The sequence below is a fragment of the Rousettus aegyptiacus genome, unplaced genomic scaffold, assembly GCF_014176215.1.
Source record: "Rousettus aegyptiacus isolate mRouAeg1 unplaced genomic scaffold, mRouAeg1.p scaffold_m13_p_3, whole genome shotgun sequence".
Classification (NCBI taxonomy): Eukaryota; Metazoa; Chordata; class Mammalia; order Chiroptera; family Pteropodidae; genus Rousettus; species Rousettus aegyptiacus.
Genome location: NW_023416306.1, coordinates 29,961,369 through 30,080,177, shown reverse-complemented (window position 1 = coordinate 30,080,177; position 118,809 = coordinate 29,961,369). Strand labels below are relative to the sequence as shown.

At 46.5% G+C, this 118,809-nt stretch overlaps 8 protein-coding genes and 1 pseudogene across 16 annotated transcripts; 5 read left to right on the top strand and 4 right to left on the bottom strand.

Annotated features, from left to right (window-relative positions):
* Nucleotides 1-9,666: 9,666 nt before the first annotated feature.
* On the top strand, nt 9,667-26,399 carry NPR2 (natriuretic peptide receptor 2). 5 transcript variants are annotated; one of them, XM_016130280.2, is made up of 22 exons: nt 9,667-11,157; nt 12,006-12,211; nt 17,241-17,354; nt 17,658-17,793; nt 18,043-18,137; nt 18,376-18,508; nt 18,734-18,818; nt 19,306-19,426; nt 19,589-19,663; nt 19,874-19,951; nt 20,189-20,293; nt 20,415-20,486; nt 22,153-22,312; nt 22,482-22,637; nt 22,716-22,884; nt 23,055-23,201; nt 23,640-23,763; nt 23,941-24,009; nt 25,244-25,418; nt 25,490-25,588; nt 25,852-25,943; nt 26,058-26,399. In XM_016130280.2, the coding sequence occupies exons 1-22, from the start codon at nt 10,491-10,493 to the stop codon at nt 26,121-26,123; spliced, it is 3,144 nt and encodes a 1,047-aa protein (XP_015985766.1). In that variant the 5' UTR covers nt 9,667-10,490; the 3' UTR covers nt 26,124-26,399. The 5 variants fall into 5 exon arrangements, with proteins under 5 accessions (XP_015985766.1, XP_015985765.1, XP_015985767.1 ...); XM_016130279.2 differs by having other exon boundaries at nt 19,297-19,426; XM_036239379.1 differs by having other exon boundaries at nt 9,695-10,938; nt 19,297-19,426; nt 26,058-26,396.
* Nucleotides 26,400-26,487: 88 nt separating this feature from the next.
* Nucleotides 26,488-30,022, bottom strand: SPAG8 (sperm associated antigen 8). The gene is given in 10 exon segments (XM_016130284.2): nt 26,488-26,787; nt 26,904-26,966; nt 27,089-27,203; nt 27,287-27,332; nt 27,534-27,708; nt 27,834-28,545; nt 28,644-28,767; nt 28,770-28,935; nt 29,790-29,862; nt 29,968-30,022. Coding segments are annotated over 9 exon segments (1,605 nt in total). The 5' UTR covers nt 29,805-29,862; nt 29,968-30,022; the 3' UTR covers nt 26,488-26,598.
* Nucleotides 29,489-43,843, bottom strand: LOC107502781 (histidine triad nucleotide-binding protein 2, mitochondrial). 3 transcript variants are annotated; one of them, XM_036239380.1, is made up of 10 exons: nt 43,245-43,434; nt 40,992-41,646; nt 40,700-40,843; nt 36,482-36,592; nt 36,225-36,298; nt 35,790-35,909; nt 30,170-30,310; nt 29,968-30,072; nt 29,790-29,862; nt 29,489-29,674 (listed from the first exon to the last, which is right to left on the bottom strand). In XM_036239380.1, exons 2-10 carry the CDS (start codon nt 41,644-41,646, stop codon nt 29,583-29,585), a joined length of 1,515 nt encoding a protein of 504 aa, XP_036095273.1. In that variant the 5' UTR covers nt 43,245-43,434; the 3' UTR covers nt 29,489-29,582. The 3 variants fall into 3 exon arrangements, with proteins under 3 accessions (XP_036095273.1, XP_015985776.1, XP_015985777.1); XM_016130291.2 differs by lacking the exons at nt 29,489-29,674; nt 29,790-29,862; nt 29,968-30,072; nt 30,170-30,310 and adding an exon at nt 35,315-35,649 and having other exon boundaries at nt 36,101-36,298; nt 43,245-43,843; XM_016130290.2 differs by lacking the exons at nt 35,790-35,909; nt 36,225-36,298; nt 36,482-36,592; ... (1 more) ...; nt 40,992-41,646; nt 43,245-43,434 and adding an exon at nt 31,502-31,669.
* A 165-nt stretch (nt 43,844-44,008) lies between these two features.
* TMEM8B (transmembrane protein 8B) lies at nt 44,009-66,162 on the top strand. Of its 3 annotated transcripts, none has more exons than XM_016130467.2 (13): nt 44,009-44,779; nt 49,292-49,481; nt 49,860-50,067; nt 56,071-56,204; nt 56,527-56,795; nt 57,385-57,710; nt 60,733-60,826; nt 61,010-61,133; nt 61,207-61,349; nt 61,561-61,739; nt 64,599-64,745; nt 64,879-64,995; nt 65,744-66,162. In XM_016130467.2, exons 1-13 carry the CDS (start codon nt 44,242-44,244, stop codon nt 65,951-65,953), a joined length of 2,679 nt encoding a protein of 892 aa, XP_015985953.2. In that variant the 5' UTR covers nt 44,009-44,241; the 3' UTR covers nt 65,954-66,162. The 3 variants fall into 3 exon arrangements, with proteins under 3 accessions (XP_015985953.2, XP_015985952.2, XP_036073489.1); XM_016130466.2 differs by having other exon boundaries at nt 65,246-66,162; XM_036217596.1 differs by lacking the exon at nt 49,292-49,481 and having other exon boundaries at nt 44,383-44,779; nt 65,246-65,872.
* A 3,689-nt stretch (nt 66,163-69,851) lies between these two features.
* Nucleotides 69,852-70,808, bottom strand: LOC107502850 (olfactory receptor 13C7-like). Its single transcript, XM_016130487.2, has one exon. It carries the CDS (start codon nt 70,806-70,808, stop codon nt 69,852-69,854), a length of 957 nt encoding a protein of 318 aa, XP_015985973.2.
* Nucleotides 70,809-78,284: 7,476 nt separating this feature from the next.
* On the bottom strand, nt 78,285-79,838 carry LOC107502738 (olfactory receptor 13J1). Its single transcript, XM_016130200.2, has one exon. The coding sequence runs from the start codon at nt 79,330-79,332 to the stop codon at nt 78,394-78,396; it is 939 nt and encodes a 312-aa protein (XP_015985686.1). The 5' UTR covers nt 79,333-79,838; the 3' UTR covers nt 78,285-78,393.
* A 4,573-nt stretch (nt 79,839-84,411) lies between these two features.
* LOC118601026 lies at nt 84,412-84,543 on the top strand (annotated as a pseudogene).
* Nucleotides 84,544-99,842: 15,299 nt separating this feature from the next.
* On the top strand, nt 99,843-101,737 carry HRCT1 (histidine rich carboxyl terminus 1). The gene has a single exon (XM_016130465.2). It carries the CDS (start codon nt 100,939-100,941, stop codon nt 101,266-101,268), a length of 330 nt encoding a protein of 109 aa, XP_015985951.2. The 5' UTR covers nt 99,843-100,938; the 3' UTR covers nt 101,269-101,737.
* Nucleotides 101,738-105,163: 3,426 nt separating this feature from the next.
* Nucleotides 105,164-107,858, top strand: SPAAR (small regulatory polypeptide of amino acid response). The gene has a single exon (XM_036217569.1). The coding sequence runs from the start codon at nt 106,639-106,641 to the stop codon at nt 106,864-106,866; it is 228 nt and encodes a 75-aa protein (XP_036073462.1). The 5' UTR covers nt 105,164-106,638; the 3' UTR covers nt 106,867-107,858.
* Nucleotides 107,859-118,809: the final 10,951 nt, after the last annotated feature.

The following is a 118,809-nucleotide window of genomic DNA, read 5'->3' as shown; positions in this document are numbered from 1 at the left end:
CTGTCACTTAATATTTGGGTAATTTTGGGCAGTTGGTTAACGTCTTTAGGCCTCAGTGTCTTTGCCAAATGGGGACTATAATAATACCTGCCTTAGAGAGAGGTTAGGCAGATTAAGTAAGGTACTAGATGAAAAATGACACAATAATTGGTGCAGGCACAAAACAGGTATAGCGATAGTTATAGGTGAAACTGGTTTTCGTGTCTGACTCTCAGACCAGTTGAGGGCAGCATCAAAAGTGGGGTTCAGAGAGAGTTTATTAAAGGCATCATATTGGGGGTAATCACCTCGTCTCTGAAGGATAATCTTCTTTCTATGAACGAATACTGTAGGTGCTAAGGGGATTCAAAAATTAGTAAAACATGTCTTCTGTTTTCAAGTGACTAACTTTCTGGCAGGGGGGATGAGACGTGCCCATATTATTCTAATACGAGCAGAAAGCGAAAGCCTTTACAGAAGAAATACAAATAAAACACTATGAGGGTTCAGGTCAAAGACAATTCTGTAACAAGGCAGCATTTGAACTAGACCTTGAAGAAAGGTGAGGATTTGAATGTGCAAAATAGGGGATGGGAGGGGTGAGGGTATTTATTGTAGCGAGAGACACATGAAGGCAAGTAAATGTAGAGGCAGAGCTAGGCATTAGCAATCTCTGACACTAGCTAAAACCATGGAAGTGGATAAATATGTAATTGGTACGAATTGCACAGTCAGACTTGGAAGTGCAGAGATGTTAACTTTTTACAAATCTTATTAAATTTGTTCGGGTGACATTGGTTAATAAAATCATATAGGGTTCAAGTGTACAATTCTATAATACATCATTGTATATCACATTGTGTGTTCACCACCTAAAGTCAAATCTCCTCTGCCACCATATATTTGACTAACTTTCGTTTTTAGAACCAGCATTTCCCCCCCAGTGATATAGTACCTCAGGTATATTTGGTCCAATCGAGAGAGAGAGAGAGAGAGAGAGAGAGAGAGAGAGAGAGAGAGAGAGAGAGAGAGAGTGTGTGTGTAAACTAAGATTCATAACTCCCAGATCAATTCAAAGCTTTGTTTCTATCCTTCATAATTTGTGCACAGCCAGGCACTTGTAGGAGAGGCTTGTATCCTTGGTATTGGTCTCATCTTGGTCATTTCTTCTCTCTGCAACAGCCTGTCATGCTCTCCCCTTTCCCGTAGTTGGCTTAAAGAGGATGGCCAATGTTAGTTTTGATGAATGGTGCATTAGCGTTTTGCATATATGGATAACCCCTTGGAGGTGCATCCACTGCATATCTCACCACCAGCAAGTGAACCCTGCACATCCTCTTGCTCTTCCAGAGAGGCTTCTGAGGGCTGGCACACTAGCTCACCTTCCCGTCTAAAGTCTACAGCTCCCTCTGGGCCCATGCGAATTTAAAAATCTCTTTTCACCACTTCTGGGTCCTCAGAAGATTCCGCCTCCAGCACCCCACACTATTATAGAAGCATATGCACCATCCCTGAGAGGCTGACCACTGAATCTCTGCATAGGGCAGACTGCACAGGCCTGTCGCTCAATGACCCAACGGGCAAAGTGTGTGCTTAGGGCACCAGCAAAGCAAAGCCACCGAACAGATTTGGAGGAAAATATTTCGATATATTTTTTAAAGTGTGAAAATAGTTACTATGGAAAAAAAAATCAGAATTTATTGCATTTCTTTACACATATGTTGTAAGTATAAAGGATTGATTTTATTTGGGGTGGTAGTTGAGTACCATAATCTTTCAGTGTTTTGGGTTTCTAAAGACCTTCATCTGGCCTTGTGTGGGCCCATTCTCCTCTCCGACTCATCCTAAATTTTAAGGGGATTCAATCATGTCCATGTCCTTGTACTTGTTAGTGGCCCTTGACCTGTATTTTCCTGAGGACAGGGAAGTAGGTAGTCCATAATGCTCCTTTTTCTGTCTTTCCCCCAAATTCCTTTTGTCTCTCGTGTTTTTTGGGGAGAAGAGAACAATCAGTACTGTGTCTTCACTCCTCTGTATATCTCAGTCTGGATTCGCACCAGCAGCAGTGAACTTTGAATTTAGCAATTTTGGAATTAGGGGCTTTGCTCTCAAAAACGGTAAGTTCATGCCACATTTAGAGTCCAGCCAGGAAATCAGAAATTACTCTTAAGTATTTAAGCCAGAGGGAATTTTATCCAGAGAACTAACTATGAAGGTAGCAGATATGCTGGGAAGCTATTCAAGGGAAGGTGAAGCAATCCAGAAATTAGCAACAGCAAGAATTCTCTATCATTCCTAGGCTGAAGAAACAAGGAGAGGAAGCCCAGGGGCCAAGATAGGTTAGAAGCTGGAACTTTGGAGGGCCTACCTTAGGGAAACCAGAGCCACAGAGGACACACAGATTCTGTTGGAGATGCTGGCCAAGGCAAAGGGAGAAGGGGAAGAAATGCTCTGGCTTCTGGCATCCTTCTGACTTCCAATCTTCTGCTGTTGCCTCTAGTTGACTGAGTTCAGCAGAGACTCAGTTGCTGAGGACTCAGTCTGTGAGTGTCAGCCTCCCTGGAGAGGGTGAGGAACAGATCTGATAAGAAATTGGACTGACAGGGGTGGGCAGGGCCAGCCAGTGGGAGTGGGAAGCATATCTGTACTCATAAAATCACTCTGCCACATAAAGTAGCTCTTGTCTCTTCCTAGTTAGTATACTTCTTAAGGGTGGGTAGGGCAGAGAACTGTATTCTTACTTGTCTTTGTATCCTCTGAAGGTCCCTCAGTAAATATTTGTTAAATTTAACTGAATTTAACAGTTTCTAAACTCTCTTTTGGTCATGTGTCACTTACCGATTCCACTTCTTAGACTTTTCAAGGGAGAGATGAAAAATTTGAAAACCTTTGCACAATGTTATAAAAACAAGCAAACTCATTCTTTTAGAACATTTCACCTTTCCAGAATATGACCTCGAACTGCTGATAGTGTGGTCTCATTTTTGGGTAGGAAATATTCCTAATAATTACTATAATAACAATAACACTTATATAATGCAAATTTACAAAGTACTTTTACATTTAATTACATAATTACATACAATTACAAATCACTAGGTACTTCACATTTATTTTTCATTGTTAATAAGTTTTAATCTGGGGATCTTGGAATTTGGAGTTGGTGGTTGGAGGTACCAGGGAAGTACCACACATTCTAGGTTTATTTGACCTCTGTCAGGTTAGTGTAAAGAGTAGATGTGAAAGAAAAACATTAGATTTCTTTTCTTGTTTTCTTCTAAACTACAGATGATGGACAATCTTCTCTGCCATTTTTGTTAGACAGTTCAGTTACTCTCAATAGTTTATGGGAGATGTTCTCAGCTGTCATTTGGTGGGAGAGGCCGGCATCATGTTACCACTCCATTTATCTCTCTTAGGGACCTAGCAGGTGTTTGAGGACAATGACTGGCTCATCAATTCACATGGAGTATTTGCAATCCTATATATCCCTCATGTTGTTTGTAGGGCCTGATTCTCATCCAAATATGTATGTATGTATATATGTATGTATTTTAATAATCAGCCCTGAAATGATATGCAAAATTTTTATGTACTATGCATATGTGCCATCTTTTTTTATTGGGGAGAAAGTTTCCATGGTTTGTATTTGATGTTCTATCCCCAATCTGTCTCTGTCTTCTTTTTTGTATTGCTTGAACCTTCAACTCCTGGTTCTTTTGCTTAGAAGATGACTTTGCCTCTTCATATAGAAGTGCAGTGAGCTCCTTATTTTATAAGTGAAGGAAGAGAACATTTCCTTCACTTCAGCATATTGTAGAAATAGTGAGCTGAATTTTTCCTATTTCCCTGGAATTGGTGACTAGGGTCCAAAGATGAGGACAAAGAAGCACTAAGTATCACACATTCTGGACAGTTGCTAAAAATTAGGATCAGATGCTCCTTCCAGGGCTTACAAAGAGGTAGGAGAACTGGCCCTGGTACCTCCAACCACCAACCCCACCCATCCCTCATCACTCTACCTCATTCCAAGTCTATGTAAGATAAGATGACTCAAGGGAGGGAGTCATGAGGCTAACAGGGAGTCCTTTCCACCCCAAACCAAGCAATAGGATATCAAAGAGTCTGCTTGAAAAAGAAACTAATTTCTCATTCTCTCGGTAGACAGTCTGTTTGGTCAGTGAACTTGGTCAGCTCTGCATTTATCCGGGAAGAGAAAGAGCAATTAGAGAGGGGTGGAAGGACAGAGGGGTGGTAGCAGTGGAATAGCCTTGTATTCTTCCGGTTTGGCTTAGTAAAGACACAAGTTTCTTGTGGTCAAATGGACACTGAGAAAGGTTGATGGGCTTGAGCCATGTTGCTTGTAGTCTATCCAAGAGGATGCCTACTGGACAGAAGTAGGGGATTAAAGATGACTTAGAGCAGGGTGGTCTACATTAGGGTTCAACTCAGTGGAGAGCCTCATGGGACTTTCTAAAGAACCCACAAAAGTGCCCCGTAAGAGATCTGGCATTTGACAACTGCCAGACAGACAGTAGGCTGGAATGGCCTGTCAGTCACAATGGTTCTTGATAACTAACTACCTTGTTAAATGAAGAGACATTTATCTTGTTCCTCTCTGCTCTTCCCCTGGTTCCCAGCCTCTGAAGAGCTAGAAGCCTTCTAGAGTAGGGGTCCCCAACCCTTGAGGTGTGGACCAATACCGGTCTGTGTCCTGTAGGGAACCGGGCCACACAGCAGGAGGTGAAGAGCAGGAGGTGAATGGCGGGCAAGCCAGTGAAGCTTCATTTGTATTTGCAGCTGCTCCCCAGCACCATCATCACCTCGGCTCCACCTCAGATCATCAGGCATTAGATTCTCATAGGAGCACAGGTCAAGGATGCCAAAAAGGTTGGGAACCTCCTAGAGAACTGGAAGAGGAGGAGCCATAGAAGGGACCATATACTTCCCACTTTAGGTTCCTTGAGCCATGGCTCAGGCTTGGGGTAAAAGAGGGGAAGAGATGAGTTCTTCACTGGACCTGAGATCGGAGTTTTACATTATTTAGATTGGATTGAGTTTTTACGTAACCAAAAGGGAACAGAGAGTTACGGAATCTGTTCATGCCATTGTGAAGACTGAGAAGGAGACATTTGTCATGGCACAGATGAAGAAGACTGTGATCGGGTAGGAGGTTATGTTTATCCCCAGCTGAGTTCAATGGTCAACAGGTAAGTTAAATTTGTCTATCACTAAACCCATCCTTAAAAGTGCTAAGGGCAGGGGGCACCTGATTCTGGGACCACCACTGCTATGTCATCTGTAGCAGCTGGGTGGCTTTTCTGTTTTATGCTTAAACTTTTGTTTGGAGGAAAGGATTTGCTGCTAAAAATAACAGTTTGAAAAACATGGCTCCCATGGGGAACCATTTAAGGATTTTAAACAGGGAAGTGATATAATTAGGTTTTTGTTTCAAAAGGCCACTTTGGCATCTGAACACGTTGTGGAGGGTGGATTGGAGGGATGTGAGACTGGAGGCCCAGAGATCTGTTACAGACTGTTGAAACAGTCCAAAGGAAAAATTGTAAAAACTGGCAACTCTGGGCTCCATCCCAGAGTGGTGAAATCCACTTTGGGTGGAGCAGGGGCTCACGGTTTGTAAATCCCCACCCAGCTCCTTCTCACATTTACATTTTCTGCCTGGTCTTTGCCTCTGTGACCCCTGCCTTAGAGGAATCTTTTACTCTTGCCTCTTTATCCTGTAGATCTGGTGTGCCACCAAACCCTGTTGTTTCTTCCTTCAAATTATCTAATATTTGTTTCTCTCCATTACTATTCCAACGCCCTAGACCAGGCACTTAGCATTTCATGCTTGGATTTTTCCAGGAGCCTCTTACCTGGTCTTCCCGCTTTCGGTCTGTCTGCCAACCAACCCTACATTGCCATGACTGACTACTCTGTTTTTCATGACACTGCTGCCATGAAAAAGAGTATAGTTTTATCAAATCTTGCTTCAGATTTCGCCTTCTCTTCCAGTTTTGGCTTCTCTAGAAACTTCTAAGGAGAGCGAAAAATTGAAATAGCGATGAATACATTTCAGTTCTCTAGAAGCCATAGTGATTATGCTTCCTTTGCTTCTTTTTATGTGAGATACTTGTAAATTGAGCAGGACTTAAAAGGTGAGGGAACACGTGCCACTTTTTCTCAGGGAAAGATTTTGTGAAGAAAGAATTTTGAGTGGAATGGAGAAGGAAATATGACAGAGACTATCGCATTTTAGACTTTATGCTATCAGATGCTCCTAAGGGGTGGTGAGTAATTTAATTACTGGGGTTGGTAATAATGGTGAAGAGTGGTGATAGGAACATAGAGAAGCAGTATATATACCTGGGAAAACAAGCCAAATGTGCAAGAGCCACAGAAGACACTGGGACCTTCTTGGAAACTCACAGAGATGCTGGTTCAGGCTTGAATGGAGCAGACAGGTGAAAAATGGGTTCACTTGGAACTTGAATCATCTTGAAGATAAATTCTGACAATTCCTAAATTCCTTCTTAGGAATCACTGGTTCTCTATCAAGGATTTTCTATGGAAAAACTACCACTAGTGTTTAGAACCACACGGTGTGCTGCTCTATGCAGGGAGAGGGAAGCTGGGGAGCGGGCCACGTATGCAATAACAGAGATTCGACATATTTTCAGGATTCTGTCTCTCACTTGAGCTAAAAGAAAAAATGCAGAATTTAAAGAAGTCTTTTTTCTTTGCCTTCAACATGTCTCACTATGTTTCTCTTTCTACAATGCCTCCTCCTCTCCCTTATTGAAATGCTGCATTTCAAATATGTCTTTTCTGCCTTGTTTTATCTTACTTTCCACGGCTGCTCTTGGCCTTCTACTGGGAGGTTCTCTCCGATCTGTCTTGTGTACAGGATTCAATCACATGTAATCAAAGCCTTGCTTTGCAAGTCAGGTTAGTCAAGCAGAGAGAAGACTGCAAGATATTTTGTTTCTCTGACATCTTACACAAGCAGAGGCATGGTCTGGTATGGAGCAAACCTAAGGGTCTAGAGTTAGCTGCAAAATCAGGTAAGTTATTCAACTGCTCACTGCTAAACTGGGATTCATTTTGGGGCATCAAGGCTTGCTGTGGAGATCAGCATGAGCCTGAATCTCGTGGAGGTCCCAGAACTCTGCAAGGGTCTTAAGGCTCCTTTGGTCTGAATGTGACTGGGTCAGAATTTCTTTTTCACTAAGGAACAGGGCAGCTTGGAAACCACAGCAGACTCTGGCAGCTAGCTGATCTGATGCTCTGCAGTTTAGTTCTGGGTCAGAAATGAGGCATTTGGGCTGTTCTTGTCTCAGAAGAAATTATAGATTGTGTTTGCAAAGGACGCATTACCAAGCCTACAGAGAGAAAGTTGGATCCCAGCTTGGTGCTGCTCAGGCCAGCAGGATCTTTCAATTTCCCAGGCTTTGTATGAGTTGCAGTAGAGTCACCAAATACAGCCAAAATCTTATTGTCCACATCAGTGAGAGCAGTGATCTTAGATAATTGGAATATAGAGATAAGCAAAGTTCTCATTTATCTAAATTTTTCACACCCGCCAAATAAAAAAAAAAAATCAAAGCAAAAACCTTTCACTGCCTTCGGCACGTTAAGTGATTAACTTTTCTCTGCCTTTTCCTACTTTCTAGTATTAGTGGCCAGGTGGAAGGAAGAGAGAAGGGGAAGGATTCTTGAAATGACATATCCTGTACTTGACCTAGTTTAGGAGTCTGGGCAACAGGGGTGACTAGTCCTCATGTGGGTCTGCAGGTGTCCAGAGAAACTTGTCTGGGTCTTTGGTGGCCATTACCCTGTATGGATGGAACTCATGGTGAGAAGAACAGAATGTCTTTACAATCCTCACCTTAGAGATCAGGAAACCTGATTCTAGTCTCCGCTCTGCTATTATAAGCCAAACAGGGTTGAGGGAGAGGGGCGTGGGGTGGAAGCTATGTGACTTCCCAGTCTGGGAATCAGGTTCAATTATCTTTAAATGAGGGGATTGAACAATGTAGTTACAAGATTCCTCTTAGCCCTGAAATTCTGTGATTCTGACAGAGATTGTCATTTTGGATTTGTTTCTCTCATTAAGCTGTGTGTATTCGCTCAAAAAGTATTATTTGGTTGGCTCAGTCTAAAGTAAGAGCCATGTCTTTTTTTCAGGTTTCTTGTCACCTTTTTGACTATTCTATCCTTTTCCTTGCTCAGATTAGATGAAATTCCTTCTCACTACTAGTTCTGGGAGCTGGAACTAGAGTTACCATCCCACTGTGTTATGAAAGGAGCTGTCTTACATTTCTACTGGGCTTGGGGCAAGAGTCGTTGGAGGGCTTGCTTTCGGCCTCAGCAGCCCAGAGAATCCAATTGTGTGCTCGTCAAAAGTAAGAGCTGTATCATTCAGCTTTTTTTTTTTATTCACCCCTACAGCTTGTGTAAGGAAGCCAGTGTTCAATAAAGAAATAAACCCCAAAATAAAATAGCTCTGTCCTTAAATTTCCCCCCAAAACCACTAGATGTCGCCTTCATCTCAAAATTTTAACTACGACCCCTCCTCTCTCCTTGTACTCGTGCCCTCTTCCCTCCTACTCCGGCACTCTCTCACCTTTTTGGCACTGTGATTTCTGGAGGATTGGTTTGCAGGGGCAAACTGTAGTTCTTAGCAGGGGGAGGAGAATGGGTTTTTGTGCATCTCCTTTATGACAACTGAGAAAAACTCCCCAAGGTCCCATAGCACTCCATCCCAGCAACAATGGTATCATCTCTCACAAGCTGTTCAGGGGGATCAGATCAGCAATCCAGATATGGGGTATCTGGGATGAGCCTTCTAGGTTGGAAGCTTGGGAGTGGGGCGGAATCCAAGAGAGGTACAATGGATTTCCACTACTGGGAGAATGTTCTGCTTAGTCAGTTCATGAGCTTTTATCGGGTGCTAGCCTGTGCTGTGTGGGGAAGCAGAAGAGAAAAGAGGCTGTTCTGGGCTCCTGCCCTGGAGCAGATGGCGTGGCGGAACCTAGTGGGCTATGGGGGGCCTCTGAGGACATGGGAGGACACGGAGGGGGCATGGGGGCAGGAAGAGGGAGGTTGAAGCGTTGAGTCCTAAGGGAAAAAGAGATTCATGGGCTTTGTAAGGACTCAGGAAAAATCGATCATCTGCGCCCTTTGGTCCTGGAGGGGCCAATCTTCCAGCGAGCAAGCATCTCTTGCTGGTGAAGGAGTGAGAGGTTTCTGGCAATGAGAAAGGTGGTATAGTTTACTAGGTGGAGGACTAGTGAAGATTCCAAATATTTGGGGATTCCTGAATGCTTCCTGGAGACTGGAGTATTTTAGGTACTCAGTGGAATTAAGTGAGGGAACCCTAAGGGTGGGAAGAGAGGCCCTGGGTTGATAGGAAAGTGTGAGATGGGGAGAGAGCGGAGGAGTGGCTCAGGGGCTTGGGGGAGAAACGGATAGGCCCTTATGGTGAGGGGACGCCCGGAAACCTAGCCGGCCGGAGAGGCCTTGTGCGGGGCCCCCGTGTCGTCACCGGGTGGGTTTGAGACCTGGAAGGTCCCTGGGCACCCGGGTGGGGGGTGGCAGTAGACAGCAGGCGCCGGAGGGTGGGGCCGGGAGGGGGAAGAGGAGGGGCCGCGGGAGGGGGCGGGGCGGGGGCGGGCAGCCTGCCCGGGGAGTCACACTCCGCCGCCGCCGCCGGCGCAGCTAGCGGACAAGGGCCCGGCCGCGGCGACCTGACCTGGACGAGCGGCGCGCCCGGGGGCCCAGGAGGGGGGCGGGAGGAAGCGCCGGGCAGCGCCGGCCGCCGGGGCCCTGGAGGAGCGCAGCGGAGAGGAGCTAGGACACGGGCGGGGCCGCCGCAGCTCCGGATGGGACCAGCGCCCTGGGCCCGTTAGTCCAAGCAGGAGCTTCAGGAGAAGCCTTCACAGGGAGATTTACCCCTGCCTTTCCCTCCCCTCCGGCCCAGGCCTCGCTTCGCTCCCCGCCAGCCCATGGTCCCAGTCCTAACGCGGTGCGGGCCCCCTCCCACCTTACCCCTTGGCCCCCCTTTTCGCCGCTCGCTGCCCTCCGAGCCCCTTCAGCTCCGAAGTCCCCCAGGCCTTTTCTTTGTACCAGCCTCCCCCCAACCCCCACCCCATCCCAGCCTCGGATCCCCTTTGCCTTCTCAGCCTTAGGTTCATCAGCCTACTTCACCTCTCACTGTTCCCATCCCAGTCGCAGGCCCCCTTGGTCCCTCCCTCCTCCTGCCACCCTGCTCTTAGTCCTCTGTCCTTACCCTAGGCGGGCCGCCCCACTCCTTACCCATCCCCTGGTCTTCCTCCCATCTCTTCCTCCTGTCCCGCCCCACCACTTTGGTATCTCAACCTACCTAGCTTATCTTCACTAAATCTTCCTGACTGATTTCCCCAGGTTCCAGGCTGGGTGGTGCTTGTGCCTCCCCAGTAGGCCACAGTGGCCCCAGGTTCTGGGGGTGGTGGGGCTGCTGCTTTCTCCCCATGGCACTGCCATCACTCCTGCTGGTGGTGGCAGCCCTGGCAGGTGGGGTGCGTCCTCCTTTGGCGCGGAACCTGACGCTGGCGGTAGTGCTGCCAGAACACAACCTGAGCTATGCCTGGGCCTGGCCACGGGTAGGTCCTGCTGTGGCACTAGCTGTGGAGGCACTGGGCCGGGCACTGCCCGTGGACCTGCGGTTTGTCAGCTCTGAACTAGATGGCGCCTGCTCTGAGTACCTGGCACCGCTGCGCGCTGTGGACCTCAAGCTGTACCATGACCCTGACCTTCTGTTGGGCCCTGGTTGTGTGTACCCCGCTGCCTCTGTGGCCCGCTTTGCCTCTCATTGGCACCTTCCCCTGCTGACTGCGGGTGCTGTGGCCTCTGGTTTTGCGGCTAAGAATGAGCATTATCGAACCCTGGTGCGCACTGGTCCCTCTGCTCCCAAGCTGGGTGAGTTTGTAGTGACATTACACGGGCACTTCAATTGGACTGCCCGTGCTGCCTTGCTGTATCTGGATGCTCGCACAGATGACCGGCCTCACTACTTCACCATCGAGGGCGTCTTTGAGGCCCTGCAGGGCAGCAACCTCAGTGTGCAGCACCAGGTGTATGCCCGTGAGCCAGGGGGCCCTGAGCAGGCCACCCACTTCATCCGGTCCAACGGGCGCAGTGAGTGTGGCCTGGGCTGTTTTAGGGTCAGGGGAGGAGGGTCGCTGTATCCCTGGACTTCAATGCTGGGAAACTAGATGGGGACAGGCATTGAAGAGTGTAAGTGGTGGTTGGGATCAAACAGCACATGTGGACAGATCACCTGTGAGAGGGCCAAGGCATTATGTTAGGGGAGCTTGCGGACAGCAGAGGCAGGTGTAAACAAGGAATGCGATAGCATGAGGGGTGAAGCATGTGTCAAGGGAGGATGTGGGAGTGGGAGATTGAATTTGGGGAGCCATATGAGTGCCCTAGAGTGGTGAATGCGGTCAATGGCCACTCTAAAATGTATGACTATCTGTGAAAGGGGACTTCTCAGATGGGGCACCAGGACCTCTTAAAGTGTGGGTCTATATATAATAAATCACTAAAATAGTGATGACTGTATATGTGGGGTTTGGGGTTCAGCAGGTGGGGTTGGGAGAGACAGGTAAAGCTTACACTGAGAGAAATTCTGAGCAGCCGGTGCTTTTGAGCATAGGGAAAGGCAGGGCAGAGTGGGGGAGTGAGGAGGGCTAGGTGGGGAGCAGCAGGCAGGGCTCTGAGAAAAGGAGGGGCTTCAGGCTGATAGCTCCCTTCCTCTGGGGTCTGGCCAGGCTCTGACCTCTGCCAGATGGTCCATATGGCCCCAGGGTACTTATGACATAGACTCCAAGGAGGGAGGGATGGGGAACATCTGTTGGGTAGTGGATAGGTTAAGTCACTCTCTTTCTTGCTAAAGAGGGAAATGCAGATGGTTTCAGAGAGGGGGCTGTGTGGGGACCTGGGTATGTTCTCAGGGTGCCCCTCTGTTGTATACCTGTTCCCAGTTGTATATATCTGTGGCCCTCTGGAGATGCTGCATGAGATCCTGCTGCAGGCCCAGAGGGAGAACCTGACCAATGGGGATTATGTCTTCTTTTACCTGGATGTCTTTGGGGAGAGTCTCCGTGCAGGCCCCACGCGCTCTACAGGCCGGCCCTGGCAGGACAATCGCACCTGGGAACAGGCTCAGGCCCTCAGAGAGGCCTTTCAGGTATCATCTGAGCCCATATGGAAGGGGGCGTGGGAAGAGGAGCATCTTTGGAGATTCTCTGTCTCTCACAAGACCCCGCAGAAACCCTGAGAACAAGACAGGAATTGTGAACTTCAGGAGTGAAATGAACAGAGGCTTTTTGAGTCTCATATCATTTTTCCTTACTTCCCCACATTTGTGATTTTCTCAGTGTGTCTGCCGAGCAAGGCTACCTCCCAAGATCCTGGATCACTCACTTTCCTAAGCGCCAGTAGTAGACTATAGTGTCGGGGAGAAAAGTTCAGGAAAATATCTGGTCCCAGCCCATGGGAGAGCTTCCACCCTTTCTGGAAAAGCGAGGCATAATGTGGTACAATTTGATACAAGTGTGAGAAAGGATATGATTATGTGTCCTGGAACAGACGCTATGAACTTTAGTGTTTCAGAGGAGGGAGAGTCATTGTGGCTGGGATTAGGGAAGGCTTCTATAAAGGAATTAAGACTCTATTGTGACTTGAAAGATATCATATTCCTAGTCAGAGTGTGAGAGAGAGGTTCACGCAGTTTGAACAAAGAGAAGAAGATAGGAATGGGCATGTTTGAGGGACCAAGAAGTTAGTGACCTAACAAGAAAGAAGGGTTCACCTGAAGCAGATCATAGGAAATAATGTTGCAAGGTATAATTAGATCGTGGAGAGCTCTGAATCTAAGAGTGAGGCACTTAGACTTAAATGTGGGATCCTTGAGATTTTTTTGTGAAGAGAAATATAATGACAATTCAGGTTGGATGGGAAGAGGTGGTGCCTAGAGGCAATGAGACCACCTACAATGGAGTGAGATGAAATGGGCTTGAATTCAAGTGGTGATAGCAGGAGTGGAAGGAAATGTATTTGAGAAACAATGTGTAGGGAACATAGATGACTCTGTTCATGTCACTGCTTTGCTCAAAACTGTCAGTGAGTTATTTTCTACAGAATAAAAGTCCTGACTCCTTAACATGGCATTTAAGACCTTCTACAGTCTGTTCTCAACCCACTTTTTCATGTGCCCTTCATGCATGAATGCTCCAGCCCCTGACCCCAGGCCTCCCTGCACCCCACCTCGCCTTTGTGCTGTTTGATCCTTTGTCTGGAATTCTCTTCTTTCCCTCACTCTGAATCACTGCTTCTCAAAATCATACCCATGAATTGTTCCCTGATCCTCCCACGAATTTTTCACTAACTTATATACATGAGTGTTTCTTATTTATCCATATGCCTCCTTTTCCCAAAAAGGACTTGAGGTGGTGTATGAAATCACCTTCAGATCCTTTCATCCCTAAGATTCTTTGACCCTAAGTAGTTGTGTACAAGGGCTGGACTTGGGTGAGTAAGGTTTCATGTGGCTGTGATTATATATGTGATTGTGATTGACCAGTATGTGTCTGACTATGAATGGCATTATCTGTTGTATGCTGAAGTATGTCTGTGACTGTTACACTTGAACATGGACATTGGCAAACAGGTTTTGTTACGCTCTAGCTTTTACCTAAAACAACTATCTCACCTTTGTCCGTCTGGATAATGCTTATGTATTCTTCAAGACTCAGACCAGTTACTTTCCCTCCTAGGAAACTGAATTCCCAAATTGGACTGAGTTTCCCCTTGTGCTTAATTCCATCTGCTATAGAACTTACACGTTATTCAGTTAGCGTTTGATTCATTTGAAGACAGACTCAGTCTATTAGTGTTTATTTGAGCACCTATTATGTACTAGTCACTGTGCTAGGTACCAGTGACATATAGTGGCGAACGTAAAAGCTGTAGGCCCTGCCTTTTTGGAGCTTACATTTAGTAGGATAGACATGAAACAAATAAGCAAACAAATACAAACGGAACAAATTGTGATGTGTGACTTAAAAAAAAAAAAGGGTAGAGTGGTAAGAAAATACCGAGGGGATTGCACTTGAGCTAGTATGGTTTGGGAAGTTCTCAATGACTCTTCCGGATGGGAGGACTCCATATGTATTCTTTTTGTGGAAGGAACACCTCTCTTTCTAGTGTGAGAATTCCTACCAGCCAACGGAGCCCCACCACTTAGGGTAGGGGGCGGAGGGTTCTAGTCAGCTAACAGTCAGTTACATAAATTAACTCTCAGTTCTCCCACTTACTGTAGGCATTAACTCGGACAGGAAAAGAAAGGGAGAATTTGCTACAATATGACAGAAAGGGAAGCAGGCAGTCAAGAATATGCTGAGAAGACCAAGACTTTGGGGCAGGGTGGGGTGAGGGGGTGATGAGGGGTTGGTTCTCTGGCAAGGCTGTGCTCATCCTTGCCCAATGCTGAAGCAGGGCAAAGGTGAGGGAAGTTGGGTGGTCAGTTCCAGCCAAGGATGAAAGAGCAGAGTGAGTACCCTACCCCAGAGATACCTGGCCCACTGGGGTCCCAGACCAGGCCAGTCTGGAAAAGGTGGCAGTAGAGGTGAGGTCCTTAATACATATGTTGGAAGCTTTTCCAGGAGGGTGTCGTGCTCAAGGAAAAGGTCTCAGCTCATTTTGGGTAGCTAGCTGCTCGAGAGCAGGAGTCATGCTCATCTCTGTATTCCATGTGCCAAGTACAAATTTGTTGAATTGAATTAAGGGGTGTATACTGGAGAGAGGGAGAAGAGGCCTAGGAATTCATTTAGACAGGAGTAGAGCTGGCAGGTACTATAAACCAAGATGGTCAACCAAGATACGGGGAATAAACACATATAGGGGAACTAAATAAGCAAATGACCCGGCTCTAAGGATCCAGAGGCCCAGGCTGAGCATTTGAGGACTACAGGGTCAGAAACCCAGGTAGAGGTCACAACCTAGGTAATCAGCATGAGATGGGTTACAGAAGGGGGACACTGACAGCCAGATGGAAATAAACGCTTAATTAAGGGCTGCGTGTAAGACTGAACCTTTTCTGGAGACAATTCTTTGTCATTTTACTCCACAGTTGACAGTGCCTCCTCTTGCCGCAGAGCAGATCTCAGTGTGTGGGTGGGCCCACAGGCAGAGGCGGGCTCTGGCACCTACTGCCGAGCCCATTTTGGGCAGCCTTTGCTTTTTTTTTTCTTTTCACCTGGGGTCCACTGTGAAATGGGACACAATTATTTACCTTCTCTGTCTTGCCTCAAGCCCCCGAGCAAGCACAGAAACTCTCTGGAGGTTCTTTTTCTTTTTAGTAGCTAGTAACCACAGCAAAACAGAGTCTAGCATAGCATTTTAAAAAGTGTGGTCTTGGAATCCTGGGGGCCCTTGAAATCCTTTTCGGGGACCACAAAGTCAAAACTATTTTTAAAATTATACTAAGGTGTTATTTGCCTCTGTCACTCTCATTCTTCCACAATTGTGCAGTGGAGTTTTCCAGAGGCTACGTGACATGTGATGATGTCATCACTCTGGCAGCTATGGAGGGTGTGCTTATGCTTTAAAAAATTGTCAGTTTTAATTCATAATGTGGTAAATATTATAGATATAATCCAAGTAAACAAAAGCTCTCTGGGGTCCTCAAAAACTTTTAGTAGTGTAAAGGGATCATGAGACCAAGCAGTTTTGAGAACTGCTAGTCTAACAGACAAACCCAGAGAATTACTACGTGTTTAAAAAGCGTTAAAAACCTACCATCGGCCTTTGTATTAAAACATAAATTGTGTTAAACCTGATCTTTTCCAGCTCTTTTACTGACTTTTACATTGTTTGTCAACAATATCCTACCCTTCTGTTTTTCTTTTATTCTTGGAACAGGTGTTAACTGAATGAACTCTTCCACCCCCCTCCTCAGTCCTGCTCTCCTTTTTAATTTTGCCTGAGAGCAGTAGAGTACTAGAAGTGTGTGATCAAGCATCCAAACGCTCCCGTAAGAATAATTATATCATAAAGCAAACAATGAAAAGTCTAATACAATCAATATATATTGGAAACTGACTTCATTATTTCCTACCTGGAATGAATTGATACATATTAGAGCATATGTGATATTACCCAGTGTCTCTACATAGGCTTTCTGTGACAGGAATGAACAAAACTAGTAAAAATGATGAGATTTTAATGCATCACTTCACAAAGTCTCATTTCACAAAACACATTGATCTGAAGTCTTTCTCTGAAGTTGTGGTGCCAGTTTCCTATCCAAGGTAGAGGCTGGTCTTAATAATTGTGCTGGCCAGGGGTGGAGGTGGAGGCTAGTATGCCCATCAGTTAAGGGGAAGTGTGTCAGGCCAGTGGGAGCCAGGCAGACAACTCAGTGAGACTTATGGCCAGTGAGATGTGTGCATAGCTGAGACCAAATGTGTCATTGGCTTATCTATGAAATGTGTGTGGGTGTGTGACTGTGTTTTCTTTGTGACACATGTCTATTACTTAGTGATGTGTAGGACCGACCATGCTAGTATACAGACAGTGCTGCTTATGGTAGGTATTCCACACAGGTTATGAATGGGCTCACAGCTTTTCACAGATGGAATCACTGTCTCAAAGTAGTTCCCCCAGTTGTCATAGGACGTGAAATCTCTTTGATTCACTGGGTGGAGTCACTGTGTTCAAGTCCCAAATGGAAATGTAAACATTTTACTGATAACATTAACAGTAATTAACACTTCAGAGAGAAGCTGTTGATCAGCGAATGGTGCCCTTAATAGTGAATAGGTACCCAGAAAGGATGGGACAGACGAGCTGTGAGTGCAGTGGCAGCCTTGGTGGAGGCCTAGGTGGAGGTAGGGACTTCAGGAAGATGAGGGGCAGGGTTTGGGGGATGGAGTTGACTTTATCCATTTCCCATGCTCTACCATCCCAGAACTATCCTTTCTACCTTTCATTGAGGCGTGCCACTCCCTCTCCCCAGATGTATTAAACTTACACCACACGTACCCCATTGCCCCTCACATAGGCACATACATAGAGTTTAGTATCTCAGCCTTCAGACTCACTCATGTATATTTTATATCCTGTGTATTTCACCAGGTTTCCTTGTCCTGCTTCCTCTCTTCCTTTAATGCCCATCTTGAATCCCGTTCACTCTTCCTCATGTGCTCTTGGTGCAGACAGTTTTGGTCATCACATATCGTGAACCCCCAAATCCTGAGTATCAGGAATTCCAGAATCGTTTGCTGATAAGAGCCCGGGAAGATTTTGGTGTGGAGCTGACCCCCTCCTTGGTAAGTAGATCTCTCTTTCATGAGAATCAGGCTGGGCTTTGAGGAAAGGCTCATCTCCCTAACTCAGGATTGAGCCTTGGCTGTGGAGCCAGCCCTACTTTGGGGGTGTCCACTTCCATCCAGGATTTTTCCTTCTGCCCTAGTGTCCAATGAGGTAGGGATGGCACCTTAGGAATGAGAGGAGGGAAGAAAGCAAACCAGAAGAGAGAACAGGTAGAAGGAGACCCCAGTGATGGGCAAGGGGGCCGGGGAAGGAGGCCTGGCAGGACCTTTGGAGAGCACTGCTGAAGTTACTGCCCCCAGATGAACCTCATCGCTGGCTGTTTCTACGATGGGATCCTGCTTTATGCCGAAGTCTTGAACGAGACAATACAGGAAGGAGGCACCCGGGAAGATGGACTTCGAATTGTGGAAAAGATGCAGGGACGAAGATACCATGGTAATAAAGAGGGTCAGATGAAGGCCAGAGGGCTGCTATCAGGCTCAAGAGTGGAGTGGGCAGAAGAAAGTACAGATACCGGGGGCAGGGGGAGAGTTAGTAGGGGTCAGAAAACATGGAAGAAGTGGAAACATACTAAGAGCGGGTGCAGGGATGGACTTTGAAGTAATTGGAAGGACTGGGGGACAGGATAGGGGTGTAGGGTGGATCTCAAAGGAAGGGCTACTTTTTTTTTCATTGTCATCTTAGGTGTAACTGGATTGGTTGTTATGGACAAGAACAATGATCGGGAGACTGATTTTGTCCTGTGGGCCATGGGAGACCTGGATTCTGGGGACTTTCAGGTGATGGGAGAGGAGGCAGGGAGGAGAGTGTGGGCCTTACAGGTTCAGCTTTCAGGGGTTCAACAGGGGCAGAATCAAAGGTACTAGAGGCAGGGACTTATTTTCTCTGCTGGAGTGGTATCCTGGGTGGGTGGGTGAGTGAGAGGGAGGTTGGGGAGAAAAGTAGCCGAATAACGGGGTCTGAGGGAGGAGGCTGGTGGGAGCAGGCCCATGGGCCCAGTTCTCTCCTTCCTCACAGCCTGCAGCCCACTACTCAGGAGCCGAGAAGCAGATTTGGTGGACAGGACGGCCAATCCCCTGGGTGAAGGGGGCGCCCCCCTTGGATAACCCCCCCTGTGCCTTTGACTTGGACGACCCATCCTGTGATAAAAGTGGGTGTGTGCAGGGACTGGGAGCAATCCTTCCTCCCTTTTCTTTGCATTCTTCTACTGCCCCTCACTCGTTCCCCATCTTAGCTCTCTTTTTACCTCTACTTTTATACTCCCTTCCTTCTTCTCTTCAAGAAATCGACCTATTCCCTGCGCCCTGAGCATCGTCCCCTTCCCCATTCTTACAACTCAACACAGTCTTTCTCAGGGTCCCCCTCTCCCCTTCAGCTCCACTTTCAACTCTGGCAATTGTGGCACTGGGCACAGGAATCACCTTCATCATGTTTGGTGTTTCCAGCTTTCTCATTTTCCGGTGAGTTTTGGGCTTCCCGCTAACCCTCCGCATTGCCGCACGGCCTTCTGGCTGAAGCCAGGTGGTCCCTAGAACACAGGGTGGGGGTAGCAGGGCTCTTAATTTGGTGGTTGTCTCTTTAACTTAATATCCTCCTCTCTGGCCTTTCTCATTAGTTGTCGTTTAGCCTTGATGTTGTTTTCCCACTTTTGGTTCGGTACTGGGTATACTAATTAGTGATTTTGAGTGGGGTCTTAACAAGAGCAAAGGTCAATTTTCCATGGATGCTACCACTTTAAGAAATAACTTTGACCTTCAGCTTGTGTTGTTAAATGAGCACAGGGCCTGTAATGCAGCCTTTTCTCTCAGTCCTGTCTCTTGTGTATAACAGTTGCAGCTCAGGAGCTGCAGGGAAGGCAGCTGCCGGGAAGGGCCTGCAACCCCGCTGTTGGCTTATGGGGTGGTAGGATTGGGCTTGCCAGTCAACTGAGGTGTGCAGTCCTTACAGAAAACTGATGCTGGAGAAGGAGCTGGCTAGCATGTTGTGGCGCATTCGCTGGGAAGAGCTGCAATTTGGCAATTCAGAGCGATATCATAAAGGTGCAGGCAGTCGTCTCACACTGTCACTGGTGAGCCCTTGTCTCAGCTGTCCCTCTGCTTCCCTCTGAGTTCCTGTCCTTTCCTACCCTGGACCTTTCCCAGCACATTGGCCTGTAATGATAGCCCCTGCACCACCACCATCATCTAATGTTCCTTTCATCCTTCCGCCTCCATGTTGCCCTTGGCCCCAGCGGGGATCCAGTTACGGCTCGCTCATGACAGCCCATGGGAAATACCAGATCTTTGCCAACACCGGTCATTTCAAGGTGAACAGTCATCCGCTTGTTCTGGTCCCCACCATTTCATCCTGTCTCATCCCCATCTGTCACCTCTTCCCGTGAAACTCTGCCCCTCATAACCCTCCTCTCTATGTCCAGCTGAGCTCCTGGATGCTCCCATGGTTCTCCAGGATCCCTAGCACCCAGAAAATCCCTCTGATATTAATTTTCCTTTTCCCCTTTCACTCCCACCATCAGGGAAATGTTGTTGCAATCAAACATGTCAATAAGAAGCGCATTGAGCTGACCCGGCAGGTTCTGTTTGAACTCAAACATGTAAGTAGTGGCTGGCATTTGCGTTCAGGGTGAGGGAAAAATAAGGAAAGGGAAGAGTAAAGGGGAAGACTGTGGAATAGTAAAATTGGCTAGGAGAGCACGGGGTTAATTTATAAGTGGCTTTAAATTGTAGGTACAATTAAGAGAAAGGTCTCATGTAATGGTAGATTTCTGTAGCTGATTTTTAGCCTTTTCAATTCTCTTCTCCCCACCCCCTCCCCTTGCTTTCTTTGCTAGATGAGAGATGTTCAGTTCAACCATCTCACCCGCTTCATTGGTGCTTGCATAGACCCTCCCAACATTTGCATCGTCACTGAATATTGTCCTCGTGGGAGTTTACAGGTGATGGAGAGGTGGAGATTATAGGGGTGGGGGAGATAGGCCCAAAGTTACATCAACTCTATGCAGGTACAAGCTAGTGGATCTAGGATAATCGCATAATCTATTCCATGTCACTTGCCAGGATATTCTGGAAAATGACAGCATCAACTTGGACTGGATGTTTCGTTATTCACTCATTAATGACCTTGTTAAGGTGAGTTTTCTCTGCTTCCCCTTAGGAGTTCATCCACTTTAAAATGCCTTCATTTTTCTCTCTTTGCTTATAATTTCCCTTTCTAGTCCTCTAAAAGTCCAATTCTCTCTATTTTCCCTTATTCCTATGGTTGAGTAATAAAGAGTAAACAAAAAGTCTAGGGTTTTTAATTGGGGGAAATGAGTTTTATCTGCCACAAAGAGTCCTTTACTTGTAGAGAATTTCTGTCTTCCTGCCCTAGATATCTCACATCTCTTTACATACTCTCTCTCGCTCTCTCTCTCTCTCCCCCTCCCTCCCTTCCTCCCTCTCCACCCTCCAAAAGCTTATATTAAAATATTTTTGGTTTTCATACAGGGAAAAGATGACTGTCTCCAAACATATTTATCTCTTGTTTTTTTCTCATCATTTACTCTCTGACCAATATTTAGCATATATGCTCTTTTGTTCAGAAAACAAATTTAAAAAATAACACTGGTAATAAATAACAAAGAGAAACCAAGGAAAATTATACTAAACCTTTGATATCTTCTGATATACTAGGTTTCAGCTATTTTCAGGTGACCCAGACAGAGGTCCATGGATCTGTGGAAGTATACATTTGAATCTTGCATGGAGCAGACAGATATTTAGAAGCAAGTCCCATAGTCAGTGAGCTAGCCTAGTGGATCACCCATGTTCTATCTGAAGCTAGCTTTGGTTAGTCTGCTTAATTATCAGTAGGTTATTTTAAAAATGGTTTTTGTTGTTGTTGTTGCTAAAGTTTTCCATCAAATGACAGATAAAATATTGAGTAAAGTTGATGTGGTGCCCAACCAGAAGTGTGATGATAAATACAAGAAAACATGACTCTTAGAACAGTGATTTGATGGAAAAGTGATTTAGAACAAAGCTAGAAGCCTAATCATTTCTGTATTCACAGACTTGGAGATTCCCAAAGGTTTTGGGAAGAGTTCACAGAGACTAGAGTTATAAATTGTTTAGGTCCAGAGCTAAACACACAGATGTGTTTTGGTTAGCACACAGAACACTGTATCCTTTTCTGCTCCATCTAAACTAACTTGGGTGGGTCCTGGGAAGCACCACTCACCCCTCATAGGCAAAGTTTCCCTCCTCTCTGGCCCCTGGGGCCAGAAGTTCAGTTTTCTAATTTACTATTTTCTGTACTTTCTCTCTGGCTCAGCATACCCTCTGACAGATTGCATTCCTCCTCCATCCTGCCCTGCTTACCTACACCTGGTTATATGTTAAAATTTACAACTGGTTAGTCTTCCTTGATGAATTTAGGTACACTTAATACTTTGGTCTCAAGCTATGTTTTCCTAAGTAGTGGCCATGCATTTGTGTCATATTCTTAGAGTTCACCTTCATAGTTAAGTTACTTTCACTACTCAGAAGAATGACTACCTTTTCCAGGGTAATAACTGAGAGCTCCCCTTGTCCCTCCTCTGAAGCATTTCTCCTGTCCCTGGTGCCTGGGTGCCAATAAACTGCTTATGGTACCAGGAAGGGGTGGCTCTCCTATTCTTGGGTATAAACTGTTCAGAAGATGTGCCTTCCACAATTAGCTTCATATTTTAGACAACTAGCTAATGCCCGCCTCATGGAGAGGAGGTATTCTAAACCAGAAACAGTCCAATCCCATGACTTGATCTGTATCTCGCAGGGCATGGCCTTTCTCCATAACAGCATTATTGCATCCCATGGGAGTCTCAAGTCCTCCAACTGTGTGGTGGATAGTCGTTTTGTGCTCAAAATCACAGACTATGGCCTGGCCAGCTTCCGATCAACTGCTGAACCTGATGACAGTCACGCCCTCTATGCCAGTGAGGCCTTCCTTCACAGCCCACTCTTATATTACTCCCCGGCCCTGATCATTTCCACTTAGGGAGGGTGGGAGAGGGAGATGGAGTGACAGTAATTGGTGAGCATTAACCCAGGTGGGCTTGGGAATACTCTTTTTGAGGACTTGTCTAGCCTATTCCCTTTTTTCAGAGAAGCTGTGGACTGCCCCAGAACTGCTCAGTGGGAACCCCTTGCCAACCACAGGCATGCAGAAAGCGGATATCTATAGCTTTGGGATCATCTTACAGGAGATAGCACTTCGCAGTGGTCCTTTCTACTTGGAGGGCCTGGACCTCAGCCCCAAAGGTAAGAATCAATCTACTACTCACAGCCTTCTCTACCTGAGGGGCCCTGTCCTTCATCCAAACCTTTTGTCACTCTCAGAGATTGTCCAGAAGGTCAGAAATGGTCAGCGGCCATATTTCCGGCCCAGCATTGACCGGACCCAACTGAATGAAGAGTTAGTTTTGCTAATGGAACGATGTTGGGCCCAGGATGCAGCGGAACGGCCAGACTTTGGACAGATTAAGGGCTTCATTCGCCGCTTTAACAAGTGAGAGGGCACTGTGGGGCAGGGGCTTCCTGGGGATAGAGCCTCATCAGGTTTAGTGGATGAGATGGGACTGGTTGGGGCCAAGAGAGGGTGGGTTGGGTAGGAAGTCCTGGGAGTACTGAGAATCTGGGCACAGGTACCATATTCTGGCCTCTCCCCCTGTCCCCTAGGGAGGGTGGCACCAGCATACTGGACAACCTCCTGTTGCGTATGGAGCAGTATGCCAATAACCTGGAGAAGCTGGTGGAGGAACGCACACAGGCCTATCTGGAGGAGAAACGCAAGGCTGAGGCTCTGCTCTACCAAATTCTACCCCAGTGAGACTTTTTTCCCCTTCCTGAATTTGCCTTTGATATTCTGCTCTGTTGGATCCTGACTCATCAGTGTTCTGAGAACTCACCTCCTAACTCTTAGAATCCTGCTTTGTTATGTCTGGCCACAGTGAGCCTTTTTGGCTTGGCCGTTTTCATCCTGTCTCCAAATGAGCTGTGCTGCCTTCTTCTTAGGTTACTCCTCTACCATGCCTTTGCTCCAGGACGTGTATGTAGAACAATTCTACTTTGAGACATTTAGCTCCCACCTCCAGGGAGCACTCGTGCACCTTACCTTGTACTAGACTATAATGTCTTCCAAGCTACCTTACGTCTCCTCCACAGGCTTAGCTTTCATGTTAAGCCTGCTCTAGCATACATTCCTTTCCTCTCTCCCTTCCTATCCTTTCTCAGTTTGGCTCAAACTGCACTCTTGCTTTCTAGTTCAGTAGCAGAGCAGTTAAAACGGGGAGAGACTGTACAGGCCGAGGCCTTTGACAGTGTTACCATCTACTTCAGTGACATCGTTGGCTTCACAGCTTTGTCAGCAGAGAGCACTCCCATGCAGGTGAGAGCCCTGGGTGAGATTAGGGGGCAGGGTAGGGATCTGGGGGAGCTTCACTGGGGCATGGGGATCCTTGATAAGAAGAAAGATTGTTCTGGAGTTTCCATGTCTTGCTCTTGGGTTAAGAATTCTTAGAAAGTTGGACACAAGTCTCAGGGCCTCAACTTTCCCATCCATTAGGTGGTGACACTTCTTAATGACCTGTATACCTGCTTTGATGCCATAATTGACAACTTTGACGTCTACAAGGTGAGAGCTGGGGCTACCCTCCTACTAAGACCCCTTTAAAATCCAGTCTCCCTGAACCCCACATACCTTATCTGCTTCATGGTCAATTTTCCCTCCTGGGTCTCCAGCATCCTAGTATTAGAGTGCCCTTTGTAGACAAATGAGGCTCTGACACTCTGACCATATATTCCAATCTAATTTCATGTGACTCCTTAGGCTTCCCTAATCGGAACCATCACAAGATTTAACCCTTATATGCTACATTTTGCCTAGGGGTATAAATATAACCTATCCATCTATTTTTCTTCTCTCTATCCCCTCCAGACATGGAAGAATCATACAGAATGGTTTATTGGGGTGAGGGACAAGCTCTGTTGTAAAAGCTTTTTCTTGAAGTCATTGAATTGGCATGGGGTAGGCTTTATTGGGATTTAGAGTAAAAATTATTTGGATTTGACTATTGGCTTTGTGGCTAACTGTGTGGCCTCGGGCTACCTGAGCCTTAGGTGTTTTATCTGTAGTATAGAAATAATAAATTTATTGTGGAAAGTGCCTAACATTGTGCAGATAATAAATATTCACTCCTGTCCCTTCCCTTTGGTCTTATTCTACCATTTCTGTTATTACTGTAACAAAGACCTCCCTTAAAACCTTTACCCAGATTCGCTAGTTGTCTGTATTTTCCTTCATTTGATATATTGAAAAAAAAAATCTATATAAATTATTTTCCAAACCATTTCAGAGTAAGTTTCAAACATAGTGCCTCTTTATCCCTAAAGAGTTTAGTGTTTAATTCCTAAAAACAAGGACATTCTCTTACACAGCTTCAGTAGAGTTAACAAAGCCAAGTGCCTGCTTTCTTACCTTTGACAGTTTAGGGTGAGGCCCATTTCACTGGGCCTGCTTGACATCCTCACTAGCCTCTGTGCTCTTTAGGTCGGCCCTGTTTTCTTGTTTCTCATTTCGTGAGAGAAGAACCTATTTGTCTCTGTCTTCTTGCAGACAGGGTATCCATTCATTCAGCAGACGTTTACTAAATATTCACCAGGTGCTTAGGTCGGGCAGGAGGATTTAAAGACTTCCCTTGACTTCCCCTTTCCTCCAGATTCTCAGGACTGTGGCACCCATTTTTCTGGTCAATGTTCTGGCCTCTCAGGCTTTTGGGATGACTCATAGTGCTATCTAGCCTGTCTCCTGTTCTTCCCCATTCCAATTGTTACGGATAGAAGTGACCTTTTAATTTCCCCTCAATTAGGTAGAAACTATAGGAGATGCCTACATGGTGGTATCTGGTCTCCCAGGCCGAAATGGTCAACGCCACGCCCCGGAAATTGCTCGTATGGCCCTAGCATTACTGGATGCAGTTTCCTCTTTCCGCATTCGCCACCGACCCCATGACCAGCTGAGGCTACGTATAGGGGTACACACAGGTAAGGCTAACTCTCACTCCAGCCTTAGTATCCACTTTTCCCAGGTTCTTGCAACCCATTTCTTTTCATAGGGCCTGTCTGTGCTGGGGTCGTTGGCCTGAAGATGCCCCGCTATTGTCTTTTTGGAGACACGGTAAACACTGCTTCCCGAATGGAGTCTAATGGTCAAGGTGAGACATTAGCCTTCAATCTTGGCTTCAGTTTCAATCTGTGTTGCCCTTTTATTCTTTTCAGAGTTCCTCCAAATCTCTCAGTCTGAGACCACAGTTCCTGACTGCCCCATCCTTGGACATATTTAGGTTCTAGTGCATGAGCACTGGGAAGACTGAGAGCCTTTTGAGGGGTGGTGGTTGGGTAAAACTCTCTCAGACATCACCAGTTCTGTTGCCTTTTCTTTGATTCTTCTTTCCACCATCCCCTCATCTTATCCCAGCCCTGAAGATCCATGTCTCCTCTACCACCAAGGATGCCCTGGATGAGCTAGGATGCTTCCAGCTAGAGCTTCGGGGGGATGTGGAGATGAAGGTGATGGCAGGCCATGGGGAAGGGGTCATGGAAAGGGAGGATGTGATTTTGGGGATCATGGGGGAAGAGAGGGACATAGAAGAATCTGAATTATCTCCACTCCCCTGCTCCCAGGGAAAAGGAAAGATGCGAACTTACTGGCTCCTAGGAGAGCAGAAAGGATCTGCTGGACTTCTGTAAACCCCAATTCTTTCCAAGTCAGACAATCTCCTGCTGCTGGTACCTGGGTAGGCAGTGGCCACCATCTCTCCACACATCAAAAATGGACACTGTCATATGAGATGGAAACCAACGTGCACAAAAACCCTACCTTACATGGAAGTTGTTGCCCTTTGCAGCTCAGCCTTGTACATACACCTGCCCGTCTCTAGCCTGGTCCCCTTCTTCCCAACCTTCTGTAAATATCTGTATCTAAACCAGAATATTTTGGCCAAATATAAAACAACAAAAACATTATGATGTCATAGTGTGGGTTAAGGGCAACTCTGAGGAAAGGTTATGGGGTATGGACATGGAAACTCAGGGAATTACTGAATTAGCAGACTTACGATGAGAAAGAACCCTTTATGTAAAGCCCCTTTACAAAGTACAAACATCTCTCCAGTACAGACAGAAATAGATTCCATATTCCACATCCTATTTCCCTCCTCAACCCTTAGGCAGTTCTACCCCCTCCACCACCCTGCCCTCTTCCCTGACAACCAAGGGAAGAGATTTCTCCCAGTTGGTAGGAATTATTCTCAGGTTCATAGGGCAAAGGCTGCCCTAGGGACAAAGGCACTGGTGTTGAGAAGCTGCAGTTCTTCCGAAATGGCGTGTCCAGTGTTTTGATGTGACTGACACCCTGCAGGAGTGCCAGAATGAGGACAGATCCTACTCTCTGCTAAGACAGAACAGAACAAACAACCTCTTCCCCTCCTCCTCCTTCTACACCCCCAATGCCTAGTCATCCACACACACCGGTAACTGTGGTGCCCTCTGTATCCAAAAGGTTTCGGGCTGCTCCTTATGGTAGTCGTGAGGCTGTAAGGGAGAGAGAGTGAATAACTCTTGGTCTGAAGCTCCCTTCCTTAACCTCTGGGTCTTCTGCTTTCCTACAGTTCACCAGAGTCCAGCTGTATGTGTGGGGTGGGATGGATTCTTACCTTTGTTGAGGCAGGAGGCCCTTCCTTAACCAGCTCCTTTTGGTAGTCATGGTGTGTCACAGACTCCATCTCAACGTGCTTCCTTGTGGGTTCTTGCTCTGCCTGCACCTCTTTACTATACAGTTCTGAGGACATCAAGGCCATTCTTCCCTGATTTTTGCCCTCCCCTTCCCCTTTCCCCATCACCCAGCCTCTCACCAGATCTGTTGGTATAGGAGCATCTCCAGCATGGCTTCACGCTTCCCTGTGGGAGGGCAGGGAGTGGAGAGAGTGGGGGAGTCTGGTTAAGAAGGCCCAGAATAAACAAATTTGAGAAAAGGAAGGGAAATCATGGTGTTTTGCCCTTATACCCATTGGACAATCCATAGTCCCACTAGAAACTTCTTCTTTTCTTTTTTCCTCTAACTAATAGATTCATTCTGGCCCATTCTCTCACGCTTCACACCTCTACTTGGCTGATAGTGGTGTCCTGGGGGCTGGTATGCATCTTTCTGGGTGGTGCTGAGGGGCATGGGTGACTGTAGCTGCAGGGTCAGCAGACCCCGGTGTCCATGTCGGAAGAAGAAACTCTCAGAGCCATCCTGCATGCTTGGGACTTGATCCAGGTGGTTGGTGGCTCTCTGTGGGTACCAAGTTGAGTGACCACAATAACCTTTCTACTACCCACCCTCATCATAAACTATTGCCTCCCCAAGTAAACAGGGGACAACCTTCAAGAAAAGGGAGAAGGTCAAGACCTTAATACCTCCTCCTCCCAGTTGTAGAGAAGGCACCGGCCCCGTGGCAACGTCTCACTAATAACCTTACACTTCTCTTCAACATTGGGGGGCTTCCATAGCCCTCGGACACCAGGTTCTGAGACTTGCAAAAATTTCCAGGGTTGTTTCTGAGGCTCCCGTTGGCAGTGATTCCAGGGGGCATAATTGGGGATTGGGTCTGCCCTGGGATTTCTCATGCTTGGAAGAGTGTAGGGGCTGTGCTCAGGGCCATAGCCTGGATTAGGCCCAGAGTCAATGGCAGGACAAGGGCCAGAATCAGGACTAGTGCCTTGACCAGGGCCAGAGCCACGACCGGGACCAGAACTGGAGCCGGTAGCAAGGCCAGGGTTAGAGCTAAGGTCACTTGTAGTACAGGGATCTTGAGAAATGCAGGGACTGTAGACAGGCTTAAAGCTAACTCTCCCATTGCCTATCTTGTGAGTAAAGCTGGATCCAGTGTAGGGCTCCCCAAGAAGACTTTCGGAGGAGGGATCCATGAGGCGGCTAGGCTTAGATTGTGGTGCTTGGGTCTTTATAGATAATGCAGCTGCTTTGGAGCTGGAGGCAGCTGCAGTGTCTGTAGCAGCTGCTGCAGCTTCTGGAGTTGCGGCTGCCAAGGCAGACTTGGGACCACTGTCCGAAGGAGATGGTTCCGGAGTGGACCCTAGTCCTTCCAAGCTGGGCCGTTCATGTAAAGATCTGAAAGTGAATGTGTCAAAGTTGTCAAAAGCTCAGGAGAGGAAGTCCACTAACCTTCCTTGTCCCCTCACGCCTGCAGCCAGAGCTGCGGCTCTTACCGTGACCGCGATCCCTCAGTAAAATCAAAGGCCTCCATCATCAGACACCAGCTACCGGGTTGCCATAGCGACGGCAAATAATCCCAGGAGTCTGCGCAGAAATGGAACTGGGCGGATGTGGAGGGTGGAGGTGGAGGTGGAGGCAAATTCCCTGAGGGGCGGAAGTCTGTAACCTGGTGCGGTGTAGAAAGGCCGCTTTCCGTCCAGACTCCATTCCGCTGTATCCCGGGCTTTTAAGGTTCCGCTGCTCTGAGGCCTCACCCTCCATAACAGCGTGATTCTCTGAGACTTTCTAAGGTGGTTGTGTTGGAGACAGGCACAAGGGCCGGGGTATCAGACAAAAGCCTACTTGTGTATTTATGTAGATGCAACAATAACTTCCCTTTAGTTCATTCTCAAAAGTAAGGGGAGCCTTTTCAAACATTTTAAGAATGAAAATACATCAGACAATCGCTTAAAGGCAAAATGGTGAGACATGGGGATTAAAAAGTAGCCGCTTTTTTGTAATTACTTCACCCTCAGTTAAAGGACACCCATCTCCTCAGACCCTCTTACTGCTTGGATTGGCAGCTGAATAAGGGCCAGGACTGAGCACAACTCACTGCTAAGATTTAATCTCTTCTTACTCATTCAGGCTTATTCCTACTGCTACTTGTCTAGAAGCTTGACTCAGGTGGACCACCAGGAAGGAAGACTCACAGATCTATAGGCAAACGCTCTTTTAACTACTGTATTGGGCCTCCTTAGTGTCTTTTACCAGACCATAGCCTAGGGGAGTCATAACCTTGAATCAGATGTCTTTCCTATTTGTAGTATCTTTATATATTTAAGACAAGGGTCAAAAATTGAGGGAGAGCAAGTTTATTCACATCACCGGGTCCCTTTTCCCCCACCCCATCCAAACGCATCCAGGTCTGGGGTCTTGGTCAGTTGGTAGGTTCAACCTGGAGGCCACTGGAGCTGTCGGCCCCCAAGTACGTGAATGTGAAGATGATACACAGATTGTGCCCCTATCTTCCCATCATTGATCACTGAAATGGAGCTTGAGGTTAGTGGGTTGGGATCATGGGAAAGGTCAAAGCATGAAGGTCATATTGAGTAGGTATGAAAATCATAGGTGAGGGGCTCAAGGGCCAAGTCACTCACCAAGACGGTATCCATCTCCCAGCCCCTCAGCCTTTGCTGTCTTCTTGGCTACAAGGAGAAGGTGTCCCAGAAGCTACAGGGAAAGGGGAGGGAGACAGATGACTTTATTCACTGAAAGCAAAACCTTTAGTTGAGTTCAGGGTTCCCCCCAGCCAAACCCTGGCCCTATTCTTCCCACCTGCTGGTCTTCATCTTCAGCTTGGCTAATCCGAGGAATGGGTTTCTTAGGGATGACGAGGAAGTGCACAGGAGCCTGAGGGGCCACATCACGGAATACAAGACACTGGGAGCAGTGACAGGTCAGAAGCCACCATGTTACTTCAACAGGCTGGATAGTATCTATGAATTTCCCATTGGGATGTGTCCTAAGGGCACCCCACCTGCTGGTCCTCATATAGAATGTCAGCTGGGAGGCTTCGATCCAGGATCCTGGAGAAGATGGTTGGGGCTGTTCCCCCAGGAGCTGCCTGCTGGGCCTTGGCCACTTCATTCCCACCATTCACACCTGCAGCTCCTCGGACCTGAAGGTGGGTCAGACACACCCAAGAGAGGGAACAGGCAATACCTCTTCCCCGTACTTGGGGCTGGTGAGGCTGGGCTCAGATAGTCATTAACTTCACCCTTCTAAGAACCTATTAGTAGTTCTCAAAGGAAAAGTTCCTCAATTTCAGAGTGTCAGCAGCAGAGAGTAGGGCCAGAGCGTTGGGCCTAGTTAGATTAACTGGCAGTATTACAATGTAGGATTCAGCAATCCAGTAGATTTCTGCATCTAAAGTGTCTAGGAAATCTAGCAGGGTTCAGGGGTAAAGGATCTACTATGAGAACCTGGAGACAGGTCCCAGTTCCTGTTTTACCATTGGTTTACCTTAGATAAATCTCCGTTTTGCTTCAAATATAAAGGGGGTAGTTTACATCATTATCTCTTAAAACCACTTGAAGCTTTTCCCATTTACCCTTATCTTAATAATTCCACTTATTTCTGTTACTTGTTTTCTGATCTTTAATCCAGGTTACCTGTTTTATTCAGGTTTTAATACAATTGCCCTATTGGACACATGGGCGTCTGGACCTTTGTCCTCTGACTGTGAATTTTAACTCCAGTCCTTTGAATTAGTGGAAGGAAGAGTTCAGTTAAGTGAACTGGGCAGCCCCAGCCCCAGGAGATTGAGAGTAGGGAAGTCCCAGGGGCTCAGAAGAGGCTGAAGGCAGTACTGTCACATTATGGAAGAGAGGGACGGGATGAATCTGACCAGTCCAGTCGCTCTGGCAGATGGAGAAGATGAGAGGTTAATACTAGTACTCAGTAGGCAAGGGGCCCAAAGGAGGGCAGAAGACTAGCTCCAAGAAGAGAAAGATCACTTCCTTAAGGGAGCACTAAGGAGGCCGCCCGGAGCAAGCGCTGGTCAGCTGAGCTTCAGGCAGGCTTAGAAGGCAGAAGCCGCATCAGGGACCTTGACCCGACCGCGGCGCACGGGCCTGTGCAGGGCGTCGGTCATCACGAGTTCGCTTTTCCCGCTGCGAGGCTTTTGGAGGAGTTGCTGCAACCACTAGTCAGACTTCACCGCACAGCCCTGGAACTTGAGCCTCAGTTCCTACAGCGCGAGGCCGTAGGACTGCGCGCGCCTGGAGAAGCCGAGGAGGAACGCGGCCCCTGGTCCCGGGGGACGTCGGAACCTGCAGGATACCCTCCTCGCCCCCAGGCCACTTCTCACCTGCGCCCCCCGCGGCCCCGCGACCGTCACAACCCTGCGCGCCACACGCAGCCCGGCAGCCAACAGCACGGCCGCCGCCATCTTCCCCTTGGCTGCGGGAACCTGTCACTTGGCCAGCGCTCAGGCTCTGAGGCTGACCCAACGTGGGGCTGCCAGGAGCCGGCGAAAGGCGTCCATTGGCTCCGCCAGCCGTGGAGAGAGTGTCTCGCCATCCCATTGGGTCGTGCTCTTGGCTCTCCATTGGCTCCGCCGCCAGAATCTTTTCATCCCATTGGCTGCTTCTGCCAACTTGACGATTTTTCCAATCCATTGGCTTCTAGTCGGCGTAAAAGTTCTTTTATCTTTGGATCCTCTAACTAGTTTTGCTATGAGTCAGTTTCTCACTACACTAAAAGAAAAAAGAGACCTACAGATGGGATTTCCCTCCAATTGGCTCCGATATACACCGCAGCCGCACTTAGGTTGTAGCGCCTGAGTGGGTGGAGCTTTTCCGTTATTGGCCCCTCCTGTTCAGGTCTTGGCCCTACTGATCGGCTGGGAGGAAGAGGGCGGTGCTCCGTCACCTGCCGCGCAAAGCCTCTAAGATTGTAGACCTTTCACCGCATTGGCCAGGAGGGTCCTGTAGGCGCTTGGCGCTCATTGGCTCCCGGAACCAAAGCTAACTCCGGGAGTCCAAAGCCTTAGGAGTATCGGGAAAGAAGAGTCGGGTGGAGGACACCAGGCAGATAGGGCTGAAGAAGAACTGGGACAGGTCTTTTTTTTTTTTTTTTTTTTTAACTGATATGATAGATGTTTTCCCCACAAGGGCAATTTCAGCCCCTTGGACATATAAGAGATTTTAAATTGACTAATTTAAGGGCACTTCCTCCTTAATTTATGTTCTTGTTAACATATTCACTCCAAGATTAAAGATTCTGCTGTTTTAAGGCGGAAATATCCTGTCTTTGCCACACGACCAATAAGCAAATGTTCTTTCCGAATCAGAAAAGATATATGATACGGTTAACTCTGTGTCGAGTTAGAAGGGCAAAGGAAATGCATCATAGCTAGGTCTGAAGTATATTTCGTTTTGCTGGCATATGTTTTGATATAAGACACAGGGTCACAAAATGCTAATATACTACTCACACCAGGTAATTTTAATCTGAAGTTTAACACATAGGACCAAAGTCACCACTGTATCTCTAGCTTTTTTTTTTTTTTTTTGACACATGGCCTGACACATAGAGGTGCTCAATAATTATTTGTAGGTTGAATTATATTTGGTGTTTCCTTTAATTTCCTCTCATTATATATAATGTATATGTATTGTATATTACATTCTTATTCACCCACTTTTTTCTATATTATTAGTCTACATAAATATACTTTGTAATGGCTGCATAATACTTCCTTGAATGAGTTTTATCATAGTAACCATTCCTTTATTGTTGATTATTAACTGAATTAGTGAATGATCATGGCACTAACTGCATGTAATCAGTAATGAGGAACTTTTTACTTCTGGAGATAGTAATGATCTCTTTCGTATAACCTTATTATTGTTTGAAAATCCTTCCTTTTCCAAAGGGCAGACATTTGCCCCTGTGATTTCCCCCAGGAGTTCTAGTAGTCCAGGCTGAATTTCTTCCCTTGGAAGGATAGATAGACTCCCCAAATGTGAGGAAATGTAGACTGGCCTTTTCTCAGTGCCCTAAAGGATATAGTTCCCTGTGGTGCCTGTTGACCCCAGGAAGGAATATACCTGCCAAGAAAGACTCTTTGTGGTTAATTGGGCTCAAATTCATAATCAGAGTCTAGCAACTATTGCTAACAGGGGCCTTTCATGCACTCTGCATTTCAGGGAAAAGCCACAGACTGAACTGTCAGCCTCCTGCATTATGTTCCCATGTTCCTAGTTTAGCCTTACCTTATGAAGGAGTTCTTGGAATAATCTTCCAACTAATGGGGTGAGACCTGTCCCATTCAATCGGAGCTGCACAGCTATATCCTTATTTGCATATTTACTGAGCAATCAGAGCATCTCCATCATGACTAATCAGAATGAGTGATCATGACCAATCAGGAAAGTGCTATTTGGACCAATCATACTGCAAATTTAGATTCATCATTTGCATAGAAATGGACCAATCAAGGACAGGGTGGGGGTGGAACTTTCTCTGTAAAAGCAGACCTTCCATTTGTCTTGGCAGAGTGAACTACTGGGTTCCAGTGAAGGTTGTGTTACCCCAGTTTGCAAACTTTACCTGAATAAAGTTTCTCTATTTTTGCACCCCAGATTGGGGACTCCTGTTGGTATAGGGTTGCTGACAGTGACCCTTTGTTGACACTTCGGGGATAGCAGCAGCTCCTAGAGCTGCTCAGGATAAGGGCAAGAGACAAAAGGAGCTGGAACCTCAGAAAAAGAAGAAAACCAGCCAGGAGGGGTGGGTGAGTACAAAACACTTTGAAACTGGTTATTTCTTTCAGTTCTCATAGAGAGCATGTAGCACAGAGATCACTCCTGTTTTACAGATTCAGAAACTGAGGCCCAGAGAGGGAAAGTGACTTGCCCACTTATATCACAGAACCCAGGGGAGAATAGAGGTTTTTCTCCAGTGTCGGAATCTTCTACTCCCCATAAAAATTACCTATGGGTTTCCTAGTCACTCCCCCACATTCATCGACTTTAGACCCTGGCCCACAGTCTTCTCTAATCCAAGCCTTTGCAATTACTTGCAGCTGCTGTCATCTGAAAACTGCAATGCTCTGCAGGTTCTGACCACTGTCTCCTGTACTTCGATCCCTGCCACGTCTGCTACTGGACCTCATTAGAGACTTCTGTTCCTTTGTTACTTTTTTCAATCTGCCAATTGCTTTCTGGCTTCACTTTTTTTCCCTATTTGTATGGTCAGCTCCCTCCACATCCTCAAGCCTTTTTTTTGCCTTACTTTCCTGATCATCCTCCCTGCCACCCTTTTACCCTTCCACCCTTCCACCCTTCCACCCTTCCATCACCACCCATTAATCTAAATATTTTTGCTTTTCTGGTTTTATAACTAGATTCCTGCTTCCAACTGTACCTGGATCCTCAACTACACGCTAATCAGGTTTTTCTCCAGTTCCCCAGATTAGCCTTCTCAAACTTTCACCTCTCTTTTTCTATTTCCTACTTTTCACTCTTATCCCTCTCCTCCCCCACTAGCAGTTGATCTTGTCTCCTACTTCACAGGGGAACTTCTATGAGATCTTACTCCCTGTAGCTCGGTGATGGCCCCCTTCCTCTTGGTTGTAGGAAGTGGTTTTTCTCCTGTCCAGAGTGAATCCTTTCACTTCTGCCTTGACTTCATCCCCTCCCTCCATCTTTGGAATTTTGTCTTACCAGGCATCAGTCTTTCTCTTCTGCATCCTTCAAGGTCTTTTTTTTCTACTGGCTCCCTTTTCCTTCCTAAATAATGCTTCCTCAACTCCATATCTCCCTCTGGATATTGTCTGACTTCTTTCCTGCTCTATTCATCCAAGTTCCTTAAAGAAATTCTTTCTGCTTCCACTACATCACTGAAACTACACTCTGAAGTCCCCAAAGACCTTCTAATTACACAATCCAAAGGACACTTTTCATTCTTAATCTTACTGGAGGCCACAGCTGCAGCTCATTCTATTCTTCTTGAAACCCCCTCCCCATCCTTGGCTTCCTTGAAGCCACTCTCTCCTTCCGATGCCAGAGCTTAAATGTTTGAGTGTGGTGGAGGCAGATATCTGGGTCCAGCTTCTCTCCTGTGTGGTGTTCTCTTTTGCCCCCAATAGGTGCCATCTCTAAGGCCTTAGGATGTCTATCCCTGGGCTGAGCTCTCGCTGTCCTGTACAGAGTCAGGTCAGATCCCAGTGGTTTCCCCTTTATTGCTGATCTGGGCCAGGCTCATAGAGGCCTGTCCCAGGTGTTGACATTGTCTGTCCCTGGAGGAGGGGAGAATAGAGGTGAAAGGATCAGGTACGAGGGTCAAATGTAGAGCCAGGTTTGAAGCTGCTTGAGCCAGGGAGCCCAGGGGAACTAGGGTGGGAGCTGCGTTGGCCAGAGGGCCCCTGCTTCTGTAGGGCCTTGAAGTCAGAGTTGCTGATGATGGTTTCTCGAAGGGTAGGCATCTCTGCAAAAGGCACATAGTCTGCTCCTGGGGGCGGAAACCAGTACAGTTATGGGATGTAAGGGGTGAAGGAGTGAGGTAGTCTTGGGGGGGATGGTTGAGGATGGAAGTGCCTTCCTGCCTGACCTTCACCTTGGAATAGCCCTCTTTCCAGGTTTCCCCCTCACCATGAGGTCTCCCTCCTCGTCTCCGGGTCTCCTCAGTCTCAAAGAAAGTCTCATGTTCCTCCCAGCGCCGGTCACAGGCCGCACAGAGGAAATTAGACTCAAAGCAGTTGCAGCAACAACCTAGAGCAAGGAGACAGCCAAAAATAAATATAGGGAATTGGGGCTGCCTAATGATCTGATTTCTCTCACCTCTTCTTCACCAACCACAAACACAAGTCTCTCCTACCAGTTTCCCCATCCTTGTCCCCAAACTATTTGCAACCTATCCCCACCCATGCCCACCTCTGTACTCCCCTTGTCTTAGAAGGTACCTTTGACCCTGCAGGGATGGGACCTGGTAGCTGCATGGTCTTCATGGCTGTGTTTACAGCGACATTGGGCCCTCCAGGCCTTGGGGTCAAAGGTAGCTCGTCTCTTGAGCCAGAACTCACCCACTTCCTCTGGGCGTGATGGGATAAAGCAGAACATGAGGCAGCGGCACTGGCCCACATTGCAGGGCACAGATATGTCTATGGGAATGGGGATGGGTGGTAGGATTAGATCAGTACTTGATAGGGCCTGGCCTTCCCATGCCAACCCGCTTTCCCATACCAACACACATACGCTTTTTCTCATACATCCCAATGTATGACAGAGTATAGTTATTCCTCCCCACCAACAGGGGCTGGAAGGGATAATTCAGTTCTCCCTACCTGAGATGATCTGGTGCTCTCTCAACAAGTGTCCACAAAAGCACTTGGACTCATCCCCAATTCGGAAACAGTCCCATAGATAATGGGGGCAACGCCAGCCAATGTAGAGACCTGGGTGTGGTGGGATTGAGTAAAAAGGACAAATGAGAAGGAAAAATAGCCTAAGCTCCCCCAGGTGTTCTCACTGACATCTATCCCCTGGTGGGGGGACCTCACCTCTTCCTCCACGTGTATTCATGAGGATTCCGCCCATGAGTCCATATCCCCATCTCTTTAGACTTTTTTTCTCAGTGTTTCCTTTTTGCTGCACAAGTGTTTCATTTCCCTCCCCACTGCATCCCTGTCAGCCTGTCGGAGATGACTGAAGACAGTCTTCAGTTTCCAAGTATGAAGATTATAGATGAAATTTTATTTGAAAATGAACATGAACCTCAGTGAGTTTTCTGTGACTATAGGGATTCTCATCTCTTTCCTTCCCCAACTTAAAGCCCAGCTTTCCTTAGTTTCCTCGAGGTGTCTAAGGTGAGGAAAAGGGAAGATGATTGGCCAGCTATAGAGTAGATGGTGGAGACTGGTTACTAAGGTGCCTGGTTGTTGAAGGAACCTGAAGAGGAGGAAGAGGTTGGGCAGCTTGGGGCCAGGAGGAGGGTTTTCCTCACTTTTCCAGGGCCTCATACTTCTCTTCCATGTTCCTGGTGTTATTGAACTAATGTCTTCTATGAACCTGAGAAAGGCTGCCTGTGGCTCTTCAAGGGTCAGGAAGAAGGAGTAGGCCAGAAGTCATGAGTGGTGAAGATCAAAAACTATAATCTTGTGAGGCTCGGGAAGGAGGTATAGAAAGGAAGGTGAGGCTAAGAAGTATCCCTGAGCTCAGGTGCCAGTAAGAGGCCACAGCCCTTGAGAGCCTGGTTTCAGCAGTGGTATCTGAAAATGTCTGGCTTCACGGTCAATCTTACCATAAGGCATGAGTGCTGCTGTGTAAATGTGGGAGGAGAACCAGAGAGCCCCCTTCACTCAGATTTTCTCATCCTCCATGAGAGCTGAGAGAGTACCCCAAGAATCCTATATGAGTCCCCATGGGACCTTAAGCTATAGGGCTTTTATTCTAATATAAAGGCTACTATGAAGTATCACTTCCACCCAAGTGTCCCTGATTTCCCCTAAGGACCTCTCTTCTTGCCTTCCATGGCTCCTTGTGGTACTCTTATCACAGTACAATGCATTATAATGAACTGTTTGTTCACTTGTATTCCTTTTAGGCCGTCAGTTTTGCCAAGGAAGGGTCAGTCTTTTCATCTACATGTTTAGTCCTAGCACAGGGCCTGGCACAAAATAGGTGCTCAGACAGCTTGATGGGATAAGTGAATGAGTAAATTCAGGAGAGAAGAGAAACCCACCATTCCAGGCATAACCCTAAAATTCCATAAGGAAGATGAGAAACAGTTGGTGTCCTCTGGTTTTTGACTCTGGCCCGGGCCATAATCTATAATTTTGTGTCTAATTACTGAACTAGGTTTTCTTGTCTTACCCATGGTATCTCAGAGTCTAAAGCCTGTCCAGATGTGGCTTTTGGCTTTGCTGCTTCTGTCTTGATGCTGATGGCTCGTAGTGCCAGTGCCCCCCACAACACCAGGGAGCCTTGATTCAAAGGGCAGAGTATAGGCAGAGTCACAATGGGGGTGGGTGGGGGCCAGGATTCTACTACAGAAATTCTGAACTCCATCTAGAATAGCAGGTGAGGTGTGGAAGTGAAGAGGGGTCAGTGCCCAGAGGTTAAGGCTGAGCCTGAGGCCTGGGAGAGTCAAGTCCAAGCACTGACGTGGGAGTCAGTGCCCAGCTTTCAGATGAAGACTGAAGTTTAACAGGGAGACTGGCAACTACACCTCAGACTCTTTTGTAGGTGTCAGTGCCCTTAAAATAGGATCATTGACATCTGGCTTCGTATTCCAGAGTGGTGCTCTCTATTCTCTGCCCTGATTCTAAACCCTATTCCTGTTATGAGTGGACAAGAACTGGCAGGGGGAGGAGATATTATCTAGGACACCATTTTGGTTCTGTACAGCACAGTTGATTCTATGATCACATAATCATGTTTGCATAACATCTCCATACAGCATATAGCTATTTTTACATGAAGGATGTCTCCAGCCCAGACCTCTTTCTTGAACTGCAGATCCATGTAGCTATCTGTTTAAGAGACTCTTTCACCAGTGTGTTCCACAAGCACTTCAGATGTGTTATATTCAATCATTCCTTCCAAACCTGACCCTTGCCCATTGTCCTGTTTATCCAAAACATACTTAGCAAGCATCTGTTGTTTCAGGTATTCACTTAATGGACGGCACCATTATCCAATTAGTTACTTAAGCCAATAAAATAGATGTTATTCCAGGCATGTTCCTCTCTTATCCTACACATCCAATAATCTAAAGGTCAGTTTTACCTTCTTAACGTTCCTTGACTTTGTCTACTTCTTTCCACCTCCACCTATCTACTTCTTACCTGGATTATGACCAGTACCCTACAATGTAATCTTCCTGTCTCCAGTCTTGTCTTTCACCAGTCTACCCTACTGCTAGAGTGATTTTGCAAAAACACAAATCTGTTCATGTCTGTTCATGTTATTATCCCATTTAAAATCTTTTAGTGACTCTCAATTGCCCTCAGGATATATTCCCAGCTCTTGAGTTTGGCACATTAATGCCTGTGCAATCCTGCCCTTTCAGAGCTGAACTGGCTACTCTCTCAACACTATACAGCAGGCACACTACGTTACTTACAGTTTCCTGCTGATACCTTGCCCTGTCAGGTGCCAGCAAGAGGCCACAACCCTTGAGAGCCTGGTTTCAGTAGTAGTATCTGGTATCCCACTTTTTACCTGGCTGCCTCTTCTGACTCATCTTATAGATTTCAGCCGTGAAGTGATCCCTTCCAATAAATGATGAACAAATAGAATAAAAGCTTACACTTGATACTTCTCTACAGAGCACATATACTAACTCTCTAGAGACCAAAGGTCCCTAATATTAGAAGGGAACCCCAAATGTCTGTTCAGGATTGAATGACACTTAAATTTCAGTATACAAATGCCTGTTTAAACAGGAAAATGAAGAAGTCCAATTTTAAGAGTGCAGTAGCCTTGAAAAGTGGGGAATAGACAGGAAGTTCTGAGGAGGAGAATGAGGGGACTCAACAGACCCTACATTTATAAGAAGAGTAAGAAAGAGTGACAGAAGATATTAAAATAAGCAAACAAAACTGTTTCAATGACTGAAGTGAGACTGAGAAACAAATGAGATCACTGTGACTTTCTTGTCCTGTGGTAGAGTGGGGAAGGTCCCTACATGGGACTGAGAAAAATAAATTACATGGAAGAGGGACAGGGATAGAATTATTTGTTGGTCCTTATATCTTAGGCCCATTTGTTTTGACATAACTCTCTACTCCCATCATAAGAGGAAAGAAAGTATGAAAAACCAAAATAAATTGAAAAACCAAAATAAATGAAGTGACATACATTAAATTCAGTCTAGAAACCCCAGAATCCTCATAGCAGGCCAGGGTAATCTTACCAAAGGTAATCCTTATAGATATGAAGTTCAGTAACACAGGTACATGTGCCCACACCCAGGATGGCATATGTTTATACAGTACATCTGGACACCCTTTATAGATAAGCACAGCACGCCACTAATCGGACTGTCAAAGGTACTACTTCTGGGATGAGACTTGAAATAGCAGGGCTAGAAGATATGACTTTCCTCTTTGGTGGAGACTCACAGATGATTATGGGTCCTATATGCAGAGGTGACAGCCTTTTAATGGAGTTCCATCAAGGGGACGAAGGCCTTTTGCCAGGTAAAAGCAACAAATCACCTGGAGACTGTCCAGATCCTGGGCCACCTCTGCCTTAGGGTTTGTTAGGTGTAGGTAAACTGAGCCCTAGATCTGGGGCTGGCCTGTGGCCCTTCTGATTTTAACATCTTTAGTTTGGCCACATGTCCCTACCTGGGCTTTATGTGAATATCCTACTTTTTGTCTGCATCCATGCCATCCACCTTGGCCCACCTGTCTCCTCCCTTCCCAGGTTCTAGGCAGGTGGCATTGCCATTTTCACAAGGGGCAACTAACCACTGAATGGGCAAGTTCTCAGAACCTGTTGAATTGGAGGGTGACCATGGGCCTGTCAGAAGCCTCTGAAAGGCTGCCTGGGCTCACCTGTCTGGATGGCATTCAGGGCTGCATTCTTCTCCCACTGGAAAAGATTATTCACCTGAGCACCAAACTTCTCTCTGTGCATTGCCTTAGCCACTTCCACCAACTCTGCTTGTTTAGCAGGGACCACTGGGTGGGCTTTGTAACCTGGGAAGGGAGGGGCTGAGTAACCAAAGGGATGAGAAGAGGCCCTAAGTCTAAGAGAAGGGCCTAGGTCAAAGAATAACCCAATCCTCTCCTCCTGGGGCAGGTGAAAGATCGTGATGAGAATGGGGAAAAGGACAGGAGCAATTACGGCTAATTCCTTTCTTCTTCTTTCCAGGATGACGTCCAGGCTGAGCTGTGTGAGCGGTGCTGATAGAGGCATCTACCTCCTCCTTCTCTTCATCCTCTTCCCTTTCATTTGCCAATGTGTCCAGGCGAACCTGGGCTGAAGGGCCTGAAAGGGAGTCCTTTTCAAGGATCTCTGATTCAGAGGTCGGGGCGGATCTTCTCCATGAGGCCTTGCTGGAGGAAGATTCAGAAAAGAGGTCTTCCTTCAGAGTATCAGAGGAAGACATAGAGCTATGGCCTGGTGGTGATGAGTTATGAAAACTAAGGTGTTTCTCTGGGACCTTAGAGATGCGACTCTCCAAATGGCTCTCAGGGGTAGAGGCCTTGGAGGTAGAAGGTAGAGTTTCATAGGCGTGTGGCTCTAAAGGGGTTTCAGGGATGGGAGGCTTCAAAGAGGTTTCCGAGTTGTGGGTCTCTAAAGGGGTCTGGGAAGTGGAAGGCTCCAAAAGAGTTTCAGGGGTAAGGGGCTCTAAAGGGGTCTCAAAGATGGAAGGCTCCAAGGGGGTTTCAGTGATAGGGGGCTCCAGTGAATCCTCAGCAGAGGGGTCCTTTGAAGAAGGGTGCTCCTCTCCATCCACGGTGGTTTGAGGCTCTTCTATGACCTTGTCTGCCTCCATCTAGTGGTAGAATAGGGTACAGGCTTCATTAGATCAGAATTGGAGGGTCTGCAAGTCAGGGTTCACAGTGGGTTATGGAATTAAGATAAGGTTCTCAGTGCACCTGAGATAGAAAGGGGAGAGATGAACTCTGAATCAGGGTACGGTGCCAGGAGTTTCACCCATGTGACTAACACCCATGCGGCATCCTGTTATGGGTTGTGAGGGAGCTCAAACTTAAAGATTGAAAGGCTGAAGCAGTCAGAATCCCATCAGTAGATGGTAGCAGAGGACCATGCCGCAAGAGGAACCTGAACATAGCATCTTGGCTAGTCCAAGAAAAGGGTTCTGGGCAGACCTTAGGACTGTGGGGAGGGTCAGGCTGTGGAATTCTAGGAACTGGAAATACCAAGCCCAAGTGGGGATTTTCTCCCCAAAGTACAGGAGGATGCCACGATGGTGGGGCCCTCTGCACAGTCTAGTTTTGTCTATGGACCACACACACATTTCCTTGATGATGTCATTCATGTTCAGGACTTCAACTCCTTCCAGCTGTATGCTGATGACTCCTAAATCCAAAATTTCAGCTCAGACCTTTTTAAACCCCTATATTTCACATTCATATCCACTGGCTGCTAGACATGGCTTTATGGATGTACACAGGGCACCTAAACTGAACTCTTGGAATTAGCGCAGTCTTCTTCTTTTCTCTTAGCCTTCGTCTTCAATAAGCCCAAGGACTGTATTTCCTATCTTCTAACTATCCCTAAAGTCCATTCTCTTCTCTCTTTTCCCTCCAGTTTTGTTCAAGCTCTTACCATTTTCTACCAGGATTATGTAATAACTATGCTCCTCTGCTGCCTTCCCCATGTTAATACACTCACCCATTCTTTCACTGATTTATGTAACTTACACTTTTATAAAGGGCTTAATCGTACACTTTTACTCAGGCACTGTGCTAAGTACTGGATTCAGTTGAAAGAATTTGGGAAGGAGACAGGTTAACCAAAATGACAATACAAATGAGCTGGTGTTGTGCTGGGGTAAGTCCAGGATACTGTGGGCGAGTGGAGTGTGCCTAATTTATCTTGGAAGTATGTCCAAAAGAAGTGAGTCCTCCTTAATGACCCAATTGGAATCTTTCTAAAATGCAAACCTAACAATGGCATCCTCTTGCTTAAAAATACTCAGTGACTCAGCCTAAGGATTAAGTCTAAATTTCTTGGCTCTGACATTCAAAGCCTGTCATCATTTGCATCAGTGCCTAAGGATTCTAGCCTTAACTTTCCCTGCTCCCTACTTTCCCCCTCATGCCCCTGAGATACTAAGTACATCACTTAAACTCATCGAAACCTTTGAAAAGGGGAAGTTTGAAGCAGGAAGTAGAAGGAGAGGTAGGATGGTGGGGAGGAAGATGACCAGACATTCGGCTCGAGGAAAAAGGGACCTGGGGTTGGAGGACCAGAGGATTGGAGGAAAGAAAGGGAAAATAGAAGGGGAGGGTTAAGATGAAAAGTAGCGAATGGGAGGGGGTTGAACTGAGGAAGGAAGGGACAGAAAGTATTAGGAGGGAAATGGGATGAGGGTTTGGAGTGGGGGCCATTGGAGAGACTACATACCTTTGGGCTTTGGCTTGGCTGTTACAAGTCCTTAGGTCATGATCTTGTTTGAAGCTGGGAAGGGGAAGCGTTAACCCCAAGGGAGGGAAGGCTCTTGGTTGTGGATGAGACCTGGCTTCGGGGCCTGTGTGGTGACAGGCTTTGCCTGCAAGTCTAGACTTGGGGAAGAGACTTGAACACCTGCGGAAATTTGCAAAGGAGCTCTGCCCAGAACCGAAGAAGAGTGGGAGGGGGAGGGACTAGGGGTCCAGGGCTAATGAAGGTGGGAGTTGACTAAAACCTCTGGAATCCAGACCGGGAGAGATGGGATCTCTCACCAAGGCAACCGGAACGCCCAATAGTCTCAGTGTCAACAGCAGTCTGGTCACTTCCCCGGGGGGGTGAGGTCTTCTCAGGGGGCTGCATTGGACCTGGAGGGGACGAACCTAGAGGGTTCACTTCTTTTGAGGAAGTTTGCAGGATATCTTTGAAAGTCTCTGGGTAGGGTTTGCGGATTATCTGGTGCGACGTCTGTGAGTGTCTGGGTTTGTGAGGGTTTCTGTGGGGTTCCTATGAGCTGTCTTGGGGGCGCAGTGAGGTCTGAGGATATGAGGAGAGCATGGTGGGTGGGTGGCTGAAAGCAAATACTCGGATAACTGGGGCCGGGGCGGAGTCTGTCCTCGGAGCCCAGCAGGACCAAGTTAGAGACCAATAGAATAGGGAAGGGGGCGGGCTTTACTGAGAAGGACCAATCGAACTGACAGAAGGGCGGAGCGCCACACGCAGTCAGGCGGAGGCCGCTGCCGCGGGGCCTGGTTATCGCTGTTCAGCGCAGCCCGGAGTCGCCTAGGCCTGAACTCCTACCCGGGTCCCCGGCTCGGCCTCAGCTGGCGCGACCCTGGTCCCGGGCCCGCGAGGACACCACAGGCTACCCCCCCCGGGGGTGGGGAGCGGAGCCGCGGGTCAGCTCTGCGAGCGCCCCGCGCTGGCCTGACCGGCCCCGCCCCCGCCCCGGGCCATGGCCCAGCCCTTGTCCAGGCCCCTGGTCCTGTCCCCATCCAGGCCTTGGCCGCCGGACCCTCCCTTGCCCCGCTTCCCAAATCAGTCCCAGCCTCAGCCTGGGTACCAGCGAATGCCCAGATCCGGATCCCAGCCCAGGCCCCACCTCCAGTCCCAGTCCCAGGCCCTGGCCTGGCCCCCATCCCGGCCTCTACCCTTGGTCCACCTACTGTCGCAAAGCCCAGCCCAGCCCCTGTCCCAACCCCATCCCCAATGTTTACTTACTCTTCGGGCCCAAACCCTGCCCTTGCTCCAGTCCCCATCACAGCCCCTCCTTCTTTCCCATCCCCTGCCCTTGTTCAAGCCCCAGTGCCCAGCCCAGCCCAACCCATTATCTTCTCCTTTTCCCTCATCTCTGTGTTTACCCAAGTCTCTCCCACTACCCACCCCTCTCTCTCACATCCTGACCCTCTCCCAGCCTCGTCTCAGGTCTGGGCTCCAGCTGCCGCCAGTCCTATTGCTGCTGTTGCTGTTCTCTGTCCTTGGCCCAGGGGCTGGTGAGTGCAGAAGCAGCAAAGACTGAGGCAGGGATGGGGTTCTGTCAGGGAGGGTTGGACTGCAGGGATCCAGGAGAGGTGGGACCTGGGTAACTAGATCATTGGGAAAGAAGTGTGTTTGGGGGGGTGGGGTGGGGGTGGGGTGGGGGGGGGAACGGGGAAGAGAAACATCTGAGAGGAATTGGGAGGACCAGAAGAGAGGTAACTCTGGGCTTGAGTTTCAGCAGGTGGCTTATAGTTCCTAGGACAGAGACTCTAAGGTTTTCTTTCCTGGTGTCCAGCCTGACCCCATTTTGACTCTTGCTTTTCCAAGGAAGTCTTGCACCTCTTCACGAAGTTTGATGGAGGAGACGTAGTTCCACATCGGACAGCCTTTAGTCCAATGTGTGGGAAGAGCTAGCCTATACTTTTGGGATATTGAGCATGTATTAAAACAAGGCAAAGAAAAGAGATTTGAAAATAACATATAGCGAACAGATGGATATGGATTAGTTTCCATTAAAATGAATTTTCTTCTTGTAATGAGGTGTTTTTTTTTTTTGATTTTTTTTTTTTGTTTTGTTTTGTTTTTTTTTTGCATTAAGCTTGATTTGCCTAGGGGTAATTCCTGACACTTCGAGAGAAGGGTTGAAACCCAGAGACCATTTTACAGATGGGGAAACTGAGGCTCAGTAGGGAACCAATTTGCCCAAGGTCGTTCAGGGGCTAGAAAAAGTGTTCCCTAATTCCTATTTCATACTAGTGGTTTTTTCCACTGTTGTGTGTGCCTAATAGGAAAACAGACCCTAGTGAGGAAAGGCTCAAAGCACAACGTGTCCTCTCCCCTGTCTGCCCACAAGGGGGCTTCATCCACAAACTGTTCCTCATTTGTCAGTTGTCAGCCTAGGGCCACCATTCAGCAAGGAAGTGAGAGGGAGAGGTCCAACTTCTTAATGGGTGGAATGTGGGAGGAGGAGTTGGTCCCAGCCATAGGAGATATGCTATAAAGATAGCCCCATTATGAGGAGATTACTGTGTTCTTCTTGGCCTCAACCCCAAGCCACCTCAGATGGGTGGCACTCCAGACAGGATGAAGATGGCAGTCTTTGGCAAAAACAATTAACAGAGCAGCTGGAGGTGGGGGCCGAGCTTCAGTAAGCAGTAAGCTCTGGGGGGACCTGGTTCAGTGTCCAAGTTTGAGATCAATGAATGCCAAAGGTCGCCAGCCCTGCAGAGATGTCCAAGCTCTTTGTATATGCTCACTGGTATCTGGGCACTTATGTGTCTGTGTGTATAGCTGAGGGATCCGTGGGAATGCTGGGCGTATGCAGTGTGTGTACATGCTTGTGCTTTGGTGAGTGTAAGCTCATGTATGTTGTGTGGGGTACATGTGAACCTGTGTGTTTTCTGAGTGCTTATGTTATTGTGTGAGAGGAAGGTGCATATTGTGGCCCACACATGTCTTCTTCAGATCTTCCTGCTCTTCCCGGAGACAGTGTGCTGAAGTGTTACCTTCCCAGTGGATAGTTCCTTGGTTGGAGGCAGTGTCGGATGTCTCCCACAATATTTATAAGTAATGCATGTGCCCCCAGCCTGACTTGTTGAAGGAAGGAGCTGTAGAAGGACTCAGTGTTGATTATTGCTTCTGACAAACTGGGTGCTCATCAGAGGTAGTAGCCAGGTCAGTTTTTCAGTTTCGGCTAGGAAGAGTCTGTATTGTTGAGCCCAATTCATAACTTCCAATCTTGTCATCGTGGCTTCTTTATTCATGAGCCCACTAAACAAGCATGAGCTGGCTAGAGGAGGAGAGTTACTGACAGCCACAGAACTGTAGAAAGCTAAAATGTGGATTAAAACAAAATTGTCCAGAAGCTGGTTAAGGTGGTCTGTAGAGAATTGTAACAAAGTTGGAAAAGAGTGCTGAGTAGGCCCTACTGCACAGGGTTGCCCATAATGCTTTTAATAGTCACTGCCTTGTAACTGTGGCCTGGCCAGCAGGGGTGCTCTATGACTTAGTAGTGGTGGTTATAGGTTTTGCCTGAGGAGAGGCTGGCAATGTCACAGGACCATCATAGCACAATCAATCTCAATAAATGCTTATTGTTGGCATCGATCTCATTTCAAGAATGATGGTATCTCCTGGTCTCCTGGTCCGACCCTAGTCCTTGGGTCTTTTTCTTAGGCCAAGCTGACTGCATTTGCATAACCCAGGCATGCCTTGCTATTCTAGGAAATGACCTTTCATTCTACCTAGTGCTATCACTACTAGCAGGGCAAGCCTAAGCCTCTGTGTGTGTGCGCGTGCGTGCGTGTGTGTATGTGTGTGTGTATGTGCACCTGTGTGTGTGTATACATGCGTATGTATTTCAGGTGATGGAGAATCATCTGAGCTTCATGTGGAAGTACTGGGGCATCCAGGATAGGTTCATCTGGACTTGGCTGGATCCTTACTCATGCTTCCTCACACAGCTCTGCAGGCCCTGGTGAAATCAAACCAAAACTTGAAGTGAATGGGATTGTAGATGCTTTAAGCATCTGTTCTTAGAACTTCTAGGTTGTTCTCACTATGTCCAGTTACTTCTCATGCCCTTTTCCTACTAGTCTATTCTGTGACCTCTGTAGCTCTTGGCCACTTTTGGAGTGGCTTAACTAGTTCCCCAATTTTCCAGGCCATGCCATGCTCCTTTGAATCACAGGGCTTTTTGTGCTTGTCTATCCATTGTTTCCCAAAAGTCATTAGCTTGCTTTTCACCACCAGCTCTCTGGGGGCCTGGCCAAGATTTCTTCTTAACAGTAGCAATGGCTCATTCAGTGACCCATTCTGGTGCCAGCTTTGGGGAAGAGAAGTTCTCACCTAACCACAACAGAGGGTGCTCCAGAGCTCTGCTTTCTCATAACAATAGTATCCAGGCTATTCAGCTCTTGGCTTTCTGCCTTCCATTTGTCACAGCCAGGGCTCCTAGGAAGCTGTCTTCCCCATCAGCTGGTTCATTTCCCTTCATCCCTCTTGAATACACTGCCACTGCCCTCTGAATGCTGCTCTGTGAGCCTCTGGTTCATGGGCTCGATTTGTAAGGTGGCAGGTCTTCCTTGCTGACAGTTGAGAACGATCATGTAGTCTGAACTGAACAGACTGGTGCTTGGGTATGACCATGGCCTTCGAAGATGAGCACAGGCTAGTCAAGGGCCAGTGGCCTCCACTTCCCTGTAGGGAGACTCTTGGGCTTCCTGCAGTTCATTGGGGCCAACTTTAACCAGTTCCGTCCTTCAGCAGCCTCTCTTTCCCAGATACCTCTTTCTCTGTTATTTCAAATACTTCATTTTTGGAGTTATAGCTTTCATTTCCATAGAGGGTGATTATCAGACTAGGGAAGGCTTGTGAGTATTTCGTACTTGGCTAAAAACTCTACTCCAGGGTCTCCCTCTACCTGTCCCCTCTACTGCTGAAGCTGCTGAGTTCCCAACCTTCTCAGCTGTCCTGGGGGCATTGTCTGGACTTCTCTGGGACTGGTCTTAAGTCTTCACAGCAGTCAGATTTCCCAGACCTTTGCCTACCATTTGGGACTCTCTCACGTCCATCTAGCCGAGCTACTGGGTTATTTTCACTGGTGTTCGCCTGGCTAGCTGCTGACACCAGACTTTCACCTTGGCTTTGCTCCTGACAACAATGATCAGGTATCTTGGCATTTCAGTTAGAGATGACCCCCACCCCGAATATGAATATTCCTAAGTAGTTTAAGATTCCATGGGGTCATCAACTGGCTGCCTCACTGGGGCCTCCCTCCTGGGAAGTGCCCTCTGGCTGTTCATTCTGAAATCTAGAGGGCCTGTTGACTCTCCTTTCCTCCTCTCCTAGGTGCTCTCGTGGTGGCCTGCCAGCTCCTGTCCTTGCCTCTGCCACCCAGGCAGTCGGTCCCCTTGCAGCCTCACCACATTTTCTCCTACCCCTCCTGGCCGCCCGCCCCCCGTGCCCTGTGCCCTGAGCCAGTATACAGACAGCTCTTGTGAAGCTTCTGAGGGTTTTTACTGCTCCTGACCACAGGGGAACAGAAAGGGGAAGAAAATAAACAAGGAAGTTACACAGTTTCATGCTGACTCCCAAGCCCCACAGGTGGAGTTCCAGCTTGCTCAGTGGCCTAAGAGCCCATGCCAATACACACACTTGCATGCATACCGTCCACACCTCTGTTTTGTTAGACTTGGTCAGAGAACAATGATTCCTAAGTTAGGGGTAGCTGTGGGGTCATATAAAGGGTCCTGGTTTTGGATTTATACAGATGTAGCTTTGAATCCTCAGTTTGGTCTAGGTTTAAGCCTCAGTTTCCTTATCTGTAAACATAGGTCATTTTTCCCAAAGTCATTGTAAGGATTAAAGCAGATGATGGATGGCTAGGGCAGCAGGAGACCCAGTTCCTGGCTCAGAGGAGAGCATTCATTGAGTGGGTACTATTGGTGAGGAACACTTGTGTGCCTGCTGCTTCATGTAAATGTCCTCTGTCCTACCCTGCTCCTTTTCTTTTGCCTGCTCCCCAGGAGGCCTCTTCCTGACTGACTACTCAACCTGCTCACCTCGCAAGCTGAGTCCTTTCCGCTCCTTTGCCAGCACTGAACTCTTCCACTTCCATGTTCCAGAGGACACATTCCTGGCTGTTTGGAACCTCCTCATCTTCAAGGAGCAGGGGGGAACCTTTGGGGACCACTGCCCAGACCAAAGTGTGACTGTGTGAGTGTTTGAGTTAACCTCCTGACCCCCACTTCTAACCCCAAACAAATTTCTAAACTAAAGTGTGACTTTAGTCGTATCTAAACTGACTTCCTGACCCTGACCCTTGACCCTTGTCCAGATTGAAGTGTGACTGAGTGAAGGCCAAGACCTCTGTCTCCTGACTACTTCCTGACTGCTGTTTGACTGTGTGAGTGCCTGAGCTGACCTTTTACCCCTTCTGTGCTGACACCTAACCTGGAACCACTTTGTTATATTTGTTAGCATAGGGAATTCACTTGTTTTACTGGTGATGAGTGACAGTTCTCCTTTTTTCCCCCCATTTCCCATCTCCCACCCCATTGCCTGCTTTCTTCCTCTCCTCATTCTGGTCCCCAGGTATTTCCGGTCGGGGGCACCCCCTGTCATCAATCCCCTGCACACACACTTCCCAGGGGACACAGCTGTGCCTGGGGTTTTCTCACTGACCCTCAGCTGGACACTGCCCAACCGTACCTCAGGCATCTTTAACGTCAGCAGCCCCTTACCTGGGGATTGGTTCTTGGCTGCTCACCTTCCCCAAGCCCACGGCCACATCTCTGTCAAGGTGGGTTGATGCTATCTAGGGCAGGAGGGGTCAGAGCTGCTTCTCTATCTCTGCTGAATTCCCCCCATGGGCTACCTGGCATACCAGCCTTGTACCAGGGTAGGCAACAGCATGAGGGTAGTTGGGGTGGGTCCTAGCTGAGGCCAGCAGATCACTTGGTGGACCAGAGGCCATGATCTGTAAGAAGTAATTTGGGAGCTTCAGGAGGACATGGTGGGTCCATGTAAGCTGAAGGGAAAGTCCAGAGTCTGCATTCAGCCAGAGGATCCGGCACTGCAAAGTGGTGTTCCTTCCTACTAGAAGGTTCAAGGGATAATCTAGGTGATCAGAAGCCAGCCAAGGACAGGTCAAATGCTGTTACACAAACCCAGGGCTAGTTTTGTTCTACATCTTGATTGGTGAGAGCCCTACAGACTCTCCTAGGCTGCAGCCCAGTTGTTAGTCCATCTGGGAGAATATATTCCTCTTTTATCATATTTTCAACTCTTCACATGATCTAGAAGAACACTCTGGGGGAGGGTGCTCTTTCCTGTTAAAAGGAGGCTTTGGGCAGCTGGTTTCCATCCTGACCATTGCCTCCCTTTCCTCCAAGTATCTGCACTCATTTCATAGAGCAGAGGTTGTTAAAGTCTGAAGTATAGGTTCAAAGGTCAGGATGTTTCTCCATTCTGGTTTGGAGGAGAAGGAAATGCTCCAGAATTTTCTCGCCACTCCCAGGTGTTGGTAAGGCCAGACTTCCTCCTTGTAGTAAGAGGATCGATAGGTTTCTTACTCTTGTGTGTTGGTGGGGAGGGAGGGTTTGATGATCTGGCCATTGTCAGAGTGGGCTGGCCTTGTGGAGGGGGGCAGTGTTAAAGACCAAGCATGAGCAGAATAAGGATTTAAAGAACAGGATGCTGAAGAAAATAAAAGCTAGTGGGGTTTGGCCATTGAGAATTGAGAGGGGCAGAAATTCCCAATTGATGAAGATCTGACTGAGCGATATCTCTCCAGGCTGATTTCCTGACTGTGTTGGACTCACCTCTCCTTCTATAGTAGCTCTGCATTCAAAGAAGGTGTTATAATGCTTTGGAATGAACTGAATCACACAGGAGCAAGTACTGTTGTCAAAGATGGGAGTTAGGGCTGAGGTAGTATCTCAAGGTCTTAGCGATGGGCCTGTTGAGTGATGTGTAAGAGAACTTCCTATCAAGGCCTTGGAGCCTTCTGGATGAGAGCATTTTGAGAGCTCACCTGGAAATGGCTCTTGATTCTAGGTAGGTCTTGATTCCCATCAGAAGTAAGTGTTATTATCTTCAGGAAAATGTCTTAGGTCTCTGGCCAAATCCCAAAGAGCCTATTCATGATACTACTCAGATCTTGGACTCCCTTTGTGAGAACTGACAGGAAAATCCTTCTGAAGCCTTGTTCTAGTTAACCAAAAACTTTCTGGGTAAGCAGGAGGAACCTGGGGCCTAGGCCTGGGCTGGGATTATGGGAGCTAACACCTGGTTAGGAGAGTTCAGAATCAGTTTTGGTTGACATATCCCTTTGCAACTGGATATAGTAAGTGGGGCCTGGGGGCCTTGGTACTGAAAGCTGGAGCCCTAGCCAGCAGAGCTCCGTAGGGTGTGGCGAAGTTAGGGAGAAGAGGGCACAGTTACCTTCCTCATGAATGGTAGGAGACCTGGACGCTGAGAGATGTAGCTCTTCAGTTAGGCCTATTCTAGAGACTGAGTGTGGGGGATGGGGCGGGGTGGGGGAGGGTTATCTTTGTTGTCTCTCTGAGAATTTGACTACCTTTTGGAGTCTTATATGGGCCTCTAAGGGCTCTTAAGTTCTCTAGTTAATTCCCTAGATTCAAGCCTGTGAGTGGATTGTCCAGAACACTTCTAGGGCTCCATCTTCTTGACTTGCTTCATCTTTATATCATAGTCCTGACTTCCCGTGAGGCTTAGTCAACACAGGACGTAATGTGGGTTCAGGAATATCCTTGGGTGGGGACCGAAGAGTCGCAGCAATAAGAAAGCAGTGCTGTGTCTAGGGCCCTCCTCTGCTTTGGTGGTGAGCTCTGACTTCCCTTTAAACCTTAGTCCTTGAGCTCCTGCTTTATTACAGGCCTTGGATTGGGTGCTAGGGACACAGATAAAAAAAAAAGATGTATGTTAGTGAGATACAGGAGATATTCTAAGAGGACAAAGGAGATAGCTGACTCAGCTTGGTAATATGGTAGAGGTGCTTTTAGGAAGTGAGGCCTGAAGTCGAGAAGGCAAGGAAGGGCATTCTAGGTGGTGGGAGCAGCATGGGCTAAAGCATTGAAGGGAGAACTGAAGTGGATCAGTGTGCGATGGGTGAGGGAGCTGGAGGGGTGAGCAGAGGCCAGATTATGAAGTGCCTCGAAATTTGAATTTTATCCTGAAAGCGACGGAGCCTTAAGAGGTTGTAAAAAGAGAAGTAACTTATCTGACCCAGGTCACTCTCCTGAGCTGTGGTCCCATATTTCTGCTATTCCCTGTGTCTTTGTTATTCACTAGCATATTCCCAGCATCCAGTACAGAGCCTGGCCTGCAGTGGGGGCATGGCAAATGTTTATTGCCCTTCTGCCATCTTCTCAAACATATTGCCCCAAACTGACCTCACTTCTACTTTTCTCTTCCTGTTCTTCCTAACAGCTTCTTCCATCTTGACCCCATGCCCTCCAGCTCCTTGCCTTTCTTGTCTTAGAATGTGCATTTATCCTGTGGTACCCAGCTGCCAATCTGCCTTGGGAGACTGGCTTTTGGGTGGTGAGTAATGTCTGGCACCCAAATGGCTCATTAGGGGAAAGTTCTCCATATGTCTGGGGCACAGTTCTCCTTGAATGCATCCTCTTCCAAGCTCCAAGGTTTGAAAGTAAATGAAAGCAGGTAAAATAATGAAAACGACGATAAGGAAACCAAAGAAGCAGATTATAGAAGAAATGATTTGGTTGAATCCACCAACTAGAATGAAGCATGGCTCATTATCTCAACTGAAGAGGTTAAAATCTGCTAATCGTGCTCTTTCTGCCCTTCCTCTTCCTTCTAAATTATTTTATTTGTGTTTCGAATAGGTAATGTATGCACCTGGTACAACATTTGAAAGGTACGAAAAGCAGTGAAAAGTAAGTCTTTCTCTTGCCTTTGTCTCTTTCCGGCCCCCACTTCTCTAGTAACTAGCTTTTAATTAGTTCCTTACTTTTCCCTTCTTGAAAGACTCTCTCTTCTTGGCCTTTGTGACTTTACAGAACAATCCTGGTTTTCCTCCTGCCCACTGCCCATTCCTCTACCTATTTTCCTGGGTTCTCCCTGCTTGATCATGCACATTGTGGGGTCCCAGTGCTTGGGCCTGGGAAACTCCTTTCTTATTTCTCCATTCTCTTGCTAGGTGTCTCCAGCACAATAATTTTAAGTACCACCTATAAGTTAATGCCTTCCAAGTATATTCAGTGAGTTCTAATTTCTTTGAATCTCAGACTTTATGTCCAACTGCTTATTTAACATCTCCAACTGGATGTCTAAGAAATGTCTCAAATCTAGTTTGTACAAATTAAAACAAAGCCAAAAGTAGAAGTCTCTTTAATTCCCATTTCACTTCTCTCAATCCAAGTCTTCTCTTTCTCTAGTCTTCTTTTTCTCAGTAAATGGCACTGCCATTCACCAATTGCTCAAGGCCCAAATTTAGGTGTCATACTTGATTCTTCTTTTCTCCTTATTTCTCTAAAACCAATCCATAAAGAAAAGTCTTGTCGACTATACTTCTAAAACATGACCTAAATGCATCCACTTTTCTCTATTTTCTCTTAGCACACTTTCCCTCAGCTTTCTCTTGGGCCACCACAGTAACCTCATAAGTGGTCTCCCTGCTTTCACTCTCATCCCTCTCGTCTGTCCGGCATTTATTTACTTGCATGTTGATTGTTGCTGACTGTCAGCCAGCAGATGTACTGGGTACTGGGATATTATGGAGAAGTATCTTTGGGCATCTTCAGTCTGCAAGCCCCATCCAGAGCCTGGCAGTGACCACCCTGCTCAGGCCTTTCTAAAGAAACCCAGCCTATGTATAGTATACTAGGACATTCTAGGAATCGATCTAAGGCCATCTACTCCAGCTTCTTTTGGATGCCGCTTCTCTCTTTTGGCCCTCCTGCTTTCTCAAGTTTCCTGGGGTTGGCCCTGTATCTTCCATGACTGCTGATGCTGACTTAGTTTGAACTCTCACTTAGCTTCTGCCTTGGCTTCTGTTGTGAGGACCTGACTTCTGATGCTCTTTCTTTGGCTCCATTACAGGATGAAGGTTGCTGCATTTCTGTAGCTTCCCTGGTCTCTACTGACTGAATGCTTCCCTCTACAACAAGGGAGGGGTATTGGATATTTACCTTATACAGTTTAAGGAAGGAGCACACCTTAAACATTGAGGTCATGTCCACTTATCTTTCAGTTATGCCAGTAGCAAGCAAAATGTGAAACAAAGTGTTTCTTCCCCTGGACTGTCCAGCAAGGAAATGGGCCACTTCCTGAGCTTGAGCCCCCACCCTTGGGGATCATTCACAAGGTTATTGTGGTGGTGATTCCAAACATAGGAAGTGGAGTTGATGAAATGGCTCATGATAGTAGTTCTTGTACTTAAGGGTTTGACACCACAGATGAGGGACACCTGCTTTGGATATCAGAGATGGAGGTCTCTGATCAGCTAGGTTGGTTAGGAGCTCTCAGAGGGGACCCTATTTTTGACACCCTTTCTTTAACTTAACAGATGTTTTTTAGCACCTCGTTAGCCAGGTAGTGTGCTAGGCATTGGGGAATGCACTGATGCAAAAGCACAGAAAAATTTCAGGCAGAGGGTAATGGGATATTACAATCTGGCATCAAGGCCTCCTTCCAGCCTTGTGGAGCTTTGCTGGAAGCCAGTGCCTTAGCTGGCCTGTTCCATGTTGTGGAACTTAGTGGATGTCGGAGCCTGAAACTTCTTTGTCCCAGAACAAGGTTTAGAAGTATGTCTCAGTCAGAATAAACACATAAGTGAATAGTGCCCTCTAGTTTATTGGGCCAGCACAAGGTCATTTGTCCAGATCAGAGAAGCCTAATCAAGAGGCCCCTCCTCCCCTGAGCTGTTACAATTGCAGGGCTTAGATAGCGGCAAATGATGCAGAGGGGGAACCTGAGCAAGAGTCACTGGAGAGTGCTGAGGCTGTATGGGCCAGAGGTGATGCCCAGTTGAGAAAGGTTAGGGATTTGATCCAGAAGAGCAGCTAAGGAAGATGAGGCTGTTCTCCAGTAACAAAGAAACCCAGCCTGAGGCAGAAAGAGCAGATGTATCTGTGGGTCTCTTGAGGCAGAGCGGAAGGTGGGACAGAAGGCAGGCTTTGGCTTCATAAAGATCAGAGTTGCTCCCAGTTGAGTCGGTTTATTTCTTCATTCATTGACTCAGCAAACATTCATCTGTGAGGTATACACTTTACTTTAGGCTCTGTGTCTAGGGGAACCAAAATAAAATAAGACCAGGTTCCTGTTCCCAAGTTGCTTACAGTCTAGAGGTTGCCTGTAAGATAAAGAATGGCCCTTCCCTGGGGTGGTTAAAGGAGAGGCTGGACAGGCACTTGGGTGGGGCGGGTAGGGGGATAAAGGGAATTAAAGATTCAGTCTGGAGGGGAAGGAGGAAGTTTGGACCCAAGGCCTTTAAGGAGATTTCCAATGGCCAAAGAGAGCCAGCATTCTAAGTTCCTGAGGGCTTGGTCCGGGAAATGGAGTGGTTTAAAATTACCTTGAGGGGAATGTTCTGGAGGAGGGTTCAGACTGGAGGAGGGGCAGCTGGGGCCTGATTGTCCTGAAGGCCTAGGTTTGAATCTCAAAACCTTAGCCAATGCTGAGGATCACAGGAGTCAGAGAGACCTCAGTTAACAGGCAGGAGGCCAGAGGGGGTTTGTGCCCCACCAGTTTGTATTTGCCTTGCTTTAATAGCACCCTTGCTGTCTCTCCCCTCCTACCACGGCTGCTTTTGCCTCAGGGTCTCCAGGATGAGTGTCAGTACCTCCTTCAGCCGCAGCTGATTGTCCGGCGTTTGCTGGACGTTGCCGTGCTGGTGCCTGGCCGTCCCTCAGAGCAAACCCTCTCCCCCCATAATCGCTCGGCCCTGTACAAGTAAGTCACCCCCTCCACCCCCGCCCCCGCCAAACCTGTCCCTTTCCTGGCCACAAACAGGAAACAAGGTTCTCTTAGCCTCTCAGCCTACCTGCCTGTTCCTGCTCTCCAACCTAGACTGCTGGGCCACCCAGAGGCTCCAGGGAGGGTTGGACCCCTGCCTTTCTTTCTCCTAGCACAGAGGGGAGGACCCGAAAAGGCCTCCTGTTCTCCCGTGTCCCCTGCTCCTCCCTGCCTTCTTCCTGGTGTTTCCCTCATTCTGGTGTCCCTCTCACCTTTCCGTACCCCATCTTTTCTTACCCCCAACCTCTTCTCTGCCCAGGGTCTTTGTGCCCAGCTTCACCTACAGGGTTTCAGCACAGCTGGTGTGTGTGGGGGGCCGCGGGGCATCTGCCTGCCCCCTGACACTGCGCCTACGTCCCAAGGCTCCACCTCTGCACAACTCAAGCTCTGTGGCCTGTGGAAGTGCCTTGGTATGCCAGCTGGAGCTGGCACTGCCCCCCTGGGGGCACTGGGTCTACGTGCGTGTGGAGACGCCATCCCGGACCCCTGGCAGGACCATCCACTTCCAACTGTGTGTGCGGTTGCAAGGTCAGAAGCCCCACATCTGCCCCAGCCACCCAGCTTGTGTTGACATCTGTCACAGGGAAGAGGCAGGCATAGTGGCTGTGTTCATTGACCCTCTGCTATGTCCCTACAATCTCCCTGACCCCACACAGGCTCCTTTGCACTCCTCTAAGCCCTTCCACTTGGAGATTTAAGTCATTGGAAGGCCTTTAGATAATTTTTTTGCACCTGATTTAGGGCTCATTAAGGGACCTGATTACTTCCTTGATTTACTCTCTTTTAGTTTACTCTCTGGGACACTCACTGTTCTTGTGAAAGCCCGTGCAAGTCAGTGAGAGGGCCTGTTATCTATTTCAACAGAGTCTTCGTTGTCCTTGGGAGGGAGAGGTGACCTTATTCCCTCCACCATGACATTCCATTAGCGGTTGCACCAGGAAACCGTCGGGCCCTATCCTGTGACCCTGGATGCTCCATACTCCCAAGGGACATTTGATTCTAGTTCTCACCCCTTCCCACGTTTTTCTAGATCCTGCCTGGTTCAGACCTGGTTTGTGGTGGGGCTGTAGGGCTGTGAAGGGAGCAGGCCTCAGCTTCGATTTTCTCTGCCCCACAGAGTGTCCGAAGCCCAGCCTGTCCCGTGCCCTGGTCCCTGGAGCTGCCATGAACATGCCCCAATCGTTGGGCAACCAGCCACTGCCCCCAGAGCCTCCATCCCTTGGGGCCTCTGTGGAAGGACCTGGGGCCACATCCCTACCTGAGCACTGCTGGCCAGTGCGCCCGACACTGCGCAATGAGCTGGATACCTTCTCCGTCCATTTCTACATTTTCTTTGGCCCCAGCGTGGCCCTCCCCCCTGAGCGCCCTGCTGTGTTTGCCCTGAGGCTGCTGCCGGTACTGGACAGTGGAGGTGTCCTCAGCCTGGAGCTCCAGCTCAATGCGGTACTTCGTGGAGCATGGGGAGGCTGCCCTATGGGAAACTCTAAGGAGAAGGTGTCAGGGTGTGAGGGCCCTTACCTCCTCCTGGAAGCCTATCCAGGTTGCTTTCACCCAACTTTATTAGACCGATTCTGGTCAACATGCCCTGAATATTGACTCTACTACGACTGGGCTGGGTCAGGCAAGGCAATTGAGAGTGGTCCAGATTTCTCCAGTTTTGTAGACTAACCTCCCACTTACTAAGGGCCTCTCTCTATAGCAAGTGCCTATGCCTCTCTTGCATATCTCCTGTGATGGGGAGTTCAGCACCTCTTGAGGCCTTGTAGTCTATATTTAGAGAGCTTTGATTGCTAAAGGCAGTTCTGATACTCCATCAGAATCGTTCTCCGTGGATTTTTACCCACTGATCTTTGTTTTGCCCCAGAAGCTATATTCCAGTAAATCTATACCTGTCCTTTTTAAAAAAATGTAGAGACTTGATTTTCGAGAGCAGTTTTAGGCTTGCAGAAAAATCGATGGAAAATACAGTTCCCATAGCCCCCTTTCTTTCCCTGCATGGTGTCCCGTTATTCACATCTTGCATTAGTGTAGTACGTTTGTTACATCCCTCTCTTATTTTATCCCTTCAGATGCCCCTCAGCCTCCCCGAAGCTGAACAACAGCAATGTCTTAGACCTCTCCCCATCCTCCATTGTCTCCTCTGTTAACACTTTTGGTCATCATGTCTCTAAAACTAGTGATCTGAGTGGTCTGACCATTGTGGCAGATAGCCTTTGTGCAGCTTGAGATCAAGTTACCTCTTTTAGCTGCTGCATTATACTGTGATTGTCTGGGGCTTGTGGTGAACTAAGATCTCTGGATCTTTTTCCTTTACTTACTTTTTATATTCTTCAAAACAATTGTATTTATTTACTCTTTAATTATAAAAATTATGGGATCACATATAAAAGCTTTGGAAAATAGAGAAAGACAGCCTCAAACACAACTAACTGCTTTGCTTTTTGGTATGCATCTTCCCGGTCCTTTTCCACATTAACTGCTTGCTATATTTATCTAGTTGTAACCAAGGGGCATAGACGTTTTTGTTCCCTGAGCTTCATTCATGAGATCTGTTGCTAATTCTCATCTCGTGTCTTTGCAGTGAACTTTTTAACTTGAATGGAAGAATTTATGTTTATCTTTGGGACATTGCCTAATACTGGTTTGGGTCTTGGGCCTTCTCTGTTTTGTGTAATTCACACACTTGAAAAGCTAGTCTTCTATACCTGTAAGTCATTATTTTCAGTATTGAATAAGACTGGGCTGTGGGCAGAACCCTGCATCAGGCCATTAGTGACTGTTTTGGGTAGACATTGATCCAATAATGTATGTACTGTTCCCTCAGCCAGGGATCCTTTTAAATCTCCAACCCCACTGTTCTTGGGGCAGAAACCACTTTCCTTTGAGCAGACCCGAGACTTGATCTGTGGCTTGATGTGTTCTTTTATGGGACATGACTCAGAACTTTCTAGTGGTCCTGCCAGTTAGGACAGAGCTGATTCTTCAACCTTAAGATGTTCCTTATTTTCATACTCAGATTCTGTATGATTCTGTCTGGCTAAAACTGTATGTATTTTATGTTTGCTTATTGGGCGGTGACAGTGAAGTTTTGATTTGGCCTTGAAACCAGAGAGTCCATATCAGAAACCAGCTGCTCTCATACTTGTTCTTCCTTAGTATCCTGAGAGTAGAGGCCCAGCCTCCTGCAGTCCCTCACCCTGTCCCTCTCTGCATTCTAGTTCATTTACTCCAAGGGGCATCTGCATACATTCCACTCATCTGCATGCTGTGACCCTTGCTACACACCTCAGACAGCTATTATATTTATTCTAAAAGGTATATTGGCACATCTACTCTGACCTTTCCCTCTAAGTATTTTGATTTTTTTCCCTTGGATCAAGAACTTGACATTTGGATTAGAGAACTGCATACCTAGAGGACATTGTTTTCTTTGGCTCCAGGCCACCCAGCCCCACAATGACCTTTACTGAATAATACTTTGGCATATTGCTCTGTCCTTGCACCGAGGAAAGTTATCAGCAAGTTGTATGAAATTCATTCTCTTGTTAAAGAGAGGATGCATGACAGCACTCAGTGCTTCTTTGATAAGGATGGACCTGAGAACCACCCCTTTGGTTGCTGTACTTCCCATGTTACTCTCTCTGATTATCCTTTATCTGATGGACTCACAAATCTGGTTACTCATGTTTTCTTTTTTGCTTGGGTTGCATCAAATATCTGACCTACATCTAGAAACAAACTTTATTTTCCATCCTGATTTTTAAATTTTCCTCATGCATTTATTTTATCCTGTTATATGTCTTTAATAAGTTGTCTCAAATCCTTCTTGAATGACCTTATGGCATCCTGCTAACTTTATTCTTGTAGACAACCCTTTACATTAACTCCTGTGGATATCTGGTTTCTTTTCATCTCAGCTGGGTTGCTGCATTTAATCCCTCAGACATTCTATTACAGCTCTTTAGTATCTGGGATCATTTCACCTGAGGAAGAGTATGTTTCTTCACACGTCTCTGGTCCTCAGACCCAGGTGAAGAGAGGAAGATGATTGAAAACTTTACAGTTACCTTTCTTCACAGCTAGTTTCTAGATCCAGCAATAGCACCCCATACCTTTCCCCAACAAGCTAGATAGGACTGAAAAAGAGGGTGTTCTTTCTAGCCTGGACAGTTTAAACGATTCTGCCCAAAAGAAATGATTTGGAATTGGGTCTTGCCCTCTCATCAGTCTTTGAAAGATCTCTGCTGTGGAAGATAGGGTGTTTCCCAGTTTTTCTGTTCTTAAAATGAAGGGAAGAGAGAGGCTTTGGTGTGGAAAGCACCTGCAGGTATGGGATGTTCAGTGAGGGCCTGGAGGAGTTTATGGGGCGGGGTTAACAGATGTAGGAGTCTGAGGTGGTGGTGGTGGTGGTGGTGGTAGGGCCTGGAGGATGTGACAGCTTCTTCTTCATACCTGCCCTCCCCAGAGCTCCATACGCCAAGAAAATGTGACAGTGTTTGGATGCCTGACTCACGAGGTGCCCTTGAGCCTAGAGGATGCAGCAGTGACCTGTTACAAAGGTGAGGGTGAGGAATGGGGGAAGGAGAGGAGACTGGTAGTCCGGGGCGGGGTTAAGGTGGGGGGTGGTACGGAAGAAGGATGGGCTAAAGACTCTGGGAAGTGAGGGCAGGTGGGTAAGGGTTCTTTAGGTCCTGACCCCACACTGATCCCCCCTCTTACTGACCCCTCTCTTCTTTGCTCAGAGACCCTGGCTGGCTTCCTCCTCTCCGTCAGTGCCACCTCCAGAGTGGCCAGACTGAGAATCCCATTCCCGCAGACAGGGACCTGGTTCCTGACCCTCCGTTCCCTGTGCGGGGCGGGGCCACGGTGAGTGGCTTGGGGAGGGACGGGGCCGGGGAGTGCGCTGCTGGGCCCCAGGTGACAGCCAGTGTGCGCGCAGGTTCGTGAGGTGCCGGAACGCCACCGCTGAAGTGCGGCTGCGCACCTTCCTGTCCCCGTGTGTGGATGACTGCGGGCCTTACGGCCAGTGCAAGCTGCTGCGCACGCACAACTACCTGTACGCTGCCTGCGAGTGCAAGGCCGGTGAGCGTTCTGGGCCGTGGGCTTCCTGGGCTCGGGAGGAGGCGACAGCCTGAACCGAGGCTAGGTTTGGAGAGGGTGGGAGGGCAGAGCTAGGATGGGAACACCCTCCACTGGCAGTGGCATAAGGGCTTTGCTAGTGGCCGCCGGAAGTGTCTGCCAAACACATGGCTGCCTTCTGTCGCCCTGCACCCTGTGCCCTTCCCACCCGCAGGGTGGCGGGGCTGGGGCTGCACCGACAGCGCGGACGCGCTCACCTACGGATTCCAGCTGCTGTCCACACTACTGCTCTGCCTGAGCAACCTCATGTTTTTGCCACCCGTGGTCCTCGCCATTCGGAGCCGATATGTCCTGGAAGCTGCCGTCTACACATTCACCATGTTCTTTTCCACGGTATGCAGTGGCCTCGGTGTCTTCCTTCACCGAGTCCTTATTGTGGTGGGTGAGGGTCTGCATTCTCCCCGTGTTGTCCACGAATTTGGAGATGTCTGCACCTTCGTAATATGGGGATGTCTGGAATTCACGATGTCTTCTACAGCAGCGCTTCCCACCTTTTCATATCATGGCATGCATAGAATACAGGTCATTTTTGTAAGACACATTGGGATCATGAACAAGCCTTTGTAACTTAAAATAACCAACAGCCATTGGAGACAGTGAGGGGTCTTCAGCTGTTTCACACACGGCTTGTCCACCTTGAAGGCCAGGGGACCGTCACCTCAGTCTGCTGGCAGAGAAACTCTGTCCTACAGGATGGAATTGTGCCTTTGCCATGAGAGGAGATCTGCATGGGGGCAGGAAATTTGCACTCTCACCCATGTGTCTACATGGACAGTCCTCACTTTCATCACCTTCCATGACTTGAGGCCTACCTGTGCTCATGTTCATCAGACTGAGGATTTGTACAATGTTAGCATGTTCTTTCTTATGGTGTGGAAAGGTATCTCCCCATTCAGTAGCCATGGCTTCCTTGAATTCTCATGGGAACTTTTGGGTAATTTATAGAACAGTATGGCTCTCAGAATACTAGGAGACTTTACAGAATCAACTGTGTCCTGAGGTATCACGGGAAGTGGCAGCGTGTTATAAAATCCCAGCTCAAAAGGAACATTTCGATGAAGATTAATAGTTTTAAACCCCTCCCCTCTCATTATAATCCCTTCCCACTCTTCCATAATCAGAAAAATTCATATTACAAGTAAGCATTACAGATATTCTAAGGAACAGTAGAGCAGTCTGCTAATGTAGACTTTTTTCCCCTGAGATTCAGCATCTAGGGATCTTTTCATCCCATCTCTGGACTCTTGGTATCTTGTGACATACAGTGCCTGCCTATGAGTACTGCAAAAATCTTAGATGGATTCAGACTTTCTTCATGTCTTGACAACAAGGATATCACAAAAACCAATACATGCCTCTTTTGAATATTAATAGATGAGACATATGTCCAAATTACAAAAATCCTACTTACCACTTAGGAGAAAGTGGGAGGCAAATGTCCTGAAACTGAGGGTCATGTCATAGGTTCCTCCACAGATGAAGAAGAGCAGGTTGTACCCATGCCATCTAGAGAGAACTTGGCCCCTTAAGCTAGATGAGAAGTTTTGCTTTATAGTCCCCCTTTTTAGACCTGCTCTGACAGTGCCTCGTTCTATTTTTATATTAGACACTGTTTCTCTTCTTTATTGCCAGATGCTCTTATACTGTTGCTCACCAAATCCTCTAGCAACAGCTGTTCCACCAGCCCACTCTTGGCTGCATGCAGATCTAATGTGATTCACAATTCAGAAGAGTACCTAAGTGTGTCAGGAGCCTGGGGCATGTGGGGAGGGTGTATCTTTTCTCCAGCACATCGCACAAGCATCCTGGGCATTGGCTCCAGAGTGTTTAGTCTTAGGTAGCTCCTCATTTTCTGAATACAATGCCCTATCAACTTGAAAAAAAAAAAAGACCTTCCCCTGGAACACTAAGGGAGCCTAAAGTACCTGGCACTACATACAGAACTTCTACTTTCTTAAATAAGGCAATAAGCAAAAGGTCAAGGAAAAGATACTGGTTCTGATGTGTTACGTAAGGTCCTCCTCTAACTCCCATTTTTTCCTACATGGCCTAAAATGTAGAGCTACTGGCCTTCCATTTTCCCCAGGCAGGTTCCCTCCTTTCCCATTCTTTACTTAGTTTAGACTTATTCCATTCCTCAGCAGTCTCCATTTAAGGACACATTGTTCATATTGTAGGTCACAGTACCAGGACAGTAGATGACAGTCTTCTTCCAGGACAAATCCAGGACAGTCTCCATCTGGGAATAGGGCATTGATTCCTATCCAGAACATAGGAGCAGGCAGTAGGTTTGTTCTTCAAGAGTTAAAAATATAGAATGAAAATATGTAAAAATTTAAAATGTAAAGTATGTTATGTAAGATGATACCATGTTAAAAAAAAAAAAAAGGCAAACAAAAACAAGCCATAAACCCAGCACTTGATTTTATATCAGTTCAAATAATGATAACAGCAAAACAACGTCTACTGCAGGGGTCTCAGATCCTCAGGGCATGGACCAGTACCTGTCCATGACCTGTTAGGAAGCAGGGCTGCACAGCGGGAGGTGGTGAGTGGTTGGTGAGCAAGTAAGCGAAGCTGCACTGTGTTTGCAGCCACTCCCCAACACTAGCATCATTTTCTCAGCTCTACCTCAGATCCCCAGGCATTAGATTCTTATAGAAGCACTGGTCTCTGGTGTAAAAAAGGTTAGGGACTACTGATCTACTGAATACGTACTGTATGTCAGACACTGCTAATTGAATCCTCACAATAGCTTTATGATAATGGATAGGTACTTTTATTATCATCATCCGTTGGCCAAGAGGCCAGAGTCTAGCCCCAGAACTTGGGCCATGGACGAGGATTATAGATGGGCTCTCCAGTGAGCACAAGGAGATAGCGGATGATTAGCCCTTAACCTGGAAGACCTGAACCTCCCTGGTCTGGTGCTCACCACAGCACATTCCAGAAGGAGGAAGATGAGGAAGGTGAGGATGAGGGTCAGGACTGCCAGATACATATGGTTTATGAGGCAGGCCAGGCTTCCCTGCCAAATTCTTCTCTGGAGTAGGGAGTTAGGCATTTCCCAATTCCGTGTAGCCTCTGACCTCTGCTTCTCTGGTGGCAGCACACCATCCTGTGGCCTCTTCAGTTTTGTAGACCTGAATCTCTGCTCCCAGTTTTCTCATTGCCTATCATTTCTTCCTCCAGTTCTATCATGCCTGTGACCAGCCAGGCATTGTGGTTTTCTGCATCATGGACTACGATGTGCTGCAGTTCTGTGATTTCCTGGGCTCCTTAATGTCTGTGTGGGTCACTGTCATTGCCATGGCTCGTTTACAGCCTGTGGTCAAGCAGGTCAGTACAGAGTGGGCCCTGGGGGACAACCATAGCTAAAGTCTACTTGAAATTCACTCCCAGCTTCTCCCTGTGGGCATTGCCAAGTGCCTCTCTTCATCCTGGCCCAGCCCCTGGAGTCCTCTTTCTCTAGGTGCTGTATTTGTTGGGGGCTATGCTGCTGTCCATGGCTCTGCAGCTTGACCGGCATGGACTCTGGAACCTGCTTGGACCCAGTCTCTTCGCCCTGGGGATCTTGGCCACAGCCTGGGTAAGGGTGGGGAGGGCCGTGTGTGGGGGGGTGTCCCAGCAGGACTTGGGTGCAGGGCCCTGGGTATCCGGTCCCCAATTTAAAGTGGGCTTGGACCCTGTCCTCATCACTGCTGCTCTCAGTGCCCATTCTAGTCTTGGCAGGTGCTTTCAGGTCACAACCAGGGCTCAGCAGAAGCCTGAGAGTGACCAGCTCTGACTTGGGTTCCAGGGCCTCACATTCCTGAGCCCTACTTCTCTGCCTCCCGCAGACAGTACGCAGCGTCCGCCGCAGGCACTGCTACCCACCCACGTGGCGCCGCTGGCTTTTCTACTTATGCCCGGGCAGCCTTATTGCAGGCAGTGCCATCCTACTGTATGCTTTTGTGGAGACCCGAGACAACTACTTCTACATTCACAGCATTTGGCATATGCTTATTGCTGGCAGTGTGGGGTTCTTGCTGCCTCCCCGTGCCAAGACTGACCACCGGGTCCCGTCTGGAGCCCGGGCCCGGGGCTGCGGTTACCAGCTGTGCATCAATGAGCAGGAGGAGCTGGGCCTTGTGGGCCCTGGAGGGGCCACTGTCAGCAGCATCTGTGCCAGCTGAGAGAGGCTTTGGGCCTGGCCCTTGGGAAACACGAACCCTTCCCAGGGGTAGAGAGCCCTTGCCAGGGTTCTTCCTGGGAGTGTGGAACCCTTTCAGGGATGAGAGACAAGTTGTATTTCTTAAGGACGTGGAGTCTTTCTTAAGGACATGAAACTCTTCCAGGGACCTGGCATACTTCTGAGGGCCTGGAGTCCTCCTGCATCCACGGAGTCCTTCTTAAGGACTGGAGCCGGTGCAGGGCCACAGAGCCCCCTCAGGACCAAGGAGTCCCTCCTAGGGGCAAGGAGCCCTTCCCAGGGATATGGAGACCTCCTGAGGACATGGATTCTTCCTGGCAGACAAAGCCCTCCCAGGATAAGGCCTCATTCCTGAGGAAATGGAGTCCATCTTGGTGAAACTGAGTCTCCAGTTATCTCCGGGGGCTCAGCAACTCTGGCCTCAGGCCTCCTTCCTGAGGCAGGATCTGGGCTGCGCTTTGCTGGGAAGGGGATTGCAGGACCGCTGGGGCTGGGGCTGGGGCTGCCATCCTGAGTCGATGCAGGTGGAGTCTGGTGTGTCTCCAATGAAGTATTTGCTGGTTCTGTGCTGCCTTTTTTTTCTGGGGCCAGGAGTGTGAGGAGGGGAGGGAAGGAGGGACTGTAAAGAGGTCAGTAGGGGTGATGGGAACCCAGCTGGAATGAGCTGTGGGAACTACTGTCTGAGGCTTTTATGTCAGGCTGCAGCAGCTGGGAGTAGAGAGTGTATGTGTGTGTGTGTGTGTGTGTGTGTGTGTGTGCGCGCGCGCGCGCATGTGATTTAAATCAGTGAGATCATCTTTGTGGTGACCACACTCAACGGGGAAGAAAGCTGAGGTCCAGAAACCTGAACTAGCAGGTAGAAATCTCAGATGCATAGGAAGTATCACAAGAAAGTAACTTTTATTTTGAGCCCTCATTTTCCTAAATGCCAGAAACAGTCTTTTATCAATTTGGAATTTCTTCTCTGTCCACAAGGGTCACAGCTGGGTTCTGAGGTTCTTATATAATGCAAAGATGTGGGAGTGTTCTCTCTAGTCACCATGGTCCATATGGCACCCATGCCCTGGGATTCCCATCCTTCTACCTGGCCCCCAGAGGTGCAGGGGTACAGGTAGGCCATCCCAGAGCAGTTTCTTATTCTCATCTGCATAACCCATTTTAGTCTAAGCTTCGGTACCACTTCTGTGCCACACGCAAAGACCTGTGAAACCATTTCTGCTCTGGGGTCCTGCTCTGGATTTTACTTGACCAACAAGGCCCCTCCCTTTTTGGACCCTTCTGTGCCAATGCGCTCACTGTGTCACCTTCTTCTCTCATCCTACTCCCTAGTTTAGGGAACCTTTTGTTAATCTGGAGGTGGGGAAGCCTTATTTTTACTTACATGTTTTCTCCCAAATCTTTTTGTCTATGCCTTGAGTCTTTTCAGTTCCCTTTCGGGCCTAGGTTTTTGAAGGTCAGAAACCAGGAAAACGTGCCTTTGTTCTCTGTTATCTGTAATCACATCTCTTCCTTGGGGCGCTGAGCAGAGAGTGATTTGGCCAACTGAATGGTAAGAAGGAATGAGAGGTACAGGTTAGGTGTCTGTTCCTCTATCAGAAACATTCCATCACATTAAGATGTACAGAGTCAGGTCCCAGGATGCATACCCCCAAATAGCTGGGATTCAGGCATAGCAGAATACATATGGCGCTGAAGAGGGTGACAGAGGTGGGACAGACCCTGCCCAGCTAAGAGGAGTTGGAAGGGGCTTTCTGGAAGCGGGGAGGTAGTGAGTGAAGATTGAATGAGTTTCATAATGCCAAGATGTTGGGAGAGTGTTCTCTCTGGTCATATTGCAATCCTCTCCTGAGATTTCCAGTCTTCCACCTGGTCCTTAGTAAAGCTCTTAGAATGCATGCAGTACAGTGCCTAGCTTGGTACACGATGTGTCTAATATGTGGTAGCTAAAGGTCAAGAAGTGTTTGGATGTGAAAGGGAACATCAAGGGGAGACACAGTTCTATTGATAGGAGAACTAGGAATAGTTCCGTGTGCCTGGCCCTGGAGAGTGCGTGTGAGTGGAGTGGGGGTAGAAGCAAGCAGCCAGTAATGTTGAACGGATAGGTGGGGTGTGGTTTTTATCCTGTGGGAAATGAACCACTGGAGGGATTTAATTAAGCAGGAGAGTATCATGATCAGATTGGTGTGTTTTTTTTTGTTTTTGTTTTTGTTTTTTCAGATTGATGTTTTGATGGCTAGTGCAGAGACGGATTTTGGAGAGAGTTTGGAGGACAAAAATGCAGTTACACAATTGCAATATTTGAGAGAGATGGGGAAGGCTTAAGGCAGTGTCAGTGGAAAGGAGGGGACCGATTTAAGAGATGTTAGGAGGTGGATTCTCTAGGATTTAATGACTGATTAGATGTGTGGGATGGTGAGGGATTAGAGAAAGTCTGTGACTTCCGTGTTTCTGGCTTGGTGACTTGCAGGCGATGGTGCCTTTCCCTGAGATGGTGATACAACTGTGGGCAGAATGATGAGTTCAGTTTTGGATAGTTTGGATATGAGGTGCTTGTGGGGTTCCTATGGGGAGAGGGCTGGCAAGAAGAAAATGCTGGGCAGAGTAGCTGAACCAGGTCTGGAACCTTAGTCTCTTGGTCCCAAAATGGGGTTCTCGGTTATCTCCTGACTTGTTGGAGTGGGGTGGGGGAGCCCAAGATGCCAACAGTCTCAATCTTCCAGGAATACAGGGCCGTGGCTGGCAGATACTGTGGTTTCCTCACTGTGTCTGTCTATGTAATGCTCAATGGAGCACATGGCTCAATCCCCAGGGTGACATTACGAGGGCTTCCGAGTGACAATTCAGTTTAGTAAACTTTCTATAGGGAAAGCTCTGTGGGAGCTGCAGAGATGAGCCAGACCTGGCTGAATCCTGCCCTCAAGGAGCTCACGTTGTGGTGAAACATCACATAGCAAAGCACAATGGGATAGATAACCAGTGAAAGGTTCCAACTAAGTGCTGTAGGCTGAAAAGGAAAGGATGCATGAATGGATGATGTCTAAGCTGGCTTTGAAAAATAGTCCCAGGTCTTAGCAGTGAGTAGCATGAACAATGCATGGTGGTCCGGGTAATACGGATATAACACGGTGAGTGCGACTATATGAAGGGGTTAGTAGAACATCAGGCTGAAGAAGCTGGATTCTGAAGGACTTGAGGACTCAACTGAAGAATTTGGACTCAATGCTGTGGTAATGGGAGCCATCAAAGGTTCTTGATCAGAAGAGGGATGAAGCAGTCAGGATTTGACCACAGTGGCAGAACCACTCTGAGTGATTCAAGGGATTTGTTATGGAGAAGGGACCTCTACAACTGTGGGAGCAGTTGCTTTATCATTCTGAGTCCCTGAGAGGTAAAGTCTATGCAAAGCTGTTACCTCTGCATCTGATGTTGGGCCTGAAGCCACTGTAGATAGCTGGGCTGGTGGGCATGAAGTGGGGGAGGGTAAAGGTGTACTAGCCCCCGGGAGGACAAACTGAAACCTGTATCTGGCTCTCACTGCCTTCAATCTCAGTGACACTGGTGACCTGCAGGAAAAACTGGCAGGCACTCTTTGCCACGGAGTTGCGCTTGGCACAGGACTCAACAGTTGAAGGAGGTGAGCCGGCGGGCCCTGGAGGGCTGCACTGACAGCAAGGTGGGTCAGCCCTAACCCAGAACCATACAGAGAAGGAAATTCAGGGAGGCACAGTTCCAACCTCGTTAGCTTGACCCCATACAGAGCCACCACAAGTGAGAGAGCTAACGAGAGCTTTCCTGGGACAATTAACCTGGCGGCAGCCAGTGGAGGATGGGTGGTCAGAGAGAGGGAAGGCTCTTGGGCTGACGGTAGGATGGTGTGGCATTAATTATGCTGCTCACAGCTTTCTCAGTCCTCCTGCTCCTTCCAGGCACGGGGTAGGTGTTCCTCCCCTCCCCGTGATGTTCTCGGTGGCCATGTGCCTTGTGTCGGCCAATGAAACGTAAGTGGAAGTAATATGCCATTTCTGAGTGGAAGCTTGAAGAGCCAGTGCAGGTCTTGTTTTCTCTTTTTCTTTTGTCATGGTGGCCAGTAATGTTCCAGATGGTAGTTGCTTAATCAACTACCATCAGACAGAGGGTTGAAGACGATGATGCAGAGCAGATCCCGCCCCGCCAGCCAACCTCTAATGGACCTGTAACTTGGTTTTAAGCCACTGAAACTTTGAAGTCATTGCCGCAGCATAACCTGGCCTATCCTACCTGATAGGTAGGGACGTTTTTCTGGAGAGCAGATCTCCCCACAGCAGAGCTCTGGCAGCAGCTTTCACCTCTGCGTTCCTCAGGCTGTAGATGATGGGGTTCAGTGAGGGTGTCACGACCCCATAGAACAATGCAATAATCTTATCCACATCAGGATCCTTGGCTTCGGGCTTGAAGTACATGAAAGAGATAGTTCCATAGAAAATCATCACCACTGTGAGGTGGGCAGAGCAGGTGGAGAAGGCTTTGCGCCGGCCTGCAGCAGAGGGCACCCCAAGGATGGCAGCAAGGATGAAAATGTAGGACAGGCAGATGAGCAGGAATGGGGCCAGTGACAGGACAGCCGTGGCCACCATTGCTAACAGCACATTGAGAGAGATGTCCCCACAGGCCAGTTTGAGCACCGCCAAGATCTCACAGAAGAAGTGGTTGATGACATTGTGGCCACAGAAGGGGAGGTTCCAGGCAAAAATGGAATGCAGCAGTGAGTTGGCAAAGCCTGTCCCCCAGCTTAGCAACGCCATCTGCATGCACACCTGCCCACTCATGAGCTCTGGGTACCTAAGCGGCTGGCAGATAGCCACATAGCGGTCATATGCCATCACGGCCAAGAGCAGGCACTCGGTGGAGCCTAGCGCCAGGGTCAGGTATGACTGCAGGGCGCAACCAGGAAAGGAGATGGTTCTCTGGGCTTCTAAGAAATTGACCAGCATGAGAGGCACGAAGGAGGATGTACCACAGATGTCCATGAAGGAGAGGTTGCTGAGAAAGAAGTACATGGGGCTGTGCAGGCGGGAGTCCAGCACGTTCAGCGCTATGAGGAGGGCATTCCCCAGCACATTCACAGAGTAGATGCCCAGGCAGAGCACAAACAGGACCATCTCTAGGTTACGGTGTCCGCATAGCCCCAGCAGGACATATTCTGTCACAGCTGTCTGGTTGGCACCACTCATCTCATTCTCCCTTCTTTCCTATCTGGACCACACAGGTATTAGAAAATGCTCTGAATGGCTTGAAAGTCAAGCAACCTGGTTGTGTGACCTGGGGCAGGTCAGCCCTACATCTGAGTAACAAGAGAGTTGGATTTCAGGTCGGCGAACTGGCCCTTTCGGCTTTTCAGTTCTGATGTAACTCAGGGGAGATGAGGCACATTTTAGTCCCTTTGGGTCTTTGCTGTTCTCCTTAGGGTGGGCTCTGTGGAGAAAATAGAGTAGGGTTCATATTTGACATGTTCCTTTGGAATCTGAAGAGTTCTTGGCTATAAAAAGGAAGCATCATTTTTAGTTTATGACTTCATATGGCTGAATTATGTCCTAGTATTTCAGATTCATTCACTGCTGAATATTTTTTGAATGCCTATTCTATAGTAGGTATCATTTAGGTCCTGGGGCTACAGCAGTAAGAAAAATAAGTGGACAGAAAAATGCCACACCTATCACAAGGCCTTCCCTTCCCTCAATTAGGTGAGATGAGTTCTGGAAGTCAGATGGGTGAAGATGATACTCACCTAGTGTTCCTTTGAGCCATAAAAGTTGAACATTTCTGCTCTACATATGTGTAAGCCTGATCTCTGGCCACCACTCCTTAAGGAATCAGACCACCCACTTATTTTTACATACAAGAATATACATATCCCAATAGAGCCCCTGGTCACAGGATTTCACCCTGATCATGAAAGCTATGTGACTCCTTGGCTTCCATTTTGCTTTTTAGGGTAAATGATATCAACAATGTTGTCACACAAGGACGGAAGACCAGGTTCTAATCTAGCAGAGGTGATGTCAGTTGTCGACCAGCTTTATACAGGGAAGGGTGGGAAGAGGCTACAGTTTTCTCCCAGGTAGCTTTCATTGCTCTTCTGAGCTGATCACCCTGCCTCCTCAGGAAATGCCATTATCAGGTATTCACAGGAGGGAGCTGAAATATCCCAAAGCCCAGTAGTCTTGTTAGACAGAAAAGCTGTCTTATGGCTCAGGTGACCGCTGGTCTAAAGGAAAAATAGGAGCTGAATGTGAACTGTTATCATTCATAAGATGTAATCATGCCTGCCCCTAACCCCTTCTCTATTGGACTGAGAGGCCAATGTCCTGGGATAGCACTGGAGTCCTCTCTGTTCTTCAGGGATGTATTTTCCCCTCATTCCTCCTCCTTAATGACTGACACATTACATTTGTAGTAGCCGAAGGGCCCACCATCTCCTGAATAAAACATGTCATTTCCTGGTGCTACATTTTTGCCTAAGAAGGTCCCTTTTATAGGCATATCCTCCCTTCGCTAGTGGGGACGGTCCTGCTCATTCCTCAGCCCAGCTCTATCCCTCCTGTTTTCTCCCTCCTGCTTCCTTAGAGTTATCTGCTCCCTTCTTGTGCTTCCTTAGCCCTTGGTCATCCCTCTGTGTTCTTGTAGGATGTGCTGTGTACCTGTCTCCTCTGCTATACTTGAGAGCTGGCTGGACTCTGTTTCTTTTCTTCCAGCACCTTGTAGAGTGAGTGCTGCCAAGGCAGTCACTCAACAGATAATCAATGCACGACTCGAAAACCCTAGCTTTGCATTCAGCTTCAGCACTAACTAGGTATGTGATATAACCAAGTCACCTGGCCTCTCTGAAATGCAGTTTCCTTTTAAAAAATGCAGATGTTGTGTAGTTCAGCTGAGATGTACACAAGAAGGTGCTGGCGAGCTGCCCAGCACTGACGTGTTGCCGAGACTCCAGCTTCGGCTGCAAGGCACCCACTGCGTCTGTGCTCAACATCTCTGGATAAAGTCTCCAGCTTCCGTCATGACCCCAGTCTTCCCAGAGCCTGTGCTGGTTTCTCTCCTCCAGCCCAAATCAGGGTGTACATTGAGGGAGTTTCTGGAACAAGCAGGGGCAGGTGATTAATCTGGGTCAGCAACTGACCTCAAACCTATCCACATGAACATTTAAAGGTAGGGTTTCTCTTGCTAAGGTTTGGTGAATAAAGAATTGCCTGAGTGTGGTGGCTCATTCATTCACTCATTCAACAAATATTTGCTGAGCACCTACTATGTGCTAAGCCCTGTGCTAGGTGCTGGGATATAAGAGAGGCCGATGTGGCTTCTGCCCTAACAGAATTCTCTTTTTTCCTCTCTTTTCCTCTCCTCTCCTCTTCTCTCCTCGCTCTTTCTCTTCTCTCTATCTCTTTATCTCTCTATCTCTCTATCTCTCGCTCAGTCATTCCCTGTGACTTTGGGCACATCTCTCTCTCTCTCTCTGGGCTTTAGAAACCTCTGAGATTCTCTTTGAGTCAGGGATATAAAGACAAAGTAAAACCTAAAATCTGGAAAGAATTTTTTAAAAAGCATCTGTTTTTCTAGGTTATGACTTCATGTGGCTGGATCGTGCCCCACAGTATTTCAGATTCAAGTGTAATGGCTTGGTCTTTGTTGGGTGCGTTGCTACAAAAAGGCCTATGTTAACCTCAAATTCTGACACTGGACACAGGTGTGGGAGTGTTTTCAAGCAGGTAAAAGGTGGGAAACTACCTGACTTTGCGTTTCTTTTACTCACCTTTGTCTCTAACGAAAAGACCAAGTGGGAAAGGCAGAGGCACTTGGGGGGCTTTTGTGATCGGGCTCTGGCCTGCCCTCCTGCCTCACACCCCTCTGTATCCCTCCACACACGCCTGGTCCAGTCTCACCCGACCACGCCCCATGAATGGACAAAACCCTCCTGTCTCATCCTTGTTATATTCTTTCTTCAGCCTGGAATGGCCTTTTTTTTCACTCATCCTTCAAGGCTCAGTTCACACATACCTTCTCTGTGCAGGCTTCGCAGATGCCTCCATGGAACTTACCATCCAACAACGTGATGCTCACACAACCATTAACACAGAGATTCATCACTGCCATCCTCTAGTGCCTACACTCAGGAGATATTGGGGATCACCATTTGAAATCCATTGCTATTCTTTTGCCAAAAATCCTGATCCTAAATATCTTATCTTGAGATCACCTCCCACCTCCCAATACACATACATCAACAAAACAGTGCAGCTCTGTGATTGCTGGGAGAAGAACTTTTGGGGATGATAGTCTCCTACCTGCAGTAACAGCTACTCTTTCTGAAGAGCTAAATCAGGGGGATAGTGGATTTCTTCGCAATTTAAGAATCTGATCACAACACATTTGTGGAAATTAGAGCCAGCCCATGAGGCCACAGATTTATGACTCCAAAGAAATAAGTCTGTGTCTAGAAAATACCATGCTGCCAGGCTACTGACAGCTTTGTCTCTGCAACATGGGGACAGAATGCTGTTCCCTTCGTGAATCAGTTAAGATGAGCTAGGTTTTGCTGCAGCAACACACAACCTCATGTTTGTGGCTTACCGTGACAAAGGCTTATTTCTCATACTAAATTTCCTTTGTAGGTTTTCAGGAGGCTCTGTTCCATGTCATCCTCCTGACTGATGGAGGCTCCACTATCTGGGACATCACCAGTTGTTATAGCTGGGCACACACTAGAGCAGCTCACACCAGCAGTTAAGTGCTCTGACCTAGAAGCGACTCCTGTCACATCTGTGTACGACCTGCTGGCCCTTTGTAATCCTACCACATGGCCAGCAGGAGAACTGGAAATAATCCTGTGTATTGAGGTATGATGGCATTTCACAATATACTCAGAAAAACCACTCTAGCGTCTGTCTTCCAATGTCTCACACTCTGTCATGTCCTAGAAAATCAGGTTCACAGAGAGGAAATCGAGTGTCTCTGAGAATAATTGTCTACACTCCCCAGTTCTACACCTCTTGAGAGGCAGGGCGATGCCATGCACTGGGACGGGGAGCCCTGGACTGGAAGTGAGGGACCTGGGTGTGATTCTTGCCTGTCTTCTGATTCTGCTATATGACATCGGTCAGATTTCTACTCCTGTGAAATGGAACCGTTCAGTTAGGTGATCTCCGCTACTTTATCACCTCCAAAACATTTCCTCACATCTTTCTAGCAACTTCCAACCCTGAGGTCTGTCTAACAGACCCAGGGTTACTTTGCAAAGTGAATGTCATATCTATTTCATTGGCTGGTAAATCTTGTTTGAACAATTTAATACTTATTTTAGGCTTCACAAATAATTTTAAAAGAGATACAAGATGAAAGTTTCTGTTGCAATTTTCCTGACATGCCTGCATCTAGGATTCCTGCTTCGCCACCACCTCGCTGCATAGCAGAGCAGATGAGCGAGGGTGTTGGCATCAGACTTCCCAGGCCCCGAGTCCCAGACCTGCCACTTGCTAACAGTTTCTCAGCGTCATCTTTCTTACCTGTAATGTGGAGATAAGAATAGTATTTCCTCGTGGGTGTGTTTTGAAGGATCCAGTGAGATGGTGTATGCAAAGCTCTTAGCACAGCGCTTGGTCTATGCTAAGGAATCAATAAGTGGTAGCCGGTATTGGTATCATTCTGTCCTCTTCCCTAAGCAAATATCCTGGTTTGTATGTTTAAAAAAGATTTCATGAGAATAGTCAGTATGCTATGGATTCTGCTTGCCTCCTACCTATTGGCTAAGTGGGATTACTGCATGCAGGTAGCTGGAGTGGGCTGCCAGGTAAGCCGACCTGAGACTTGGGAGAGCAGAGCTGGTTAGTGCTGAGTTCACTGCAAGCAGGCACACTGTGCTGGGATGGACCAGGGCCAAGCCCGGAAGACCAGCTTCCCAGTCCCCTGCCACATAGCTTGCCTGCTTCCTGCCTTCAGGGACCTCGCAGTCCCTGCCCAATTTAAAGTTCAAACTATAGCTACACAAGTTTGCAGGTTTTGCAGCTGTGGGGCTTCAGAGACCCTAGGTTTTTTGTGCTGCCCCAGGAGGGCCTAGCTGGGGTGGGGTGGGCACAGGAGAGATGCTGAACAGAGAATCTAAAGACTGGGTCTCACTTAGTCCTCTGCTTTGGATCTGAGGCTCAGAGGCCGTGACTCCCCTGCTCTAGGCCTGGGTGTCTTGGGCTGTGAAAATGAGATGTCTCTCTCCAGGACTGTTGTGAGGACCTAGAATCATAAAAGTTTAAGGAAAGTGAATTGCCATATAGGGTGAGACCTTGAACACTTCTGAGTGACCATTAAGTCTGGGATTTAGTCAGGTGCATGAGTTTCTATAGGTTTTTTCTCCTTGTCCTTCCCATTTCCTTCTCTTTCCTTTCCTCTTCCTTTTCTTCGCAATAAAGAATAACAACTTAACATAGTTTAGGAACTAAAAAACAGCCCTAAATAAAGCAGCAGCTGCTGCAAAATTTTCCATTATACTACAATTTGTCTTTTGGAATTTTATCAAGAAATCAGGTGACTATTTTTACCACTTATTTTCTAACTACTCATAGAACAAACAGCTCCCTCTTACCATTACATTCTTAGCATTTCTCATCATCAATTACCTTTCAAAAAATAATATTTCATGCCACCCTGAACATGCCTGATCCTGTCTGATCTCAAAAGCTAAGCAGGGTCAGGCCTGGTTAGTACTTGGATGGGAGACCACCTAGGAAGACTGGTTGCTGCAGGCGTAAAACAAACAAACAAACAAACAAACAAATAAAATTTCTAATGGCTACACATATTCTATCATCAGACAACACAGAATTTATTTAAACATTCTTGTATCATTGGACATTACAATTTAAAATATATATATTTTTTTGCTGCTATAAATAATGCCATGATTCATATCCTTATACATAAATCTTTGTGTTTCTGATGATCTTCTTAGACTTATTCCTAGAAATAGAGGTGTTGGGCCAAAGGGTCTGGGATTTTTTAAGTTTCTGGATTTGTACTCCACCTTACTTCGCGGGAAGTTCATATTAATTCACTCCCATCCCCGCCAGCAGTATATGACATGACGCATTTCAGTGCGCCTTAGTTAACAATAGACTTTAAACAAATTCTTCACCAGTTTCATTGGTGAAGAATGGTATCTGGTCAGGGGCCTTTCTAAAGGTAAATGTGATTGTAAACCCCGATACCCACAGAATAAAGTCCAGACTCCTGTGCTGGTATTGAAAACCCAGCAGAATGTCTTGGCTGGCAGCCTTCACTCTGGCTTGGTCAGAGAGGGTTGAGGTGCGAGGAGTGGAATGTGCTTCTCTACTCTGTGTCTCTGTTCTGACCAACAGAATCAGAAAGAGGGACTGGGAGGAGACCTGAGGGCTCAAGCAAGGGCTATGCTTACCTGCTTGGAGGTTAAGCCCAACTGTCCCATTATACAGACGGTGCCAGAGCGGGGCATGGAGTGAAGATGCTGTGTGAATCTGGATCCTTTTCCAGATTCATTTCTTTCTTACAAGAGAAAACTGGGAAGAGGCTGAGTACCAAGAAGGGGCAGCTATAGCTATCCTAAGGGATGGGGCCAGGAGGGGTAGAGCAAATCTCTCTAGAGCCCGGTGAGGCCTAGATGCCAGGCAGGGGGATACTGGAAGCTGCTGCTACTACCAAAGGGAGATCGGGATCTAGGCCCTGTGTTTCTCAGGGCGATTGGTGTCTTGGTGGATCTGGAAATCTTGGACTCTGGGCCTCATCATGGACTTACTGTCATCTAAGACCTTCTACACGATCTTCTTTTGGACTCCGCTTCTTTCTTTTGGCCCTCCTGCTTTCTCAAGTTTCCTGGGTTTGGCCCTGTACCTTCCATGACTGCTGATGCTGACTTAGTTTGAACTCTCACTTAGCATAGGCCTTGGCTGTCATCCGTAAACTCCATCTCAGCTCTGCTCAGATTTGGGAAGGACCCCCAAGCTCTGCCATTATCATACTTACATTGACATGTTCATTCGTTTATTTAAGAAACCTGTGTGGGGCCTGGGGTTGGGCAGGGCTGGACTTTGGGAAAGAGTGGAAATGAACACTTATTGCTCTTACAGTAACACTGAAAATCAAGCAGGAGCACAGTGACAGGAGCAAAGTGGGGTGGCTTCCCTGGTGGAGGTGGCATTTGAGATGGGATAATCCTTTTACATGTGGAGTTGTGCACTGGGTGGGGGCTGTTTTGTGGGCAGAACCAAGAAGAGCCCAGAGCTGGGTGGTCTGGGCAATATTGAGGCTCATACTTGGTTGGTGTGTGTGGCTACCAGGAGGGAGAATGTGGGGCAGAAGCCTGGGGCACTGGACAGGTCAGCAGGGTCAGCTTGTAAGGGCCTCAAATGCCTGACTGAAGAGTTTGTACTTCATCCTGAGAGCAGTGGGGAGCCACGTAGGGGTTTCAATCAGGAGAGGAATGCAATCACATGTGCTTTTCAAAAAGATCCCCCTGGATGCCCCTGGGAAGTAGATTGGAGGGAGAAGACTGGGATCTTGAGGCCAGCCAGGAGGCTGGTGTGAATCTGCAGCAGTGATACCGAGAGCTGGCCGAGGGCAATGCCGGGGAGGCGGGGGGGAGCGGAGTGGACGGACGATTGTGGACTATTCTGTGGCAGATCAGTGGGACTTGGTGCTGCCTGGGGTGAAGATTCCAGAAACACAGCTCTGTGGGACCTATGCTGTCTTCACTTTAGGCATACAAGGCCTCACCTACTAACCTGCAGAGCCCTCCCTCCCTCACACGGAGGTCTGTCTCCTGTCCCACACCTTCCTGGCAGCTTCTTTCACCTCCTTGTTCCTTAGGCTGTAGATGACAGGGTTCAGCATGGGCGTGACCACAGCATAGAGGACTGTGAAGACCTCATCAGAAATCCGGGCTTCCTTGCTCTTGGGTTTCATATACATGAAGATGACCGTGCCGTAGAAAAGCAGCACCACAGCCAGGTGCGCCGAACAGGTGGAGAAGGCTTTGCGGCGTCCGGCGGCTGAAGGCACCTTCAGGATAGTGGCCAGGATAAGTGTGTAGGACAGACAGATGAGTGCCAGGGGCACAGGCAGCAGCAGAATGGCACCCACCAGCAAGAAGGCCTCGCTGACTGACGTGTCACCACATGCCAGCTTCAGCACTGCCAGGATCTCACAGGTGAAGTGACTGACCACATAGTGGCCGCAGAAGGGCAGCCTCATGGCAATGACCGTCTCAGTCACTGACTTGAAGAGACAGAGGACCCAGGCGGCTCCCGCTAGCAACAAGCAGAACCGGTGGCTCATGAGCACTGGGTACCTGAGTGGCCGGCAAATGGCCAGGTAGCGATCGTAGGCCATGATGGCGAGCAGCAGACACTCTGTGGAGCCTGTGGACAGGCTCAGACACATCTGGATGGCGCAACCGATAAAGGAGATGGTCTTCTGGGCCGACAGGAGGTGGACCAGCATCAGGGGTACAAAGGTGGACGTGTAGCAGATGTCCAAAATGGAGAGGTTGCCCAGGAAGAAGTACATGGGTGTGTGCAGGCGGATGTCCAGCACACTCACAGCCACGATGGCTGTGTTCCCCAGCAGCGTCACCAGGTACATGGCTGAGCACAGAGGGAAGAGCAAGCGCTCCAGGGCTGGGTAGCCAGAAAATCCTTTCAGGAAGAACTCGGAGACCTCTGTCCTATTGACCAGCTCCATACGGCAAGGTTCTGGAGGGGCCCAGCTGCAGAGGCGGGAGAGAGGTACAGGACGATGAGTTGCCCACAAAGCCTCTTTTGGGGATGAGGCCTATTGCCAGGGTGTTTTCTAGCTCTGAGACACACTCACTCTCTGTGACTTTGGGCAGTCCCCGTACCTGGAGGCTGCAATTTATCAATATGAAAAATGACTTGGATCAGCATTTCTCTAAGAGTGTTAAAGGAAATGTTAGGCAATCTGAAAAATCAAATTGAGACAACACTGGATTAATCAAAAGTAAATAAAGCTCTCTACTGCAGGACTTTTAAGAGCCTTTAATATGATTTAATATAATTTGTGTCTTTTCAAAAGCAGTGCAGAATATGTAATTCTCAAGTTTGACCATGAATCCTTCTTTTACAGACTACCCATTAACATGCTGTAAAAAAATATTCTACTAACCAATGTACTATTTACTTGAAACTAATTAAAATAAATAAATTAAAAAAAAAAAACTCTACCAACATAGTTTGAGAAGGAATGGGCTGGATCAGAGGTCCTCACATGCACCAGAATCACCTGCCAAGTTTGTTAAATTGCTGGGCTTCTTCCCCAGAGTTTCTGATGCCGTAGGTCTGCATGATGCTGCTGCCGCTGGCCAAGGTACCGTACTTTGAGAAACACTGGACTAGCTGGTCTCTGAGTGTCCTGGCTTTAAGGAAGCTTCTAAGTCATTGCTTTACTATGTTTCTACTATGGGACTGCCTTTCTCCTTTATCCCTCAGCCTGTAGAAATCTGATTTGTCTCTTCAGGTCAGCTCTGGTCTCCATGCATGAAGCATACATTGTGCCTCACGTTGGAGGCGGTGCTGGCGTCTGAGCCTATCAGTGGGCTTGCCCACCTGTCTCCCTGCAGGGCCTGCATCATCAGCTATTGTGTGTGAATTGACCTTCAGAATCTGCTTTTGTTGTGGCCTTTTGAGCTAGAATTTGATGGGCTTCTTGGCTCAGCCCCAAATCTCCTTTCTCTGGGCCTAAGCCAGGCCGAATTGACTTCATGAACTCCTAGAGTATCAGCATGGAAAGCACCCTGAGAGGCTGACTCATTGGATCTCCCATTGTGCAGATGGGAAAACAGAAGTCACACAGTGAGTCTCTGGCAAGGTGAGTTTAGAATCCGCTCTTCCCAACACTGGGACATCTACACTATGCTCAGAGCACATATTTTCTTCTGACAAGCCCCAAATGCTGGTGGTTCTTTTATTGCACTAAATGGATGTCTCTCTCTGACATCCTCTCTACAGTCTTTCACCAGCTAAGGAGCATGGCTCAATCTTTCCTTAGTGTTTCAGGGGCTTGGCACGATGTCAGTGAACCTGTGGGATGCATTACCCAAGCACCAGGCCCTGTTAATGGCTCCCTCTCATGAGACAATTCACGTTTATTCGTTCTAGAATCAGGAAGTGATTGAGTTCATGCTACATGCCAGGCATTGTACTAGGCATTAGGGGAACAAACGAGGACACACGTGCTCCTAGGTCACTGAATCCAAACCGTTCCCAGGCAGAAATCCTCTCCAATTTCCATGCCTAGCCTCGTTTTGCTTCTGTTTGTATGCTTCTAGTGAGAGGAAGTGCATTGCTCCCATAGACATATTTTTTTACACAGGATCCAGAGTTCTGGTTCCTATCTTGGGATAAAGGGCCACTTCTGTAGTGAGAAAAGCTTTGACTTAGCCCTGGGACCTCAGACGGTCTTACCTCAGTTTGTTGGTGTCTAGAAACATTGTGGTCATGGGAATGTAAGCTGTTATCTCCCTTCAAGTTTCATCTGGGAAAGTCTGAGGCTGGGTTCCTGGAGAGGCACCCCTATTTAGCAGAGTGTCAATAGCAGCAGGTATAGTGCCAGGGCTGGGGTGAGATACAGAGGTGGTATGGTGTTTCCTGCAGCCCCTGTGACTAGATCGGGCCACAGCCTCCTTTTTGCATGATTCCACATACATAATTTATTCCCCGAATTTACTGGAAAACATCTGCAGCCATTGGCTACTTGCTGGAAAATACGTATACCTACATAGGGTCAGCACATATGCACCTACCTATATGTGTACACACGAATACCTGTTTGACACCCAGGTACACATATATGAGTGCCTCTCAGTATGTGTGCCACACACACAGGCTCATGTGCACACATGTATAGTCACTCACATGAGCGTGGATGTATAGCAGGCACTCTCTTTCTTTTACACACACATGCACACACACCACCAACACCACCAACACCACCACCAGCAGTGTAGACCATTGGACCTTTGGCCAGGGTGTCAGAGGACTGGCAGGACTACTTCTCCTTGTGGGGAGGTTCATGGAGATCAGGCAGGGGCCATAGAAGTGTCACTAGAGAAGAAGCAGCCCTAAGGGAGGGGAGCGACCTCTGCCCGTGGCGAACCAGGAAGACAAAGGAACCTCAGAGACACAGTCATCAAACCAGCTAAATGTCTTGTTGGTTTCCCGGCCAAAGTGCTGAGATTCTGAGCCTCCCTGCTCTACCTTTCCTTCTTCGGCTGAGGGCTGGGGTCTGTGGGAAAAGGGGAGCAGAAGAGATGTGGCTGTGGAGCTCTGGTTCCCAAAGCACAGCCAGGAAGCTTTGTCTGCAGAGCCCACAGTGTCCATTCTGCCTCCACTTCTCTCCTGGCCAAATGCCATCTAAAATCCAGTTCAAATGCCACCTTTTTGAGGGGAGCCTTTATCTTCTCCCAGGTCACCTTGAATCCTCGCTCCTTTGTGCCCCACAGCCCTGCATGTGAACATCTGTGATGATGCTCACGTCTCTCCTTTTACTTCGTGCCTATCGTCCACCCCTGCCAGCCCACAGGGATGCCACCTCCCTCTTCTTCTTACCCAGGTCCTGAAGGTCGAGTTGAAACTTCTGGCCTGGCCGCTGCCAACTTCTCCCTGTCCTGTCATGACTTCTTGGGGCTAAGACAAGTTGGGAGTGAGCAGGCTGCCAAATATAAGTTGTTTCTAGCCTGTATGACACCTGCAGAGCTGGGTGAGTCCTTACAGATCAGCAAGACCACTTTCTTGTTATATGTGGAGAAACAGAGGCCCAGAGAGGGAAAGGGACTTGATCAGCATCACAGACTGAGTTAGAGGGGGAAGCCAAGGCTCCAGTAATTCCCTGGGCTCCAGACTCTTAGTCCAGGCCCCTTCCTCTGCCCCCATATTCCCAGTTTTCACTTACCTTCAGGTTCTTCCAGGAGCATGTCCCTGGCTCCCTGAGAGATGTTTCAGAGAGAGTGAGACAGAGAACCTTCTGTGGCTGGAGCTGGGGGAATGCAGGTCAAAAATCAGGCCGAGCCTCCTCTCCACAGGGAACCCCAATAAGAAGACATGGAGTTTCACACTGACTCAGTTTTCCAAACAGCAAAAATATGCCTAGACTTTTGTAGAATTCAGTAAAGTATTTGTAATTTGATAAAATTACAAATTATGTGGAACTTTTAGAATTTGGTGGAATTAGACAAAGTGCTTAAACTTCAGTGGGGTTCTGTGAAGTGTGTCAGGTTTGGAATTAGGAAATTGTAACTGAGCTTGAGGCTGAATGGGGTTTCCGATAGTTTACTGTGGGCAGCCAGGGACTCCCTGACCTGGGCAGCTCCCTGCTCCATCCTGGCTGACAGCGTCCCAGGGAGCAGGCCAAATGGAAGAGGCACCTTTCAAAACTCCCTGTACGCCAAGGGACTATGCAATCCCCCAAGGCAATTTAGAGGGAGAAGGGAAATGTACCTAGCTTGGAAACTTTGGGGTGCTTCAGGGATGATGTCCCAAAGACCCAATTACACAGAATCTATTTAGAAATCTTAATTGGTATGAAAAGTTGGAGCAAGTGGCTCAGGGCCAGGGATCTACCCTCACAGGTCAGTCCCCAGCTGATGCTTGTCCAGGAATAAATGAATGGATAGACATAATTAAATGAATGCATAATAAGTTCTTGATGAATAAGTTTAAAAATGAATGAGTGAGTGAACAAATGATAGGCAGAGTTGATTTTCAGGAGGGTAGAGGTCTTGGCTCAATTGTCATAGGGATCTTAAGAAAAATGCAAACTCTGGAAAGAGTGTAATAGAGGAGTGAATGGGACAAAGAAAGACAACATTTTACACTATCCAAGCAAGAAAGTCCTGTAGACAGTCTTGACTAATCATTGTATGAACAGGAAAACGCCTGAGAAAGGTGAGGGAGCCAGCTCAGTATCACCTAGTAAGGCAGAGCACGGCCCTAGATTCACTCTAGGACAGTGATTTGTCCGCCCTGAATTATATATCCTTCAGTCAGTGCAAAGCGGGACTGCCCAGATCCACCTGGCCCCTCTTCCTGGCACTTTAAACAGTCATCTGGATGGTTCCTCCTGAGATTCCTTTCAGTTCTCAGAGTCCATGCCTCTGCAGGCTTAAGGGCCTTTTTGTTAAACAGGGTCGTTTTATTTTGGGTATTGTTACTGTCATTGGATTTTTATTTAACATTTATCTTACCTCTCCCAGTACCCTACAGGTGAGGTGAGGTTGGGGCCCAAGTATTCTCTGGCTGCTGCACCTGGAGTAGAGCCTCCACTCTATGAGATGAGGTTGAAAGGAAGAAGGGAGCCCCCAGTCTTTCAGTTACACTGATCATAAATTTAGCCTCTGCAACTCAGATTTGGAGGGGATGAGGAAAACTGGTTGTCTTCCTTGTTGCATGATAAATATTCTCTGTGTACTTAGAAAAAAGTATGTATTCTATTATGATTGAGTGGAGTGTTCTATAAATGTCAATTGTGTCAACTTGGTTGGGAGTGTAGTTCAAATCTTCTGTATTCTTACTCATTTCCTATCTACCTTTTTTTTTTTTTTTTTTTTAGTTATTGAGGGAGGGGTGATGAAATCTTTGACTATGATGATAGATTTGCCTGTTTCTCCTTTCTGTTATATCAATTTTCGCTTCGTGTATTTTGAAACTGTTATTAGATACATAAATTTTTAGGATTGTTAAGTTCTCCCGATGAATTGACCCTTTTGTCATTTTCAAATGACCCACTCTATTCCTGTTTTTTCCTCTAACTGCTTCTTGGCCTTTTGACTAAGATCAAGTGTAGTATCTCTTCTTATCAGTGTAATAATTTTTCCTCTAACGTCTATTCGATATGCTATTAATATAGAGTTAGGTCTTTAAAAATTAAATCTGACAATTCTGCCTTTTACTTGGAATGTTTAAAACGTTTACATTTAAAATGATTATGGATATAGTTGAGTTTAAATCTTGTATTGGTATGTATTTTCTATTATCTTTAAAATTTTGTTCTGCATTCTTTTGGATCAGTTGAGCATTTTTTATGGTTTAATTTTATCTCCTTTATTGGCATACTAGTTATCTTTTATTTTTAGTGGTTGCCTTAACTATAACTTATCATTTACCTTTAATTAGTATTATACTACTTCACCTATAGTGTACATAGTGGATGCCTTAACTATAACTTAGAATTTTACTTTTAATTAAAATTATACTACTGCACCTATAGTGTACAAACCTTTCATCAATACACTTCCATTTCGCCTCTCCTGGGCTTTGTGCTATTGTCATATATTTTCATTCCACATATATTATATATCCTATAATACTTATTCCTTTTGCTTTAAATAGTCAACTGTTTTAAAAAGAAGTTTAAAAATTAAAGAAGAAAGTCTGTTATATTTATTCACATATTTAACATTTCCAGGGCTCTTAATTGCTTTCTATAGAGCTAGATTTCCTCCTGGTATCATTGAATTCTTTTAACCTTCTTCTACATCTGGTCTACTGGTAATAAAATCTCTCAACTTTTATATGTCTGAAAAAACTTTTTATTTTGCCTTTAGTTTTTTAAATTAATAATACTTTTTTATTTTTAAGTTACAGTCGACATCCAATACTATACAATATAATACAGATGTGCCTTCAGTTTTGAGAGGTATTTTTGCTTGGTACAGAATTCTGATAGTTTTTTTTTTTCTTTTTAGTATTTTAAACATGTTGCACCACTGTCTTCTGGCTTGCATTATTTGTGACAAGTAGTCTGTGACATTATTACGTTTATTCCTTTGTGCATAATGTATCTTTTTCTCTGGATGCTTTAAAAATATTTTTTATTGTTTTTAAGTAATCTGATCGTGATATGCTTCAGTGTAGTTGTTTTTATGTTTCTTCTGTTGGGGGCTTGTTCAGATTCTAGGATCTGTGGATTTATAGTTTTCATCAAATTTGGAAATTTTCTATTATTATTTTTTCACATATTTTTTCTACCCACTACACCTTGTCCTAGGATTCTAGTCATACATATATGAGGCCACTTGAAGTTGTCCCAAAGATCATTGATGCTCTGTTCATTTTTTTCAGTTGTTTTTTCCCTCTGTTTCATTTTGGATAGTTTCCATTGCTATGTCATCAAGGTTACTAATATTTTCTTCTAAAGGTTCTGATCTGCTATTAATCTCATCCAATGTATTTTTAAAAATCATTTTCTTAAAAGTAATTTTAGATTGGCAGGAGAATTTTCAGATAATACATAGATTTCCTATATAACCTTCAACAAGATTTTCCTAATGCGAACACCTCATATAACCACAGTACGTTTATTAAAACTAAGAAGTTAGTATTGTTACAATACAATTAATCAAACTACGGGCTTTATTCAAATGTCACCAGTTTTTCCATTAATGTCTTTTTCTATTCCTGAAACCAGTCCAAGATACCATGTTGCATTTAGTCATCCAGTGTATTTTTAATCTCAGAAATTATATTTTTCAAAGCTCTATTGGGTCTTTAAAAAAAATCCTCATTGTCTTTCCTTAATATGTAAGGTTTGCTTTTAACAAATTACAGTGTCTTATAGACATTTACATATGATTATTTGTTTCTCCTTAAGGTTGTACATAATATTCTATTATATGAATATGCTATAGCTTTTTTGATCATTTTCTGTTGTTAGACATTTAAATTATGTTTAATGTTTTTTTTTTTGTTTTTTTGCCATGCAAACAATGCTGCAAAGAATATCATTTTATACAACTCTTTGGAACATGTATAGATACTTATCTTGAGAAGGAATTCTTAGATCAAGAGTATGATTATTTAAATTTTTGAAGAGGCAACCAAATGGCCCTCAGAAAAGTTATCGTAATTAGAATCTCCACCAAGTACACAATAGTACCTATAACATGACAGATGCCGAGTGTCATCAGCCTTTTAAATTTTGTATTATAATTGATAAAAATGACATCTTATTGCTTTACTTTGCGTTTCTCTGATGACTAGAAATGTTAATCTAAATTTTATGTCAATTATTGTTTTTATAATTTCCTTTTTAAAAATTGTATCTTTCTTAAATTGTGTCTTTCTTTTTTGTCTCTTCCTTCATTTTCCAAGGTTTTAAATACATTTTCCTTTCTTGTAATACTTTTAAACTTTTATTTTAAAATTTTACTCTTATTTTATATGAATTGTGTGTATATGTATATGTATAATATAGGTATGTATATATAAATTATATTTATATTTACGCATTGAGTGAGGGAAGTTTACTTACTTGCTCCAACAGATTTTATTGTAAAGGAATTCTTTTCTCACTATTTAAAAAAGCCATGTTTATCATGTACTAATTCCCCATATATTTATGAGTCTTTTCTAGACCCACCGTTATGTTCTAAAGAAATTTTATTGTCTCTTAATGACCTTATACCAAACTTTTTAAATTACCATAGATTTATAGTGTTTATTGATATCTGATAGGGCAAATTCCCTCTTATTAGCCTTTTCCAATAAACTTATGGCTGTTCTTGCACATTTTCTTTTCCAGATAAATTTTGCAATTAGCTTGTCAAATATCACAAAAATTCTTCTAGAATTGTGCCTTTATTGACAAGTTTGGGGGCAGAACTAACATTTTTGTAAATCAAGTTTTTTCATCCAGGAACATTGTTGGTCTCTCCATTAATCCAGGTTATTTACTATGTCTGTCTCTTCCTAATTTGTTAATGAAGTGATTTCTAGATAGATAGATAGATAGATAGATAGATAGATAGATAGATAGATAGACAGATTGATAATTTCCTAGTATTGAATTCACCTTTTATTTCTGGGATAAATGCTTCTTCCTCATGATGTTTTAGTCTCATTATAGATGCAGGATTGCTTGAGGGTGAGCTGATGGGCTCCAGCTCCTGGGCTCCACCTGGCGGGCATCAGACTATTCTTCACCACTTTTGGGAGTGAGGGGGTTGGAACAGATGTGAAGCCCTGAATTCCAGGGCTCAGGCCTAGGCAGATCACTATGGCAGCAGGATGATAGATCTAGGAATCTGTTAGACATACAGTTTGTGTGCTCTAGTTATGTGGCTGTCTATCCTGACACCTTGGACTCTACCAGTTTCTCACTACTTAAGAGACTTTGAGGAAAGTCTATGTTAAAAGAATCTCCATCTATGTTAAAAGAATCTGTTTTCTCAGAGTCTAGCAGTCTATTTACTGATATGTTCTTTTCTCTAAGCTTTACAATTATCTTTATGTCATTTTCAGTGAGGGTAAACCCTCAAATGTACTTTGATTTTCATGAATCTGGATGTATTTTCTTATTCATAAACTTACAAATCAGAAAACTATGTCCCAAATTTGGTCCAGAAAGTAAGGTCTAGAGTCCTTGGCATCAGCTCAGTTTGGAGGCTCAACAGTTGTTTGGAGATTCTCCTGAAAAGTTGTGGAAGACAGAATTCGTGTAAGTTCAAATGAAAAATAATTCTTAATAGCACTAAAAAACTAGAGAGAGTGCCACCCTGAAAGAGGTATTCCTGAAAAATGGTGAGCAAGCGACTTTGGATTGTTGGAGGAAACCACAGCCAAACAAAGTAAGGAAGGAATTACTGCAACAGGGGGAATGGGTTTGTGGGCATTCTCAGCTCAGAGGCAGCAGTTACCAGGAGCAGGAGGAGGAAGGGCCTGAGGCAACCATCCTGATGACTGGTGTGGTACTCTAATTTATAGTAACTGGGCAGCTCCAAGTAGTATCAGAGATATTTGCCCTCAGACTGAGTCAGTCATTGTCAATGCTTGAATCAGGGACTCAGAGACGTCCCTGGAGGAATGCAGAGCCGCCAAACTCAGAAGACAGCTTTCTAGTAACACCTCCACCGCCTCTATTATAATTCCTAGAGACAGGAAATGGAAGTTGAATCCACAAACCAGTCAGTAAGGAATCTTAAATCAGAAGATGTGCCTACCGATAAGAGTAAGCACATACTTAAGGAGAACCAACACCATAAAAGAGAGAAACTAAACCCAACAAAGAGAAAACAACATTGAAGGAAATAAAGTAAATAGAAGACTTCTAGAGAAGTGTGGTTAATACTATTAGAGGGACAAGAGTCGATTTTTCATCCATGGAAAAATAACAAGCTAATGTGAAAATAAAAACCAATTAGAAATCCTAGAGATTGTTGAAATAAAAACAAACAAGAAACCCCACAGAAGCTTCCATAAATTGGCTGAGTATGAATGGACATATTTCAAGAGCAGATTATCAAGCCAGAGGGTCAAGTTAAGGAATACTTCTAGATGCAATGCCAAGAGGTAAATACGTGGAAAGAACTATCAAGTGATATGAAATGCAGTTCCATCATTTCCATCCCAATAAATAGGAATTGGAGGTGAAACAAATGGAAAGAATAGGGGCCAAGGGAAGAAATTCTTTCTTTCTCTGTTTCTGTCTGTCTGTCTGATCTACCTACCTATTTACTTATCTAATGATCATCATCTATCTATGTTGGCAGAAGAAAATTTAGTAGAACTGAAGGAATATGTTACTCTACAGACTGAAAGGGCCCATGAAACAGATTGAAGAAATATAAACGAACACAAAACCACTCATACCTAGACATATTTCAGAGCTCCATTGAAGAGAATTTCTGAAGTCCTCTAGAGAAAAAAAAAATTTCTTACCAAGGATCAAAAATCATACCAACTTCAGACTTCTCATCTTATATCCACTTGGATATCTATTAGGCACTGAAAGACAACTTGGCTGAAATGAAGCTATTGGTTCTTCTCTAACCCTCCAGCCTTCCCACATTTTAGTGTATTTTTTCAGCTAAAATCCTACTAATTATACTTACCTCTCTTTCCATTACCAACCTAGTCACTCCATCAACAAATCTTACTGGCTTCACCAGTAGATCATATGTTGAATCTGCCTACTTTCTTCCTTTTTTTTTTTTTTTTTTTTTACTACAACCAGCTAGTCCCATCCAATATCATCTACGCCAGACCACCTGATTGGTGATGATCATCTCCCTCCACTCTACTGGCTTACTCACCCTCCACTCTCTTTCTCTAACCAAACAAGCCACACTCATTCTTATCTGAGCTTTTTGTTCCTTCTACTTGAAAAACTTCTGTTTTTCTACCTCCAACTCCAGATATTTACATGGCTGACACTTCATTCAGATCTCAGCTCAAAAGTCACCATACCAAAAAAAAAACTTTCCCATTAAAAATTTTTCTATGTGCATACAAATTTGTCTAATAGATTTGTTGAAAATACCATTCCTTCCCCAACAATATGCAATGATATCTCTATCATAAACTGAATTTTCTTGTATGTGTGGGTCTTTTTTGAGTTCTTTACTGTGGTCTATTTGCCTTTCATTGCAGCAATATTGCACTTACTTAATAACAATAGCTGTAGAATAATTCTTTAAAAACTTTTTTTGAGTATGATACTATGTATAGAGAACCCTAAAGATTCCCCCAAAAAACTATTAGAACTGATAAATGAATTCAGTAAAGTAGCAGGATACAAAATTAATATTCAGAAATTGGTTGCAATTTTATATGCCAATAATGAACTACCAAAAAGAAATTAAGAAAATAATCCCACTTACAAGTGCATCAAAAAAAATACCAAGGAATAAATTTAAACAAGGAGGTAAATTATCTGTACTCAGAAAATTATGACATTGAAGAAAGAAACTGAAGAAGATACAAATAAATGTAAGCATATACCATGCTCTTGGATAGAAAGAATTAACATCATTAAAATATACATATTACCCAAAGCAATCTAAGATTCAATGCAATCCCTATCAAAATACCAATGGATTTTTCACAGAACTAGAACACATAATCTTAAAATTTATATGAAACCATAGAAGACCCCAAATGGCCACAACAATCTTGAGAAAGAAGAACAAAGTTGGAGATATTACACTACCTGATATAAAAATATACTACAAGGCTATAGTAATCAAAACAGCATAATACTGGCGTAAAAACAGACACATAGATCAATGGAACAGAACAGAGAGCCCAGAAACAAACCCATGCCTATATGGTCAATTAATCTAGGACAAAGGAGGCAAGATTATACGATGGCATGAAGACAGTCTATTTAGAATAATTCTTGATATCTGGTAAGGCAAGCCCTCCTGCCTTGTTAATCTCCTTTACAAGTGCCTTGATAATTTCATACACATCTTAAAACCAGCTGGACAAGTTAAAAAAGCTTTTGGAAATTTATTTTATAGGAATTGCATTAAATTTATATAGCTCAATTTAGGGATAACTGACATTGAGTCCTCTAGTCTATGAACATAGCATATTGCTCCATTTATTTTATTTCATTTTTATTATAAATATGTATTTTTATTGTGATAAAATGCATGTAACATAAAGTTTACCATTTTAACTATTTTTAATGTACAGTGGTATTAAATACCTTTACCATCACCACCATCCATCCCCATAACTCTTTTCATCTTATAAAACTGAAAATCTATACCTATTAAACAATAACTCCTCATTCTCCCCTTCCCCCTGCCCTGGCAACCACCATTACAATTTGTCTTTATGATTTTGACTACTACGTAAGTGGAATCATACAGTATTTGTGTTTTTGACTGGCTTTTTCACTTAGTGTAATGTCCTCAAGGTTCATCCATGTTGTAGTATATTGCAGAATTTCCTTCCTTTTAAAAGCTGAATAATATTTCAATATATATAAACACACACCAAATTTTGCTTATGTATTCATCAATTGATGGAGACTGGGGTTGCTTCCACATTTTAGCTAATGTGAATAATGTTGCTATGAACCTGGGTGTATAAATATCTCTCTTAAAGACTCCGCTTCAGTTTTTTGGGGGTATTGACCCAGAAGTGGAATTGCTGGAACATATGGTATTTGTTTTAATTTTTTGTGGAACCTTCATACTGTTTTCCACAGCAGCTGTACCATTTTACATTTCCATCAACAATGCACAATGGTTCCAGTTTCTCCATATCCTCGTCAACACTTATTTTTCTATTTTCTTTTTTTTAAATAGTAGCCACTGTAATAGGTGTGAGATGGTATCTTATTGTGTTTTGATGTGTATTTCCCTAATGATTAGTAATATTGACTATTTTTTCATGTGCTCATTGGCTATTCCCATAGCTTTTCTGGAGAAATGTTTATTCAAGTCCTTTGCCTCCCTCTGAATCTTCATACATTTACCTGTCCCTTCTAGGATTTTTAGTTTTGAGAACTCCACGTCCTTCAACCAAAATTATGTTGGATACCCACCCACACTCCCTGTCTCCCACAGCTCCAGCCCCTGAGATCAGACCAGGGGGATGACTCATTTTCACTGGGCACCGCCCCCAGGTTTCTGTTCCTGTGCCATTTTAGGGCCTGGTGCTGGAGGCTGGCATCCTGAGCCCTGGAGGCAAGCTCCCTGAAGGCCAATTAGGCTGGGCTAAGTGAACACTGCCATTGGCAGTCTTCATAATAAGACAGGTTTCCTGCTGGGATCCAAGCCCTTGATTATCCCTGACTGTCCCAGGGTGTTTTTCCCACCCTTAAGGAAATATGAAATTGGATTATATGACTCAGTACCCCTGGAAGCTCCTCATTCTCATCTCCAGAGACATAATGGTGCTGCCCCTGTGTGGGTTGGAGAACAGGCCTCAGAGTCCTTATACAGAAAGCAGGAATAGGTGTGTCATTCTTCCTCTACTGGGTTTACCAACAGGTACACTCCTAGTGTTTTGGATAGGACAATTTTTCCTCACGTGGGACCGTCTTGCTCATTTCAGGATGTTTATCATCCCTGGCTCCTGCACATGCAATACTGACCCACCTCCCCAGTCATCCTGACAACCTTAAACACCCTCATATAATTCCAAATGTTCTAATCCAAAGTCTAATGCAAAAGGCATCAGGTGGACACTCACAAGGAAGCAAATCACTGAGATCCCAAGATGCTGAAGTCATCTGATGTTTGCAGATCGTCTTGGCTTCTCCCCAGGACCCTGACCTTCAGCTCTCTGAGCATGCGACTGTGTTCAATTCATCTTTGCCTTCCCCCTGCCCAGGTCTTGATCCATGGCAAACTAGAGCAAAGAAACAGGACCAGTGATGACTGGATGCTCTAGAGGGCGCTGTCCAGTAGAAATACGATCCAAGTCTAGCATGTAATTTAAAAATTTCTGGTAGCCGCATAAAAAAAGTCAAAAGAACACAGGTGAAATTCACCTCAATAATATATTTCATTTAACCCTACATATCAAAATTATCATTTAACATGCAAATAAAATAAAAATTATTAATGAGATAGTTTACATTCTTTTGTGTACTAAGTTTTTGAAATCCGAAGCCTATATCACATATACAGAACCTCAAAACTCAGACTCCACACATTTCATGTGCTCAGTAGCCACGTGGCTAGTAGCTACCAGGAGAATTCTATTCTCCTGCTTTTCCTTCCAACTATTGCCTACTTCCCGCCCCCAACATTTTTTTGTGTGTGTATGAAAATTTCTGAACATACAGAAAGGTTGAAAAAATTGCAGTGTGAATATACATAAAAACTAGTTTTTACAATTGTTAACCATTTGTTGCATTTGCTTTATCGCACATCAATCCATCTATCCAACCTCCAACCCTCTTATTATTATTATTTTTTTTTATTAATGCCTACTTTTAAAGAGACTTTTCTTCTTTTTCTGGTGGTTAAAAAACCACTCAGGAAACTATTATCTTTTTGGGCATTGTTCTACAAAAGCCAAATTAGGAGTTTTTCAAATTTTTAGGGCAAAAGCCTCTGAAAGACTCCTCCCTTTTCCTCTCCGTGATTCTCTCATGTCCTCCTTTTCCTCTTGTGTGGCTTCTCAGAAACATGGCTTCTCGCCCCTCTGGAGGGCAAACTTTCTGAAGGAGGCATCACGCCTTGTTCAGTTCTTTCAACCTAGCGCAGTTCCACCATGGGTCACAGGTAGGCTTGGGGGTCTGGAAGCCTTGGCTTGATGCTGGCTCTGCCACTTCTTAGCTATGTGACCCACAGCAAGTGCTTTAACTCTTGAAGCTTCAAATGTAATGTAAGAATAACAGTTGTGAAGTTTAAATGAAATAAGTTTGTAAAGTGTAATTATTGTAGCAAGCATTAGGAGAGTAGGTTGGAATGGAAAGGGAAAGCAGTTTATTACTTTTCTTTCCCTCGTTGTGCACAAGGGGAAACTGAGGCTCAAGAAAGCTTTATGTTTATCTGCATGTGCATGTCTAAAAGCTCAGGGGTGTGCCATCCAGAGTAGTCCCTTTGGATTAATCAGTTCCCACACATCCCTGAGGACAGCCAACTTGCTACACTGCTTCCACTTTTTGGCATCTTTAAACTGATACCAATCGAGTTTCCAATTTTGGAGTCTGGCTGCTCTCATCATTGGTGAATGAGGTAGGTTGCTTGTCTAGGATTCAAACCTATTCTACCTGGGTGGGCATGGTTTCTATATATTTTTGTAAAGCTGTTATAACTTTTTGGCTTTCATTATTATATAAGTAACACACTTATTGTTGAAAATTTAGAAATATAGATTGCCAAAATAAAAATCAGTCCCCTGTCATCCCATCACTCAGAGAGAAGCGTTGTAACATCACATCGTGTAGATCTCCAGACTTTCGTCTATGCAGATGTTCACAGTTGTTTAATGCACACATTCCCAGCACCAACTGCTCTGTATGCACATTTTCATGAGTACTTGGATTTAGTAGACCATATGTTCCATCCGAATTACATCAATGTCTCAGTTTTTTTGTCTCTACCTCCATCCTCCTGCCATCTCTCTATTTATTTTTATGTTTCCCAGGGGCTGCCACATATGCTTCACACTTTATTCCTCTTCTTTTTCCTTTCTCCTTTTCATCATCCTTTGGGCTTCCCTTAGCCGTGGATATTGAGGCTTCTGTCTACCTCAGAGATTCAAACCTCTGCTACCTTGCTCCTGTTACATGCGTAATGCTGTCGACATCACAGCAGAACTCTGTGGGTGGGTCCTTAGCTTGATTCTTGATTTAATATGTCGAAATGGAAAGAAAAAAGAATTTTAAAAATCCTCTCAGGAAAATGGTTTGACTTGTAAGCAAAGATCTATTATGAATGTCAAAGACTGCATATTAACTTTTTCTCTTTGTATTCTTTCTGTAATATTCAAATTTCTCTTCGGATGATGTCCTGAGCCCACTGGGAAGAAGCTCGTGTATTTGAAAAGGGAAAATAAAAAAGCAAATTGATATTTTAAAAATATTACCTCTATTACATGTAACGACTCATTCAACAGATGCCTGTGAATATTGATTACATTATCAGTATTCACTGAAGTTTAGTGTGGATTTATAATATGGGCTCTTCTCATACAGGCACACGTTGTTATTTCTGGTATTCAGGTCTTCCTTCGTGGCCCTCAACAAAATGTCCCCCCTCCCCCCACCATTAGTATTCTTGTTAAATTTATTCCTAGAACTTAATTTCACAGATCATCAGCTGGACTTACCTACAGTTATTCGACCTGTAAATGTTGCCCTGTCTTGTTTGTTACCCAGGCTATGAGCTTCTGTTTTAGACTGTGTTATCTATAATCATTGCCAATATCACTGATGTTTTTATTACATTATGTTTTTGAATTAGTTATCACCATTAAGTAGGAAAGTTATTGCTTTTTGTACTTTTATTTTTAGTGATTTTTACTTATTAGTGTGAATAGTTTTCCAACATATTCTTTTTAAGTTTTCTAGATATGCGATTACACAATCCAATATTTCTACTTTTTATTTTATGCTCTTATTTAATTATACAAAGCTAAATAAAAATGGCGTGAGTAGGCATTCTTGTTTGTTTCTGATTTTAATGGGAACACCTGTGTTTTTTCCCATTAATCATGATGTTGGCTACTGGTTTGAGATAGTTTTCTTTTTAATCATGTTAAGAGAATATCCTTCTAATAGTACACTTCTATTTTTTTTTTGTTCATTTATAATACTGATCAAGAATGCATAGTGAGTTTTATCAAATGCCTTTTTGCCATCTGTTGAAATGATTATTTGGTTTTACTTTTTCACCTATTTATATAATTAATTACAACAATAGATTTCTAAAATCATCAAACCACCCTCATGTTCCTAGAATAATTTTTACTTATTTATAGAGTATTAGTCTCTTAATAGTTTATAGACATGTTATTTATTTTTTAGAATTTTGAGATTTGTTTGTAGTGTTTTTGTGTATGGTTGTCAGTTTGGTATCAGGGTTATGCTAATTTTATAAAGTCAACTAAAATAAATTTTAAAATAAAAGAAAATTTCTTTCTTTTTAAAAATGGTTTATACAGCTCCCATGGTTAGTAAGATTATTTTCTTTCTTTATTTTTTCTTTTTTTAATAGACCGTCTTTTATTACAGTTTTTGGTTCACAGTAAAATTGAGGGGAAGGTACAGAGATTTCCCAAATCCTTCCTGCCCCGACTCACAAACAGCAACTACCAACATCTGGCACCGCCACGGTACCCTTGTTACAGTCGATGTACCTACCCTGACACATCATAGTTACCCAAAGTCCATAGTTTACATTAGGCTTGACTCTCAGTGGTGTACATTCTAAGAGTTTTCACAAACGTGTAATGACATGTGTCCACCATTATAACGTCCTACAGAATGGTTTCACTGCCCTAAACATCTGCTGCTTCTTCATTCCTCCCTCCTTGCTGGCTCCCGGCAATCACTGATCCTTGTAGTGTCTCCATAGTTTTGCCTTTTCTGGAATGTCATATAGTTGGAATCATACAGGATGTCACCTTTTCAGATTGGCTTCTGTCACTTAGTAATATGCATTTAAGATTCTTTCATGTCTTTTCATGACTTGACAGCTCATTTCTTTTTAGTGCTAACTAATATTCCATTGTCTGGATGTACCTTATTTTTTAATTTATTCATGCACCTACCAAAGAACATCTTGATTGCTTCTGAGTTTTTGCAATTATAAATTAAAACATATAAAGGAAAGCACTTCACTTTATACATTTTTTTCATATAACATTTTTAATGTTAAAATTTCACCTGAATATACCTGGAGGGTCTGGCTTGTCCTCTTCAAATAGTTTGCCTAGTGCTCAGTGCACCTTTGATCTAAAGACTTAATTATTCAGGCCAGGAAGTTTTCTGTATTTCTTTAATGATTGTTTCTCCATGAGCTCTGATCTTGTGCTGGCTGGAAAATTACCGTTTGGCTATTGCCCATGGGAACATAACACTCTAACAATAAGCTTTCTGCTTCTGTACCCCCAGCTTGCACAACCGACCTGTGGGTTGATGGTTAGTAAAAAGAAGAAAAATAGACTTCTGTGTTCAAACAGGATGAAGAATAGGGGTTTAGGGCTTAAAAACCCTGTACCTCTACATTTTGAGGCTGCTTAATTTGGGGTCTGCGTACCCCTGGCAGACCCAACTGGCTGAATAAAGAGTGTGTTTCCTGTAACTCACTGATTTCTGGTGGTCCGCGTGTCTATTGGGGGATGGTGGTTACAACAATCTCTATTTCTGGAATGTCTATTACACAAGTATATTTGATTTCTTGAGCATTTCCTCTCTTTCTCTCTCAACTTCTTTATTATTTTTTTTTAGGGTTATAGGGAGAGTTCTCAAAACAGTCTTTCCGGATTTGGTTTTTAATCTAAATTTCCTGTTTTGCATATTTTCCAAAATTCATGTATGAATTAACCTTTTGAAGATTATTTAAAATATAAATTTGAGCATTTTACTATTTCTCAGGTTTTTTTTTTTTAGATTCTAGTAACCCTGGATATAATAAGGATATAATGTTTTATATTTTTTCTCACATGTCTAGTAATTTTGCTCTATGTGCTCACTTTATAGAGGGACCTAGTCTATGTTTGCTTGGGACTGGAATTTGAAACGGTTCTATAAAATATTATATAGATAACTTTCAAGCAGGTTGGTTCCCAGCAATGGAGAGAGAAAAAAAAACTAACCTGATTGTTTATGGTTTAGTTTTCTAGACTGCGAGGTCCAGTTGGCCTTAATTAGGGCAGGGAGAGCTCCTGGGAAGAGGAAGACGTTTTCTGCTGTGCTGGACAACTTCTTTTCAGTACTTGCAGAGGCAGCCCAGGGTTAGCTGGGGGAATGTCTCCCTTCTTTAACTGGCGTTAGAGCCCAGGTTAGGAACTGCTGGCCAGTGTCCCTGCCTTTCTGTTCGAACCACAAGATGAGTTGAGCCTTGGCTAGCTACTCTATGAGAAGACACTTGTACAGTTCCCAAGTCACTCAGCTTGTTTCCTACTTGTGCCCACCTCACCCTTATTTCTAGTCCTGGCCATCTATCATAGGGCTTAGGGAGGCCAACCCTCTATCACCTCCCAGGGCTGAACTTCCTTAGTCAATACATTGATCAATCTGGTTCCACCTGCACTAGATCTTGTAAAAATTCCTTAAATTTCTGAACCAGAATTTGGAAGAGGAAGGACTTAACTGCATGGGTTCTAATTATGATGTATAAACAAAAATCAGGGTACTGTAACTTTTGACAAATCAGAATACGAAACTGATTTATGTACAGCGTGACCACTAGGTGGTGCCACCAATTAGTTAAAAACTGATTGCTGTAGGGGGACAACCAAGAACCAGCTAGTACAAGCACAAGTTTGTGAGACTATGAAACTTGTAGGCACTTGAGCATATGTACACGAGTGTGTGCACACATAAAATTCATGGTGCATGAGCTTGCCCACAGAGCAATTTTGGTTTACAATTGCACACACATATAAATATGTGCATATAGCTGTGCACTCTGGAAAATATGGGTGTGAAGCTAAATGATATGAACTCCAAAAGCTGACTCATTAGCCATGTAGTCAGGAACCCTTGTCCCTCAGCTAGGAAGGGTGTTTGTGGAATGTGCAGAAGACCCAACCCTGTGGGAGAAACAATGATAGCGCCGCAGGGCAGCTTTTCTGAGGAAGGGGATCCCTAGACACAGCCATGGGTTCCTCTAAAGTCATCAGTCCTGCAAGCCTTGTGCCCGGTCAGGCCTCCGAGAGGTTCTCAGTCACTTCTGAAGTCGCAACACCTTCCCTGAATATCCAAAGTATCTGATAAAATGTCCACCTTGGGACCCTATCTTCTGTCCAGGTGGGGAGTGACCCTATATGTATGAAAATAAATGTGTACGTGTGTGAGGGGTCGGGGGATCCCCTCCTAATCCCTTCTCCTTCGGAGTCATCCACACTCACACATCCTCCTTTTTCATCTCCGTTGAAGGTCCCTAGCTGATCTCAGATGCTCACTCTGGATACCCTCTTACTCCAGAAATGGTGCTGTTTTGATTGCCTGCTAGAAGAGGGGGCCACAAGGAGATACTTGGGCAAGTCCCTTCCTTTCTCTGTCCACAATATCTCAGTGAGGGCTGGGTCCGGGTGATTCTGAGAGGCCATTTGTGCTGACTCAAGTCCTACGAGACTGCAGGTTTCAGGGCCCTGCCCTTTCCAGTGGCTAGTGTGGCGTGGGAGTCTTCTTGGAGAAGCTCAGAAGGAGAAAGTCCCTCCCCTCCTTCTAGCACACTTCCCTCCTTAACAGGCCCCTAGGGAAGGCAGCTCTCCGGGAACAGGCAGGAGGAAGTTCTCACTCTAGCATCATTAAAAGTTCAAGTGACTTCTCCTAGGGAGGCAAAATCCCCAAGATTCATTAGACGTGCTGCCCCCTGAGCCCAATTTGGTTGAAGGAATGTTTGGCCTTTTTATCCAGAGCAGGTTTTCACTAAGGATTTGACATCTCCCTGAGAGAGCTCATCTCTCATCGAAGTAAAAAAGGGAAGGCCCCTGGAGGCCGCCTCTTGCCCTGGCACTTTTCCAGAGGAGGAGACAGGCTGGGTCAGGGGAGGGGCTTGCCCAAGGCCGTGTAGAGCCAACCTTGCCAGCCCCTGGAACATTCCTCCAGGTGGCAGCAAAATGAGCACACACACAGGAAGGAGGGAAGAGGAAGCAGGTGGGGTTGGGGGGCGGGGAGAGGGTACTCAAACAGGAGGGCCCCTGGAGACCAGTGGTTTCCAGGATGCAGGTGCAGGTGTGCAGCTTTGGGGAGGCCTTGTGTGAGGAAGAGCTTTGAGAACAGCCTGAGAAGCCCACAGCAGAAAGGGCTGCCCAGGGAGATAATGGGTGCCCATCTGGGAGGTTCTGAGCCAAAAGGACAAATGCTCTTCTAGGATGAACAGAGGAGATTTGGGACTAGGAGGTGGGGAGGAGTCTATGACTGCTCAGGTCCTGCGTGTTTTGTAAATTCTCCACCAGGCAGGAATAGCATGTCCCAGGTGAGGGCCAGGGAGGGTGGGATGGAGCAAGGAGCCTGCCATTTATGGCCAATCAAGACTGTTGAACTGGGAACCAGGAGGTTGAGACTGGGGCCTGGTTTCTCCTGCCTCCTTCACATGGGCTAATACCTAGACCCTCTTGGCTCCCAGACCCAGCAGGACTAAGGACCTAAGGACAGTTGTGCAGCCTCCCTGGATGATGAAAATCTGCCATAGGTGCCTCATAGAGCTCCTGAAGTGTGTGACAACTTGTTTGAGATAACCTGACTCAGTTGACCCAGTCCCGGAGGAATTTGTGGCCTGCAGGACAGGGAGCCATGGACTCTCAGATGAAAAGGTCTCCCAAGTCATCTAGTCCAAAGTTCACTGCAATAGTACTGATGGTAAACATGTGTCAGGAACTGGTTTAAGTGCTTTATAAATCTTAACTCCTTGAATCCTCAGAAAACCCTAAGAGAAGATACTCTTACTAGCCATTTTACAGATGTGAAAACGGGCACAGAGAGGTTATGTAACTTGTGCACAGTCACAGAGCTAGTGAGTCCTGTGGTTCCAGAACCCACATTCCTAATCTCTGTGCTGCACTGTCTCTAAAAGAGAAGGGAGCTGAGGCCCAGGGAGGGGAAAGGGCTGGCCTGGTCACTTGGCCAGGCAGCAGGTATCAGAGCTTAGATCTCTTATTGCCAAACTTAGTCCCTGGCTGACAGTCCTCTGTTCCCACCCAGCCTCCCCTTGGGCCTTCCCAGAGTTAACAGTCATTGGGCCTCACCCATGGCCAGCAGCTCCAGCCCAAAGAGGCTGTGTCCACATTCTCTGGCTGTTTTCCAGCCTGCAGGAGCAGAGAAAACAAAGTCCAGTGACTGTGAGGGCTGAGCAGAGGCCGCCGAAGGGGAGGAAGCAGCAGGAGCACCGAGTGGAGGGGACCGTCCGGCTCCTAGATGCTAGGCCTCCTGGGGAGCACGACTCTGGTGGGCTTGATCGCAGGCACTGCTGTAGCTCTTCTTCTGCTGCTGCTGTTGCTGGCCACCTGCCTGCATGGTGGACAGCAAGACTTTGATATGGAGAGGAATCGTCCGGCTGTAAGGAGAAACCGAGTCCGACGGATCCAGCCTTGGCTCTTCCCAGGCCGGGGCCACCTGGGACACTTTCACCGTCCCCATCATCCTGGCCATATGCCTCACATGCACCATGCGGGTCTCCAACACCACCACTTCCACCACCACCACCACCACAATGCCCACCATCACGCCCACCATGGCCACCGCTGATGCCTGTGGATGGCGGCTGCCGCCCACCTGCCATCTCCAGACGAGTGGACCCTCATGTTCCTGCGCAGAAGGGCACCTCTCTGTGATGAACACTGGTACTGTGCCTGGGTCCTGTCGGGGCTTCATTTGCATATGGTGCCTGAGTGAACCACAGAGGAAGAGGAAAGAGGAACACCTGGGGTGGCCCCGTGCACACTGGAGGGTGAGAAGGGCGAGAGCGGGGATGGTCCTTTGGGGCTGGACACCAACTTGTGACTGTAACTCCCCGCAGAAGTACGCCAATGCATGCTGGAGCGTAAAGATGGCCCCACGCTCTCTCCGAAAGGCGTTTCTCTGACTTCCTCAGGCCTCTGGCCGTGGGTAGCTGGGAGGGATCCTGGCAATGCCCTTTCATTTGGAGATGGCAGTATGAGGCTGCACAGTCACTGGTGCCTTAACACAAGAAAATAAAAACCACTCAGAAGCTTTCGTGGAGAGGCTCTTGATTGCAACTCAAGTGGGAGGGAGGGAGCGAGTGGCCAGGCCGGTGTCAGTGGCCAGGCCAGGCCAGCCCAGGCTAGGCCAGGCGGGTGTCTGCATTACCCTGGGACCTCCCTTTCTAACAGGAAGTGAGTTTTAAAGTGGTGGCTTCTGCCTGGGGCTTGAGGGCTGGCTGTGCTGTGTCGGTGGGTGGGACAGGGTGAGTCCTGAGTCGGGGTGGAGGGGGGTGGGGGTAGCTGGATGGGCTCTCAGTGCTCCATGAACAGTAGGTGATAAGAGTATTGAGCTCTGAGGGAGGATTTAGGGTGCAGCCTTGTCCAGAGAGGGCTCTCTGGGTACCAGTGGGGTTCTGGGCTTCTGCGAGACAGTCCAGGGCCTGAGAGAGAGGAGGTATGAAGCTGCCCAGGCCGGCCCCCAGGGCTCTACCTTTGTGCTCTTTCCAGCCCATCTCCAGGGCAGTCCGAGCTCTGGGACCTGCAGAAGCCCCAGTCCGTGGGCTGTGTTGAATTCACTATTTCCTTGGTAACTGGGTCAGAGTTTCTCATGCAAGCCTTCAGTCTCCAGCAAGCCAGCCCCCACTGGTGCCTGTGTGTGGCACTGGGGTTGGGAGGGCGGGGAGGGTTCTTTAAACTGGGGCATGGTGCTTGCTTGGTGGCCTTGGAGGTTGCTTTCCTCCTCCTGGGGTCTTAGTTCCTCTTCCTTAAAATGAGCGAGATAAGAGATTCCTTCCTGCCAAAGCCCTGAGGCATGTTCCTAAATACCCCAGGAACAGCCGGTGGAATTCCACAGGGAGGAAGGAGACCTTCTGAGGCCTGCAGCCTGTGTCTGTGAGTTGGGGTGGGAGGTGGAGGGAGGAGAGGCTTGGGGGCTGGGTGAGGAGGTGGGGAGGGGCTTGAGAACAGGTCAGAAAGTCAGGAGCCTGCTGACTCACTGGGACAGAATGTCCTGTTTCTTTTCAGTTTCCTGATGGGTCTTCTGTGAGTACTTGGGTTGGGGCAGCAGGAGCTGCGAGGGGAAGTGGGGGGCCAGTTCACACTGACAGCCACATTAGATTTCTGAGTTGGGAAAGGAGACCATAAGTCACCATGTATTGTTGAGGTTATCTCTGCAGTGTCCTTCAAATCCGCCTCCCTTCCTCAATGCCCTAGGTCCACCCTAGCTCATCCCCCAGCCTGGATTCCCAGCACAGCCCCTCTGAGTCCGCCCAGCCCTAGCCCTGCCCCCTTCTGAAGCAGCTCCATGCTGTGGCCTGAGGGATCTGCCAAAGGCCTCTTCACCCTTAGGATAAAGTCTCTGCCGCTTGGCTGGCCATTCAAGGCCCCTGGTCTCTTCCAGCCTCCCTTGCTCTTTTTTGTTCCATGTGCATTGCTTCAGTCATCAACACCAGAAAACACCCTGCACCTTACCCTCACTGTGTCTTTGTCTAAGGAGAATTTGTTGCTCCCTCCTATGGGTTTCCAACTTATTATTTATTATTACTTAAATAATAAATTCATTATCATTATCATCATCATTATTATTATATTTCTTTTGGAGCACTGACCACACTTTCCCTCTTTCCTCGGAGATTTATGGCAGGATTCAAGGGCCCTGCCCTCACAGATCTGAGAAAACTTTGAGGGCCGCCTGCCTCCCAGTACAGAACCAGCCTACACAACAGATGCTCAGGAAGGATTCTTAAAGACTCATGCTTTCTGGAAAGTAAATGTGATCAGAATAATCACCACCCTCAGGGACACTATGTAGAGCAGTAAGGCCCTGTGGGATTAGGCCTTTGAACTCTGGGAGCCTCTGAGGTGTGCTCCCACTCTATCTCTACATTGTTTGAGGAAGCAGGAGTGAGTGGTCTGAGAAGCAGGAAACATTTAACTAGTGGAGGTCTGTAGCCTGCTGGCCTTAACCTCCCCTCCCTCTGTCTCTCTGCAGAGCCCCATGTCCTTCTTGGACTACGGCCAGTCTCCCTAAGAGTGCCCTAAGAGTGGTTTCGAGCCTCTGGGAGAACTGGCATCCTCTTTGTTTCAGGATGGCTGCCATCACATTTTTCCTTGTTTGTAGAAGTGGAATGTATGAACTGTGGCCTTTTTACAATTGGTTGACGAGGATGATGGATGCTGGAAAGGTATATACTATGGTATATACTAGGTATCTTTAGGTGCCCTATCGCATTTGAGGCTCTTGGGCAGGGGCTGTATATCACAAGATTACAAAAGTCACAAGATGAAGAAAAGATACCTGGAAAATGCTCGGGACAAACATCTCTGAATTGTGGGCAAAGGTTGGTGGCTGTCTTGTTCTTCTCAACTCTCCTGATAATGTTAATAAATGGAAAGAGGCTGTTGGGGGGTGGTTGGGGGTGAGTGTTCTGAGCCAGGGGGCAGTATGGGAAAGGCATCTAACCTTTGTCCACTTTTATCCATGGTTACTCTTTTTGCCTGGGGCTTGAGATGCCATATTGGTCATTCTATGTTGCAGACCATCGGTGTGGCATCCATGAAGACCTCTAAGAGCCTTTAAGGCAGACTGTGCCTGTCTTCACAGTATAACTCAGGTCCTTCTCATTATGCCACATGGCCTCCACGCAAATACTGTATGCCTATCATAAGAACGGACCAGGAGGCCTATTTCACCATGAATCAAAGAAGGGTCCCCAAATTTCAGAAACAGAAAAAGAAGCCTATACAAAGCAGAAGATAAGAGCGTCGAGCCATTGTTTTTTATTCCAGTTTTAAAAACTGAACAATGCATGTCTACCACATGCCTCCAACTCTGTTCATTCACAAAGAACAGGCAAATGAGAAGTCAAAGGAATAAATAACCCAGCTTGAAACCTAGTTCCCCTAATGCTCTCTATTTCCTGAATTGACTAGTTGATCTTTGTAATTCAGTCTGAAGCCACAGATTGGCTTCTCATATTTCCTTATCTCTGCTTCTGGTTGCCCCAGTTAATACAAAGAATTTTAAGTGTCCAGCTTCCTGTAAAGGCCCTAGCTTGCTCCATGCCCCTCCACTGCCCTGTCAGAGGAGGAGTCCCATGCCCAGGCTGTCCAACCATCTTAGAAAAAGAAAGAGTGAGAATTTGACAGGGCGTCATACCTCCAATAGTCACCACTCTCCCAGTCTGTGAGTAAGCAGTTCCCTAAAGCTAGTACTAAAGGAAGTTCATTGGCGGCTTGGAGAAATTGAAAAGGATCCAGGCTGTGCGACGTTGGGCTAGCCCTTGTCCCTCTCTGGGCCTTGGCACTGTGATCAGTAAAACTGCAGAACAAGGTGACTGCTCTGTGGTCCCGTGGTACCTGGAAAGAGTTGAATTAGAAGGAAAGGCCGGGAAGCCCCTCTTCGGCCGTTTCGTGCTCTTGTTATCATTACAAATTAGCAGTAGGCACAGGCAGGTCGTGCAACTTCTGACTAGTAGCATCTGAATCTGTAAAACAGAGACAATATCATTTCACAGGGTTGCTGGACCGATTATATGAAGTAATACCTGGCTGTGTCCCCTACCTAGAATTATTGTTTTTTACTAGTCCATTTCTTAGTGTTTGGGTAAAGTGAGGCTAATAACCCAGTCTCCTTTCTGGAAGTGGTGGTGGTCTTAGGAGGCGTTGACTTTGAAAAGGCTGTGACCGAGTGAGTGTCAGGATGGAGCCCCTTCTGGCAGACTTCCTCAGTGGTCTGGGCCTAGCTCACTCCACCCCCCAGTTAAGTGGAGAACCTGGCAGGGGGCAGGGCTGGAATGGCCTGGGTGTTCGTGCAGGGTGCGGGTGCAGTAAGTGCAGTCCTCGAGGGCAGCAGGCAGCTGTGCAGGTCCTGGGCCCTCACTCACAATTGGTGGAAGGAATTCAGGAAGTGCTCATAGCTACTCAGACATCTTGGAGCCTAGTCCCAGGCAGGAGCAAGCCTGCAGCACCCAGGGATGCGTATGTCCTGACCTGGCTCCTGGGGAGGCCACCGGGTCAGGAGGCCACAGCACCACCAACAGCCAGAGCTATCACCGGAAGGGAGCCCAGGGTAAGTTTTCACAGCACTTGAGTGTGAGCAGCGGGCATGAGCAGGCAGCAAGGAGGGCTGGGTGGAGACTGGAGCAGAAGGGGGTTTTCTCCGGGAGCTGCAGTTCAAGGAAGCCTCACAGTATGTCATTGAAGGAGCTCAGCTGTCCTGGCCTTATCTAAATAGTACTCTTCCAACCCCATGAAGAAACAGAGGCTAAATGAAACAGGCCCTCCCCCACAGCCCCTGCGGAAGGCCCCGTGGCACTTGCCGTAAACCTGCCGTGCTAACCCCTACCTTGCCCAGAGCTGGCGTTGCCTTCCTCTGCACCCGTGTCCCTGCCCCGGCACAGGGCCAGGGTCTCGGGAGGCAGCATAGGCTTACTCAAGGACTGCCCAAGGTTCCTCATGGGGAGGAGTCCAGGCCCATCCTGGATCCACAATGGGGAGTATTTTGTCTTCTGTCTGAGCATACAAATTCTTTTGAAATCCGTAGGCGTCACCAGAGGGCCGGGTTGGCAAGGCTCCCTGCAAGCAGAGTCTTCTGCCCCCTCCTTCTAGCTCCTCCGAGTCCAGTGAGTCTCAAGCGCACGTCTTTCAGGACAGCATTTCTTCTAGAGGCTGTCCCCGGAGTTGACCACAGCTCTTGGAAGATTGGCCAGACGTAGGAAACAGTGACGGAGACCAACTGAAATTTGAGTGGGGCTATGTGGGGTGCCCAACGGTCTAGAGGGGACACAACCCAGGACCTCAGATTGGTATCTTCTTAGAAGACCACAGGGAGAGTGGCTGGAAGAGCAGGGTACTTGTCACAACCAAGAGCCACCCTCCTCCTTGTCTCAGAAGGGGAGCTAAGGCTCCAAAACGCACCTCAGGTTGCTCAGTGGGTCAGCCGCCACGTGGGGCCATGGAAACGGCAGTGATTGGCATGGTGGCAGTGCTGTTTGTGGTCACCGTGGCCATCACCTGTGTCCTCTGCTGCTTCAGCTGTGACTCGAGGGCCCAGGATCCTCAGGGGGGCCCTGGCCACAGCTTCACAGTGGCCACGTTTCGCCGGGAGGCTTGTCTCTTCACTGGGCCAGGTCGCCATGTCCAGCCAGTGGCGGGTGCCCGGGACTTCTGGACCTTTATGTGAAGTCTAATAACTCCCAGGATTTTTTTTTTGCTGGTGGGTCAGGCTCACCTGCCCCCTAGCAAGCCTTCCCTGATGTTCCGCTCCTCCAAGTCCGGCATTTCTGTCCTTCCCTGTCTGTATCCAGCAAACTCCCTGTTCAATTCTGTCTTAGGTTGCTGTGCCCTCTGGCCTGGGAGATTTACAGTGGAGGGACCAGGTGGGAGTCAACCTTGACCCCTGAGAGCACAGTCGGACCCTACCCCACAGGACTGGGTTTAGGAGAATTCCAAGGTGTTGAATGATCAAACAGTGTTGGATCGCACGGTGGGCCAGCTCTTCTCATCTACAGGGGTAATGGAACTTACCGTAAACAGAATCCAGTTAACTCAGGTCACCCCAGGATGCCTACGAAACTGGTTCATTGCCACCAGAGGAAGCAGCACCCTCAAGTGGATATTTTTACAAAACGCTTCTTCTCTGCTCCCTTAATTGAGTCTTTTTGGTACTTTGCATATGCATATCCCACAGAGACCAACCCTGAGGCCTGCCCCTTCCAGTTGCCTGAAATCAGCCCTGAAATTCTGAAACCAAAGAGCTGCTTTGTTGATTTATTTTATAATTGAAAATGTATATCCTTTTATGGATCTTCCAAGGATCAGGGTTGGAGAACCACAAAAGGAAACAAGAAAAAATAAGAATGACAGAAAGTATGAGATATTTTATTAACAAGAAAGCCAGAAAGAAGACTTTGAAGCATATTTTAAATGAGACTTCATTACTCTATTCTTATAGGTCACTTCTATTCTTAGAGAATGTGAGTGACTTGCGTCACACAGGAATGACAAAAAATCATGAACTCAAAGACAATTCCAAATAAGTTAAAATGTTGTGTTACATTGAGAACATGTACCAAAGCTCTTGCTTTCATCATAAATAGAGGATCAGTTTTTACTAATAGAAAATCTGTTTTCTCTGTACCTACAAAATAAATGCTGTGCTGTATTTAGAGTATAGTTTGAAGGGTGCAAAATTTGGAGTCTCCTGGCTCCTGTGTCTTCATCCAGCCTTAAATGGATGGCTTTCTCAGAACCTGCCTGTTGAGGAGGGCAGGACTGACCCCGAGGGAGGTTCTGGCCTCTGAGGAGGCCTAGACAGTTAGGTCACCCTGGCCATGTGGCTGCAGAGAGAGAGGCTTAGAGCCGCAGAGGTGCAGAGGGGTAAGGGGCTAGGGAGACAGGCCGATGGAGAGGGATGGAGTGGGTGAGCATGGGGAGGGGAGAGGGGCAGCCCAGGGAGGGAAGCTCCTGAGGACCACATCTTGGTCATTTTGGACCCTCCAGCCCCTAAGCAGGGCCTGTATACATGCACATGGATGGGAACCGACTGCTGGGAGAACCTGGCAACTGAGTAAAAGGAACTGTTGCAAGTCGTGTTCTCTGAAGGTGAACACTGGGACAGAGTTTGGGACACAAGGCATTTATAGGGATCACTGTCTGTGAGGGGAAGGAAAAGGGAATAGGACTGGATAGAGGAAGACGTCAAACTGTGGCGCAGGCCCTTAATATCCCCCCAGCTCCACTTGGTCTCTGCGAGCTGCCTCCCTGCCCCCACCCCACGGTTCACCCTCAGCCAAAGCAGTGCTGTGGGTGGGGGTAGCTCCGAGGTCCTTCCTTGAAGGGGCCCTGAGTAGTGCATCACCACGGGAACTCACCTGGGGACTATTCTCGGAGGCACCCATTTGGTCAGACTGGGTGCGTGGCCAGGGATAAGGAAATACCTGGGCAAGGGAGCTCCAGGTGGGCAGAGACAGCGAGCAAGACCTGGGAGGGGAGAAAAGAGTGCACGTCGGCCGCTCTCTGCCCTCAGCAGAGACGGCTCCCCTCCGGGCCAGGCACCATTCAGCTAGACCCAAGCATCAGGACCCCAGGCCCAGGGCTCTGCCCTGACACCACCAGGCACAACCTTCCCTTAACAGCGGAGGGAAGGACATGTAGGCTGGAATCAAGTGACTGAAAACAAAGCAATGGGTGGTGGAGGGGAACACAGCTTCGCTGCAGGGGATGGGCAGTCTGTCAGCAGGGGATGGGCAGTCTGTCACGCCCTGAGGTCTCCGAATTTGCTCACTTGCTCATCCATCCGCTCATCTACCCAGCCAGCCAGCCAGCCAGCTAGCCAGCCACTCCGGTTGCTCACTAAGTCTTCCTTCCTCATCGTAGATGAAAGAATGTCCAAACCCATAGAAAAGTTTTAGTTTATTTAAGCCAAAATTTTGAGGACATGCCTAGAAGCAAGACCTCAATGGATTGAGAAAATGCTCTGAGATTGGCAGATTTGTAGTTCCTTTTATGCATTTAGAATCAAAAGAAAAAAAAAACAAATTTATTGGTGGTAGATTAAGGAGGCGTGAGAAAGGGCATTTGGATTAAAAGCAAAATGGAGAAACGCATACTTCTTTTACATTGGTGGGTACAGGATAGTTAATAATTAACATTCACAGAACATAATGATTACGTGTGAAGAACAAGATAACAATGAGAGATCCTGTGGTCTCCTGCTCTGGTGCCTGTGATTATCTCTTCCAGGGGTCTGGAAAAGAAAATTACTCTGACATTTCAAAAGTATGTTATCTTTGATGCATGAGGACAGTGAGCTCGGTTAAGGTAAAGACTGACCTTTGCTAAGGAAGCTATAGGCCTGACGTGACCCACCATGGCCTGCCCAGTTAGAAATTTTTATGTTCAGACCACCCCGTGTGGTTACTTTTGGTCACTGAGATTGTCAGGCCTGCTAAGTGGCCCCGCTAAGCTTGTCAGATTTATTACATAGCCCCTTCACATTCGCGTCACTTACTCGTGCATTTATTCGTTTATTGAATTACTCATTTTCTTATTCAGTCACTCACTCACTCCTCCTTTCCATAAACGCTGGCAGAGCATAGACTGTGTACCAGGCCCTGCCCAGGAAATGTGGGAGTTAATCATACACAGTCGCAGCACCCGATGAGCTCTCAATGTAGTGACCTAGACAAGGCTGCAAATCACACACTCAGGTGCTGGGGGTGGGAGTGGGGTGAGGAGACCCAGGGAAACCTAGGAGGAGGTGGCCCTTGAGCTGGACTTGAAGAAAAGAGGGCACTTCAACAAGCAGAATTGGGAGGAGGGTGTTTCAGACAGAGGGAACAGCGTGAGGGGAGACTCAGAGACCACATCAGGGCAGGGAGTAAGTGGTCTATCTTGACTGGGCATGAGGAGATGGGTGGGACAACAGCCAGCTCCAGAGGGAAGCATTTCTTGCTATATCTGGCCTGCACATTTCCAGGCAACAGACAGTGAAGGCAGCTCAGAAGCAGTCTCATTCGTCGGGCTGGGCATGTAGTCTCTCCAAGCACACACACGCCAGCGTCGCAATCGGTGGTTGCTACAGGGGAGCTGGAGGGAAGGTCCTTAGAGAGGCTGGGTGAGGCCGGCCTTGTGTGGCGGAGGACCTATGGGTGGGAAGCTGTCGCAGGAGAGCAGGGAGTTTGAGAAAGGAAAGCAGTCAAGGTTTGCCCCCTGGAGCAGGCTGACAAAAAGAGGAGTGACTAGAGAAGGGACAGGAAGGTGGGGGAGCTGGCGGGGCAGAGAAGCAGATAGCAGGGTTGCCAGATTTAGCAAATAAAAACACCAGACATCCAGCAATTTTAATTTTAGATAGACAACAATTAACTTTTAGTATAAATATGTCCCATGTAATATTTGGGACACACACTAAAACATTAGGTTTTCTATCTGAGATTCAAACTTAACTGGGTGTCCCAAATTTAACTGGGTGTCACAGGATCCCCACATCCGGCAATCCTGTGAAGGAGAGAGTAGTTCTCCAAGAAGGTAGGTCAACTGGTAAAAAGCATCAGGAGGGCCTGCGAAGTGAGAATGGAGAAGAGACCTTGGATTTTGCAACATGACAGTTGACAATGACCTTGGTGAGAACAGTTCGTGCGGAGTGAAGGGAGTAGCCCTACAGCGGTGTGAGTGTGTGTAGGGTAGGCACATGTGTGGGCTGTGTGAGTGTTATGCAAGGGCAGTGGAGTCAGTGGGAGCTGAGGAAGGGAAGATCACAGTCGAAGGTAGTTTGAAGGGAAGGTAGTTTGCTTTCTCTCGCCTCCTTAATCTACAAGGGGCGTCGCACTGAGGGAGAGGGAGAGAGGCTTGGCCTCTAGAAGGCCTGCAGGAGAAGGATTGGAGAGACACTGAGTACATCAGCAAGGAAGAGACTCATAGAAGAGGTCCCTGGGGGTGCCTGGGAGCCAGTGCGCTGGAAGGGGCCGGAGGGGGTTGGGGGTGCGGGAATGCTAGCAGGAAGAATGGGGATACCAATAAATGCCGCATTTGTGCATATCGGGGGAGGAGGGAGATGAGGGTGTCGCGCCGGATGGCCCATTTTCTCAGCCAGGCAGGAGCACACGCTCAGAGGTGGGCATGGGAGCAGGGTGTAGGGTCAAGGAGAGTCTGCGGCAATGAACCAGAGGAGGGATGAGCAGCTCCTCCAGCGCTGCTTCTCTCCCACGTGTGGAGTGTGTGGGTGTGAGAACGTGTGTGGGGCATGTGATGTGAGCATGGAGTACGTGTGTGGTGTGAGAGCGTGATGTGCGTGCATGCTGCGTAGTGTGTGTATGTGCGTGGTGTGTGTGTGTTGTGTGGGGTGCATGAGATGTTGTGGCGTATGTTGTCCATTCTGTCCGGTGCAGCCCGTTGTTACTGGCCAGAAAGGGCCAGCCAGAAGCTTCTCTATCCCCAAGGGAGGGAGGTGGCAGTGCAGGGCCAAAGACTTAGGCTAGCACCTGAACGCTAGCAAAGCCAGGAGTCTTTACCTGGTGGCAGCAAGGGAAAGGGCTGCTCAGGGTCACCCTGGGAATCTTGGGTGGGGCCACGCTGGACCCACGCCTCCTAGTTCCCAAACCCACTCTTCTCTGCGTTCACTCTACTACTATTAGTAGTTCCTATTTCCTGGACTCCACCTGTGTGCCAGGTGCTGTGCTTTCTGTGTCTCCTCTGGTCAGTGCTCATAGCAGCCCATCCCCCCATTTTACCACTGAGGGGCCTGAGCTGCCTTTGGGCCACGCCTCCCTGTGCTGCTGCCCCAGGGACCTGCTGGATGGAGCGAAGCTAAACACTCTTTCCTCTGTAAATGGGGTCAGCATTTAGGAAACCCTCAGCTGACCCATTTCATATCTTCAGGCTGAAGAGAAGGCCAGAGCAATGAGGATCTGATTTGCCCTGGTTTCCCTGGACAAAAGCCTTACTCACACCTGCCCCTACCTGGATGTCTGACTTCGAGGAAGAAAGGGGCTACTACCATATACAGTTCTAATGGACAGCCCGCCAGCCTCACCCCAGACAGACATCTGTGGAAGCCTAAACTCGTGGATTAACAGACCTCAGCCCTGGGCTAGCCTGCAAGGCCTCCCTAAGGCTTCATGCCGCACACACAGACTGAGCCTCTCCACGCATGGGTCTCCTTCAGCCCCGCCTCCAAGGCCTTTTCTCCCAGCTCCACCCCAGGACAAAGGGCAGGGAGAACCCTGCTCTGTTCCACCCAATGCTGTCCTAGTCCCACCCCACCACTAACTTGTCGGCCCTCAGTTTCCCTGGTTGAACAGAGAAGATGAGAATCCTATCTTGCTTTTAGGGGATGTCTGAGAGGGGAAGATCCTTGAAACCCAGCTGTCAGGAGGGGCTCACCCCTGCCCTGATCTTTCTCCACACTCCTGCTTGCAATTAGGGTGGTGTTTCTCTCTGGGACAGGCTGGATTCTGGAGTCAAGAGGCCGTAGAATAACATGTTTTTTGGAAAAGTACCTTCCTTAAAGGAAACCACTTGTTCCAAGGCAGAGAAAAGGGTCATTGTGCCTTGCCAGGTCCCCACACCCCTCAGGACATGACATTTGAAAAGACAGACACAGCTAGAGACACACATGCGTGCGCATGCACACACACACACACACACACACGCACACGCACACACGCGCACGCACACATACAGAGGCAGTCATCCAGTGCATTTGTAATAGCAAAAAGTTAGAGGCAACTTAAATATCAATTGGGAGGGGCCTATCTGGCAAATCCTAGCACAGCCATCACGTTGAACACAGGCTTAAAACAAGGAGGTAAATTTAAGTTCATTAACATGAAAGGCCATTCATCATATATCTGTAAGTAAAAAGTAGAGAATTACACACGCGCCATGTAGTAAAGTTGTATTTTTGTTAAAATACACTTAAAATGCATGGAAGATACATAGAAGAGGTGTTAACTAGTGATTGTCTCTGCGTAAGTGGGACAGGATTATGTATTTCAAATGTTTTCTCTTTTCGTTTTTCTGTATTTCCTATAATCAACGGTTTGACTGAATAAGAAAAAGCAGGAAATTAACAAAGGAAATGAAACAAGTTTTTTTTTTTTTAATTATAAAACAACCCAACTTCAATTTGCAATGGAAATACAAAAGCAGTCAAATACAGACAGAAATGGAGACAAATTCTCAGGATGTTGTGGCACGATCAATTCTAAGACCCATGGAGCCAATTGAGATGAATTATAAGCCTATATTAGCTGGCCGGCAACTGACTCTCTACCACGCAGGGTCAGAGGAGACCAGCCCCGAGCTTCCAGAGGAGGCAGCTTATAAAGCCTAAAACCACATCCTGGCGGGCTTTTGAACAAGCAAGGAAGCAGATTACAAAAGCAGAAGTTGGCTGTTAGGGTCTTGTACAAAGATATCTGTTTCCGGGAACTTCTAAATCTTAGATCAAACAGGGCCTTGTAGGCAGTTTCGTTATCTGTATCCTGGTGGCTGTCAGTTCTTTTCCTGGGGCCTGGGGCCTGAAGATATCACTTCCTATCACTTCCCTATAACTGGCTACTGGAAAATTTTCCACTCTTACAAGGACAGACACATGGACAGGGGTATACACACATACACACACACGCGCGCGCACGCACACACATGCACGCACATCCCCCTTCTGTCTCATCCCCATGGTTCAGGACGCCAAGGCTGAGAAGTGAAGTCACGGCTGCTAAGTTTCCAGAAAGTGCTGGGATCTGGGTCTGAGGATGACTGCTGGAACTTCTGGGCCTAAGGGATGTATTTGGGTTGGTGGGGAGAGTAGAGGGAGGGTCCGGGGACTCAGCCTAGCCTGGGGTGAGGTTGGTTGTGCCACACTCACCCTATGCCTCCTGAGAAAGCACCTGGAGACCGATCCCAGGTCTGGAGCTCAGGCCAGGCTGCGGAACCTGCCAAAGCGGTTCCTCCCAACAGCTGCAGAGGAGATAGCAAGGCCCACAGCTGAGAGGGGCTACCTGCCACCTCTTACAAGTTCCAGGCCAAGCCACCTACAGGTCCCACTTAGGAGGCCAGGGCCGTGGGGCATCATATTGAGAGGCCCTCTGACCATGAGAACTTCTGAGATGCAGGCATGGCTGCAGCCTCTCAGCCAGACCCTCCCTCCCTGCGCGCTGTCCCCATCCCCACCGTCTGTTCCCTGGCACGAGCTTCAGCGGCGTAACATCTTCTGATGGTCTCCCTGGCCTTACTCACCGCTGTCTGCCTGGCTCCCGGAGATCTGTCTCGGACATAGATCTAAACTCCTTAGAAAGCTACTTTGTGGCTCTCTTTCCCCCTTGAGACCTGGTATCTGTGCTTGGCATAATAATGATGCCCACATCTTAATCCCCAGGACCTGAGAATATGTCATATTACTCAGCAAAAGGGAACTGCAGTTGCTAACCAGTTGATCTAAAAATAAGATTATCCTGGATTATTCAGGTGGGCCCAATGTAATCCAAAGGGTCCTCAAATGTGGAAGAGTTAGACGAGAGAGTCATGTGAGAGGGATGTGATATGAGAAAGATTTGGAGCTGGAAGGGGCTTCCTCCAGAATGTGGCAGTCTCCGAAGGCTGGAAAGGAAAATGCAAGGAAACAGATTCTCCCTGAGAGCCTCCAGACCAGAATCCAGCCCCAACACCTTGACTCAAGTCCATCAAGTCTCATTTGGGCCACTGACCTCCAGAACTGTAAGATAACACATTTATTATCTACCTAACAAATTTGTTGTAACATGTGTGTTGTTTTAAGCCTCTGTGTTTGTGGTAATTTGTGACAGTGTCAATTAGTGCTCACCAAGATTTAGGCTTGAATTTGTTCTGCTAGCTATCCCAGGACTGGCCAAGGTCAGGGTAAGGTGGCATCTGAGTGGTCAAGGGTCTTAGAGCTGAAGGAGGCTATTGGGCATGAGGAATAGGTGGGCTGGACTACTTTACCAATAAGGGTGGGGAGACAGAAGTCACACTTCTCATACACTGGTGTTGTGCCTCTCCAGCAATCCCAATCTTATGCTATGGAAACACTCACATAAGTGTACAAACATGTATGTCCAAGGGACTTCTTGCAGTATTATTTTTAATAGCGAAACATTATAAAGATCCAAGTATCCATCCATAGGGAAACAGATAAACAAGTTATGATGCATGCATCCACAAAATGGATCAATAGCCATTACGAAAATGTACTGACTTGGAAACTGCCCATTATGTATTGAGAAAAAACAGCCAGTTACAGAATAGTTTCATTTAAAAAAAAAAAAAAAGGAAGAGCAAATTAATAAACACTTCTTCTTCCTAAGAAAACAAAAGAACAAAAACACTTCCGAGTACCTATATATATATATGTATTTGTATAAACATGGAGAAAAGTCTGGAACGACGTGAATACTTCTTGGAGGACAAGCTTGGAAGGAGAAAACTTACTTTATATACTTCTATATTGTTTGAATTTATTTTAAAGCATTTGATTCTTTTTATTACATGTGATAATATTTTTTGAAAAGATGGTACAAAGGTTAGGGAAAAGCAAACTGTATTATTACCATTCAGTAAATCATTATTTGCACAAAGATCTCTCAGCTGAGGAATGCCAGAGCTCCACTCAGCAGGAACACTCCAGACCGCTGAAGAAAATCCATTCCTTTCTCTATGTGCTCTCAGCATGGGAATGAGGCAGCACGAACTCTCTGAGTGGAAAAGTGGAGTCATTCAAGCCCTTCTGGCCTTTTGCCACTGTGAGATCTGTAGTTTGGAGAGGGGAACCGACGGATTCCTCTACATTTTATGGCAGAAACATAACTTCCCAGCCCCCTTTTCGATGAACTTTGAATTTCCTCGTAATTCACACTCCCTTTTTTATAACTGATAATTTTCACGTGAGTGATAAAATTTTATATGTTTTACTGCCTGATCATAAACAGTTACAGAATGACTGCAATTTAAACCTGAGGTCTTGCTGATATGGAAAGCTCAGCCCTTAAAGGGGACAGTCACGAACAGTGAGAAAGTCCTAGGCAAGCGTCCAGGCTGGGGTGCAGTCTGGGGTTCCAGTCCTTGCTCTTCCCATCAGGCTTACATTGAAAGGGCTGTGGCAGGCTTGTGGAAGGCCTCTGTCTGTCTAGCAACTACCACTCTACCAAGTGTCCCGGGTTAGCAAAGCTCTTCAGCATCACAAGCCTGGGGGCCTGGGGGAACTGTGCCAACCATAGTTTATAGATGAGGAAACCGAGACTCGGAGTCTCTAAAGTACTGGGCCCCAAGCCCTCAGCAACTGGGTGATAAAGTTTAAAACAGATCACATCTCCTTACTCTCCTGTCTCCTTCAGCCAGAGCTTTATATTGATATCTTCTATATTTTTTTAGATTTTGTTTGGTAAAAAGAGGTCTGCTGCTTTAAAATGTTTGAAAGTTAGTGATCCAGAATAATGTTTTCAAATTTCCAACTGATACTAATATTCAGCATTCAGGAATGACAAATTGGAATTTCCAGGAATTCTTGGGAATTTCTGAAATCATAACTTATTCTGCATTTTTCATAACACTATTTACATGCTTTAAAATAATGAATGACCATAACCATAAAGGGGTCATTTTATTAACAATTTTTTTGTGGCAATATGATGCTAAGTGTCACATGTTTTCAGTAAAAAACATGGTTTACAGTTTGTTATGAACCAGTAAATTGTGTTGAGATTATTTCAATAACTTGTAAAAGTGATCTCTACCTGATATATACATACTGGATGTAGAAAACATTAAAGGAAAATTAACACAAAATAAATGCCAAATAAAAATCACTTAAAAATTGAAAGAGAATACCACAAAAAGTTTATTATTTTTAAAATGAACTTTAAAAACACAAAGCATTAATTGTGCCATCTGATAATCTTGATCTTGTTTTGTGACATTTATTCCAGATGTAGAAAACTTTCTTTCATTTTGCATGAATGTTGCTTGAATTAAGAGTGTGTCCCAAACATGTTCAAACTGGGTGTTAAGGTACCAGGTGCTTCATAGAAGCTCGTCTCCTTTTTTAATGATAAAGATGTTTTGGCTGCTTCCCCTAGTCTTGATATTGCTGTTGAATTCAAATATTGTTTTTGCCGATTCAGATTTTAGAGCAGTTTCTGATTTCATGTTGGCGTGTTCTGCAACAATCACATCTGCTTTTTGCAGCTCTTCTGTTAAGTAGTTACAAAGAACTGTAGCTATAGTGAATATTCGAACACTTGGAAATGCCAGCAATCATTATTGGGAAACTTTTAAATAATATTAACATTCCGATCCACTAGCAATATTAATAGCACTACACAGAATCACTTGTTGAAATCGCCAATATAAGGACTTATTTTGCTTCCAAAATGTGTTACTTTTTGTAACACTACTCATAGGATTTGTATTAGCATGCTATGTTGTATAAACTTACTAATATTTATTTTATTTGTAAAAATGACTTACTATTAGAAGCAGACCAGGCCACAAACACACTTGTAACCAATATGGTAAGCTGATTCTTTGGGAGGAAAAAAAGCCCTTCTATGTAGCATTTGCCACTTTCTGAAGGAAGGTATAAAATTCTCAATTTCAAGCCACCAGTGTGATGTCACTGAGAGTTGGAAAGAGATGTGCCAGCCAGCTCTCTCGAGCCTATGTGAATCAGTCCCAGCCACCTTTGCTTGTAATGTGGCATCAGTTACAGGCAAGATTTATTAGATAATGACCATATAATCTTGACAACTTAATGTAAGTCTCCATTTGAAGAACATTTATACATCTGTGAAATCTGGAAATCTGGTCAACCACCTGGCACGATGGATGAGATGACAACCAGTTGTCTGATTTGGTCTTTCAAGGAGCTGTAGTTCATATGAATGGCCACTAGATGACACTCTTGTGTATTTACAACAACTAGATAATTTCATGGTGCAGATTACAGAAACTAGAAATGGGATCCATTTACTTTACAGTAAATTAAACTTTATTGACAAAGTATTCCTTTTTACACATACAGCTAATTTTTGATAAACATTAATTTTTATTAGCGTTTAAAAACAAAATGAATTTTCCAAGTTCTATTCCTAAAATGGAAATGATTACTTTATTAAACGTTCTCTTTAAATATGCTCCAATACTCTCAGAAATTTAGTATACTTACAATAAACTGTTTCTCTTGGTCAAGGCCCTTCTGTGAGCATCTCAACTGGCTGATATCTTTATTTGTGTGAGCAGGGACTATGTTCTGTCCATTTTCGCAGAGCACACAGCATCTAGCACCATGCCACATCGACATAATAATAATCTCCATTTATCTAGTGGTTTACACTTTACAAAGCCATTATTGTTTACTCCCTGTCAATGATAGTTCAAATTGCAGAGAATGACCTTTTCTTTGTCCTTTGTAATAAGCCAAAATGAATCTAATGCACATTCTTTGTAGTGAAAGCTTTCTACGTCATTCGTTCCTTCATTCAACAGTGAGTGGTTTATTGAGCGCCACTATGTGTTAAGCACTATACTGTGACCTGTGCTGGGCGCTATGTGTCGGCAACAAACAGATGAAGCCCCTTCTCCCATGGAGTGAACATTCTAATGGGGAGATAGT

What these genes read in the sequence shown, in the direction of transcription:
- LOC107502738 (XM_016130200.2), bottom strand. Translation starts at nt 79,332, where the DNA reads ATGGAGCTGGTCAATAGGACAGAGGTCTCCGAGTTCTTCCTGAAAGGA.
- NPR2 (XM_016130279.2), top strand. Translation starts at nt 10,491, where the DNA reads ATGGCACTGCCATCACTCCTGCTGGTGGTGGCAGCCCTGGCAGGTGGG. An exon ending in TTCATTCGCCGCTTTAACAA is followed by an intron (nt 22,885 to 23,054) that starts GTGAGAGGGCAC and finishes CCTGTCCCCTAG; the next exon opens with GGAGGGTGGCACCAGCATAC. An exon ending in ACAACTTTGACGTCTACAAG is followed by an intron (nt 24,010 to 25,243) that starts GTGAGAGCTGGG and finishes CCCCTCAATTAG; the next exon opens with GTAGAAACTATAGGAGATGC.
- HRCT1 (XM_016130465.2), top strand. Translation starts at nt 100,939, where the DNA reads ATGCTAGGCCTCCTGGGGAGCACGACTCTGGTGGGCTTGATCGCAGGC.
- LOC107502781 (XM_036239380.1), bottom strand. Translation starts at nt 41,646, where the DNA reads ATGGAGGCAGACAAGGTCATAGAAGAGCCTCAAACCACCGTGGATGGA. An exon ending in ACGAGGAGGGAGACCTCATG is followed by an intron (nt 30,311 to 35,789) that starts GTGAGGGGGAAA and finishes ACCCACCTTCAG; the next exon opens with GTCCGAGGAGCTGCAGGTGT. An exon ending in GGGAGATGGATACCGTCTTG is followed by an intron (nt 29,675 to 29,789) that starts GTGAGTGACTTG and finishes GCTCCATTTCAG; the next exon opens with TGATCAATGATGGGAAGATA.
- SPAAR (XM_036217569.1), top strand. Translation starts at nt 106,639, where the DNA reads ATGGAAACGGCAGTGATTGGCATGGTGGCAGTGCTGTTTGTGGTCACC.
- TMEM8B (XM_016130466.2), top strand. Translation starts at nt 44,242, where the DNA reads ATGGCCCAGCCCTTGTCCAGGCCCCTGGTCCTGTCCCCATCCAGGCCT. An exon ending in CCAGACCAAAGTGTGACTGT is followed by an intron (nt 49,482 to 49,859) that starts GTGAGTGTTTGA and finishes TCTGGTCCCCAG; the next exon opens with GTATTTCCGGTCGGGGGCAC. An exon ending in TCACCATGTTCTTTTCCACG is followed by an intron (nt 61,740 to 64,598) that starts GTATGCAGTGGC and finishes TTCTTCCTCCAG; the next exon opens with TTCTATCATGCCTGTGACCA.
- LOC107502850 (XM_016130487.2), bottom strand. Translation starts at nt 70,808, where the DNA reads ATGAGTGGTGCCAACCAGACAGCTGTGACAGAATATGTCCTGCTGGGG.